The sequence below is a fragment of the Rattus norvegicus genome, chromosome 4 (assembly GCF_021556685.1).
Source record: "Rattus norvegicus strain SHRSP/BbbUtx chromosome 4, alternate assembly SHRSP_T2T, whole genome shotgun sequence".
Taxonomy (NCBI): domain Eukaryota; kingdom Metazoa; phylum Chordata; class Mammalia; order Rodentia; family Muridae; genus Rattus; species Rattus norvegicus.
In genome coordinates this window covers 45,908,169-46,052,347 of record NC_141537.1, presented here as the reverse complement: position 1 = coordinate 46,052,347, position 144,179 = coordinate 45,908,169, and the positions used below count along the sequence as shown (strand labels likewise).

At 37.7% G+C, this 144,179-nt stretch overlaps 1 protein-coding gene across 2 annotated transcripts; it reads left to right on the top strand.

Annotated features, from left to right (window-relative positions):
• The first annotated feature begins 44,787 nt into the window (after positions 1–44,787).
• Tfec (transcription factor EC) lies at positions 44,788–118,677 on the top strand. Of its 2 annotated transcripts, NM_022379.2 has the most exon segments (7): positions 44,788–44,926; positions 75,571–75,822; positions 104,405–104,519; positions 105,646–105,702; positions 109,345–109,420; positions 115,259–115,406; positions 116,319–117,153. In NM_022379.2, coding segments are annotated over 6 exon segments (954 nt in total). In that variant the 5' UTR covers positions 44,788–44,926; positions 75,571–75,642; the 3' UTR covers positions 116,697–117,153.
• The last annotated feature ends 25,502 nt before the right edge of the window (positions 118,678–144,179 follow it).

Sequence of the window (144,179 nt, the reverse complement as noted above, 5' to 3'; positions counted from 1 at the left end):
CTGTACTTTCATAAATTCAACCTCAATCTTTCTCCTCCAACTTTCCCCCTATGTTCCACAACGTTATCCATCTCTAATTTATGTGCTCTTTTGTTTTGAAACTTCTGTGTATGCACATTGCTGCCTGTATGTGATGGGTGTAGGAGCGTGGGTAGCCTCACAGTGTACACTTCCTGAAAGAATGGTTGCACCTTGAGCAGCCGTCAGTTGCCAGTACCTCTTTATCTCTGGATGACTCTTCATGACTGACGCCTTCCCACAGTTATACTGGGATTTTCTCTGCCTTTATCTTGCCCATGTCTTATGCATCAATACACAGCCACTGTCACTTAGTGTTTGCAAAGGTTGGGTTATGTCTGGTAAGCACTGTTTGCTGAAGCTATCCTTTGTACTTTTCTCCATCTTCCGTGATGATCCTGAGCCTTGGCGGGGAGTGGTGATACACACACACACACACACACACACACACACACACACACACACACCCCAGAATACTCCACAGTCTTATTTTCTGCATATTGATTAATTGTGGGCCTCTGTATTAGTCACTATTTACTATAAATAGAATATTTTCTGATGGTAAGAGATACACCAACATGTGGGTATAAAGATACGACTTTAAGAAGCAATTTATTCTTATATTAGATTAATACCTTCAGGGTCTCCCCTAGGGCACATGATACATCCAGCTGTGGAACTTTGGCCCAGTTAATGGTACCAGGAATGCATTCCTTATGTGTGATAAGCGTTAAATAGAAACTTAATGTATTTGATCGAAACCAAAAGTGCTTGGTTAGTCCTATGACATTCACACCACTAATTGCCGGTATCCGTATACAGCTGTTATTGTATCTCACAGGGTTCACAGTTCGGTAAGACAGTTCATTCTGTTTCTTCTCTGAAGGAATGCATGGGATCTACAGCATTCTGAAAGTAGGCTCGTAACGATGGAGCTTCCACATTGGTAACAGCTGTCTGTGGTAACTCCATGTCTGGGTCAATTATGTGGCATCTTCTGCAGTGTAGCCTTACCATCAAGTTCCAGAAAATAACTAATAACATGACAACAGCCTGTAGGATTTCTGAGCATTTACGGAACCCTAATGGCTAATAACTCGTAAAAGATATTAATTCTAGAAAATTTGAAATTAAAATAAAATACTCCACCGGTTCATTAAAAATGGATCATGAGATTATTTTTGCATTCTTTATATTTTATGCATCTAGGATCAGTATGTCAGTTTCTAGAGAAAACCATGCCAAAATTTTAGTTGTTATTGTATATTAAAAATTGTGAGAGTTGGTATAAAAATGGAAAACGGCATAAAGCTTATGTATCCATCCATCTACTTTGATGCCTTTTAATTTTCTTCACCTGATTTCTATAGTTGTAATATGTGTTTGTAAGTGTGTGGAAAAGGTCATACTCCAAACAAAGTTAATCCATACCTAGCATTGGGTTTTTTATTTGATAGTTGATGGTGTCTTGGAGAGCCATAGCCACCACTCCATTATAGGCTAATTACATTAAACTCACATATGTATATTTTGTAGGTATGTATTCTGGATAGGAAGCTTCTACAGTCGTAGGGTTCCATGTGGCTTTTCCGATTTTAGCATTCTCCTCCTTCTCATTGTATTACTGGAATTCTATCCCCCTCTCTTGAAATGAACCCATTGGTCCGTTCCTAATTTCTCAGCTTGCACGTCCTAATCTAGTTCTTTGTCATTTTGTCTTTGCCAATGTGTCATCATTTTATGTTTCATCTTCTAACCTAGTTTTTGCATCATTCTCTTTTAAGATTTCCTGGCTATTCTGGGGCCATTGGCTTTCAGTATTATTTTGTCCGGTTCTATAAAATAAAGGGGTTGAAACTTTAATGAAGATTGTATCGAACTTATAGATCGATTGTGGGAGGGTTGTAATCTCAACAGATTAGTATCTTCCTATACGTAACTCTGAACTATGTTCACAATGTAGACCTTTCAGAGTTTTAAGAGATGCATTTTGTACTATTTCACCCTAGATACATTATTTGATGTATTGCTAATGAATTTTTCTTACTGTGAAATTTGGATTGCTCATCTATGGAAATACTGCCTTGTTTATTGGTCTTATGACCTGCTTGAACTTGCTTATTATTTTCTCTAAGAGTATCCCAGTGCATTCATTAGGATTTGTGTGTGTGTGTGTGTGTGTGTGTGTGTGTGTGTGTGTGCGCACGCGCGCAAAAATCACACTAGCTGCAAAACAGAGATTGTTCATTTTCTTTTTAAAAAGTATTCATGCATTTAAAGATTATTATTGTCCAATGCCAGTTTCAAAAAATGTTGAATTAAAGTGGCAAGGATGGACATTCAGGTCTTCCTCCTGAGGACAAACATGAATCACTAAGCGTAATATTAGCTGTTTTTCATAGGTAATCATAGTCGGGTCCATTACTTCTATCCCTAATTTGTTCAGTTTTTCATTTCAATTTAAAAGTATGTTAGATTTGTGTGATGCTTTCTTTTCTCTGAGTATATATGTATATATGTATGTATATATATGTATATGTAATGTATATGTATATGTATATATATGTATACAGTTTGTATAAGATGAAATATAAATAATTTTGAATAGTCCCTAGATAAATCAATATAATATTCAATGGTATTTATTACTATAATTACACCTTTGCTTTTGACAATGTATTTTTAAGAAAACTGAGTCTAAATTCAAGAATGTGATCTGTGATCTAATATACAAAGTCTTTCATGCCAACTGTATCATTTTTATACAATTTAAACAGACTTTTATTCTTAAACAAATATGTAGCTGTGAGGTACAATTGTCATATATTTTCAGTGAAAGCAAACTAGCAATCTATTCTTAGGAAATAAACATATCCCCTTTTGTCTCAAACATTTCTGTTAGGAGCAATGTATATTTCCTAGTTTAAGTGATGCATCTTTTCACAAAATTTTGAGATACGCAACATAACTGGAAATGAGTTTCTGTTTTGTTATTTATGTCTGGGCAAAGACAAGCACATCCTTATAGGCACTAAGGCATTATGATGAGGGCCAATGTTTACATCTAGAAAGACATTAGCAGTCATAAGAGAATTATTTAGAGTAAGATTTGTGCTTTATCGGTAATTTATGAATTTCTTGAACTGCATGCTTTATATAAGCTCAGCTATGATTATAAGTGGCTGAATAAATGACTTTAGGCTGAGGCAGCCATACATTTTGAAGAGAGAATAGGAATAGCTTTCAAATTTCGTAGTCTTAAAATAATAAATCGTCTCTTTAAAATATCTTTGTTTATCCAGAATATTAAAATGTCAGTCAGGATAAATATTCTGTATTGCCATGTACCTGAGTTGCCCTTTAAATATCTAATACCTTGATCCATATTCAGTGTTTTTAACTTCAGTCTGCCTGCTGTGATGAAAGAGTCATCTCATCTTGTATTAATTTCATTTGATATATAGAATATCGTTATGTGGTAGCTGTTGGGGCAAACTTGAATTCAGAAAATCTTTAAATTCTAAGTCACTCTTAAAACTGTCTTTGCATCAGGGACTTTTTTTTTTCATTTAGGGGTCTACTCTCTGCTGAATACATGTTGTAAAATTGTTACCTATTCTATTGCAAACTATTATTATGATAAATACTTCATTTAAAAGTCTTTTACTTATATAAATATCAAATAAAGTAGATTAAAAATGTTAGGTGAATAATTTTTTTTTGCTTTTTTTCTATTTAGCCATTTTGTAGAAAGAACAGACTGTTCACTGTCTATAATTTAGTGGCACATTTTAAGCAAATGTTATTTGAGTTTTTGTTATTTGAGTGTTTGCCTTTGTGAGCATTACTTTGGGGTTCATGGTCTTCTTTTCTATTCTAATTTACCATCTTATGAGACTGTTTTCAGCACATTTAGAAGGGACTCTTTTTCACACTTTCCTAATAAAAGGGGAACGAACATCCTGTAACATTGCTAAATTTCTTATATTTAGCTATTTGCTCTTTCTTGGCCACTGAAGATCCTCGCTGCTTTAAAACTGTATTTTGACACCAAAACTTAAACCCAGATTAGTATTTTTTGTCAACTTGACACAATCTAGAGTTATCCTGGATGAGGGAACATCTTTTGAGGCATTGCCTCTGTCAGATGGATCTGTGAAAAGATCGTGGGCCATTTTCTTGACTCAGGGTAGATGTAAAAGGACCCAGCTTACTGGAAACATAGTCCTGGGTTGTATAAGAAAGCAAACTGAGCAAGCCATGAAAAGCAAGACAATAAGCAGAATTCCTCCATGACTCTCACTTCAGTTCTGATTCCAGGTTTCCATTTGAAATTTTCCCCTGTGTTCTCTCAATGTTAGATTGTGATAGTGATATAAGCCAAATAAATCCTTTCCTCTCCAAGTTGGTTTTTCCAAAGTGCTTATTACAACAATAGAAAACAAACTAGGACATTCTCATATTATTCCACTTTTTCCATTTATTTTTACCTCTTTTCTCTTACACCATATCCGTTTAGATCTTCTTTCCCTCTTCCTGCCAATTGTTCCTTTCTGGTTCATTGTATTCTATGAGTACTCCAAGTCAAACACAAGTCTAGAGATTTGAGGTTATGATCCACATATGAGTAGGAACCTGCAATGTTTGTTTTTCTGGGTCCAAGTATTACACTCAGTATAATGTAATTTACTTCCATTCACTTAATTTCACTTTTCTTTATAATGGAAGAAATTTACATTACACAATATTTTCATTATGCATTCATCAGTTGGCAGACAGTGAGACTAATTTCATGTTCAGGATACTGTGAACAGAGCAGCTATCTACATAGATGGCGGTGTGCTCCTGTATGAGGAAATAGTGTTTGGGAATATGCCTGAGTGGTAGAGTTGGGTCACATGGCAGGTCTGATTCTAGTTTTCTTAAGTAACTGCTACACTGATTTTCACAATGGTTACACATATTTGCACTTGCGTCAGCACTGGGGAACTTCTCCCCTTCCCTGCATTTTCAAGTCTGCACTTCTATCAGCATTGTGGGAGGCACTCCCTTCCCTGCATTCCCAGCAGCAGTTGTACTTAGTTTTCTTAATGTCAGCCATTTTGTCTAGGACGAGCAGAAATGTCTAAGTGGTTTTAATTTGCATAGTCTTGGTGACTAAGGATAATACACACTTAAAAAAAATCCTATTCGTGCTTCTTCTGAGAACTCTCTTTACTTACATTCCACAGCCTGCCTACTAGGGTGGTTGGTTTCCTGCTCTCATTTACTAGTTCTTTGTATATATTAGACATGAATCCTTTCAAAAGATGTATGGATGTACAGCTGGCATTTTTTCCCATTTTGTAGGCTGCTTTGTCAGTCAATCCATACTTTCCTTTTCAACACATAGACCATTATGATTTTGTGAAGTTGTTGTGAAGTCTGTTGATTGTTAGTTTTATTTCTTGAGTGAGGGGGATCCTGTTTAGAAAGTCCTTTTCTCTGCCTATAATCTGAGCCTGTATATCACATTACCTAGTACTATAGTTTATAGTTAAGTACATTTGTTATTTATTCTACAAGTTTCAGGGTAGACTCCAAGATCATTGATCTACTTGGAATAGATTTGTGTCTAGAATGGGAAAGATCAGGTTTCATTCTTATACAGGTAAATAGCAGTTTCCCCCAAATCTTTTGTTAATGATACTGCCATTTCTTGAATGTGTATTTTTGGCATCTGTGTTAGAAAATAAGACAGCTATAGGTTTAGTCTAATTTGACCTTTTGGTTTCTCTGTGTCCAAAGAATTAATGAATGAACATATTTTAAATTTTTATACATTAAAGATGTTGAGTTAGATAACTTTTCTTGAGAATAAAATTGGATTTATTGTGATTTTAGTTGTTTGCATACTTATTTATCTATAAATATTCATGTATTTATATTGCTTTAAATTATATCCTTTATTTTCACATATTTGTGTACCTATGTATAAATAATTGTGGGTATAGATTTCTTGTAATTTTAATTTTTAGAAATGAGTTTATCTCAGTGGATAAACCAGTGGGTCTCCACTGTGTGGGCAACGATTGACTCAGGGTTGCCTACGACCATCAGAAAACATAGATATTTACATTATACTTCGTAACAGTAGCCGCCTACATAATTTTACTGTTGGGGTCACCCCAACACAACAAACTATATTAAAGGGTTGCAGCATTAGGAAGGTTAAGGACAACTAATAGAAATGAATGTGTCTGCATATGTTTATGTGTTTAGACTTTTTAAAAAGAAGTAGGTATGAAAGAACCATCATGAGTCATTAGATGCTAAAAACGTTCAAATATCTTGACTGCATAAAAGTTACGCTAGGCCAGTATTTTGTGGTGAATTTCTGAAATTGTTGTAGAACCTAAATAGTAGAGAGTTGGATTAATAATTGTTGGTAAAAAGGAATTTAAATAGTTTTTGTATCGTTTTAGTCAAGAATTCAAATATCTAATAGCTAAGACAGAAATGGTGAAGATGTAACATAGAAAACCTTTTTTAAAAAAAAACAAAACAGATTTTCCAGTGTAAGATTGACCTGGTGGTGAAGGTGAGTAGATGTTAAATCATAGCAACGGAATCTTATAGTTTACATTAGGGCAGAAGAGTTTTTGAATTTCCACTTAATGCTGTCCTATCAAGCCAGAGGTAAGGTTCTCTGAGCATTTCCCAAGATGGGATTTTTAACATCTTTCCTTCCCACGTTTTTATCATCAATGTGAAAGGCAATTTGTGTCACGTGTACTGCATTGCTCCTTTATTCCTACATCGGGGAGGTAGTTCCCAGGATTTGTGCGTGTTGTTTTCACAACGCAACTGTACGGATATTGCTGGCCCTGCCACAGCTTTCTAATGTCTCCTTCCTGTTGTTTTCTTAATTCATCATCCTGTTCATGGATTTCTGCCTTTTAATCAAATTTTCCAAAGGATTTGTCAATTTGATTAGTTTTCCTCACACAGAAGAATCCATCTGAGCATTGTTGCATTGCGCGGATGTACGTGCATGGTTGTGCACGCACACAGGAGCATGCAGGTGCTCAGTGTCTGATGCCGGGGATTGAAACCAGGGGGCTGCACATGCTGAGCAGACACTATGGCCAAGCTATGACCTCAACTGTTTCCTTCTTCTTCATAGCCTTTGTTTCTATTCCACTTACTTTAAGAGATGATGGATAATGGCTGTATGTGAGAGCACAGAATACTAGCTAAAATAGTCAAAGCATGAAACCTTTAAAGCATAACCATCAAATAGCAGGCCTTAAGAATTATATTCATGTATTTTCCCTGTTAAAGTTGAACTTGCATTCCTAAAGCACATTATATTCATGATTTACATTCATTTGTACTTTCCTCTCTGTTGAGATTTAATGTATTTGTTCTTGGAAAATATAAATGTTCATATGAGAGTAAATCCACTTTTACAATAAAGGAATGGCTACATTAGATAAGGTTGTGCATACTTAAGGTGGTATGCTCACATATGAGAGCTAACCCTAGCTTTAGATTACCCACAGTTTCCTTCTGACTTTGTGGTAATTTTTTTGCTGTTTACCTTAAAGTATACTATTTATGATTAAGACTTATGAAGATAATGCATTCTGATAGTATTGGTAAAATAATGATTCACATTTTATTTCACAGATAATCTACTTATATGTAAATGAGCTTTCTTCTTTCTTATACTTTAAAAATTTCAGTTATTAAAATATTCATAAAATGCATCGCACATATAATTAAAGTATTAGAACGCTTTAGAATCAGTAATATAACTTGCTTTTTAGACAAACACACACACACACACACACACACACACTTAACTGCTCAGATTTTTTTACCTTCTCACACATATGCATACCCGCACTATACACATACAGTTTGCTCTCATCTTACTTCAGGCTTTTCAAGTCAGTTTCTCTGAATACTTATTTTATGTTGCACTTAATGTACAAATTAATCAAAATATATAGTAACAGAACTATTAACAGTGACATCATTTGTCTAGATTCAGTGAGATCAGGGCTAGACTTAAGGCAAAAAGAGCAATTTCCCATTTACTCAGTAAAAGGGAAGCAAGTTTCCCCCTCTTTCCCTATTCATCTTCAAAGCACAGACAAAAAAATTGCTCCAGTCTTGTTTGAAATCCTCATTTCGTTTTGTGACAATTCATAAAATTAGGCATTGATTTAAGATAGAGATACTAACCTCCTTCAAAGCAAACAAGGAGAAAGGCCTCATGGCCTCATGGCAATCTGAATTGATACATCCTTTTTGGTTGTTTCACAGGTAGATAGAACATTTAAAGGGAAAATAGTGAGCAAATAGGATCAAGATCATGACTGAAGGTGACCTGTGGCATCCTAAGCTAGAAATGGGAGTGCGTGTCTTCCTTCCCATGGTTCATCAGGGCAGCAAATATATCAATGATGTATCCTCAGTAGCATTTACATTATTAGTCAACGACGAGTAAAGGAAGGCTTAGTTATGGACAAGGTCCATTTTTACTAAAGCAGATTAGTTAAAAGTGAGTTCGGTAATAAGTGCAATCACTTCCTAGTAGATTTCAAAGTAATTAATAACTGACAAATGGATGCATGCTTACAGAGAGTAGAAGTCAGCATCCAAAGCAATTTTGACAGGGCAAGGCTCAGCCGATCAGTCCATATGATGGAATATTGCCCTGTCCACCTGGTCTCAGCTGCACAAAGCAAAATGGGCTGAGGAAAAATGCTTGGAGTAATGGATAGCTAGAAATTTGGACTGGTAACTGTAGGTTGTTCTATATTTGTATTCTTGTTTTCATTTCCGGGTCCTCTTGTTTCATACACCTGTGTTAAGCCTGATGGTATTCGCTGAGGAGGGTGCCATTGTGTTATGCTGAATTAATAAATGCAGGCTTTGCAGATCTTTTCAAAACGTTACTTGACATCACCCACCAATTCCTTCCTGTGTCAGACATAGAAACATCCAGGGAAACTGGCTCACCTCTAATCATTGGAAACAAGTAGGAAAATGTTGTGGGAAACGAGAGAATCCTGAGCAACTTAAACAGTGAAGGGCAAGTTCTTCCACCCTTGCCTCAACTCTGATGGCTTCTTGCTCCTGGCTTGCCAGGTTGTCTCTGTGACTTTTTTCTATTTGTCTTTTGTAAGATTCTACATGCAGGGATATGAATCCAAGAAATGATAGTAAATAAACAAGCATTTAAATAGTCACTGGAATTCATTTTCACACATTAGCGTTTTTACTTATTATTAATATCTGTGTATGTATAATGTATGTGTGACTGTGGAATTGTGCGTTCCTCAGTGTGCACGGCTAGGGCAGAGGCCAACTTTTGGGAGTCAGTTCTCTCATGTGACCCTAGGTTGCAGACACCCAACTCTTGTATTTAAGTTTGCATTACTTAGGCTTTTTGTCTGCTCAACTATCTTTCTGGCTGCATTTTTTACCACTCGTAAAATTTTGTCTGGTAACATATCCATTTTTCCTCCTTAAATAAAAATAAATTTTTGATGCGAGACTGAGTGGATTTTAAATATCTCACTTGAAATTACTACTTGGTCAAGGTATGTTATGACATAGAATTGTGCATATATATATGTATATATATGTGTTTAATCTGTCCCTAGAGAAATAATCTAAACCTCTTGCAATTGCCCTATTCTTTCAAAGCTACCAGGCTACCCATTCCACCATTGAGGTGGCTGTGTTCACATAGATATTAATCCTTGTTCTACATTGAAGCCTAGAGTTAAAAATATTAACAATGTAGGTGCATCAAAAAAATCCCACAAAACAATTACAATTTGGTTAAATTGCTTCATCTGAACTAGCTTATGCTTCCCCAGTGTCGTTCAAAGCTCTAAGGCATTTTACACTTTTCCCCAGGCTTATTACAACTCAGAGAAAGAAAAATTTTATTCCCAGATGTACTCTGACATTTAAAAATTAGAAGAAATATTGCTCTCTAGATCCATCTCCTGTGTGTATGTGTTCCCTGGCAGTTTTGAAAACACAATATTCGCTGTTTCATCTTCACTAACCCATAATTGCATACTAAAAAAAATCTTATTTTCTAACATATTAAATGTTGATTAATCTCTCAGGGATAGGCTTGCATTAACCTAGATCAAAAGAAACATTTAAATTATATTAATTTCCAATGAGAAGTTTAACAATCGTAGGTACTATCCAGGGAGCACACATTTGATCTTTGTAGACCAGCTTTGTGATGGCCTTGGATGAGGGAGGGGCCCTGGCTAAGTGCTTCTAAAGGTCAATATACTTGGGCAAATCCTGTCTGGAGAGGGCAGAATGCCCCAGAATCATAGGATTATAGGAATAGGAGGTTATACTTTGGCCAGTTTGGGAACAGACAAGAAAAACAAAATTGACCCTTTGCTGTTTTGTGTCCATGTAGGCACTTCCTATTTGAGTTCTTTTTCTATTAAGCTATCTGTGTCATTAAGACTACCTTTCATTTTTTTAAATTTTCATATGAAATTATATTTATTTTAGTATGTTTTCTAATTTAAATAGTGCTATATTACTTTCCTTTCTTATCCTTCCTTTTCTCTCTCCGGTTCCTCTGACTTACCATTCTTGCAACCCCTTTACTATTTCCCTCATTCTGGAGTTGGTAGCCTCTTTTTCTTTCATTAATAGTGATCTGTCTATCATCTATCTATCTATCTATCTATCTATCTATCTATCTATCTATCTATCTATCTATCTATCTATCTATCCATCATCTATCTATCATCTATCTATCTATCTATCTATCTATCTATCTATCTATCTATCTATCTATCTATCTATCTATCTATCTATCTTTATACACAACAGATTTGTGTAGGAAAAACAGTGGTCTCCCTCTCTCAGTCCTCTCCCTCCCTTTTTCTTTGTGCCTCAGAGCAATTTTATTCATGTAACTTCAGCTGCTGCCTTTGGTTAAAAATAAAGTCTCTTGATAATGTGGACAGTTTTTTGTGATAACCTTTTGTGTTTTGTGATAACCAATATTTGCTAGGGCGGTGAGACAAGAGTTGGTAGGTGGGGTGCACCCTCATAGAAGCAAGGGGAGAGGGATGGGATAGGAGGTTTGTTGAGGGAAAACAGGGAAAGGGGACAGCATTTGAAATGTAAATAACTAAAATATCCAATAAAAACAATTAAATTTTTTCTCTCTCTTAAAGACATTAGTGATAGTCTAGCCTGCTGTGTTTCTATTCTACTGCAGAGGACAATATGATTCTCCTTTTGTTCACCAAGGCATTGTTGATCTTAAGTACTCTCCATAGCAAATCCATACACAAATGTGCACAGACACCTTGCATTATCCATTTATACACAATAGATGATGAAGACCAGGGGTTCTTAAATGATATGTATTCTTCACAAGTCGCTTTGTAGTTCCTACCATTCTGTTGTATTTAAATATTGGTAATAAAGATAAATCTTTTTTGGTGGTTGCCATTTTCACAAAAGCTACATGTTTAGACAGTTCACTAATACTTTAGGAAAACCAGTGGTCTCCCTTCCTTAGTCCTCTCCTCCCTTGTTCTTTCTGTCTCAGAGCAATTTTACTCATGCAACATTGGCTGATTCATTTGGTAAAAATGAAGTCTCTTGATAATGTGGAGAACCTTTCAGTTTGTTTGTTTTGGTTAATTTGGTTAATTGGTTGTTTTCCAAGCCTAAAGAATTGAGAGCTAACACTTTCTTTACCAACTCCCGCCATACCATCCAGCTTCCCCAGGATAAGGTTGTTTGGTTAGATCAGAATGAAGCGTTCATGTTATTATACTGTGGAAGCTATCATAGGACGAATCATGATTAATTTTCTTTCCTGTTCAAGACCTGTCTTTCCTGGAGCTACAAGGTTTTTTTTTTTTTTTTTTTTTTTTTTTTTTTTTTTTTTTTTTTTGTCTCTGTAAGTCATATTCTATTGACTAGAAACTGATTCAATGGCCAAAGTTTCTTTAGGATTATTTGTATCTTTTCCAAAGACTTAAAAATTACAGTGATTTAACGTACTTTCAACTTGCAGTAGGGGCTGGGGGTAGTTAACACACTACAGTACAGACTGGTTATACTCTACAGCTGGTGCAGAATTGTCATGCAGGATCTCTCTCCATCATTAGGTGAGAATCTCATCTCATATCTGAGATTCTTTGTCCTACTACACATTTTTTTTGGGGGGGGTCATGTATAGTATAAATGGTTTTCACTGAGAAGTTTTTGAACTAATTCTAGTTTTAAATGACAGAAGTACCTGTAGCGTGAGATTGGTGACTCCCTGTTCCCAAGTTTGTGGGATTGACTTCTTTTTATTTGATTTTTTAAGTTAACATTTCAAATGTTATTCCCTTTCCCAGTTTCCCGGGCATAAGACCCCTATCTCATCTCCCTCCCCTTCTTCTATAAGAGTGTTCCCCCTCCCCAACTATCCCCCACTTCCCACCCCCTGACATTCCCCTACATTGGAAGTCCAGCATTGACAGGACCAAAGACTTCTCCTTCCATTGATGCCCAACAAGGGATCCTGTGTTACATATGCAGCTGGAGTCATGGGTCAGTCCATGTGTACTCTTTGGTTTAGTCCTTGGGAACTTTGGTTGGTTGGCATTGTTATTCTTATAGGGTTGCAAGCCCCTTCAGCTCTTTCAATCCTTTCTCTTATTCCTCCAACAGTGGTTCTGTTCTCAGTTAGGTGATTTGCTGCTAGCATTGACCTCTGTATTGGACTTGCTCCAGCTCTATCTCTCAGGAGAGATCTATATCCGGTTCCTGTCAGCATGCACTTCTTCGTTTCATCCATCTTATCTAGTTTTGGTGCCTGTATATATATGGGCCACATATGGGGCAGGCTCTGAATGGCCATAAGGATTAATTTTTTTTATCCCATTGTTCCCAGCTTTGCTTTTGACTCTTACTAGGTAATTTTAGTATTTTTAACTCACTTTCTTTAATTGTCAGGATATTTAATAGTTTGTTGCTTATCCTTTCATATCACATTCTCACTGTGTGTATATATGCCTATCTGTCTGTCTCTGTGTGTATGTATGCCATCTATCTATCTATCTATCTATCTATCTATCTATCTATCTATCTATCTATCATCTATCTATCTCTATGTGTGTGTGTGTGTGTGTGTGTGTGTGTGCACGCGCGTGCACACATGGTAGGGGAGTGTGTTTGTGGGAAGTGTGGGTGCTTGAAGAAGCTAGAAGAGGAAGTGAGTTCCCGAGGAGCAGGGGTCTAACATCTGTAGACAGACGTGAGTCATCCAAAGCACCTCTGGAACTTGCTCTCAGCTCTTCTGAAAGAGCAGTAGTACTAACTACTAAGCCACCTCTTGGCTTGACGCTGAACAGTGTTTTAATTACCTACCATCACCATTCCCTTTGCTCCCTGCAGAAATACCTGAGAAAATGTCAGAAAGCTTTTTGCTTAACACTAAGACCTTCTTGACTTTCCCTCATTCTAGCCAAGAATCTACTTTTCTCTGTCATTTAGTCAGTTGCTTTTCACTCTTCATGACTCTTTCTTCCTTTGATCTTCTGTGTTCTGCTCATTTTAATAAGTTTATTGAGGTATTTTTCACACAGAACAAACTCCATACATATAATGGCTACATATTTTAATTAATTTTCACTAGAAAGTAAAAAAATCATACCATTTATTAAGTAAAATGTATTTTGAAACATAATGGGATAACTCGGTCAAACGAACTATCAAAGGATTACTTCAGATATTTTTGTGATAAGAACTCAAAATGTATTCTTCTGACAGTTTTCAGAAATATAGGTCTCGGGCTGAACAATATGTCTGTTGAATTTACTCCTCTGTCTAACTGAAGTTTTAGGTCCTGTGATCAACTTCGGTCTATATCCTGATGCATACTCCACAGTCTTCATTCTGCTCTCTTGTTTTATGAGGCCATTTTTGGATTGCATATGCAAGGGAGGTCATTTACTGCTTGACTTCTGTGCCTGTTTTATTTCACCTGGGAACATACCAAAATAAAATAAAATAACTATGTCAAAGAGCTATCTTGTGCTCATTTTAGCATTATTTAGAATAACCATGGCATCGAATCAACTTCAGTATCCATTAATAAAATAATGCATAAGGAAAATGTTAAGGAATATATTTTGATAATTTTATGTGTGTATATACCTGGAAGTCTGTCACTTTAGTCAATACAATGAATATATTATTCACTCATAAATTTTTTTCTCTTGATGTTTTTGTTGACCTGCAATCTCCAGGCAACATGGGATCTGCTTTCTGTCACTATGTTTAGTTTACATTTTCTTGAAGTTCCTATAAATGGAATTATACAGTATGTGTTGTTTTTCTGTCTGATTTCTTCAGCTATACATACTCATGTTCAGATTCATAAATGTTGTAGCATGTGCCATAGTACATACTTAATTCATTATGAGTGACATTCCTTCAGAAGTACACATTTGTTAGTGGATATTTTCATTGTTTACAACTTTGGTCTATTATCGAGGAAAATTTTATAGTTGCTTTTTTTCATAGGAGCTGGAGAGATAGTTCAGTGGGGATTGGGTGTTTGCTGTGTAAGCATTAGGACCTGAGTTTGGATCCCAAGCATTCATGTAAGGAGGTAGGTATGACCACGCAGAACTGTAACAATGCTGATGGGAACTTACAAGAAACAGGGGTTGTCAGCTCAGCTGAGAAACAGAGAGCTACAGGGTCAGTGACAGGGTCTTATCTCAAGGGAATAAGGTGGAGAGTGATAGAGAAAGACATGTGACATTCTTTTCTGGCCACTATATAACAGATGCACATACATGGGAACACACATATATAACACACATGCACACGCACTTTCCCTGGACGTCTTTTTATTTGTCTTAATTACCTAAGAGCGAGTGATACAATGGATGAAGGTTTTATATTTTATCAGTCAGCTAAAATTATTTGTTGTGGCTCTTCCATTATACATTCTTACTAGCAGAATGAGAGATGAAGTTGTTTTACAGTTTTCTGAGTTTCTGTGTGATTTTATTTATTTGTTTTCTGTTCTACAGTGTAGTGGTATCCATGCAATTTGAGGTGCACTAGCCCAGTAGCTTCCGATATTGAACATATTTTTATTTGTTTATTCACTATCCTTATCCCTTCTACGATGACACATTTGTTCTATCAGTTTACTACCTCTCTTATTGGACAGCTTTTGTGAAACTTGGATATATTTCATATATTCTGCATACACTGCCTGTGTCAGATACAGGATTCGACCATCTTTTCACAGTCACCCACCATCTCTTTTCATTTTTTCCAATGATATTTTTGGAAGAGCAAATATTTTACATTTTGTTGAAATTGGATTGTCAGTTTGTATTGCTTTGGACTGAGTTTTTGTTGTGTGATTCCTAAGGGGGAAAATTGCCTTAAGTACATTTCACAACTACCATATACAGTGAATGAGAACATATATATATATATATTTCAAAAATTGCACTTACTTTTAGTTAATTTATGTAAATAACAAATGTATGAGTCATTTTTCTGCATATCAGGTTCTCTAAGATAGTTTATAGGAACTTAACACTGTGCACATTGGTCAAGCCAGCTACCTAGAGCTCTATCAGTGTACTCTGTGACTCTCTTCTATCCACTTGGGTTATGTATTCACGTTTACACTAAATCCACATAGCTGTGATTATTTTAATTTCCTAAGTTTGAAAGCAGACCACTTTAGTCTTTCAAATGTTTTGGAAAAGTTGATATAAAAAGGTTCCAGTGGATACCTGAGAGGGTAATTTTGTTTTGTTGAGAATTTTAAGCTTCTTTTACACCCCATTTCATTAATTTTCCATCTTCTTTATTTCATCTGAATTGGTTTTAGCATGCCTAATATTCTTCTATTTTCTTAAGTTCGAAATTGGAGTTTGATATGATATGATACATTTTTTAACAGAAGCAAATGCATCCCTTCCAAGGTTTCTTTTTGTTGACAAAACACTCCCCTTCTAGTACCCCCTCTCTCTACCCCCAGGCCTCTTCCCTCCCACTCTCAATTCTCTCAAGGATTTGGCGAATCTCCTCCCACTGAGGACAGACCAGGCAGTCTTCTGCTGTATATGTGTCATAAGCCTTGGACCAGATCCTTATGCTGCCTGGTTGGTGGGGCTCATTGTCTGAGAGCTCCCAGGGGTCTGGTTTAATTGACACTCTGGTCTTCCTAAGGGGTCCCCCTCCTCTTATGCTTCTCCCATCCTCCCCTAATTCCACCACAGGGATCACTGAGTTCAGTCCAATCATGGCTTGTAAGTATCTGCATCTGTCTCAGTCAGCTGCTTTTAGGGCCTCTCAGAAGACAGCCATACCAGGCTCCCATCTGTAAGCACATCATAGCATCAGAAATAGTGTCAAGCCTTGGTTTCTCTCCATGAGGTGGATCCATAGTTGGGCTGGTCACTGAACTGTCTTTCCTCAGTCTCCTCTCCATTTTTGTCCTTGCAGTTCTTTCTGTAAGGTAAAAGACACAGTCAATAGGACAAATCAGAAACCTACGGAATGAGAAAAAAGTCATCACTAACCCCACATCTGATTGAGGGATAATATCCAAACTATAAAACGAACTCAAATAGCTAACCTCCTAAAAACCAAATAATGCAATTAAAAATATAGTACAGAGTAAAACAGAGAATTCACAACAGAGGAATCTCTAATCTCTGAGAAACACTTAATGAAATGTTCAAAGTTCTTAGTCTTCAGAGAAATGCAAATCAAAACAATCCTGAGATTCCACCTTACATCCATCAGAAAGAGAAAGGATCCAAAATCTCAGGTGACAGCACATGCTTGCGGGGATGTGGAGAAAGAGGAACATTCTTCCATTGCTGGTAGGATTGCAAACTGGCACAACCGCTGTGGAAATCAATCTGGTGGTTCCTCAGAAAACTGGAAATATATCTACCTGAAGAGCCAGCTCTACCACTCTAGGGCATATACCCAAAATATATCCCACCATACCAGAGGAACATGTGTGCCATGATGTTTATAGAGGTCATATTTGTAATAGCCAAAAGCTAGAAACAACCCAGATGTTTCACAATGGAATAATGGATACAGAAAATAAGGTACATTTACACAATGTAATGTTATTCAGCTATTAAAATTAAGAAATCATGAATTTTGCAGGTAAATGGATGAAACTAGAAAATATCATCCTGAGTACGGTAACTCAGACCCAAAAGGACGTATATGTTATGTACACACTAATAAGTGAATATTAGACAAAAAGTACAGAATACCTAGGATACAACACTCAGAATTAAGAACTTTAACAAGCAGAAAGGCCAAGTGAAGATGCTTGAATCCCATTTAGTAGGGGAAAGAAAGTAATCACTGGAGTCAGAGGGTGGGAGGGACCCGGATAGGAGATGGGAGGAAAAGGGGAACAGGATCAGGTAGAGGGGACAGGAGGGAGGCTCAGAGGGACAGCAGAATGAGTTGAAATATGCAGCCTCAGAATATGGGAGGTAGGGAGACTCTCTAGAAAATATCACAGACCTGACAGGTGAGAGACTCTCAGGACTCAATGGGAGTGACTTTAGATGAATTGTTCAACAGTGGGGAAAGGGAACTCTTAGAGTCCACCTACAGTAGATAGATAGGGCCTCAAGAGGAGGAATGGTGTTATCAACTCCACAGTCAAAATTTCTGACTCATAGCTTGCTTTGCAACCTCTTAGATAGGTACATTTGATCCATGAACTTCCCTTTATCTATGCAGTGGAATTGCTATATTGTAGGGCCTTAGTGTCGTGACAATTTTGGAGTTTTGGTGTCTTTAAATAACAGAACTATTGTGAGAATGTGTTTTCATTTTAATCCCGAGTGTGCGTGATATAGGGCTACTTCAGATTGCCCACAGCAGCCCAGTATGATTTGTCTCGTGCTCTAGCAGGTGCATGCTTTTGCCAGCTGCAGATAGTTTCTGCAATTATGTGATATTTGGAACTGATTATATGGTACTTAGATTCTGGGGACATTTTAGAGTATATAGAACTGTGAGGCACCTGAAAGGCAGGTTGTTGGTTGTTTGATGGTGGTTGGTCATTGTTGGTCATGGTTTACTAAGTAGTCATGCAAAAAGAATCAATGAGAAGAAATTAGACATCTTGACTGCGTAGATCTAACTTGCCCAAGGAACTCAATGTCCCTAATCAGCAGGAAGGAGTCTGATAATATCACCCATTCCTGACCCCTGACTTTATTCAGGGATCGTTTTCTTTTCCTCTCTATACTTTTTATCTCTCTTATATAGTGCTAGAGACTTGAAAGTGTGGAAGAAATGTGGTGGAGAAGGGTGGAAGGATGAAAACCCACAAAGCAGCCAAAGGTCAATTACCCCATAGCTAACAGATACTCTGCCTATTTCTGTCAGTATCATTCTCCGTTTAGTCTGAATTATATTGCATTTCTTTTCAGTTCTTGTAGTTTCTCCCATAAAATAAAGTAACTACTTTATTATTATTCTCATCCATCATATTTTGTATTATTTTCATCTTAAAAGAGCAACTCAATTAGCCTTTTTTTATATTTTACCTGTAAAATATGTACCAATATAGCAATTATAATTGCTTTGTGTAATTATCATCTAATTATAACCTCTAATAATTTGATTGATAATTTTGACTACAATAAGTTATATTTCCTTGTTTCTTTCATGGATGTCAGATTGTAAATTTACTTGTTGGATGAGCAAGAATTTTTGGTCTACTCAATCTTTTTTTTGTGTGTAAGGAACAAAATTTATTTACTTGAAAATATTTTGATGTTTTAAGTTATGTTTTAAAGATTTTTCTTAAGGAAGATTAGAATAGCATTAAATCTAGTACTACTCTCCTAGCACAGGCAAATCTTTCTTGCCCCAGACCCCAAGAATAATAATATTGCCTGAATGGATCATGGGAATGACAATATTTTAGTTTAGCGTGAGACTGGGCACTTAGTTCTAACAAGTGGTTGACTATTTTTCTAGCATTTTCCTTAAGTTTCTGCTTTAATTAGAATTAAGCTAACTACTTTCAGAGGGATCGCTTCATCCCCACTCTCCAGGGCACACTGCCTTTGATATACAGTCAGACTTCCTTCTTCCCCCTTTTCTTTTTATTTTTTATTAACTTGAGTATTTCTTATATACATTTCGAGTGTTATTCCCTTTCCCGGTTTCCGGGCAAACATCCCCCTCCCCCTCCCCTTCTTTATGAGTGTTCCCCTCCCCATCCTTCCCCCCTTGCCGCCCTCCCCGCAACAATCTAGTTCACTGGGGGTTCAGTCTTAGCAGGACCCAGGGCTTCCCATTCCACTGGTGCTCTTACTAGGATATTCATTGCTACCTATGAGGTTGGAGCCCAGGGTCAGTCCATGTATAGTCTTTAGGTAGTGGCTTAGTCCCTGGAAGCTCTGGTTGCTTGGCGTTGTTGTACATATGGGGTCTCGAGCCCCTTCAAGCTCTTCCAGTTCTTTCTCTGATTCCTTCAACGGGGGTCCTATTCTCAGTTCAGTGGTTTGCTGCTGGCATTCGCCTCTGTGTTTGCTGTATTCTGGCTGTGTCTCTCAGGAGCGATCTACATCCGGCTCCTGTCAGTCTGCACTTCTTTGCTTCATCCATCTTGTCTAATTGGATGACTGTATATGTATGGGCCACATGTGGGGCAGGCTCTGAATGGGTGTTCCTTCTGTGTCTGTTTTAATCTTTGCCTCTCTATTCCCTGCCAAGGGTATTCTTGTTCCCTTTTTAAAGAAGGAGTGAAGCATTCACATTTTGATCATCCGTCTTCAGTTTCATTTGTTCTAGGCATCTCGGGTAATTCAAGCATTTGGGCTAATAGCTACTTATCAATGAGTGCATACCATGTGTGTTTTTCTGTGATTGGGTTACCTCACTCAGGATGATATTTTCCAGTTCCGACCATTTGCCTACGAATTTCATAAAGTCATTGTTTTTGATAGCTGAGTAATATTCCATTGTGTAGATGTACCACATTTTCTGTATCCATTCCTCTGTTGAAGGGCATCTGGGTTCTTTCCAGCTTCTGGCTATTATAAATAAGGCTGCGATGAACATAGTGGAGCACGTGTCTATCTCTTAGGGATTACTGTCTTTGTTTTTTTTTTTGGTGTCTATTCTATTGAAAGTTGATGTTTAAAATATTTTGTCTATGTTTTGCCTATTACAGTTTAGAAGGACACGGCTGGTTCCTTTTCCTTAGTAGACTAGTATAGGAATCCAATAGGACACTCTTAGAAAGTACTTATATTGTTACTTTAGTGAGATTTCAGCACTATGTTAACAATCTTTTGTGTGTGAGAGCCAGAGGTCAATATTAGGTGTCTCTCTCAATCACCCTCCACTTAACTTTTTGAGACAGGTTTTCTCACTGAGTCTGGAGCTCCTTGAGTTGGCTGGGCTGGTGCTGCCTGGCAATGAACTCCAGGTATCTCTGTTGCTGACTTCTGACTCCTAAGCACTTGGAAGTATACCACGGAGCCCAGCCTTTGATGTGAGTGCTGCATTTGAATTCATATTTTCTTGCTTATCAGATAGGTTCTTTACACACAGTCTCCCAGTACTCCATAATGTTTTATTATTCTTCCTTTGAGAATTCAATACATAATTGAAATATAACTGTTCTTAGAATCCCTCCACCACATCCTCATCCCAACTCAGAGCTCATTAGGTACACTCAGTATATGCACGGGGAAGGCTATTGTCTGAAACTTGGAAACCCACTAAGACCCACTGAAGACAATAAACTCTTAAGCCAGCAGCCAGTTCCTCAGCTAGGAGTGGTGCTTTGTATGCATCTGTGTTGAAATTCTCACTGGCTTAATTTCCTGAAGGTTAAAAAGAGATGTTGTGATTTCCTGAGTACCATGTCTAGAAGACGTTTTACAGCGGTCCACCCCAACCTGTGGTGCCTACAATCTCTTTCACTGTTTTCTAAGTCATGTAGACGCGTGTGCTATAGATGTTCCATTTAGTACTGAACACAGTTACCCATTTTCGGACTGCTTTGTGTCTATGTATTAATCCCCACCCTCTACAAAGTGGAAGCTTCTCTAATGAAGGCTGAAAAAAATACTATCGGGCATTTTTAATAGCTGTTAATCATAATTTCAATGAAGATAAGTGAAAGTGTGGCTTAGAATATATGAAAATTATCTGAGCACTTAGACTGTTGTCCACAGAAGGCTATAGATACAATAGCAAGGGAATCTTGTTCTGAAATTTCTCATGGATTAGTAGAATTGTGAAGTTTTCTGTCCATACGTAATTTTCCTATTTACATAATAGTGATAATAATATCTATATTCATATTATTGTGACAGTCACTTACTAATAAATTTCAGTCTACTTTGAAGAAAATAAACATTGCATATAATTATATATAATTTCTCTAAAAGTTTTTTGGTTTAGCATTATAAAATGTTTATTATAAGTATTTTTACAGTACTTACTATATTGCTTTTATCATTCATAGGTAATGCCCAAACTATGAAAACATCAAGAGTTTCAACAGATTATAAATGACTTATGTAACTAATATTAGAAAATATTTGTATGTTTAGTTCATCTAGACTCACCTAGCTTTCTGCCTATGTACCCATCTTCTTATCTTTAGTGACTTTTCTGCATAATTCAATAAGGTTTAAATTAAAAATGAAAGAGCATAAGGAAAAGCAAAAGAACCCCGTCTTAATGACAGACATTTTTGCAGTATTGATACCAAATTGTGGGGCCCATTGCCTTTAAAAGCATAACTTCAAACACAATACTGGATTTGTTTTAAATGTAAGTATGGAATTGCTAAGAAGAATCTTTTCCCATTTACATCAAAGATGAAAGCAGATTTGTGATAATGCCCAGGCTATTTTCCTGTCATGATAATTGGACTATTCACCAAACTGAATTAAGAACAGAGGGATGAGTAGGGAGCCTGCCCATTTATACCTTACCACATATCTAACCAGTGGTGAAAATGTTAGCTTGCAGTTGATGCCATCAGAAACACTTTTGCTTTCATGAAACGCCATATGCATTTATATTTCCATGAGAATATATTATTGTAAGATTATGGGATACATCTACACTGATTTAGCAAAAAGAAGCAGAATTTTGACTTGGTAAGACTTGTTCACCATTTTATTTGTTTAAATTCATGGGAGTGCTGAAGGTCTGTCAAATCCAGTTTTGAAATTTGGTGTGTGAGCATGACAAATCTTATCCATGGTGCTGGTGCCATTAGGAGGGTTTCCAGATAAAATACAAGATGCTTAGCTGCATTTAAAATTCAGATGAACAATAAATACTTTTTTGGCATGTATATGTTCCGAGCAACATTTGAAAGATACACTAAAATATTCATTTCCAAAAAATCTGAAATTTAAATGTATTTCTGTTCCTTAGTTCTGGCAATCCTGTTATTTGTCAGTCACCATCAGTGTCAGCTCCTTTTTCGGTAGCCATTGTAGACCCAGATTTAAATTATTCTCCCCCAACTACATCTATCTTTGTAATGTCAATACCTCTTCAGGTAACTGTTTCTAGGTTTTTCTGCCTTCCTTATTGTTTTTACTTTTAAAAATTTGTTGTGGGGTGTGTGTGTGTGTGTGTGTGTGTGTGTGTGTGTGTGTCTGTGTGTGTCTGTGTGTGTCTGTGTGTGCTAGGTGTGTACAGTCCCCTGGAGGTGGAGTAATAGGCAGTTGAGACATTTGACTTGGGTGCTGGGAACTGAACCCATGACCTCTGATAAAGCAGCACACTTTTGCCCATTGAGCTACTTTCCTAGCGTATGATACATTTGTTTTTGTGACCCTCGATTCTCATCACATTGACTACACTTTTACATGATTATCAGTTAGGCCTCAACATTCCAACTACATGTGCTTTCCTGTAGTATCCAACCCTCATTTCTAAATATCCCATCTCCAACCATTCTTGCTTTTCTAACACTTGACTTTTGCTTTGAAAATAAATTAATGCCTCAAAATTTTTTGCTTTCCCTTCCATTCTGTTATCTCCATCTTTAACATCATTAGTTTCTTTTTTCCTATTATTTACTCATTCAGTGCACTTCATAGTCCTTTGTGGTACAGAATTACTGTTACAAGGAGCAGATGATCGGAACTTAGAGAGAGCCCTTTCTGGCTTTTACAATGTACCAGCTATAATTTTTGTCAAGTTACCTTGTATTTCAATTGCAGATCTCTGTAAAATAAAAGCAGTAATGAGACATGCCACATAAAGTAATTTTCTTGATTAAACATTGTATGTAAAGCACACAGACTATTTCCTTCTGCTACATGACATGCATTTTAACTTTGCATTTTGTTAGCAGAATCATCTCCATCATCATCAACAAGACCTAAATATCTTCATACTTTCAATTAGCTGTCCTTCAAAACTTATTTACACTGTACTGTACTCTGTATATGTACATTAAAAAGAAAAGCTTTGTTTTTGGTTGATAAACATGAACCTCAGCTTGGACCTCTATTCTGTCCAGCACCGGAACTATATCCCAGAGCCTCATCCTACCCTATAGTTTCTTTGCTAACCAACTTTGGTCATCTCCTCATTTCCTATTGCATTTTGGATATGCTTTGCTGAGAAAACAGATTGATAGAAGAAACCTTCCACAGACTCACTACCTCGTTTTCCTACTCAGAGTCCCTCTGCCATCCTTTGACCCCAAATCTCCTCTTATTTGTCCTTAACCTTACCTATCTTTGCATCTGCATCATGTCTCTCCCTTCTTCTATGCTAAACACCTAAGAAACATTACAAACTATCACACCCAAATGCCACGTTCTTGACATCTTCAGAAGATCACCAATATCCCACGTTCCGGCTTCCGGCTTCACACTTGCAATTGCCTGGCATAAATCCTTTGTTCCCTATTTTTTTTTTCTCATAGTGAATGTCTTCTACACAAAGCCCTGACATTATCCTCCTACATAGAAGAGTTAATTTACCTAATCTTTTTGTCTTCTAGTCTGGAAACACTAAACAACAGAGAGAAATGCTTACCAAAATTCAGGGAAGAATTAAATTATTTCATGAAAACCAGCAGTACTCATGTTTTATGCAAACATTAACAAGTAATTACAGAATTGATTCAGAATGGGCTAACATAGGCAAACTCATATAGGTACAAAACATCACAGGCTTAAATCTCATCAGATGCACATCAACAAAAAATAAAATATGTGATTTGTCCTAGACTTTTAGAAAACTGCTCTTTTTGAACTGCTTGTGTAACACCCCTTGAAAGTACCTAGAATAAAGAAAGGGGGATGGTTCATTGTACTTAAAGTCTAAGAAATATATTGGGGCTGGAGAGATGGCTTGACAGTTAAGAGCACTCACTGCTCTTCCAGAGGTCCTGAGTTCAATTACCAGAAACCACATGGTGGCTCACAACCATCTGTAATGGGATCCGATGCCCTCTTCTGGTGTGTCTGAAGACATTAACACTACTCCTATACATAAAACAAATAAATATTTAAGAAAAGAAATATATTAAGTGTCTTCTACATTCATTCATTCATTAAGTAGTTATTAAGTTCTACATACAATGTATGGTATACTAAGATTTGTGTGGCTCATAATTAAAAAAGAGTCTGCTACAGTAATTTTATGTTAAAAAACTAAGAGAATCATTGTACATAAATGACTGTAAACCCAACACCTTTTTTCTTTGAATGGACAGTCCCTTTTGGATTAAGTTATAGCAATCACAGCTTTTCCCTTTTAGTATGATATGATGTCAGCATTTAGGACTCGCTGAAAAGGAAACACTGAAGTTCATTGGATTAAGTTAGTCTTTAGGTCAGGTTTCTTCACACAGTTTCCTACCTAAGTGGTCAATCTGACGTACCCTCATTTTCAGTATTTTTAGGTGCAAATAAACCCATAAAAGATTCTCTTTTTCCTAGTGGAGTATTTTACATCTTGTATAGGAATTTCATAAGTGGACTGCAAGACTGTGTCTGAGCATGGGTGTGTGGAGTCTGCATGTGTGTGCATCGGGAATTCTGGGGAATCACAGGCACAATCTGCCTTTCTACCACAGACAGGTGACTTAACTTCATTCCTTAGCCTTAAACATGCTTCTCAAATATGAGTGAGGAAGGAAGGAGCAAAGGAAACGGAAAATCCTTTGGTTTTCTATTCTGATAAATTCTTTATAGTAAATAAATTATGCCTATTCTTGTCCTTATGACTGTGACAAGAAAATATCCAAGTGATTGAAACTTTATGTTCAAGGCATGTAATAAATGCCATGTTATATTACTATAGTAAAAATAAATGTATTTGGCCATAACTCAGTTCATTGTCATTACTGTGTTATACAAGTTTTTCAAGTATGCCTTATACAGAGTCCTTGTAATATATTAGAAACAGGTAATCATTACTTGTTTGACTGGTAGCCTATATCATTAGCTCTGGCCACAATGAAAAAATCATATAAAAGGTTGGGACTATTTAATGAATTCATCCTCTTTGAGGAAAATCACTTGAATGTTTACTATTCAGAGGTCAAAGTCCGTAACTGCAGACTAAAACTTTATAGCTTTCAGGTTGGAAGATCCTGACTCCACCCTGAAATTAGATGGCATCCGTTTAGAGATTATAGACTGTCTCCTTCATGTGAAGGAAATAACTGTACTACAGGGCAGCTTGAGGGCAATTGGATCCTACTGACTTTGAGGCTCACGGTCACAGAAAGGACTTGACATCAGTTAGTAAAGTCTCACTCCACACAATCACGACTTCTATACTCATGCCCTGCTTCCTGAATCCAAAAAGTCAATAATACTTGGTTAATTTCCTTGAGTATAGCAGATATGTATCTGTGTTTTTATTGAGACTAAGAAAAGGTTTATTTTGGTCCATTTTGATGAATGGAAATAGATAACTCATCAATCAATCATAGTTTACTTAGTAAACTTTGCAGAACAATTCTTTTATTTATATTTAAAATCCATGATTGCCAAATTTAATAGCTTTATGTTTTAACACACTGTTGTCTTATTCATGCATTTATTGTCATTCATAGTCAACTTCACTTACAGTGGTTATATATTCTTCTAAAAAAACTTTAGCCCTTTTTTTGTAGTGTGAGTATCTATTATTAATGAAATATTGGTGTTTTTATTCTCCTTGAATTGTCTTGAAAGAACTGTGTTCTCTTTTTTTAGAAAGAATAAGACTCCTGTCTTATTTGGACAGGAGTATTCTTACAGAAAAATCATTATATCCACATATGTTCATAAGATACACTATTAAACTTAGTAGTCCCCTCACACGTGAGCTCCAGATATTGTTGCTTTAATGCATTCCCTCACTACTTTGATAAAAGCCTTAAGATGTTACCAGTAGTTCTTTGATGATTTCCTCTGATGTTACAGTACCTTTCTTTTTTTTCCCCTCAAAAAAAAAATCTGTTTTGCATAAACATGAGAAGTCAAGGCAGTTTGAATTAACGAGTAAAAATATTCAAGTTTTAGCAACAAGAATACATCTATTGCTAATCAATTCTCTCCCACATTGTAGCTATCTCTTTCTCAATGTAAGGAAATTTTATTTTATATTTCCAGAAAATACAAACAATTAGCTTTAAAACAAGTCCAAATGCGTCATTCAACTTTATAATTTTGAGGTTTGTTCAGCAGTGTGCTACTGAATTAATGAGATTTTTAATGGAATTTAGAAAGAGGAGAATCATATTGACCTAGATATTGACTTATTCTGATTCATTTCTGTCACCCTACTCCTGAATGAGCTCCACATTCTGCTTGATGACTGAGACTGCTTTAAAAAAATGTTTAGTTTTTAGCTTCCAGGTACTCTCTGGGGATTATGTGTAATAACAAGCTATTGTAGATTATTTATTATACCTCAAACTAAGTTTAACGTTTCTATTGGGCTAAACTGTTAGCAAGTCACCCATAAACTCAAATTTGTCTACTTTAACACTAAAATTGGTCTTCTATTAAACATCTCCTGTTCAGAATTGAAGGGTATTAGCCAAAGTCCACTAATTCATTATCGATGTGGAAGGTCATACTGCTTCTCTTTGTTTCAACATTCAGTCATCGTCAGCAGTGCTGCGTCTCTCTAAGTCAACCTAACCTATTTAGTTGTCTCCTCATCATGTATATAGAGTGCAGCTCTTCCAATGCTTACGCTGTTATATGTTTTTGAAGCTAAGAATGTTCTTCCCACAGCTCTATTCTAGGAAAGAATGCCATTCTGCCAACTCCCTGTGGTACCTGTGGGATTACACTATTCCATTGTGCTGAAATACCGCTTTCCCGTCTCCTCCTGTACTATGTGAACTGATGATTTAGACATCTAAAAGCTGACTGTGTCTGATATGCTCATCCGATTTTTACCCCTAAAAGTGAAAGTTACTAGGTTTCACTCCCTCCTTTGTCCCTTCTCTGTCATACCTGTTCTCATTCTCTCTAGACTGCCAGCTTTGTGCCTGCAGCAGAAGGGGAATGTTTTTAGGTCAGTGCATTGTGAGTGAGAGGGGTATCTCTTTTCCTTTATTTTGGGGGCTGCCTCATCTTGTAGTGTCTTGTTAAAGTCATCAACAGTCAAACTGATTGCATGTGGGCCAGTGTGCACAGGTTTATGCACCTTTGTTTCAGAGATTGCATTCATAGTACAGAAAAACCATAAGGAATGTAAAACCTGTGACATTCATTTTTTTAAAGCTCTATCTGCTTTGTATTAAAACTGGACAGTGAAGTACAATTTCCCACATGCGTAGCAAAGACTAGACACAAAAGCAAAAGTATCTCTTATGAGCACACCATTGCTTGTTAGGTCTTTTCCTATGGTCTACCAAAGTCACTACGAATAGTCAGTTTTCTCTTGTTTAATATGGAAGTTCTTCTAGGGGTCTAATTTTCCAATATTCTAAATTTATAACCTCTAAAGTTTGTTTTGTAAACCACTGGATTTTATAACCCATACAAAAGAAAGTGCCTGGCAGTCAATGCATGGGTTCTACTTGCTTGAAACCAGAATGGATATTATGATAAAGTCGCATTTCTATTCTAAAATGTTTGATATTCTTTCTCTTACCTTTTGAAATTTCTTCCTTCATTTTGCTTTCTTTTGCCTTCTTGGCATCATTAGCTGTACCCTACTTCCTCATTAGTTGTTAATAGCAAAATGAAAGGATACATCACAGGCTATAGTATAAATGTGTTATGTTAAAAGATAAGGTCACTCAAATATCAACCAATGCAGTTAGTGTATTTAATATAGGTAGTTAGAATTGGTACACCCATTGGTATACTCTACAGAATAATGATAATAGAGATACACTTGCACGTTGTATTTTTTAAAAGTTTGTTCTAGTTTTGACAATATTGTCCATGTAAGGATTTTATTGTGATCAACTTCATACCCCCATTTCTCTTTATCTCATCATTCCCGATGACTTATACTCCCCTGAACAAGCTCCCTTCCCACCTCCATGCTTCTTTTGGGTGAAGAGTTTGTGCAAGTGATCATGTTAGATTTGTATTCTGAGAAGGGAATATATATTAAAAAGGAGCATATATAATTTAGTCAGTGTCCTTAACCACTGAGAAATCTCTTCTGTTCCATTCCAGGTCATTTTTATACTCCTCTGAAATATACACATGTGTAGAGTTCTTAACTATAGTTTGATCTTCAGTTGATGCTACAATCACTTTCAAGTGTTTGGCTCTCCTCTTCCTCCTTCCCTCTGTTATTCTTCTGTGATCTCTTCCTCTTATCTCTTATTTTTAGTTACTGTAAAGGATGACAGAAAGCTTGTAGTTTATTTGATGGCCTCAGTTTGTTCTTTATATGGCACTATAGAAGAGACATGTTTTGACAATAATGTAATTCTTGTGGAGAAGGCAGATGTTCATAGCCACTGTTGCAAGTAAATCAAGTTCTGCCTTCATAGCTTGTGTTAGAGTTGCATGTTAATTATTTTTTAAAAGTAGGTAGAAGCATTGAGGGCTTTGAATAGAAAATGAGAAGCAGAACTGTTGATGATCACTTTGCAAAATCGTCAAAAGCTGCGTATTACTTCTGCATTCCAGGTTCTACTCCACTGTGATAAAATCACATTTGGAGATGAGGGTCTTTCATCATAGGTCCTCAAGTGACCAGAAGGAGCAAAGCTTCTCCATCGATTCACACACACACACACACACACACACACACACACACACACACACACACAGACACAGAAAACAATTTTTGAAGTTGTTATGGCAGCATATTGCATCCTATTTTGTCTGACAGGAATAATTGTTCAGTTGCAAAGGACTATAGATACTTGTAAGTTTTTTTTAATCTCTAGGGAGCTGCTGTGTCAATCATAAGAGATGCCATCTCATTTGGAACACCCTAATAGTGCAAAGAAAGAATATACACTTTTATTTATATTACAAATAATGTGTCAGTTCTTCCTCTGCCATACTCAGAATAGATGGAAGACTGCATAAGATTTTTTTTTAATTGGATTACTTTTGTATATAACACTTCTTTTTTAATACTAAGTTTATCTTCTCTTCACTAAGGTCCATATTAACTTCAAAATTGAAATGCCTTTGGGAGGAAGGATATTTTAATTCTTATCAGTCATTTATTCCTTAATGAATAAGGTATGTAATGAATTTGAGTATTTTCTAAAAATGGATTTTGGATAGCAGGGAAAATGAAGAGATATTAAGGGACCATGGCACCTGTTGGAAACAGGAAAAAGTACACAGAGATTGATTGTTGAAGACTAATTTTGTCTATTTCAAATTCTTAGTTGGGTTTGGTTTTTGTTTAATACTCTTGTGTATGTTACAATTAAATATAAGCTCTAGAGAAATTTTAACATCCTTAGTATTATAGAAAATTAATTTGTATTTATGCCATAAGGGTTTCTAGGCTCTTGTTCTTCAAAACTGAGTTGTTGGGGACAGCAAACTTTGGAAAGTCATTTGTTTACTTTGAGTGGGTTTTTTCTTTCTGCTATCTATGGAACAATGGTGTATGTGTACACTTCTGCTGAAATTGATGAGACATCAGTGGATTGATCTTTCCCAATTTCATTGACATGGATGAAAAGCATTTAGAAGTGAAAACATCCCAGTTCTGAAATTCTGCAGTAATGTATCAGCATGGAACATGTGTTTCTGTAGAGAATGTTTCTAGTCAAGCACATCATCAATTTGAGAAAGAAAATTTTAGTGCAGTTTTAAAGATATTTTAGGAGACACTGCCGGAACCTGAAAGAAACAGACCGGATAAACAGTTCTCTGCACCCAAATCCCGTGGGAGGGAGAGCTAAACCTTCAGAGAGGCAGACAAGCCTGGGAAACCAGAAGTGACTGCTCCCTGCACACACATCTCGGACGCCAGAGGAAAAAGCCAAAGACCATCTGGAACCCTGGTGCACTGAAGCTCCCGGAAGGGGCGGCACAGGTCTTCCTGGTTGCTGCCGCTGCAGAGAGCCCGTGGGGAGCACCCCACGAGCGAACCTGAGCCTCGGGACCACAGGTAAGACTAAATTTTCTGCTGCAAGAAAGCTGCCTGGTGAGCTTGGGACACAGGAAAGCAGAATTTCTCTAGGACCGGGCACGTTCTGTGTTTACCGGAAGTCCCACACCCGCGGATCCCTGCCCGCAGCAGCTCTCTGCTCCCAGACCCGGTGAGAGAGAGACCCAACCGCCTGGTCAGGTGGGCACTCCTGAGGCTGCAGAGCGGAAGAGACCACCAACACTGCTCACCCCTGCCCACATCCCTGGCCCAAGAGGAAACTGTATAAGGCCTCTGGGCTCCTGTGGGGGAGGGCCCAGGAGCGGCAGGACCCCTGCCTGAGACACCGCCAGAACCTGAAAGAAACAGACCTGATAAACAGTTCTCTGCACCCAAATCCCGTGGGAGGGAGAGCTAAACCTTCAGAGAGGCAGACAAGCCTGGGAAACCAGAAGAGACTGCTCCCTGCACACACATCTCGGACGCCAGAGGAAAAAGCCAAAGACCATCTGGAACCCTGGTGCACTGAAGCTCCCGGAAGGGGCGGCACAGGTCTTCCTGGTTGCTGCCGCTGAAGAGAGCCCGTGGGCAGCACCCCACCAGCGAACTTGAGCCTCAGGACCACAGGTAAGACCAAATTTTCTGCTGCAAGAAAGCTGCCTGGTGAACTCAAGACACAGGCCCACAGGAACAGCTAAAGACCTGTAGAGAGGAAAAACCACACGCCCGAAAGCAGAACACTCTGTCCCCATAACTGACTGAAAGAGAGGAAAACAGGTCTACAGCACTCCTGACACACAGGCTTATAGGACAGTCTAGCCACTGTCAGAAATAGCAGAACAAAGTAACACTAGAGATAATCTGATGGCGAGAGGCAAGCGCAGGAACCCAAGCAACAGAAACCAAGACTACATGGCACCATCGGAGCCCAATTCTCCCATCAAAACAAACATGGAATATCCAAACACACCAGAAAAGCAAGATCTATTTTCAAAATCATATTTGATCATGATGCTGGAGGACTTCAAGAAAGACATGAACACACTTAGGGAAGCACAGGAAAACATTAATAAACAAGTAAAAGCCTACAGAGAGGAATCGCAAAAATCCCTGAAAGAATTCCAGGAAAACACAATCAAACAGTTGAAGGAATTAAAAATGGAAATAGAAGCAATCAAGAAAGAACACATGGAAACAACCCTGGATATAGAAAACCAAAAGAAGAGACAAGGAGCTGTAGATACAAGCCTCACCAACAGAATTCAAGAGATGGAAGAGAGAATCTCAGGAGCAGAAGATTCCATAGAAATCATTGACTCAACTGTCAAAGATAATGTAAAGCGGAAAAAGCTACTGGTCCAAAACATACAGGAAATCCAGGACTCAATGAGAAGATCAAAGCTAAGGATAATAGGTATAGAAGAGAGTGAAGACTCCCAGCTCAAAGGACCAGTAAATATCTTCAACAAAATCATAGAAGAAAACTTCCCTAACCTAAAAAAACAGATACCCATAGACATACAAGAAGCCTACAGAACTCCAAATAGATTGGACCAGAAAAGAAACACGTCCCGTCACATAATTGTCAAAACACCAAACGCACAAAATAAAGAAAGAATATTAAAAGCAGTAAGGGAAAAAGGTCAAGTAACATATAAAGGGAGACCTATCAGAATCACACCAGACTTCTCGCCAGAAACTATGAAGGCCAGAAGATCCTGGACTGATGTCATACAGACCCTAAGAGAACACAAATGCCAGCCCAGGTTACTGTATCCAGCAAAACTCTCAATTAACATTGATGGAGAAACCAAGATATTCCATGACAAAACCAAATTTACACAATATCTTTCTACAAATCCAGCACTACAAAGGATAATAAATGGTAAAGCCCAACATAAGGAGGCAAGCTATACCCTAGAAGAAGCAAGAAACTAATCGTCTTGGCAACAAAACAAAGAGAATGAAAGCACACAAACATAACCTCACATCCAAATATGAATATAAAGGGAAGCAATAATCACTATTCCTTAATATCTCTCAATATCAATGGCCTCAACTCCCCAATAAAAAGACATAGATTAACAAACTGGATACGCAATGAGGACCCTGCATTCTGCTGCCTACAGGAAACACACCTCAGAGACAAAGACAGACACTACCTCAGAGTGAAAGGCTGGAAAACAAATTTCCAAGCAAATGGTCAGAAGAAGCAAGCTGGAGTAGCCATTCTAATATCAAATAAAATCAATTTCCAACTAAAAGTCATCAAAAAAGATAAGGAAGGACACTTCATATTCATCAAAGGAAAAATCCACCAAGATGAACTCTCAATCCTAAATATCTATGCCCCAAATACAAGGGCACCTACATACGTAAAAGAAACCTTACTAAAGCTCAAAACACACATTGCACCTCACACAATAATAGTGGGAGACTTCAACACCCCACTCTCATCAATGGACAGATCATGGAAACAGAAATTAAACAGTGATGTCGACAGACTAAGAGAAGTCATGAGCCAAATGGACTTAACGGATATTTATAGAACATTCTATCCTAAAGCAAAAGGATATACCTTCTTCTCAGCTCCTCATGGTACTTTCTCCAAAATTGACCATATAATTGGTCAAAAAACGGGCCTCAACAGGTACAGAAAGATAGAGATAATCCCATGCATGCTATCGGACCACCACGGCCTAAAACTGGTCTTCAATAACAATAAGGGAAGAATGCCCACATATACGTGGAAATTGAACAATGCTCTACTCAATGATAACCTGGTCAAGGAAGAAATAAAGAAAGAAATTAAAAACTTTTTAGAATTTAATGAAAATGAAGATACAACATACCCAAACTTATGGGACACAATGAAAGCTGTGCTAAGAGGAAAACTCATAGCGCTGAGTGCCTGCAGAAAGAAACAGGAAAGAGCATATGTCAGCAGCTTGACAGCACACCTAAAAGCTCTAGAACAAAAAGAAGCAAATACACCCAGGAGGAGTAGAAGGCAGGAAATAATCAAACTCAGAGCTGAAATCAACCAAGTAGAAACAAAAAGGACCATAGAAAGAATCAACAGAACCAAAAGTTGGTTCTTTGAGAAAATCAACAAGATAGATAAACCCTTAGCCAGACTAACGAGAGGACACAGAGAGTGCGTCCAAATTAACAAAATTAGAAATGAAAAGGGAGACATAACTACAGATTCAGAGGAAATTCAAAAAATCATCAGATCTTACTATAAAAACCTATATTCAACAAAATTTGAAAATCTTCAGGAAATGGACAATTTCCTAGACAGATACCAGGTATCGAAGTTAAATCAGGAACAGATAAACCAGTTAAACAACCCCATAACTCCTAAGGAAATAGAAGCAGTCATTAAAGGTCTTCCAACCAAAAAGAGCCCAGGTCCAGACGGGTTTAGTGCAGAATTCTATCAAACCTTCATAGAAGACCTCATACCAATATTATCCAAACTATTCCACAAAATTGAAACAGATGGAGCACTACCGAATTCCTTCTACGAAGCCACAATTACTCTTATACCTAAACCACACAAAGACACAACAAAGAAAGAGAACTTCAGACCAATTTCCCTTATGAATATCGACGCAAAAATACTCAATAAAATTCTGGCAAACCGAATTCAAGAGCACATCAAAACAATCATCCACCATGATCAAGTAGGCTTCATCCCAGGCATGCAGGGATGGTTTAATATACGGAAAACCATCAACGTGATCCATCATATAAACAAACTGAAAGAACAAAACCACATGATCATTTCATTAGATGCTGAGAAAGCATTTGACAAAATTCAACACCCCTTCATGATAAAAGTCCTGGAAAGAATAGGAATTCAAGGCCCATACCTAAACATAGTAAAAGCCATATAGAGCAAACCAGTTGCTAACATTAAACTAAATGGAGAGAAACTTGAAGCAATCCCACTAAAATCAGGGACTAGACAAGGCTGCCCACTCTCTCCCTACTTATTCAATATAGTTCTTGAAGTTCTAGCCAGAGCAATCAGACAACAAAAGGAGATCAAGGGGATACAGATCGGAAAAGAAGAGGTCAAAATATCACTATTTGCAGATGACATGATAGTATATTTAAGTGATCCCAAAAGTTCCACCAGAGAACTACTAAAGCTGATAAACAACTTCAGCAAAGTGGCTGGGTATAAAATTAACTCAAATAAATCAGTTGCCTTCCTCTATACAAAAGAGAAACAAGCCGAGAAAGTAATTAGGGAAACGACACCCTTCATAATAGACCCAAATAATATAAAGTACCTCGGTGTGACTTTAACCAAGCAAGTAAAAGATCTGTACAATAAGAACTTCAAGACACTGAGGAAAGAAATTGAAGAAGACCTCAGAAGATGGAAAGATCTCCCATGCTCATGGATTGGCAGGATTAATATAGTAAAAATGGCCATTTTACCAAAAGCAATCTACAGATTCAATGCAATCCCCATCAAAATACCAATCCAATTCTTCAAAGAGTTAGAGAGAACAATTTGCAAATTCATCTGGAATAACAAAAAACCCAGGATAGCTAAAGCTATCCTCAACAATAAAAGGACTTCAGGGGGAATCACTATCCCTGAACTCAAGCAGTATTACAGAGCAATAGTGATAAAAACTGCATGGTATTGGTACAGAGACAGACAGATAGACCAATGGAATAGAATTGAAGACCCAGAAATGAACCCACACACCTATGGTCACTTGATTTTTGACAAAGGAGCCAAAACCATCCAATGGAAAAAAGATAGCATTTTCAGCAAATGGTGCTGGTTCAACTGGAGGGCAACATGTAGAAGAATGCAGATCGATCCATGCTTATCACCCTGTACAAAGCTTAAGTCCAAGTGGATCAAGGACCTCCACATCAAACCTGATACACTCAAACTAATAGAAGAAAAACTAGGGAAGCATCTGGAACACATGGGCACTGGAAAAAATTTCCTGAACAAAACACCAATGGCTTATGCTCTAAGATCAAGAATCGACAAATGGGATCTCATAAAACTGCAAAGCTTCTGTAAGGCAAAGGACACGGTGGTTAGGACAAAACGGCAACCAACAGATTGGGAAAAGATCTTTACCAATCCTACAACAGATAGAGGCCTTATATCCAAAATATACAAAGAACTCAAGAAGTTAGACCGCAGGGAAACAAATAACCCTATTAAAAAATGGGGTTCAGAGCTAAACAAAGAATTCACAGCTGAGGAATGCCGAATGGCTGAGAAACACCTAAAGAAATGTTCAACATCTTTAGTCATAAGGGAAATGCAAATCAAAACAACCCTGAGATTTCACCTCACACCAGTGAGAATGGCTAAGATCAAAAACTCAGGTGACAGCAGATGCTGGCGAGGATGTGGAGAAAGAGGAACACTCCTCCATTGTTGGTGGGATTGCAGACTGGTAAAACCATTCTGGAAATCAGTCTGGAGGTTCCTCAGAAAATTGGACATTGAACTGCCTGAGGATCCAGCTATACCTCTCTTGGGCATATACCCAAAAGATGCCTCAACATATAAAAGAGACACGTGCTCCACTATGTTCATCGCAGCCTTATTTATAATAGCCAGAAAATGGAAAGAACCGAGATGCCCTTCAACAGAGGAATGGATACAGAAAATGTGGTACATCTACACAATGGAATATTACTCAGCTATCAAAAACAACGAGTCTATGAAATTCGTAGGCAAATGGTTGGAACTGGAAAATATCATCCTGAGTGAGCTAACCCAATCACAGAAAGACATACATGGTATGCACTCATTGATAAGTGGCTATTAGCCCAAATGCTTGAATTACCCTAGATCCCTAGAACAAACGAAACTCAAGACGGATGATCAAAATGTGAATGCTTCACTCCTTCTTTAAATGAGGAAAAAGAATACCCTTGGCTGGGAAGGGAGAGGCAAAGATTAAAACAGAGACTGAAGGAACACCCATTCAGAGCCTGCCCCAAGGTGGCCCATACATATACAGCCACCCAATTGGACAAGATGGATGAAGCAAAGAAGTGCAGACCGACAGGAGCCGGATGTAGATCGCTCCTGAGAGACACAGCCAGAATACAGCAAATACAGAGGCGAATGCCAGCAGCAAACCACTGAACTGAGAATAGGACCCCCGTTGAAGGAATCAGATAAAGAACTGGAAGAGCTTGAAGGGGCTCGAGACCCCAAAAGTACAACAATGTCAAGCAACCAGAGCTTCCAGGGACTAAGCCACTACCTAAAGACTATATATGGACTGACCCTGGACTCTGACCCCATAGGTAGCAATGAATATCCTAGTAAGAGCACCAGTGGAAGGGGAAGCCCTGGGTCCTGCTAAGACTGAACCCCCAGTGAACTAGACTATGGGGGGAGGGCGGCAATGGGGGGAGGGTTGGGAGGGGAACACCCATAAGGAAGGGGAGGGGGGAGGGGGATGTTTGCCCGGAAACCGGGAAAGGGAATAACACTTGAAATGTATATAAGAAATACTCAAGTTAATAAAAAAAAAAAAAAAAGAAAGATTTGGGATAAAAACTTGAGGGGAAATTTATCTTAACTGTCCTATTTTTAAGAAACATTGTTCTGAAGACAGTATTTTCAATCTATAGGTTGTAAGGAAGGAGAGACATATGTGTATAAATATTAAATAATCATGTATATTTACAAGAAAAAAAAGATATTTTAAATGTTTACAATATTTTACTTACTAGTATTCGTAGTTTACTCATACTGGACCTAAGATCAGACTTGTAATTTACTGCTTATCTTATCCAGTCAACATTTAGTCCTAATACATATAAAAAGGGATTTAATTTTCTAATTTCTGCTCTTCTCCAAAGTCCCAATCAAACTTTATGATGATTTTTTTATATTTTGCCAGTGATCTTATGTATATACATCTCTAGATATAGCTTCTATTTCCTAGTAAATGAACCAAACAGTTCTATCTGTTACATTTTATTTTTTGGTTTGTTTTCTGTGGTCATATTGATTTTAGATTTTGTTAGGAGATTCATTGTTTCATTTGCTTTAACATTTTAGAAGATTTTAAAACTCTTTACAGTGCTTTATATCGAAGTGTTTCAATAAAATAATTATACCATTAACGAAAGGTATGGATAACTAACACATACACACATGCTAGAAATCTTATGGCATAACCATAAGCATGGCATTCGATGAACAAAATTAATTGTCATTAAAAGGATGCCTTCCCAATGACTACTGACTTTTGAGAGCTCAGTGAAGTAATCTGAAGTAACAGAAAATATAATTTTTTGATCACGCTTTTCACAATAGCCACGAAATATAAAATATCTTGGGGTAACTCTAAACAAGCATGTGAAATATCTGTATGGCAATAACTTCAAGTCTCTGAATAAAGAAATTGAAGAAGATCTCAGAAAGTGGAGATCTCCCATGCTCATGGATTGGCAGAATTAACATAGTAAAAATGGCCATCCTACTGAAGACAATCTACACATTCAACACAATCCCCATCAAAATCCAAACAAATTTTTTCAAAGACATGGAAAGAGCAATTTTCAAATTCATCTGGAAAAGCAAAAAACCCAGAATAGCAAAAACAATTCTTAACAATAAAAGACCTGCTGGGGGAAATCACCATCCCTGACTTCAAGGTGCTACAAATTGCATGGTATTGGTACTGAAAAGGACATGTTGATCAAGGAAATAGAATTGAAGACCCAGAAATAAAACTACACACTTATGGACATTTGATCTTTCACAAAGAAGCCAAAAATATACAAGGGGAAAAGAAAACATCTTCAATAAGTTGTGCTGGTCTAATTGGCAGTCTGTATGTAGAAAACTGAAAATAAACCCATATTTGCCCCCTTGCATAAAGCTCAAGTCCAAGTGAGTGAAGGACCACAACATAAAACCAGATACACTGAATCTAATGGAAAAGAAAATGGGAAAGAGCCTTGAACGCATTGACACTGAATGTCTAACATCTGATAATTTTAGTAAATATACTTTTAGAATCCATTTACAAAAGTTGCTGGCTGCCACGTGACAACCAGAAACTTCTCTATGTAATTTATTAATATTCTTAACTTAAGCATTATTTTGTGATGTTCTTTGCCTTCATGGCCACTGAAAACTACAGTCATTCTTTTCTTTTCATTTCTCACCTCAATGTTTCTGTCTTTCCAAAGGCCAGGTCTAAAAAAATAATCTCACCCTAGCATCAATTTTACTTTCTATTTTATATATTTTCTTACTTTATTTTCATGACCTACCTAACTGAAAGCACAAGTGATTTATCCTTTATAACTAACTGGGTCAGAGTGGTTGGAAGGTAAAAACAGTCTTTATGCACATATTGCCCCATATATAGCAAGCTATTATGGACTACCATGAATAACATACAATTTTACTTTTTTTTGTAGTCCTTTTTGGTGATAGAATTGTGTCTAAAGTATGGGTATCCTTTTATTTCAACAGGATGTGTACTAACAACCCAATTAAAATGTGTGGAGAACATTAGAACAGATGTGTCACCAGGCTCAAGTTTCAGGTGACAAATGCACATGTATAATGTCATTCAATAACACATTCCGGTAGGTTGTTATGAAATAAAACAAATAGATATCAATAGATGCATAAGAAAGTGGCAAAAATATTTTTAGAAACTAACAGGGCTCTTTGATAGTTTTTAAAAAATAAGTTAATGTAGTTTAAATATAGGGTTCAACAATTTACATTTGAGTTCAAACTTATTTCCAACCAAATAACCATACATAAATATTGATGATCAAATTCTTTAAAAATGTGGCACGCCCATATCAAAAAAATCATTGTACAATAATAAAAACATCATCAGGCAAGATGCTAAACCATGCAGGGCACTTAAATACGTTTATTTTTTACTTTACATTTTCTTTTGAAAAATTCTTTGTTTTCTTTTGAGGAATGAATATTGATTTTATTTTATTTTATTATTTTTGTTTAAAGTATGTAACCAGTGGCAGCTCGAGCTGACAGTGCTTCTCTCTCATTACATTTTTATTAAGTAATTTAATTTATATCCCATTTGCAGCTTCCTCTCCCTTCTCTCCCAACTAGTCTCTCTCTCTCACCTCCCGTCCTGCCCCACTGATCCCTTCTCCCCGTGGACGGCTTCCCATGGATATCAACCAACCTTGGCCTATCAAATTGCGGTAAGACAAGGAGCATCGGCTGTAGAATGAAGCCTCTCAGATGATGTGTAGGGATAAAAAGGAAGCAGAGATTGAGGGGATGGCCAACTAATGACTAGCCCAATTTGAGACCCACCCCTTGGAAGAGAGCCAAGCTGACATTATTAATGTCAGTTATATTAATGACAATGTAACTCTGCTATACTTGCAGACAGGAACCTAGCATAACTGTTTTTCCGAGAGGCTTCATTCAGCAGCTGATGGAAACAGATGCAGACTCATAGTCAGCCATTAGGGGGAGCTCAGTGAGACTTGTGGATGACCGGGTGGAAGGATTGAAGGTCCTAGAGGAGATGGGGACTCTACAAGATTTTCAGAGTAAACTCACGTGGGCCGATGAGATCTTGCAGAAACTGAGCCACCAACCAAAGAGCTTGCATGGGCTGGACCTAGGCCCTCTACACATTTGTAGCAGATGTGCAGCTTGGTCTTCATGTGGGTCCCCTAACAATTGGAGCAGAGGCTGTCTCAGACTCTGTTGTCTGCCTTTGGATCCCTTTTCCCTAGCTGGGTTGCCTTGTTGGAGAGGATGTTCCAGGGCAGGTTGGTACCCATGGTCGGGTTTCCTTTTACCTGAGGAGAAGGGGAGGGTAAAGGAAGAGGGACAGATGGGGTTATGACTGGGAGGAGAGGAGGGAGGGGGCTGTGATAGGGATATAAAATGAACAACAACAACAACAAACACAACAGCTAGGAATATCTGCATCTTCTCTTTCTGAGGCTAGATGAGGAAGCTCCAGTTAAGGAAAAGAGATCCAAAAGCAGATTAACAGAGTTAGAGACAACCTTTATCCCCAGGTTAGGAGTCCCACATGAAGACCCAGCTGCATAACTTTTACGCATGTGCAGAGGGCCTAGGGCCATCCCGTGTATACTCTCTTATTGACAGTTCAGTCTCTATGAGTGTTTATGGGCCTAGATTAGTTGATTCTGTATGTTTTCTTATTGTGTCCTTGACCCCTCTGGCTCCTTCAGTCCTTTCTCCCATTCCTCTACAGGATTCCCCAAGCTCCACTTAATATTTGGCTGTGGATCTCTGCTTCAGTTTTAATCAGTTGCTGGGTGAAGCCTCTCTGATAACAGTTTTGCTAGGCTCCTTTCTGTAAGTATAGCATGATTTGATTAATAGTGTCAGGTGTGAGCTCCCTCTCCTGGCATGGGTATTGATCCGGGTGTGTCCCTGGTCAGCTCTTCCATCAAATTCTGCTCCATCTTTTACCCCTGTACGTCTTGTATGCAGGAGAAATTGTGGGTCTGAGGTTTTATGGTGGGATTGGTGCCCCAATCTCTCCATTGTTAAGTCTTGCATGGTTAGAGGAGTTGGCAAACTCAGACTCCGTATCTCCTACTGTTAGGAGTCTTAGAGTCAGCCTCATAAATGCCTGGGAATTTCCATTGCTCTAGATTTCTAACTGTTCCAGAGGTGCCCACTCCCAACCCACTTGTGTCTCCCAGGACTCTCTCCCTCTATCCTTCCCCAGCCTCACCCGTCCTGTTTGGAAACAAACACTCCCCCATCCAGTCCCCCCTCTCTCCTCTCCCCTCATGTCTAATCTTTTTTCCCTTCTCAGTGAGAGTCAAGCATCCCCCACTTGGGCTCTCCTTGTTATTTAGCTTCTTTGGGTACTAAATTTATATCATTTCCACCCTCTCTGTTTTCCAATTTTTTTTCCATGAGAGCCCCTTCAAATTCATGGCCTTTTCTTTAATTATTGTTACACACGTTTATATAAAAACAGCCTATTAAATCTGTTTAGTCTTGTTTATAAGTGTATTTGTTAAAGACTGAGCTGGATTGAATAAACTTATCAGGAGGTTCATCCCTAAAGAACATCGATTCTCTTTTGTCTTTGCTGTCATTAACTGCCTGCATTTCTCCATCTGGGGTGCGGTCTTGTGAGATTTCTTTCATCCACATCGGCGTGTCATCTGGTGTTGTCACTGTGCACGTCTGTTCAGGCAACCATGTTTTTGAAATTTTATGCATGCAGCTTCTCTATGATATTCAGAAGACAATGTAACAAACATTGTTTTGCACTTCCTTTGATACACAGGCAGAAGTAAGCCATGAGTTGTTTTAACTTGTTCTATCTACTATGTGACAAGACTTATTCTGAGGAATCACAGTCGCTGGGTTGATGTAGGCCCAAGTCCACACCTCTGCAGGGAACGACTGCTTGGGGAGGCTGAACAAGGGGAGTTTGTCTGCACTTGTCTCATGCCACTGCAGGGCCAGCAGGTCCTAGACTATAGAGAAGCACCGAAGCACTACACAGGGGCTGAGGAGAAAGCTCAGTGAGAGATGTGGGAAAACCAGATGGGGGTCCCTAGGCCTGTGAAGAGGCTGGTGCCCAAGGGGGTCTCAAACTCTTGGGCATCCAGGCACCATTGGGAGTTATAGAAGAACAGAAAACAGAGTTAGGGACAGCGTCTTTACTGGGAAGGGGTGCAGGGAGGGGAGCTCTGGCTTGTTCCAGTGGGGTGTTTGTCCTTAGCTTGATAGAGAGAGGCTTAGTGGTGGTTGTGGCTGGGAGCACAGAGCTCTATGCTCTGACTCTGTTTCTCATGGCAGATCTTGATGGAAAGAGACACTCTGTGCTGGTTCTGAACAGTTTATTGTCATGGTGAAAAATGGATGTGTAAAACCATACCCTACTTCTCAGGGTGGGCCTGAGATTAACTATCTTTTGCAGGGAGGAATGTCTGGAAAGGGAAACTTATTGGGTAAGCCCTGTGAACCCCTAGGTACCTCATTAGCATAGAGAACTCTGTTTTGGGTCTACATGACCTGTAATCATGTCTCTTTTATGTGAGGAGCATGGCACATGTTCTAAGTCAGGAGTCTGGCAGGGGGCTGAGAGTTGCCTAAGTCTCAGGCGTGTGCCCAGCGAGTCTCTGGGTCTCAACCTGCTCTACCTTACACAACTTCCCTGACATGGTTTTACCTACCACAGGTTGATGTTTGATCTTTGCTTCCATAGACATGCTGCCTTTTTTTCCTTTGAAAAAAACACACGAAGGAAAATCAAGTTATAAGAAAAAATATATTTGGAATCACATTTCTAAAAACTTTCAGTTCACAATGAGTTGACTTACACTTTGGGGCTTATAAGGTGACTTGTGGGACAAATGGCTGCCAGAAAAACATCTGTTCACTCCAAGGCCAGAAGATAAACACATAAGGACCTCCAAAGCATGTCCCAAGTAGCCAAAGGCCTTCCAGTATGTCTTGTTTCTTCAAGTTTCCATAATTTCCTAATATGCCAAGCTGGGACTAAGCTTTTAGCCCATGAGCCTTTGAAGAACATTGGAGATTTGAGACACAGTAAAACCCTGTACCTTAATGAACGTCAGCTTCTTTTCCGTTAGACAGAAGTTTTGTCAGAGTCAAGGTCAGGAGTCCAGAAGGTAAGAGGACACTGCATGTATTTCAATCTTAGTAATTGAAAAGAGAAGGAAATGGAAGAGGATGCCTAATTATACAGAAGAATGTCTTACTGTGGTACCCTGAAAACACATGTAGATGAAGCAGTGAGGCCTGTTACTCTATACAATTAGTGTTCACTGATACAAATGGAAGAAGACATTAAAGGCTTATTAAGCACATGCTGTTGATACGGAAAATAGGTTGGAACTGGAAAAATACTACCACTAGTAGTATCAATTGATAATCTAGTTGAGGTGCTCTGGTCAGTAGCTTTTAAGAGCTTGACTAGATTGAGTTTTAGAAAGAGCATAAAATGTGAAATCACAGACAGCCAGAACAAACTTTTCAGGAGCTTCCAAATGGAGACAAAGAAATAGACGTGCTACTGTGGTCATCCATTTGTGAATTGTCAAAGTACGCCATTACTGCAACAGAACTGGGAAGTCACGAATGGCTTGTGACCCAAATACTACAAAACTTTTATTACTAGGTGCTTTACAGGAAAAGTATATCAAATTTTGTTAGAGAAAACATTTGTGTTTTGTTTTGAAAATTAGACTACTATACTTACTCCTGATCTGGATTCTTAGTAGAGTCATTTGTGTTTCTGGCTAAAGGCTCATATTTTAACCCCTGGCATCAACAAAGTCTGATTGAGAAGAAAGAAAGAAAGAAAGAAAGAAAGAAAAAAGAAAGAAAGAAAGAAAGAAAGGAAGAAAGAAAGGAAGGTGATAACTTATTTGAGAGGCAGCTTTGAGGATCAAGAGGAAAACTATTTGATATACATCTATATATCAAATAGCTTTCATATATATGTAAAACAAATGTATTTCCTTTACATATATAGATATAAAACAAAATGTATGTAACAAACACTATATACATATATATATATACACACACACATATATCAAAAGTTCAATTTTATATTTCTGTCTAACATACTTGGGAAGATCAATTATTCTTGGTTAAGGTTTAAGTTATCATGAAGTCTTTGAGAGCAAATTAGGAAGTAAGAAAACTTGCATTATATAAAGTTCGGGAAATAGTCTTAAAGCAAAAGCTCAAACGACAACTATTCTAAGTCAGAGTGTAATTCCTAACTGAAAAGAGGGCAAGGCCAGTGTTCTGAAGAAACTTACTTGTAAGGCAGTATGTGTTGCAATAACTGTGGGGTCTTAGTTCACTGAGCTAATAACCACACACTGCCATTGTGATTCTGGGGAAAAATGTTTATTATGGGGCAATAACGGCGTGAATGAGAGAATTTTTACTGTCGCCACACCACTGTGGAGTAGTTCTGCTGGAATGTTGTTTCTCAAATTAGTAGCACATTTCTGATAAAGAAAGGAAGTCGCCTTAACGTGAAACTGCTGTGTCATTTCTTCTTCCTTAACCGAAATTCCAACCAGAGTTCAGGAAATGCCCTAAAGGGTGACTTCTCTTTTCTCCTTCCTCAACTAAGTGGATTCCAAGCTGTTCAGACCATGCATTCCTCATGAACAGACCCCTTGACTTTTGCGCTTATGTTGAGGGACGAGGGACTATATGTGGAGCTGTTTGCAGCTGTAATGACATAACACAGCTAGAACCCAATCAGTGCTGGTAGGTAACCAAACCGGAAGGTTAATTTTCTATGCTTTAAACAGATATGAAGACAAGTTCAATCGATACCTGTTTTGCCTTGATAATGTGCATAGCTCGCTTGTAATTAGGGTTTTTATCTCGCATGATAACCAGGTAGCAGGCTCTTAGAGCAGCCAACCTATGATTTGCTCTAATGTGCATGAGATATAACTGGAATGCTATTAATGTCTTATTTTAATCAAGATGTACAAATCACTGTTTTGGTTCATGATAACCTAGGGAATTTATTCCTCTAGTTTAATATTTTCAGATATTTATTAAATGGGAATGCAATCTAGCATTTTATTGCATCATATGCTATTTCATGAGTAAATGTTAATTTCTGTTTACATTCTTACTATGTCTGTTTTTATTGGTTTTTAAAGGTAAGAGTATATAAGTTTTATTCTTAGCAGATAATAATACCAGACAGGATTTTAGCATGTGTTCTTTTCCCAAGGCTAGGCTAGGCTATTCTTTTGTACTTAATAGATTTAGGAGATTTCAAGTATACTAAACCAGTAACTTTTAAAGTAATAATTTTAAATTGAAACAAGGTCCTAACAATTAGGGCTAGGGCTGTTTCTCTATATGTGTATGAATATAAATATAGAAGCGTTAATATATGTATATGTACATATATTTGCTTCTGTGGTTATTCCATATCATCAATACTATTCTCGTTTCAGTAGGAATAGGCACTTTGAGAGCAATAATGAACCTGAGATAATATTTAATTTTGTTTGAGTAATTCATCGGTAATTTATTTGCCAGAAGCCTCATTTAGTGATAAAGAGTTTTCAATGTACTTGACAATTTTTCCCCGTTCAAAGGCCATGTCAACAAAGCAAGCTAAAACAGAATGCTGAGTTCAGCAAGATCATGAGGGAAGGGTACTTCACTTGGATCTTACATGAAACTGATTCTGGCCAGACACTTTCAAGTGGCTTTTGAATTAAATCTTTTCCATATTTGGTGGAAGCAACCTTAAATAGGTCAAACTTGAGGTTTATACTTGAGTATTTAAAGAAACTTGAAAAGCTATGAACTCAGTGGAATTCCTATCTTCACATTGTTTGTTTCATGGGTTCTGTTACTTTCTCCTCTGCTTTCTTTGTGAAGCAGTAGAATAATGTAATGGATGAGGAGGTTTTGCTGAACTGAAACTTGGAGTTGGTGTCAAAAGCAAAACAAGTTTCTTAGATGTTAACTCAACTTAATGTCTTAGACACAAGCATTTGGATTCTAACTAGACAAGATACTTTGCAAGGTGTTTGTGTAAGATGCCAAATTAAAGCAAGTAGACTTTTCAGGAATTGTAGTGGTTTGCAGAGTGGAAGCAGAAAATCATTTTTAAAAACAGCGGCTTGAGAGCTGACAGAGACAGACTCAGATACTTTACATCCAACCACTGCACTCAAGTCAGGGACCCCTGTGGTAGAGTTAGGGAAAGACTGGAAGAAACTGAAGAGGAGGAGGACCCCTAGGAAGACCAGCAGTTTCGAATAACCCGGACCCCTGAGATCTCTCAGACACTGAGTCACCAACCAGACAGCATATAGGAGCTGGTCCAAGGCCCTGACACGTTTACAGCAGAGGACTGACTGGCTTAATTAACCCTGGAGAGACTTGAGTCCCTAGGGTGTGGGGAAGTCTGTCAGTGGGGGTAACATCCTCCTGGAGACAGGGGAGAGGAGGAATGGATGAGGAACTGTGGGAAGGTGGACCTGAAGGGAAGCAAAAACTGGACTGTAAAAAAATAAGTGATGATGATGATGATGATGATGATGATGATGATGATGACAACGATAAATCAGTGACTTGAATAGTCAGGAAGGCAAAAGGAAAGCGGAAACAAAGTGTCCTTACACAGTTGTTTGAACATGGATAAAAGCTGCTTCAAACAGAGTCATGTGGATAATAACGGGATAACTGTGCAAATCTTATAAATCCATCAGTGTACTACTAAAACTATCTCAAATCAGCTCACCATTGCAGATTTCTCTGGGAGATCACCTCTTTTTGTTGTTGGCTTTTGTTTTGCTTTTAATTGCATTTTAAATTTACATTTTAAATGTTATCCCATTTCCTGGTTTCCCCTCCAGAAACCTGCTATCCCACACACCCCTCTCTTCTATGAGGGTTCCCCCTCACCCACTCACCCACTTCCTCCCACTTTCCCTCCCTGACATTCCATTACTCTGGGACATCGAGCCTTGACAGAACCAGGGGTCTCTCCTCCCAGTCATGCCCAACAAGACCATCCTCTGCAAAATATGCGGATGGAGCCATAGGTCCATTTCTGTGTTCTCTTGGGATGGTGGTTTAGTCCCTGGGAGCTCTGGAGGGTCTGATTGGTTGATATTGTGTTCTTATGGGGTTGCAAACCCTTTTAGCTCCTTCAGTCCTTTCTCTAACTCCTCCATTGGGGACCCTGTTCTCAGTTCAATGATAAGCTGCAAGCATCTGCCTCTGTATTTGTCATGCTCTGGCAGAGCCTCTCAGGAGACAGCTGTATCCGGCTCCTGTCAGCAAGCTCTTCTTGGCATCCACAAAAGTGTCTGGGTTTGGTGGCTGTATGTGGGATGCAGGAGATCAACTCTTACAGTTAAAAACGATCAAGATAACACCAGAATAAGACGTGTAGTTTTGGCAGATTCAAAAATGGGTCAAGTTTACAAACGAATTGCATGCGTCATCCTGATGTTTGCAAATGTCACCTTGATAGGAACACCTGCTTGGCACCAAGTAAAACTACTGCAGAGAGCAAAATCCATGGTTACTCCGGTTTCCCGTGCTAGTATGAGCGAGCAGAGGAATTCAAGACCTAAAGCAGGGGGATGAGAGAGGAACCAACCCCACAAAAGCCATGAAGACAGGATAATAGAGGACTCGAACAGAGACAGTGCCATAGTGAAAGCGAGCATTCTACAAAGCGTTCCTTTGCCAGTTGCCAGTTTCAAATGCAGGACTCTGCAGGTGTTACAGAGATATCTCGGCGTTTGACTGCCCTCCCCTCCCCCAACTCGGGTGAGCAGTTGATAGTCGTGATTCTGTGAAATGGGATTCTTTGGGGGCATGAAAAGCCCTATTTCAAACCAGAACAAGAACGATCTAAGAGTGGAGGCATTTGAATTATAAGTTAAGAAACTAGGGAAAGGCAAGTACTGGTGAGGTGAGAGGGTGTTGTGGAACTTCCTCAAGAGACCAGTGTTAAAAACAGGTTGGTTGCTTGGCGCACTGGTGAATACTTGGGATCCGTGCACGTGGGTGTCAGAGGCGGGAGATGATGAGCGCAGGTTCCAGGCCGTCATGTAAGAATAGTGCATCCCTGGCCACATGTTAAAAAGAAATCTTGGGAAGATCTTGTTATAGATTTTTTTTAATTATTCCCAGAGATAACAGCAGATTGAGCCCCACACCCCTAAAGACCCATAAGGCTGCACTTTTTTTCTCTTTTCTCTTTTTAAGTTTAAAAGAAGAGATGAGAATTTGATGTAAAAGTTAGACAGGACATAATGAAGCGCATTCAAGGTGCTAGTGGAGGACTTCTGCTAGGACCCCATGCCCTCGTGTCTGCTTCTGAGTTACCTGGAAGGGTTTTTAAAATCATCACTTGTGTACATTAAAACGCTCTTCAGTTTTCCTAACAAAGACATTATGTTTATGTCCTACCTACTGCCATTGGAGCAGACACATACCCTTCCTTTGACTCCGTCCTATATTTCTTTCTTATACAAACATGCTCCCAATGCTTAGAAGACAGTGTGCACATGGATAAATATTTGGTTTTCACCGTACGTAGACCCAAGAAGGTGAGCCAGGGCTTTCTACATAATTCCATATAGAGCGTTTTTACACAAAGGTCGAGACCAGGACCTGGGATGCCGATGGTGTGTATGGCCAGGTGGTAATATTCAGCGCTTCTCTTCCCTTGGAGGCTTTGCAGATGCAAATATGACCGAACGCACTGGACCATGTCGTGCCAACAGCTGGCAGGCAGCACTTTAACTACCAGATTTTAAACTTTAAATCTCGATTTCTCCTTAATAACGTTTAGTGAACAGGCATCTGACCCTTTGATATCCTCTCAGGTGCTTCTCTCCAATTTGAAAAAGCCACTTTCCCTCCTCTACAATTATAATTTGCAGGCAATTTTCTGGCAAAGGATGATTTGTCCTTCCTATCAAAACTGCACATATCATTATAGATTTTTGTATTTTTTTCTACCAAGCTCATATAAACCTTTTACCTTTTCCTCACTATTCTCATAATTTAAAGCACCAGTGTCATTTTACCCCCCTCCATCTTTTCTTTTAACTGAAAATAACCATCCCTATGAGCTTTTTGAGAATTTCTTGCCAAACTTCCTTATGAAATATTTAGGAAGTCTGGAGCATATATCTCCTCTTGAACTGAGTAGAGAGAAGCTAGTCAATGGGCCCGCCGCCCACACAATGTGTTCACCAATGACGCCATTTTCTGAAGAAGCTGGAGATCCTGCCAGTTAAGCTAAGCAAAAATTTAGCATGTGCAAAAACAGGACACACTGTTTCCTTTAGAGCTTGGGGCCATTGTGAGAAATGGTAAGAAGGAGGCGTGGAAAGATAAGGGGGAGACAGACCTATAAAAGTTCTGCTTATCTTAAGACTTGGAGGGAGTCGATCATAGCCGTAGCTTGATTGGATACATCAGCATCATTATTTGCATAAGCTTTTCGGCTCCAGTCATCTAGAAAGATTAGAAGGTAAAAGACTGTGCATTTTTGTTCATAGAATATTCCTAAGCCTGCTTTAACCCACTTGGGATCCCAGGCTGAGACGGGGAAGCAGACTTGATTTCTCATCTCCAATAAGAAGGTCTACCCAACTGACATCTGTTTGCCATGGGAAAACTAGTTCTTTCAAATTAACTCTCCCTGGGCATATTAACTACTTAAGTTTAGGCTCTTTGCCCAAGCAGTATATAGTCAACACAAAGTGAACTCAATAGTATTTTTGTAGACATTTTGTCTCATATTGCTTTATTTTTTTTTGGTGGGGGGTAAATAAAAATAAAATTTGTTTTTATTTTTTTGCCTTACTGGCTTATATATTATAGTTTCTGATTTTTTGTTTTTATGGGTGTTTATGTTTCTTGTTTTTTCCCCCCTTTAAAAAATTCTGTAATTTGTTTATGTGTTAGTTTGTTTTCTAAAGTCACAGAGAAAGAAAGAGCATTGAGTTTGATAAGTGAGTATATGGAAAAGTGGGTAAGACTATGGAGGAGTTAAGGGAGGGGAAACCATGATCAGAATATATTGAATGAAATGTTTTTTATATGAGCTATGTGGACTGATATCTCTGGGCCATATTTTGCAAGTATGTATATTGTTGGTAATCAGAAAGCACATTGCTGAGAATACAAGAGACCCCACCTCATGAGAGAGGAGAGCTGCTGATAAGCAGTGACATTTCCCAGTGTGGAAAGAGTCATTTCTGTGTTGACTGACATCAGCTCTGAAACAAGTTGTTCGAGCAAACACATGATTCAGTGATTTCTCTGTTTTTGCCTGGTATAGAGCTGGTGGAACACACAGGGAAATAGGAAGTCAAATACGCAGTTTTAGCGTCTTACTCATTTTCCACGTGACTTCAAATAAGTCTGTTTCTGTCAGTGTAAACTAGAAGAATTAATGCCGAGTATGGAGAGTGAAGGTCAGGGTCCCGGTACGAGGGTAAACGATAAGGAGTCTGTTGGGGCTTAAAGTCCACTCTAGGACCCAAGAATAGCTATGGATTTCTTAAGAGGTCAAACTTGGGTTGGACAAAAGGAGCTCCGAGACAGGAAATCTACCCCTGAGCATGAAAGGAGGTCCTTTCCCTGCCTCCTTATGAAGTCTCAATTCCACATTTCTGACAGATTTTCATAGCATTGAATCTGACAATCAGCTACAGCCTCATATCTAAGCTTTTCACTCTGCCTCCTAGGAAAGTAGTTCTCCTCTTAGGGGACTGCTTTGGGATTGAACTTTCAGAGCACAGTGAAGGAGAGAATGTGGTAGCCATGCACACTTTGGGAAGGAACTGTCAATTTGCTTCTTCCCCATAAGATATCACACATCCCCCTGCTCCCCAGAGTGTATTGTCAATTCCTTTGCATTCTGCGGTTGTAGTGACATGTATCTATCCCAGTAAACACAGCCGATGAGATGTAGGACAACACTTTTCTAGATTTGTATGAGGATGAAACAATTCATCCCAACAACAAAAAGCATACTCACCACTCTCCGCAATTTTCTAAGATAAGTAGATACTTTGTAAAAAAAAATAAGTAGGTAAGTTAATATTAACTCTTTTAGTATGAAACCAAAGAGAGGGGCAGAGTACTAACCACTCCTGCCCGAGTAGAAGCCCTCTTTGATGAATGTTAACACATGCCTAAATCATTTATATTTGGTGAAATCTTTCTCCTTATTAACCACCTTTTCTTCCCTCCCCTCCTGTCCTCTCCTTTCATCTTGCCTCCTTCTCTCCCCTCCTCTCTCCTCTGCTACCCCTTTTTATTCCTCATCTCTCTCATAGCTGCTTTCTTCTTAGGTGATACTAGGAAGCCCTGATGATGTATTATGTGTTTTTTTATGTACTAAAGACTCCCCAAGTTCTGCCATATATTTCAATCTGACAATGCTCTAGAGGCAAGTGGTGCTGTTACTATTTCTCTGAAGAGAAAATGATGATTTTGGAAGACTAGTTGACTTTCTCACGGTGGGTAATGGGTGAGCAATGTACCAGAACTGGACCAGATCTGGGTCTACACAGTACTTGAACTCTTCATTTGTTGGGGACAAACCCTCATCTTTATAGCAAGAGAGGGGAAAGAGTTCAGTGTGTGGGGGGAAAGACCCATCAGAATCAATGCTATCCTAACTGTTTCCAAGTCTTACACAAGGATAACGAGGCCCCTAACTGTATTCAATTTGCAAAAATAGCAGATGCAGAGGTAACAAGGGACAAGAAAAGATGTCTGAATTTCATGAAAGAAAGGGGCGAAGTGAAGAGACTCATTAATGTCGAAGCAGTAGATGGATAACCGGGGACAAATATCAAGTAGATTTGCTTCAGTTTGGGCAGGGAAAGGTCATTGATTATTTTTGGTTAAACTGGTTCACAGAGGCCAGGTCTCCACTAAAAAAAAGGGAATTAATTGCTTCCATTTCTCACTAATTGCCTCAACATTTCCCTTTGCTTTGTCATTGGAGATTTGGTCAGAGAGGAGAAAAGTCAAAAGTCAGAGTTTGATGGAATCTACATAAAAAGGGAATCTGAGGAGACCAAATTATGGCATTTGGTGTAATAATGATAATGATATTTAGCATTTTCCCTGGGAGTGCTGTGGATTTTTAGAGCCCTTTTCAATCTTTAATCAGACCATAGGGCACATTTAAAAGAGTTCACTGTTTTTATTTCCATCTAGAGGATAAGGCATCACAGAGAGATGGACTGACCCAGGGCAAGTCTCCTGAGATGTTAATCCCATACATTAGATCATCCCCTCCAATGTAGAGTTTTAGCTCGAAGCCTAGGCTCTTCCCAGTGGCTCAGTTCATTCTTGTTCCTTCAGCCTTTAGGATTTTTACACACAGCTGTTTGAGATTTCTGTGTCTTGTGAGGATTGAAAAAAAATCACCCATGAAAACAGTATGGAATTATTTTGGTACTGTAAACATTAGTTTTCTGCCTGTTCATGTTAGAGCTATTATCATGTGAGAAGACTTTGTACTTTGTGTTTGTTTGCGGAAAAAGTTAGTCTTTAAAACCCTTTACAGTGACAAGTCCCTTGAAACCTGTGGGTTTTGTCTGGTAAACATTTATTGTTTTGGAGCCTAATTGGCAATTTATAAAGCACAGTAACAGTATTGTGCACATGTTGGGGAGGGAGGTGTTAGATCACTCTGGCTTCTATGGTTTACAGTTCCTCTTGAGTGACATCTGTCTCTTGAGGAAGTTCCAAACCTGCAAAAGCAACTCTTTCTTTGCTGGGTAACCAGAAATGCATGCTGTTGTTAAGTGTATTATGCATTCTCAGAAACATGTATTAGAAGGAACATAGGCTTTAAAACAAGACAGTTAGATTTCCAAACTGTCTCTGTCATAATCAGCTTTTTGATTCCAGGCAGGTTATATTATTTATGGATAATTCTGCTTCTTCATTTGTAAATCCGATCTATCTACTAGGAGTTTTATGGCTGTTAAATGAGAAGCCAATACAATGCTTATAAACTAATGCCTGTGCAGAATAGCAATCTTGCAATACCAGCTTCTTAGTGCTATTATTGGATATTGGCAATGTATTGAATGATTTACTATTGATGAGACTACACTTAAACAGTATATGTTATGCAGGCCACTACTTAATTAAATACTTTAATTGAACAGGAGGCTTTCAATATTATGAATGAGCTGGATCATCTCCCTGCAGTCCACAAACTTTCAAAACTAAGTGATTTTGATTGGATTGTGCTTGGGAATTATTTGGGAATTATGTTGTTGTTTACATTCATTGTGCCGTTAAGTGTCCATGCATACTGAGAGGAAACATTTGGTCCAAATCTATGGTGATTTGTCATTCAAAGTGGAGTCAGGCTGGCTGAATTGATTCAAAAACTTGCAACCTATCACAGCTTTGTAAGCACTGGAATACATTTCCACATTGGCCTTTGTTAATGAGCAATTGAATCCCTTATGCTCACCCCCGTTTTAAAAATATAGTAAGCATACATTTTCATGGTTAACCCCTTTTGAAAAGATGTTACTCACATTGAGAATAAATCAGAACTGTGGATAGTGGCATTGCTTTTCCTACAGCCTCCAGGGGCTTCTCCTTGGTGGTTCGTTTCACCTAATAAAGTATAGCTAGCATGTGCCTATGGTTAGACCCAGGTGTTAATGTCCTAATTAACAAATGTGGTCCTCTGGGTATGTGTGTGGGCCCAAGTTCTCTTCTACAGCTCCTGCCCCTTGCCTACTTTCCATAGAGCTCAGACTGTCCATGGGTCTTTTCTTCCCTTTGTAGATATTGTGGAGTCACTCCAAAGTGATGTGAGCCTCTGTTGTCAAACTAGCAGCTCACGACTTCTTGGACTTGTTATTCCTAAACAATGCAACGAAGTAAAACTCTCTTCAAATATATAAACAGAGCACACCTCAGAAACAGCAGACCCTGAGATTGTATACATGGGAAACCTGGTTTGACTATTTTGATTAACTTGACTGTTCGAGTCAGTCAAAATGTAATCACCAGTTCAGGCAATGGTTTTGACAGATTTTTTGGCCTGCTGATTGCTGATTTGGTTGGCTTGCCTGTCAGGTTGAAGTGGTCAGATTGACTGGAAACATTCTAACAGATAAATTTGACTCAGGAGGACGTGGGCGGCTGTATACCAGAATCTACTTTAAATAACTTTATTTGAAATCTGCACCGATTTCCCTGGGACTAGGGAGAGAAGTTTGAAAGTGACATGCTGCAGCATTTGACTTTCTAGACTGAGTTGTCTCAGCGATAGTTAGAGTTGGCAGTGTATTTATAGGCTACAACACAATCACATTTTCCTGATGCATACACAGTTCAATAATCCTGAAACTTTATTCCAACTTTGGAGCACGCTAAGAAAGCCTCGCTTTCGTTGACTTTTCTGAAGGGTCGATGATAGACGCATGACAGTAAATGACTTCTCAGATATTGTGTGGTCTATTTAATTAGCAGGGTTTTATAGTAAACAGAGCTGACCTTGCCAGTAGTGATAGTCCTCCCAGAGAGAATTTATGAACGAAAATGAAAACAAAACACTGAATAGAAGTTTTTATAAGAAGCAAGAAAATTTTAGCCGAACTTTACTCTTTAAGCTAGTTTTAAAGGAAGCCATTTTAGGTATCAATTATAATGTCCCTTCGGAAACTTGATTTTGCAATGAACTTCCAAACTTGGGCAAGACAAAAATAACACTGTAAAAATGGAAAGAATGATTTATGCTTATATTATAGTCTTAAATTTTTGTGGGGAAGACATAATGAGGTTATTGTCTGTTCTAAGCACATTTTTATAAAGTCTGGTTTATGTTGGTTGAGTAGCCTAATGTGTTTACATTGAGAGTCTGAAATATCCTGTTATTGTTAGAAAGAATTATTTATGTGCTGTTCCTTAACTCCTCCCAAATTCTTACTTTTCACATGAAAATGTTTTGTATATGTTCTGGACTTAGATGTTATCTCGTGTACTTAAAAACATAAATTCAATATAAGTTTAGATAGAAGTTAGGGACAGAGTGTTTGCAAAGACTTTAAAATAATGACACATTTCTTCAGATAGCCTAACACTCATATTTTCTCTGTGTTACAGTCCCTTAATCTATCATGTTGTTTTTTTTTTTTTTAATTTGTGATTGATCAAGGGAAAGAAAGCTTACGTTGGCTTTGCTTCCAAGTTTATTTTTTTCAGTCATGATATGAGTAATTGTTCTTAGCAATAAAGCCATTTAGTAGAGTGAAAGAGGTCGCTATGTAACATTTCTTATGGTAAAGAAAGGGGACATTGGGCTATATATTTAAATATCATCATTATTCATACTGTTTCAGTGATCATCTTGATAATGTACATCAATTATACATTTCAGACTATCCCAAATTTATGTTACAGAAAACAACTCAGGGGCATGAATTTTGAAATGCTCCCTCCTCGGCATTAGACATTTTCATGAAGACATTTGTTAATCTGAGTAGCAAAATGTTCCATGATGGCTCCTGACTGGGAACAGGGAATTGGTCTGGGATGTTTTGGGTGCTTTCTTTGTTCTATCATATACTCCTACCTTTCACCTCATTGTGTAGGCCACAGTGTAAGGATTCCCTTTCCCTAGTGGGATGGGATGGTCAGATGAGAAAGGGTAGACAGAATAGCAATACATGTGTTTGATTAAAAGCAAGCAGTATGTGCCAAGTTATACTACTATCGTTAAACTATGAATGCATTTTTTAACTTAGAATTGAGCACCAGGATAGAGGTAAGTAGACTTGGCCTGCTTATACATCTGTAATCTTTATTTCTCTGCTCCTTATCTAATTTAATTGAAATACCAATAAACAATAGTAGTTACAGGTGATTAAGTCAGAGATCATAAAAGGGATTAATCAGTGGCTATAAAAATTCTCTGAGAATAAATAATAGTGTATAAGAATCCCATTCAAAGAAACTTGATTGCTTATACTATAACCTTGTAGCTGCATATTAAAAAGTTTACTTTGTATGCTAGAGAACACTCATATATACTAAGCCTCTCATGGAGACTGAAGCTACCAATGGCGGAAACACTGAGACGTCAAATTGTCTGTGCACTAGATCATTACTTTTGCTGTGCTCGTGGGACGACGTAGTATTTAATGTTAATAAACTGTCTACCACTTTGGCATCATAAAGGACTCTACAAGTCATAACAAAGAGGTCAGAACCATGTTTGCACGTGTGGTGAAAAGTCTGTAAGGATAGATCGGGGAGGTATTGAGTTTGAAGTTCTTGTGAGTTCAGAAAGGCTCCAATGCCCTAGGCTAGACCTCAGAGCTGCAGTTCTCTTGCTCTCTTCCTTTCTGGGTATCCCTTTGGTCTAATGGAGTCCTTTCCTTCATTGGATTCTCCACTTTCTTCCCACTTGGTCTGGCCCTTACCCCTTTTACATCCAGCCTTTCCTAATTTGAGTTTCATACACTAGCTCATCCATGGCCAGTTGCTGCCATAGAAGACAGTCCTATAATGATATATATACTACGACATAATTACTACTTCACGAGTCTTAGCTGCAGTTGGGCCTTCTATCCCACCCATCAGCACTACAGCCCATCTTCTAGCTCATCGGGCAGATTTCTTATATTTAGCTTCTCTCACCCTGCTTCACACTTTCTTAGCTCTCTCTCCGTTACGACTAGATGGATTTGCAAAGAATCACATTAAAATAATCTAATACAACGTGAGATTCCTAACCCCCTCTCAGAAATCTGCAATGTCAGGTTCCATTTTCCAGGAAGAGAATGTTTCTGATAAAGCTTGGGTCTTTGCTTTGGTCTAACACCTATCCTCAGCCAGCTAACTAATCAATCTAATCAATCTCCCTTTTCCCTTGGGTCTTCTGCCTGCCTTCTGCAACTGTTGTGTCTCTATAAGCACACTTGCAAACATATATGTACACACGCCTCTATTCACCTATAACCACTGAAATACAAAAATATGCAAAAATCATCATCTTGTTTATCATTAGGGGACCACCTCTCCCCAAGCACACCCATGTGAACTCTAAAAAAGTAAAAGAACTTCAGAGCATGGATAAAACCTTTGAAGTGTCCCTTGGAAACCCCTGGATAGCATCACCCATGCAAAGAGTAAGGAGGCCTTGGCACTGAGCGCAGCCTACTTCACGGATCACTGCGTTCTTGATGCTATAGCACACAGCAATCTGGTGCAGAGACACTTGGAGGTGTCTGCACGTACACGGACTTTGAAACTACATTACCAAGTGAGTTCCTCTATGGAGCTTGTGGAGAAAGAGGGGTCAGCACCCTGTCTAAGCCTAAGTCCTGAGATCTTGTTCACAGTGGACTGTCCCTGCAGGTCGCTTTCCACTCCCTGTCCCTAGCAGGAAAGGGTGCTCCCAAGAGTCTGCAGTGACCCACTTATTTCCAAGTCTGCTAACACCATCTCTTATTCCTTCTCTCTGTGGCATTTGACTCTGTGAAACACTCCTCCTTAAACTCTGTCCCACTTTGACCTTGGGATCGTACACTGCCCTCCTTTCTTGGGACATTTGTGAGATTTGTTTGTTTGTTTTGTTTTGTTTCTACCACCCCTTGGTGCTGCTCAGAATTCTGAATGCTCTGTCCTCCTGATGTTTGTTCTTCTGGATGAACTTAGGAAAAAAAATGATTCAGTGATTTCTTCCAAGTCCATCCTTCTTCCTAGTTCTGTACTTCAGCTATTCCCAACCTCCCTCCGAGCTGTCCCTCAGGCTCTGATTTCATGAAGTCAATGCTGAATCTGTTGTTTTTTTCCTTCAAAATGCACCTTGTTTCATAATTCCCCTCTACATGTCTTCTAATCCCATATCACAGAATCGTATGTGACTGTTCATCCTCTTTATCCCCTGTGTAAACTCACCAGGGCTACGTACTGTTAATCACGTCTTTGTCTATATTATGAGAAACACTTGGTTTATATTTTCCCACTACAGAATCTATTCCCATTCTTGGACTTCCTAGTCTTTTCTCCCAAGTTACTAAGTAAATTGCTGTTTGTTTTTGGCCCTAGTGTGGTCATTTAATAACTTAAGTCTCCACGTCATTGGTAGTGGCATATTTCTGAAGTGGTAAACTGATTGTAACTGTATCTTTCCTGAATCCCCCAGCAGTTTAATAAGGCTTTAAGAATGAAGCTTGGAGAAGTATTTTCAGATCTTTATCAGTTGTCTATGTTTATTTCTTTTCATGTGTATTTTGTTGAGGTCAGTGTGAGAAGGGGAGAGGACAGGAGAGAGAGAGGGGGGAGAGAGAGAGAGAGAGAGGGAGAGAGAGAGAAAGAGAGAGAGAGAGAGAGAGAGAAAGAGAGAGAGAGAGAAAGAGAAAGAGAGAAGAAGAAGAAGAAGAAGAAGAGGAAGAAGAAGAAGAGGAAGAAGAAGAAGAAAGGGAGGGAAGGAGGGAGGAACAAGCATTTTATCGGTGTAATTTCTGCTACAAGGGCATTTTGGTAGCATCAAGAGGTTAATTGAAGGCACTGTATTTGGGGAACTGTTTTGTTTTTCTCCCCAGCATTTTCTCAAGTAAAGCTGTGATTGGGAAATCCCATACTCTCAGCATTTCTAGGCTGGCTATTTCTTAAAAGTCCTCAGCAAAATCCATGATATCACTAGAATGAAAAGAATAAAACACAGAACTAATAAGAAAATAAAAACATATCTTTGTTCCTTTCTCATGGCTGCTGTGTAACAACTTTGCTAAAAATACTAGTGGTTTGAAATCAGGACCTAAGTGTGTTGTGTTGAAATCTGGTGGGCAGAGTGTTTGCAAAGCTGCTCTGGGCTACACTCAGGGCATAGTAAGGCTTACACCCTTTCTAGAAGATCTAGGAAGTTTCTGTTGCCTGTTCCCAGCTTTTACCTGTTTTAGTTTCCTGTGTCTGGTTGATTTCAGCTCTATTTTAAATCTTTTTTCTTGGATATTTTATGTATTTACATTTCAAATGTTATCCTCTCTCCCTGTTCCCCCTCTCCCCTCTCTCCCTCACCCTGTTTCTATGAGGATGCTTCCCCTCCCAACCACCCACTCCCACCTCCCCGCCTTGGCATTCCCCTACACTGGGTACCAAGCCTTCACCAGACCAAGGGCTTCCCCTCCTATTGATGCCAGAAAATGCTATCCACTGCTACATATGTGGCTGGAGCCATGGGTCTCTCCAACACGCCCTGTCTCATCTGATTTCTCCTCTTATTGCCACATCTTCCTCTGTCTGTTCTGTCTCCTTTTGGTATGACCCTAATGATTACACTGGACCTGAACAGTAATCCAAGGTTAGATCTCCATGGTAGAAGTTTCCTTACATCTTCAGAACTCCTATGTTGTTGAAAATTGTATATCCAGATTCCTTCTGGGATCTTCTGAGGTTCTGAGGCTTAAGATGTCAGTAACTTTGATAAAGGATGTATTATTTTATACTACAAAGTCATAAAATTATTAGGAAGGCTTAGACATGTTAAAAATGTCTTCCTAATACAGTTTGTTCTCTCCTTCTATCATTGATGTGAAGATGTTTTTCATTATTTTATAGTTGGTTTCTTTTCTCAAAAACAAAGTATGGGAACGAGGTCCCAAGTTTGAAATTCTACTAGAATTTCTATGCATTACAAATTACAGTATTGCTTAACATTTGGGTTTTATTAGTCTACACTAAGTGACACAGTAGAAAGATTTAGTATACATCCATCCTGTCATGGTAAATCTATCCAAGTTCCTAATAGATTTAAAAATATTTTGTTAGTTAATGGTGTGTGTGTGTGTGTGTGTGTGTGTGTGTGTGTGTACATTGGGAGGCAATTTTGTGAAGGTGTGCAAGCTGCAAGCTTTTTGCTGTGGAATTATAGGAAGCCCTTATGTCTGTGTGCATTCGAGAACCTTCCTGGTGGAAGTGTGGAGACAGTCACTTGAATGACTGGGATGTATGATTTAGCTTGTGATTCACTGGTTTTGTTTTCACACTCAAGACTTTTGACTAAGTTCAGCTTCTTAGATTTTTTTTCCAGTAAAACATTCCTTGGGTATATACTTTTTGTATCCATAAAAATCAAAACGAGTATGTTTCCTTGATTCTGAAGAAACACGTACTTTAGATATACAAGGGGAGGTCAATCTATGACAACTGTGTGACTGAGGGTCATTCCTAAGATGGCCTAATACTTGAGGAATTTGATATTCTACACATTTTCATAACAGGTGCATGTGAACCACAGAAAGCCAGAAATCTATCACATAGATTCGTTAAGTAAAATGAAGACAAGATCAGTTTTACCCTTTTCTCATAAACGGTACCAATCTCTATAAGAATTGAGTGATGGAAATGTACTTATGAACAGGGCCAGTGTCAGCAGTTTGTCAATCAAAATGAATAATCTCAGTCTCATTTTCAATTAGATTATTTTAATATTTAACTACCTAAAATGCCCCAATCATATTCTTTAGAAAATTGTTAGACTAGAATACTGCATTTCTAATGGTGACATTTTATTATGATAGAAATGACTTCATTAATTGATGATCATACATCAACCCATAAAGTAGATAAAAGATATAAAAAAATTAGCAGTCAAACATAGTTTAGAGCCCTTTTAATTGTTTAGGTTTTTTTTCCCTCTCAAGCGTAAACCTTTATATGACACTTTTAGGTTTCACAGAAATGTCAAAATTTCACACACACACACACACACACACACACACGCACACACACACACACACACACACACACAAACCTATATGCATATATATTAATTTCAGCCAAACTAAATGGTCTGTGAATTTCTTTTATAAAGTTCAAATAAATTGACATTGTATTGGGATCATCCTAAATGCAAACACTGGGACATAATAAAAGCGATAGAGGTAGCACATGTGGGAGGGAATGATGCAAGGCGTTTCAAAAACAGTGAGTCTTGAATTCTTATCACAAACATTCTCTTTTGTGACTTCAGATCTATTCTAGAACATGGGGAATTTTTTAAAAAGTGCATTGGTAACTTTCCAAAAATATTTGAAACATGACCTTTTAAAGAAGCCAGTCCTGTCTCCCATTTATTCTCTGCACCATTGAAAGAACATTTGCTACTTCATAATGAAAATAATATCAAAAGGTCACTGGGGATGAAAAATAGTACAGTCAAGCACTACAGGAGGGTTTTGCTTTAACTGATGAGTGAATAAAAATACAGAGTATTATTTGAACATGTTTGTTGACTTATCTTAATAAATATTTAAGCTTTTGTGAAATCAGAAAACCCTCTCCCCCCTCATCCTCTTGTTTCCTGGTTTCCACAGATCCTTGATGTTAAACAAATCTAACAAAAATAACTGGAGGGTCTAAATGAGGACCCACATGTAAAACAGAACACATGACTTTTGTTCTTATGGGCTTCAATTACCTTTATAAAGGTTTTTTCCGCCCCAGTTCCACCCATTTTCTCTTAAAATTTCATAATTCACTTCTTTTTTATTGGATACGTTTTAATTTACATCTCAAATGTTATCCCCTTTCTTGGTTTCCCTTCCAGAAACTATCTTGTCCTGCCTCTCCCTGCTTCTATGAGGGTGCTCCCCAACCCACCCATGTACTCCCTCCCACCTCCCTGCCCTGAGATTCCCCTACTGGGGCATCAAGAGCTTTGACAGGACCAAGGGTCTCTCCTGCCACTGATGCCTAAAAAGGTCATCCTCTGCTACATATACCGATGGAGCCATAGGTCTAGCCCTGTGCACTCTTAGGATGGTGGTTTTGTCCCTGGGAGCTCTACGGGGTCTGATTGTTTGATATTATTGTTCTTCTTAAGAGGTTGCAAACCCCTTCATCTCCTTTGGTCCTTTCTCTAACTCCTGCTTTGGGGACCCCGCTGTCAGTTCAATGGTTGGCTGCGAGCATTCGCATTTGTATTTGTCATGCTCTGGCAAAGTCTCTCAGGAGACAGCTATATCAGGTTCCTGTCAGCATGCACTTTCTTGGCATATACAATATTGTCTGGGTTTGGTGGCTGTATATGGTCTGGATCCCCACATGGGACAATTTCTGGATGGCCTTTTCCTCAGTCTCTGCTCCACACTTTGTTTTTGTATTTCCTCCTGTGAGTATTTTTGTTCCCCATTCTATGAAGGACTAAAGCATCCACACTTTGGTCTTCCTTCTTTTTGAGCTTTATATGAAGCTGTGAATTGTAAATTGGGTATTCTGAGCTTTTTGGGCCAATATCCACTTATCAGTGAATGCATATCATGTGGGGTGTGTGTGTGTGTGTGTGTGTGTGTGTGTGTGTGTGTGTGTGTGAGTGATTGGGTTACCTCACTCAGGATGATATTTCTAGTTCCATCCATTTGCCTAAGAATTTCATGATGTCATTCTTTTTGATAACTGAGTAGTACTCAATTGTGTAGATATACACATTTTCTGTATTCATTCCTCTGTTGAAGGACAACTGGGTTCTTTACAGCTTCTGTCTATTATGAATAAGGCTGCTATGAACCTAGTGGAGCATATGTCCTCATTGTATGTTAGAGCATCTTTTGGGTATATGCCCAGGAGCAAGTCAATCCATTCTTATTGCCTGTACAAAGCTCAAGGCCAAGTGGATCAAGGACCTCCACATAAAAACAGATACACTCAAGCTAATAGAAGAGAAAGTGGGGAAGAGTCTCGAACACATGGGCATAGGGGACAATTTCCTGAATAGAACACCAATGACTTATGCTCTAATATCAAGAATTGACAAATGGGACCTCATAAAATTGCAAAGCTTCTGTAAGGCAGACACTTTCATTAGGACAAAATGGCAAATGAGAAGTTAGGAAAAGATCTTTACTAATCCTACATCTGATAGAGGGCTAATATCCATTATATACAAAGAACTAAAGAATTAGACTGTAGAGAATCAAATAACCTTATTAAAAATGGGGTACAGAGCTAAACAAAGAATTCTCAACTGAGGAATATTGAATGGACAACAAGCACCTAAAGAAATGTTCAACATCCTTCATCATCAGGGTGAGATTCCACTTCACGTCAATCAGAATGGCTAAGATCTAACAACTGGCAAGGATGTGGAGAAAGAGGAATACTCCTCCATTTTCATTGGAATTGCACGCTGGCCATAGAAATCAGTCTGATGGTTCCTCAGAAAATTGACATAATTTACTTCTTATTTACAGTCGAGTTTTATTCCAGTGTGTATCTGTACCACATTTTTATCATCCATTCATTATTTAGTGGACACGAGGGTTGCTTCCAACTTGTATTTATTGTGACTACAGCAAAATGGATGTAAATGTGGAACTGTCCAGATCATAGGATTTGGTGTCCTTGCCCAGGTCTGTATATCTGGGTTCTGTGGTAGTTATTTATTTATTTTTTGAGAAGATCTAGGATGTAGTGATTTATACTCCACCAATAGTGTCACTAACAGTGTGTAATGGCTTTCTTCCTCCCATCTATATCAGCCTCAGTTATTATTGATAATTCTTCATGACGGCCATTCTGATGGGGTAACATCAACTCTTATAATGGCTTCCTAATGGATAGGAATATCAAACATACTTTTGAGTCTTCCAACACTATTTGTATTTATTCATTGGTGAACATGCCATTTAGTTGCATAGCTAACTTTTGCTTCATTACTTGAACATGTCATAAAGGCATGTGACATATTTTGTTCAAATTCACCCTTTCCTCTCCCTTTTAATTAGTTCCCTATCTTTAATCTTTTTTTCCTCCCAGCTAAACTATGCACTCTTCTTTTATAACCTACCACCCACATCCACTTAGTGCTCCCTGTATGTTCATGGGTGTATGACTACCTACTGGAGCATAGGTAACTCTCAGGGATCCTATCCGTAAAGCAAAATGTCTCCTTCCAGCAGCCATCAATTTTCAGAAAGCTGCTTGTCTAGGAGTGAAACTTCTTGTGGCACAACCTAATCTATGCTGGCATTTTGGCTGGCTTGTTATTACATAGATCTTGGGCATGCAGGCTCAGGTGATGAGAGTTCCTATGTGTAAATGGTGCTGTTGTGTCTGTAAAATCTGTTTCGCCACAAATGCCCACTACCTCTGCCTCTTACACTCTCTTTTTTGACGATCTTTAATGTTCTCTTCAGGGACAGGTTGTGATAGTATTATTCAATTTAGAAGGAAGAACTCCATATTCTTAGTCACCACATGTTAACTAATTGTGAATTTCTATTTTAATCACCATCTACTTTCTAAGGAACTTCTCTAATGAACATTTAGAGATGTGCCAATCTTTGTGAATGCATAATTACTCAGGTACCAATTTATTAATCTGTCCATTTAGCAGAAAAATAGTATTAGATTTTCACCTAGTGCCTATAATACAGGCACATATTTTTTGATCCTGTTAACTGTACTGGATATGAATGAGTCTTAAATCCAAGCAGAATGTGGTTGGTAACTTTCATAACCTTTGTGGCACTATCATCCAGGTGGAACTATGATGAAAGGCCAGTCATTACTGTAGCTGCTATTGCTCAGAGCTGGGTTAAACCATTGATTATTTTACTCTCCTGCTGGCTATTTAAAAAAATCAAGATGTTTGATTCTCGGAACTTAATTTTTGAGCTATTTGCATATTCCCATTATGAATTATCTGTCATATGTATAGCTGACATAGGTACTATACAATCCCCATTACTATCAAAAACCAGTTTTCATAATGATGGACATGGCTATCCATCCACTTTTTAAGCCAGAGAACTTGTTTTTTTTTTGGGGGGGTGGTTTACAACAATTCATTTTTGAAACATTTATTCAATACATTTTTCTTTTCTTCTTGACTCCATTCACTCTTATCAGATAGCTTTACTTTACGCAATGGCTTTTGTTGACCACCGTTTATTTACTCCTTGAAATATTGTGGACTTAACTTCTACCACTTACTTCTTGGGGTGAAGAAAACAAAACCACTAAATACCGAGCAAATGGAAAGGGTAAGTTCCATTGGCCTCTGCAGTTCCAGTTATGACATAGCTCTGTTTTCTCCTTCCCAGCGACCTTTCTTACACATCACCTCCTATTCCAGGTTCCTTAAATACGGTGCTTCATCTTCCCTCATTATTTTTTTCTACACTCTTCCTTAAGTTCCCACATACTTAGCTACCAGGTCTCAAACTCTTCAATGCTATCTTTCTAGACTTCTGCTAAGGTAATGCGTCTTTCCAAATATACATGTGCATATTTATCTTTTCTTCCTGTTATGTAGAGTACTTGAAGACACAAAGTCATCTGTATAATTGCTTGATTAAATCCTCACAAGAAAGGGGACTGTATTTTCTTTTTAAAAAATTCATCTGTTTATTTATAAATAACTTTATTCATTTACATTTCAAATGATATCCCCCTTCTGGGTTACTCCTCCACAGATCTCCCATTTCCCCCTCCCCTTTGCCTCTAGGAGGGTGTCCTTCCACCCACTCACCCACTCCTGCCTCACCGCTCTAGCATCCCCTAACTCTAGGATGTCAAGCTTCCACAGGACCAAGGGCCTCCCCTCCCACTGACACCAGATAAGTCCATCCTCTGCTACATATGTATCTGGAGCCATGGCTGCTTCTATGCATACTCTTTGGTTGGTGGTTTAGTCTCTGGGAGCTCTGAGTGGTCCTGTTAGTTGATATTGTTCTTCCTATGGGGTCGCAATCTCTTCAGCTTCTTTAGTCCTTTCCCTAGCTCTTTCATTGAAGTCCCCAGGCTCAGTCCGATAGTTGGCTGTGAGTATCTGTGTCTGTATTGGTCAGGTGCTGGCAGAACCTCTCAGGGAACAGCCATACCAGGCTCATGTCAACAAGTACTTCTTGGCATGAGCAATAGATTCATGGTTTGGTGTCTGCAGAAGGGATGAATGCCTAGGTGGGGCAGTTTCTGGATGGCTTTCCTTCAGCCTCTATTCCATTTTTTTGTCAAAGGGGGACTGTATTAAACTTTCTGACTGTTGTGACAAGTCCAAATATCTACTGGACATAGGTCTGTGTGTGTTTGTTAAAGTATCAGAAACTACTTAATGTTTGATTGGCTTGCTCACATTTTATCAAGGACTTCATGTTTGATTTTATAGCATCTTCTGTTATCATAGATTTTGCCATGTTTAACAATAATTATATATTTAAATATTGCTCTTTCAGACTTTCACCTCTTCAGGGTGCCTATTGTTACTGCCATATACTAGACACACAAAAATATTTGTATAATTGAGCTGACAGTTGTATCTCAGTGATAGCTTAATTACATATTTTTCATGAAAAGAAAACAATTAACGAATACTTAACATGAATATAATGTTACACATATTTAGTATCATGACCTTAAAGTATTCTGAATACTTTATAGTTATGCATATGAATTGTATGTGGTTGTACTGCTTTAAAACTCAGGTGAAGAAGTTAATTTCTGATATTGATTTCAAATTATTTTTTATGACTCATAAATGTTCATCTCAACATAATTTTAAGAGCCAGTCAAATTAAACAACAATTCACTGTTACTGCATTTATCTTTCATATGTATGAAATGATAATGTGGTAGAAGATCTCATGTAAACATAAGCAATGAATACGCATTTAAACGACACAAACGAATTTGCACAGGAAGCTGGATTTCTTTGAATTCCATTGAATGCCAACGTTTTACTGTTTGAATGATAGTGAATAGGAAAATTCAGCTTGATAATACTCACGTCTTGCTAAAATGTTTTAAGTGTAGATTTTTCCTTTAAGACACATCACTGAAATTATCCAAATTCAAATGATTGAGACTGAGGAATATGTTCCAATCACATTTCACATCATTATCCATTAAATGACTCTGGATTATATAATACTCAACTGAAATATGCTGACAGTTATGCAGAAACCCAAGTAAAACTTTTGATGAACTGAGTCCTACTTTCGTTCAGTAGTTACATCTCAATCAGACAGGCTCTGCTGTATAATTTTAGGTTTAGTCAAGAGGAGATTTATGGGTGTATCATATTCACAGACTGCTGTAAGAAAAGTAAGATTTGAAGAAATGAGTTATTAATCTTTACTGCAGAACATTAAGAAATGTCATTTGACTCTTCTGAGTTGGTACCTAAAAGGTAGAAGATTCATAAGCCCCCCAAAATAGATTTTCTCTCACGGACCTCTGCAAATTGAGACATAACTAATAGTTAGCTATTATTCATTTGTGAAGTCCAAATGTTGTTCCTTCATTTATTATATTCAAACAGATGGTAAATTTAACCAAATTTTTTAAGGACTGTCATTCGGTACTGAACATGGCTGTCTACCATCCTTCTTAATGTTTGTTTGCATGTTCATGTATAAAAGTGATTGTGTATGAGCTTTCCTTTCACCAAGTTTTATATATATATATATATATATATATAAATTATATAAATTTGTTGATACCTTTCATTTTCATTTCACTGATGATCTTATTAGGTATGAGCCTGTGTTTGCCTTGCTAGTTAAAATAGTGGTGACAGAATGTGTCACTGTAGAGATGACTCTGAGGTGATGTTTGCTGCTATTCTTTAGTCTCTGTGGAGAGGTAGCTGCAGAGAGGCCCTCACAAGGTCTTTGTTTCCAGTCTAGATAAGTGTTCTCTAGATGAATGAAGGCACGTGGGTCATATGACATGTGACTCATAGCTTTGCCTGGAGAGGAATAACTTTCTCTTGGGACTGCTTTTTTTGTTTTGTTTTGTGTTTTTTGTTTTGTTTTGTTTTGACTTTTTAAGGAAACACTTAAATATTTGCTGAGTGGATGTTGAATTCCCTATAAAAAGACAACATTTTAAAGAAGCTAAAGTAACTATAATTCCATTTAAATTTAAATTATGCTTAAAATAATTTACATTACTGGTTGCAAATTTTAAATAGGTATAGTACAAGGAGATGGTATTATCGAATAAAAAATGATGGGTCTGCATGTAGGGCACTCCAAGGTTAGTTGGTTTTGGCATAAATATCTGCTTGTTTCTTACATTTCCCTGTAGAAACAAGCAAAGTAGCAAGCAAGCAAACAAACAAAAACTGTGGTGTACTTGATGGGTTATAAAATCCCTGGAAAAGTTAGGTCAAAAGCTATGTTACTGCACACTGAAGAATAAGTTGAGTGAGTATATTGAAAACTGACGCTTTCAAGTGAAATCATGTGAAAATGCAGAGGTATGGACTCTGCTGCAAGCCTTGCCTCTCTTACTCCCACTTTCAGTAGCTCTTCTCATTTCTACAGGACTCCACTCACTCAGTTTTACTCTATTTTTAAATTAATCTTTGATAATCCATAGTCTTGAATCTTTCAAAGGCTGATCCAAATGATAAGATTTCAAATTAGGTGTCCCCTATCCTAAAACTAACTGTCTTTTACTACTGTTTCAACTTCTATTTTTAGGTATCAAATATAATAACATAACCTAACAAAATATAATAATACAATACAATACATTGGGTAGACTATATTCTCATATATCTCTATCAATGATTTTGGGAGTAAAAATCTCTGCACTAATTTTGCCCTGAAACAGCAAAAGGAAAACTCATTCAGTCTCAGATTCTTTGGTTGTTTGTGCTAGCAATTTGGTTCACAACAACACTAATTCATTTCCTTACTCTACCATTTCCATTGGCTTCAGGCTCAGGCTTTTGACATTCTGGTTTTGCATGTGCATTAAGTACTTTATTAACATCTTGGAGAAATAATCGTTTATCGTTGTGAATACCCTTCTTTGTCTTTTTTTTTGGTTTCTTTGTTTCTTTCTTTCCTTCCTTCCTTTTTCTTTTTCTCTTTGTGTGTGTGTGTGTGTGTGTGTGTGTATGTGTGTGTGTGTGTATGTGTGTGTGTATGTGTGTGTATGTGTGTTTATGTGTGTGTATGTGTGTCTGTGTGTGTATGTGTATGTGCGTATGTGTGTGTTTATGTGTGTGTATATGTGTGTGCATATGTGTGTATGTGTGTGTGTGTATGTGTGTGTGTGTGTATGTGTGTGTGTGTGTGTGTGTGTGTGTATGTGTGTGTGTGTGTCTGCCCTCGTACATTTACCTATACATAGAGGCCAGAGTAAGATATCAAGTATCCTTCCTGTTCCATCTCCCTGGGCTTTATTACCTTGAGACAGGGTCTCTTACTGTATTTTGAGCTAGCCTAGGAGCCACCAAACTCTAGCAATGCTCCCATCTCTACCTACCACCTCAGTAAAGCTACAGGGATATCTGAATGAGCTCTACTTGGTAGACAGTGCTGGGGAGTTGACATCAGTTACTCACACCTGATATTGGCAAATTAGAACTATTATCTACTGAGCCATTCCCCAGCTCTTCTATCTCAATATTAGTGATGAATTTCTTATCTGAGATTTACTTTATCTGAAATTATTCTACATATTCCTGTATTAGGGGGATACTGGTGCTCACATGATGTATTTTTCTGTTTAATTATTTATAAGCCATGTGTACATTAATATCTAAAAGGAATTGAGTTTTGATACTTTTATTAATGAAAAGTTATTTATTTATTCCTTTTGAGGTGATAATATAATTTTATCACTTCTCCATTCCCCTTCCTACTGTAAATTCCTCCCTATGACACCCTTATCTATGGTCTCCTTCTCTCTCTCTCTCTCTCTCTCTCTCTCTCTCTCCTTCCTTCCCCCCTCTCTCTGTATTTTCCTAAATATATAAACATAACCTGCTCAGTCTTTACAATATTGTGTGTATTCAGGGCGGATTACTTGCTATTGAATAACTAACTGGTGAACTCTTTCCTGGGGAAAACTCCTTTTTGCTCTGGGCATTCTTTAGTTACCTGTTGTTCTCTGTCTAGGGCTGAGGTCTTGTAAGAGTTCTCCTCCCTATTAGCATGTCCGGTGGTATCCTTGTTCAGGTCATGCTTAGACATGTTGGTAAGATTCCATGGGTGTATCTCCTCCAATATTCATAGGAGACAGTCTCACAGCAAATTCCATACTCGGCATTTTGTACAGAGCTCAAGTCCAAGTGAATCAAGGACCTCAACATAAAAGCAGCTACATTGAATATAATAGAAGAGAAAGTGGGAAAGAGCCTCAAACTCATTAGCCCAGGGGAGATTTCCTAAATAGAACTAAATAATAGAACTAAATTTCCTAAATAGAGCCGCTAATGTCTGCGGCTCCAAGATTAAGAATTGATAAATGGGACCTCATGAAACTGGAAAGCTTCTGTAAGGCAAAGGACATAGTCAATAGAACAAATCAGCAACCTATAGATTGGGGAAAACTTACTAACTCCACATCCAATGTAGGGCTAATACCTAAACTATATAAAGAATTCAAAAAGCTAACCTCCAAAAAACTAAACAACACAATCAAAATATGGGGTATAGAACTGAACAGAGAATTCACAATAAAGGAATCTGGAGTGGCCAAGAAGAACTGATAGAAAGGTTTTAAGTTGTTAGTCATCAGGGAACTGCAAATCAAAACTACTCTGAGGTTCCACCTCACACCAATCAGAATAGCTAAGATAAAAAACTCAGGTGACAGTATATGTTGGCAATGCTAAAGTCATTTTAAGATGAAATGTGAGTGTGGTAAATGGATCCTTTGTGTTTTGGGACAGCAGCAAGTTCTCTTAACTGAGAATTCATCCCTGTAGACCCTTGAGAACTTTTTTGTGGATATTATTCTCCCTTTGCCTTTACACATGGATTATAATTTTTAGTGGATATCCGTTCCTTCTCAAAACTCATTTACAAAGAGTCCATGTGTATTTTCAAATAGCAACATGAAGTACAATTTGGACAATGCATATTCCTTAGAGTAACAAAACAATCTTCACCCTCCTTCCTGCTGTGTGTATCCCAGCACCTCTGCCAGTCACTAATTCATAAACATAGATATGCAGTTGGGCTTCCAAGGGTGTGTGAAACACAATCAGTAGCTCATCGTAAGCATTTTGAACAAAGTATCATGAATCAGGTTAATTGAAAGTAAAAGAACATTTAAATATTCACTGTGCTTTCCTCCTGTGGCTTTCTCCTGCTTTCTTTTGGGTCTGAGGCTTTGGACAATGTCTTTTATTGTCCCGAAGAGGAACTAACTCCTCTCTCAAGCCCACTGGTGGGAATTTTTCTCAATTTGCATTTCTTTGAAAATTGTTTCAATGTTCCTTCACTTTTAGAGGGAAGTTTCACAAGACACACAGCTCTAGCCTCTACCTTTCCCCTCAGCAGTTGAGTGTTTCATTTCATTTCTCATGCACAGGTTACAGGGGAAAAGCCAGTTCTTCCAATCCTTTCCTAACTGTAGACAAAGTGTTTTTCAATGTCTTGTTTTGGGATGGTTTTCTATATGCATTTGGAATATTCTATGTCAAGGCCTATTCTCTCTCTCTCTCTCTCTCTCTCTCTCTCTCTCTCTCTCTCTCTCTGCCTCACAATAATTTTGAAAAATTCTTAGTACTCATTGTTTCAAAATAGCTCTTTTTAAAAATCATCTAGCATTTTCATTACGACACTTTTATAGGTATTGGATATTGTGTGTTTTTGAAGAACCATCTATTTTTCTTTGCACCTTAGTATTTTAGGTACCTTCTGAGGCATCCTTTCTTGCAGATTCTCTTCAGCCATGTTGCATTTAATAAGCCTGCAAAAGGCACTCTTCATCTTGTTGTAGCATTTCAGACTCTAGCCTTTTTTCTTTTTTATATTGGAATGTCCACTAGTTGTCTTACATGGTCCCATGTCCCTTCATGTGACCCAACTACCTCAGCCTCCTCAGCCTCCCCAGCATCCTCAGCATCCTCAGCATATTCATCATCAGTCTTTTAAATCCTGAGTAGGTAACTCTAAGTTCTCTGCTCTGGGGTTTGTTCTGATGCTTCTTTGGGGTGTTATCTTCACACCGTACTTATTTTTGTCTGGTAGTACAACTTTTTAGTTTCTATAAATAGCAAGATGTTATTATGTGACAAACAAAGCCAAAATGATGACCCCCAAACAGTGATAAATAGGCCTTGGGTACTATGATTACAAGACATGTGGGAATGGGTGTTTGGTAATATCAGAACACTGGGAAAATACTGCTAAAACGTAGTTTAGAATCTTGGGAAATAGGACCTTTTGATTATATTAAGTAGCAAAATTCCCTTTCTTTGAAATAGTCTAGTGGTGATCCAGTGAGATGTATCTCAAACTGTGGCAGCTGTAACCATTCCACATTAAGGTTGGTAGTCAAGCCTTAGCAATCTGTCTGTGGATTCCCAAAGCTCTGTTCCCCAGAGCACTTATGCACACTTCGATCTCATGACCCATTCCTTCAACCACTCATGGCACCCATAGTCCTTCAGGAACCTGCTACGTCTCTTTTCTGGTTGTGATAGGAGTCATGGTAGCTGGGCAACCAGCAAGAAGAACTTGGTTTTTTCCTGTAGAGAGCTCTCTCCCTTCCTTCATGGCCATATCGAGACTAGAATAAGCCATTTGAACAGAGACATGAAGGTACTCACCCTCTGTCTTCAACATGTTGCTTAGTGCCCACATGCTTGACTCTTGAAAGAAAAATTGAACAGCAACCTATAATTCAACTTACCGAATACCACAAAATATTGGGGCATTGAGTAGAGAAATCAAGTAGACCCTTTGTGGTTTTGGAACCCAGGAAATTTAAGTGTTTTGAATGCGACTTGGCTGGTGTTTCACCCTGAGCTGCTCTATTGTTTTGGTATCTGTGTGTGACAAACGTCAGCGATTTGGGGGGGAGTCCTGTTATCACAGTTAACCAACTCTTCCTGTGCACAGGAAACAAAGACTTCCCTGCTTGGTTTACTGATGATCTGGGGGGAGTCCTGTTGTCACAGTTAATCAACTCTTCCTGTGCCCAGGAAACAAAGACTTTCCTGCTTAGCTGACTGATGAGTAGATAGCATCCAAGACAATCCCCGCCATTGTCTGCTAAACCCTTGTAATTTCTTGTGGTCAACCACTTAGATAAGAGTCAGTCCCATTGTGAATCTCATCTATCATTATAGACTATCTGTGGCTTCTCTAACGACACAGATTTGGGACATCGTCCCCAGTTTTATTTCCACAAACCTTTTCATTTTCCTTCTATGTAGGGCTGTCTCTCCATCCACTACCTGGCTTATAAACACATTCTCTTCTTAGATGTTCAAAAAAAGCACTGCCTTTTCATGCCATTTAAGATTCATTGCATCTACTACAGAGCTTACTCAGAAGCCAATGTCATTGTACTTAGAGGGCAAGATGTGTATTCTAATTACGTCTCCTACTTGTGATAAGGGCCACAGGTATGCTGCTTAATGCTTCTGAATCTCAGTTACAGTTAACATTGTACGGAGGGGTACTAAGGGTATGCATTTCCTGGGTTTTACATAAAGATAGAGGCAAACAGCATCAAGGACACTGCATGCAAATTGCCCATCCTAGTGCCTAGTACCTGTTGCTTTGCATTCTATTCTGGTGGCTATAGTCCCTGTAGTTAAATTCGTCCTAAAGAATAGATGATGAGGTAAAAAACTCTGGGATCGCATGGAAATTTTTTTTTATTCTTGATAACTCTTAGAATGATAAGGCTCAAAAAATATGTGTAGTGTCATTGAGTGAAGGGTGGAAAGCGAATTAGTTAGTGAACTAAATTCTAATTCTAGACGCTTTACGTAAAAGATGAGATATGGTCCACTTGCCAATACAAGTTTCATTATGTACAATTCCTTCGGTTATGCAGTATGAAAGATTGCTCCGATCTGTGAAACTGGAAGTGTTCTTTATAACAGCTATATTGTAACTGTATGCAGAGAAGTTAGGATCATCTAAACAGCTACCCTTAAAACATTACCATTGGCATTTTAATGAAATGTTATTTTACAGCCTTACAGCTCATAGTCATATAATTAGTAATATGTGTAATCTTTATTACCAGTCTTAATCTTTTTTATATGACTGAAAAATTATTTTATGGTAGCACAATTAAAATAATGCTAAAAATGTCAGCATAACAGAATTAGACTAAAGTAACTACTACAATATTGTACCCCAAACCAGCTAATTTAAATGCAAAATACTTTCTACAGGCTATTTATCTGAGCTAATACATGGTAAGGGATTTAAGGAGTAGTTTGTGTAATGAAATAAAAGAAAAAATAAGCACTGTACAGCAATCTTTGCTATTGTTTAACATGAGGGAAAATTAAATAGGTTTATATATAGGCCACTTGAGGAAAATGTATTAAAAGCCACATCACAGCATAGTAAATATAAAGGCAACTGGCAGGCAATACTCCATTTAATAGGTTTTTATAAATACTCTATTTGCAGATTTTTAAAGGGAAGCTTGAGGTGCTTAAAGCTGTTCTTTTTAAAAATTATGGGATAATATTAACTATGACAACGAAGCTGAGCATGCCTAGATTTCTTTTGTTAAATTTGTTCTTTGTCATGTTCACACCTGTATAAACGTGTTCTGATTACTTTCCCCACCACTTCCTTCCCTCCTCCTCCTCTAGCCCCTCACCTCCCTACACATCCTGTGTGTTTCATTTTTATGTGTTTTTGTTTTGTTTTGGGACCAAGTGAGTGTAACCAGGGCCATCTGTGTGAGTGGGGATGCCCAGAATTTTAATGGTATATTTTGTAAAAGGGAATTCAAAACACATTTGTTTAGTTGGCACACAAGAATAGACATTTTTCTCAGTGAATTTTTTTTTACCTGTTGATTCATGATGATGCATACTAATTTGTTCTCATTATTTGTTAGAGCACAGAAAAAATTCAAAATATTTACAAAGCAAAACTCTGCTCAAATAGAAGCACTAGAAAATACATAAAAGTAGAAAATAAAGTCGCTCAGGATTTTATCACTATTAAACTCTCATGCTTTAATAGTATATTTACTTCTAATTTCTGCTTCCTTATGATTTTAGATTTTATTTATAAAACTTTTATTGTACATGAGAACCCAGTATATAATATAAAATATATATTATATAAAGACCGCTTACATTGTTGAATATGCTTTATTTACCTGTGACATTTTAAGACTTCTTTTTTAGAGACTCATGTAGTATCAATGTTTTTACATTTATCCCTCATTGTTACAAATAATAGATGATTTAAAGCCTGGCTAACATTACATTTTCTTCATCAAACTTTAAGTCATGATTTAAAAGCATCAGATCATTAAAATCCAGTCATCATAGGTAAGAAGCATCAATATAATCTTAAAGAATCTGAATTATAGTATTGCTTTGCTGGAAGAAAAACGGTTTAGTACATGGTGTTGTCTGTTTCATTTATTTGTTTTTGTATCTGTAGGTCCAGGCACACTTAGAAACCTCTACGAGGCCTCAGCTTCCAAAGGCTCAGACACAGCAAGTAACTCCTTTTATGACTCTTGACCATCGGTTGTTCAGCCAGACTCTCAAGAGAGCACAGCCTCTAGCAGCAAGCTGCATGCCTCTGGCAGAGCATGGACCCAGGAGCCCAGACAGTGATGCTGGCTGTGCAGGAAACCCATTCACAAATCCTCTGGCTCTTGGGAAAGAAGATGGCGTTGTGGAATGGCGGGTATGTTCAATGGCTGGTTATAAAGTCTGTCATTAGTACTAGGGGTTGAAGTTAAGAATTTTGCAGTAAATACTTCAGACAAAAGTGAGACAAAAGAAATGTGTTTTTAACTAATTGATCTGTAATTATTAATCATACATGTATTAATCATACATAATAAGTTATAGCTGCTCATTTTAATACTAAATTAGCCAATTCATTTTGATACTCAACTAGTTATCAATGGGCCACTCAAAATCCTATGTATTTAGAAGATTTGATTCTAATTGTAAAGGTTTAGGCTTTCTGATTAACTTGAGTTGAATTGATCAATATCTTAAATAGGCCATAGATTGGAACTGGTAGAAATTACTTAAAGAACACTGAGTTTGTTCTCTAAAAAAATGCCAATTACAATAAAATGAATTATTGAATTATGAATTAGCTTATCACGTTAAATATTTAATGAAATTATAACTCAATTTTTTACACTTGATTTTCAATATATTTTTTAAGTTTAAAGACATTCTTCTCTGCTACATACTAAATAACTGACATGAAGTTATGATGCGGTTCCAAATTAAACAGGAATCGAATGTGATTTGCTTTTACACGAATCTCCAAAAATACTGAAAAATAATGACACAAAGTAGGAAATAACCAGAACTTGGGAAAACTGCAGCACTGTCTTAAAGAAAATTCATGCGGATAATGTAGCTTTCTTCTCCTTTCCCTTGTTCTCCTCAATTGGTTTGATGGAGCTCTGTTCTCTTAACACCTGAATTGTCCTCCTGCCAGCTAATGTGCTCATGAATATGCCCCGTCTAATTTTAAATTTACAGCCTCAGAGAACAAAGGCAGAGGACTCAGGCTCCCAATGTGTGACTCCGAAGAGGAGAGAAGTATTTTAACAGTAAATTTTGTGTTAACTTGGAAAGTAAGAAAGAATGAAGATCCAATAGATTATTCAATGAAAAACAACATTATCACACTGTAGGATTCTCTGAAATCCAAAACTGAATATTGGTCCCTGTGTGTATATTTACTTAAACATTTTAACAGTGGGTGTATATACATATAAACTTTCAGAAGTACATACATGTACATATATATCTGCATATCTACACATCTATCCCCCTTCTCTCTGTCTATGTATCTATGTATCTATGTATCTATGTATCTATGTATCTATGTATGTATGTATGTATGTATGTATGTATGTATGTATGTATGTATGTATGTATCTATCTATCTATCTATCTATCTATCTATCTATCTATCTATCTATCTCTATCATCTATAGAACTTTCAGAAGTGGAATACAGAGCCAACTTCTCTGTTTACTTCATGAAGAACACAAACTATATCTAAAATGAGAGCTATCTGGACAGTAAATATTAGAACTACACCCAGTACAATTTATCCTTCAAGTACTTCTTCCAAAGTTTATTTTTTGTAAAGATTATCGATTTTCCACAAAATAAATCGCAATGGTAGTGAGTGAGCCAACTTATTATGAGTAAAATCTCGGAAGCAGTCTTTGGCTTATGTAGGCAGCATGGATCAGTCCTCTGGGCTTGCCGTAGAATCTTCTTTTATTCTTTAGGTCACGCCTTATCTTTGCCATTAGAGTAAGTTTATACTTATACAAGAAATGTGCGGCCTGCCAGTTCTTTTAGGCAGCCCCAGTGAAGGGGAGTTGTGTAGCTTAGAAGGGGCGATCTTCTCAAGGGGTTTAACTATCTGCAGGCAAGATGAGAAAGAGCTGCAGACATTTCTTGTTTTTAACTACTGCATTAGAAACTGTCTAAATGAAAGTGTCTCGCAACCATCATGAATGTCAGTTTGATTAGAGATTTATTTATTAGGTAAGAGTTTTATATATGGTCTCTGACCTAAATTTGCCAAATCAACATTTGATGCATGATGCCATCATTCACACACATATTATCCCCAATAGCTAGAGCATTTCTTTTGTGATTACAATTTACTAAAATCCTTATTGCTTCTTGGAGTCCATGTCTCAGAGAGGCTGTAAAGTTTGTGTGGTCTCTTACATGAAGATTGATCATTCACTCACATTCTTTTATATTGAAGATTTTATTTGTGGTTTCAATATGCAAACTTTGTTGTTTGACGTAGAGTCTCACTATGTGGCTTGTGTTGGATTCAAACTTCCTCCTTCTCCACCTTTTCAGGGCTAGAATTACAATATTTGCCACAAAACTAGAAGAAGAGCTGGTTTGACTTTTGTATTTTAAAACTTCCAAAATGAGTGGCATGGTTTGAATTCAGGGGATGGTGGCTACTGACATTTCTTTGATTTTATCCATTCTTTCCTTCTAAGTCTTCTCCACTAACACAAGGGACCATTTCATTGGTCCAAAGAGCAGTGACACCATCACTTGGTAAGTCTGTGAGTGTGTCCTTACATTAGATGTGATGGCTGGAATTAGAGGTAAATAAGAAAGGTCTCTGGGACAGAGATAGGTAATATATAAGAGAAGGACTTCACAGTGCATGCTTGTCCAGGATGAATTTGACAAGACTAACAGGAGCCCTTTTTAAGAAAATCATTCCTATCCTTTACATTGCTAATGATATCCCCCCTTCCGGGTTACCCCTCCACAACCCTCATGTCTCATCTGCCTTCTCCCTGCTCCCCTTTGCCTCTATGAGGGTGCTCCCCCACCTACCTACTCCGGCCCCACTGCTCCAGCATTGCCCTATGCTGGGATATCCATGGATCAAGGGTTTCCCCTCCCATTGATGTCAGACAAGGCCATCCTCTGCTACATATATCTGCAGCCATGTATAATCTCCCTGTACACTGTACACTCCTCGGTTGGTGGTCTAATCCCTGAGAACACTAGGTGGTCTGGCCAGCCGACATAGTTCTTGCTGTGGGGTTGGAATTCCCCTCCACTCCTCCAGTCCTTCTACCAGCTCCCCCACCAGAGTTCCAGAGCTTAGTTTGATGTTGATGGTTGGCTGTGAATGTCTGCGTCTGTATTGGTCAGGTGCTGGCAGAACCTCCCAGAGAACAGCCACACCAGGTTTCTGTCAGCAAGTGCCTCATGGCAACAGCAGCAGTGTCAGGGTTTGGTGTCTGCAGATAGGATGGATCCACAGGTGGAGCAGTCTCAGGATGGCCCTTTTTTCAGTCTCTGCTCCATTTTTGTCGCTGTCTTTCCTTTGAACAGGAACATTTCTGGGTTAAAAACTTTGAGATATGTGAATAGCCCTATCCTTTGACGGTGGCCATATCTGTCGACTAGAGATAGTCTCTAAATGATCTATTTCCTGTTCACGGCGCATTTCATCTAAAGTCATCTCCATGGGGAACTGGGAGCCTCTGGCTTCCCTGGCGCCTGGGACCCTCCAGTTCCTCATCCCCCAAGGCTACATAGTTTTTATTCGATGTCCGGACCCTGGTATTCCTTCCTCCTAAGCTCCATATGGTCTATGGGTTGTATCATGGGCACTGCGAGCTTTTGGACTAATGTCCACTTATCAGTGAGTACAATGACTTCATTAAATTTGCAGGCAAATGGATGGAACTAGAAAATATCATCCTGAATGAGGTAAACCAGACACAAAAGAACACACATGGTATGTAACAGGAGCCTTTTATACTAACTCTTGTTCCTTTTCACTTAGCACATCTGTATTGCTTGGTGTTTTACCATATGGCCCCATACACAGCTCTCTAGAGTCTCACAGGTCTCCCTTGGGAACATCCCAATAGAGTTCCTCAACCTTTGATTCAAGTTGACCAACCACCTTGTTAGAAGAGTAGCGGGATTGGATGGCAGTTTAATATATTTGGAGGTGCTTGCTATTTCTTTATATGCCAACTACTGTTTTCTCAACTCAGCATCCCCACCTCCAGTTTATACATATTAAGGGTTCCCTAAAGGCAGTACAATGAAGAGAATTGGAGCTTGATAGTTCCTACTTTCACGTCTGTTGCTGTGATGAAATACCCCAATAAAAGGAGAGAAATGGTTGTCTTGCCCCACAATTCAAGATTACAATTCACTACTGTGGGAAAGGTCAGATGGCTGGGACTTCAAATAGCTAATCCTAACATATCGAAAGTCAGGAGGAGAAACAGAAAGTGCATACATGCTAGTGATCAGCTCACAGTCCCCCTTCTTGTATAATCCAGGATCCAGCCTATGAAATCCTACTGCAACTAATACAATCGAAACAAAGCCATTTGCAGGTGTGTCCATAGCCCAGTCTGATCTAGGTAGTCCTTCAAATAGGGGTGATTGCCATGTCAACATGATTACCAAAAACTATCCCAAGTGTACAGGAAAAAGAGGAATAGAAAGAGTGAAAGAGAAGCACACAGTCTTTCTAAAAAGTTTGTCTTTAAAAAAAACCTTCCTCATCTACTGTTTATTTCTTGAGCAATCTTTGCAGGGAAAAGGAAGCTTTTGGTGGGAAAGAAATGAAGATGTAAATAGAGATTAGATTGAGGTTAGAACGGTGGCTCCAGAGTTCAGAAACTTAAACCTGTTTCTGCCACTCACTAGCGAGGTAATCTGGGACAAGGTGGGTGATTTCCTTTCCGTTTGATTTCCTCCTCTGTATGATGAGGATAAGTATTGAATTCACACAACCATTTATGGGCTGCTGTGAAGCTCAAACGATTGAGAGCACTAGAGACCATGCCTGGCACATCTGCCGCACTATGCGAGTGTGTGGTACTGTTGCTGGCTAAGGTGTTTGTGTGCGTGCTGTTCATTGTGTCACTAGTAATAGAGATGAAGAGGGTGAATGGCTTGCTTTCATATAATCTAAATTTCAACTGAAATTTCACCGCTGACCTTTGGACATCCACAAAACGTTTTAAAAGTAAAAGGATGATATAGAAGTCCCCTGTCAACATGTGAGGGCTGTGGACTTTGGTTTGAAGCACTTTAGGAGAAGCACTCGGTTGAGATAGAAGTTGGTTTCAAAGACTGTGCCCAGGGTCCCCTGAATAGTCACCAGGGGCCCAGGGAAGGTAATGCAGAGAAGGCAGCCATCAGAGCCGCACATGCAGGTCTCAGATGCTGTGGACATATACATATACACATCTAAGTGTCTGAAAACTTAAATATCCAAGAGTAAACTTCTACCACTAAAGTTCTTTGTTATTTCAAACTAAAGCACCACTTTGATCATTATTTACAGCATTCCAAATGTCCTGTATCCTATTAGATGGAAATTGCTAAGCATATTATCAGTGCAGAATTTAAGTTTTTAGGGAAAAAGGAGAACGCTAAAAAAACAGTATTTCCAGACCCCAAAGGGTCAAAAGGACCATAATTAATGATCAATTTAGCGTGTAAAACAAAGCAATTTCATTTGACTAGAAAATGGGGCTTTTTTTCCAGCACTTTTGAAATAGACAGAAGACAGCAAATGAATATTTCAATATACTTTAGGCAAATAAATATTCATATAATATTGAGAAAGATTATAGTGTTCCACTGTTCTCTTTTCTCTTTGTCTATCTATCTATCTATCTATCTATCTATCTATCTATCTATCTATCTATCTATCTATCTATATGTGTGTGTGTTTGTTTATGTATGTATTCTATGTATGTGTGTATGTATGTATCTTTTTATCTGTCTATTGATCTATCTACCTATGTATCTATATATATTAATCTAAGTGTCTATGTATCTATCAATCATCTATCATCAACATATATATCATCTATCTATCTATCTATCTATCTATCTATCTATCTATCATCTTATACTTAAATTCAAGCATCCAATTCCATATCTAATCTGCTGTAGCATTATCTAGGAACAATTTAAGTTTGACATTTCCTATTTGAAGTCTTGCTTATAATCAAATACCTTCATGAGGTCCTGATTCAGTTTTGACTCTTTCAGAATGATTAGTAAATTGAGATTCATAGACTTTACTCCCTTGTTAAAGACTAAAATTTACTATGATAAAATATGAATTATTTCTGAGTCATTATTCAGAGGTGAACAAAAAGGAGAGAGACTTCATCATCTTAATGTAGAAAGAATTCTGTGTTGAAGTCAGTATTAATTCCTGGAATCATATTTCAAGAAGGGAAGTTACCTAATCTTTTATTTGATTACTTTACTCATTGTCTAATTATTAGTCTCAGAAATGTTATCTGTTAAAGTTTCTACATACTCTTTCCATATATCTTGAAGGATTGATTATCTGTATTTTTTGTGAGTTAAGATACTTTAGAAATCACAAGTGGGGAAATAAAAGGTTTTAATTAAACTGCTACTTTAAAGATTTCATTTGGAGAATGTGGGTGACCACATTTTGTAGGCTGAAGTCAACAATATATCAGTGAATCATTTAGATAAACAATGGTAGGATAAATGCATGAAATTCAAGTCCTGAGAAATAGTCTGTGAAAGCATCCTTCTTTACTAATTCTAAATAGACCTTATATCGAAAGAACTATTTCTTCCTCCTTTTCTCTAGCATGCAAAACTTCAGACATTACAATTGACTTGGGATCACACAGAGAAGGTCAGATGAAATTTAACATTAGGCACGTGGCCCCCTCTCTTTACAACAAAGTTTCTAATGAACTTAATTTGCTTTTGTTGACTTTTCAGGGAAGGAGTCCAAGAGTTGTCATTTTAGCCTAACAATGATTACTGAGTGTCTACACTGAGAAATGACAAGGACCTGCCCATTTCTATGTGCTCTGGATAGACGGTCTCAGGCACAAGGAATTGGTTCCCATGTAACAGCCGTGTAAAGTAGAATGCAAGGACTCCAAGTAGAAGCAGACAATGCTCATCCCAGTCAGCCTTGCTTCACCAACCTTGAACTCGCAGGTTTCCCTCTTCCTAAGCATCCATGTGATTTTTACCCTTCCTGTTTTAAACATCCCTCACAAGCTATATATGACCTCTTGCTCTTGTCAATGTCCCCATAACTTCTAGTATTTTATTTTAAACATTCACTGTCAGATCCCACTTTTGAAGTATATTTTCCCTAGCTTTCTCAATTAACTTTTGTTTCAGCTCATTTAGAGGTCATATCAATTGGACCAATGCTACTGTTTTCAGTGGCTATTGTTTCCCATTCACACTATTTTAAAAATCTTCTTTAACCTGTCTGTAGAGTCCAAAATATAACCCATTTTTTTGAAAAGCACCATTAACTTCTTGTTTTTGTTTTTGTTTGTTTTGTTTTAATCTGGCTAAATTTCAGTCCTGGATAAGCTCATTTACTTTGTCACATCTTTACTGAGCAGTCAATCAGTCAAATGGAGAGCACCATCTACACTGTGCATACTGATTATGTTAAATACATCATCAATGTCACACGAGAGTTGACAACAGGGGGACAAACCTACAACCATTTCTTAGTTAAGATTACCACTAATGCAGACTATGCAACATCTTCTTTCCTTAAACTTTCAACTTCCTCACCCATTCTCCATTTCTCTGAAATGCCCTATATTGCTTTGAAGAGAAAGCATGTGCAGTCCGGTTAGAATTTGCTCGGAAGCTTAAGTAGTTCTCTTAAACCTCCACATCTGTTTCCTTTCTCCACCCTATTAGTATAGAAAAGTTTCTACTTCATTCTTAAATTCCCAAGAAGTTTTCCTTCTGCGAACCTTCTCCAGTATCATCAGTATATGCTAATCAAGAGGACTGCTCACATTAATGTCACATTAAACCAAATAGCTCTATTCGAATACATTTGCTTTCTGGCCACCATGTTATTTCAGTACACGCAGGCACACACATGCACACGCGCGCGCACACACACACACACACACACACACACCCCAAAACTCACTGCCTCCACTTCCTCCCTCCCAACATCATCTGATGACCCCAATCTCTCCTCTCCAATCAAGCTCTTCTCTTCATGATTTTAAAAGGGCTCTTAACATCAATCAATTTAAAAAAATTTTCTGAGATGACAATATAATTCCCCATGTCCTTTTTCCTCCCTCAAACTCTCAAAATGAAAAAAAAAATAACATAGCAACTTAAAATCCAGTATCAAAGTCTCTATTCTCATTTGCCTTGGCTTTCAAGTCATGTTTGCCATGGTTAACCACATCCGGAGGCATTTTCTGATGAGCGTCTTAGATTGTCTGACATTTCATCCATTTTGCTGACTCTTTTCTTACATATGGTGAAATGCTGTCTCTTGGCCCAGTCTTTACCTGTCTCTTCTCTTGTATCTGTATGCACTTTATTGATGATGTCATGCCATGCCAACTTAGAGCTTTCTTCTCTATGTTCAATTTATCTATCCTGCGGCTTATGTATCTGCTGAGTTACCGCAGATGCTTCAAACTTGCAGTGGCTGAGCGTACTTTCTATTCCCAAGTCTATTTTGGTTGATCTGGTAAAATATCAATAACAAGAACACCAAGAATCACATCGTTCCCGTCTTCGCTTTGCTCTCTCCCGCCTCTACAGTCTGTCGTAATTAAATTCAAGATTTGTATAATCTTAGTGCTTCTCAACACTTCCTCTCCTCAAATGACACTCAATTCAGCAGTTCATCATTAGCAGCTGGCACAGTACGTTGCACAACATGGATGTCATCCAATAAATACGGAATAATTATGCAGTAATAAATGCTAAATAAGAACTATGAATTTAGGTACAATTGTAATCGGGTTCCCAATATAATTTTTTTTGTTTTATTTTTTTCCATCTTTATTAACTTGGGTATTTCTTATTTACATTTTGATTGTTATTCCTCTTCCCGGTTTCCAGGCCAACATCCCTCTAACCCCTCCCCCTCCCCTTCTCTAAGGGTCTTCCCCTCCCCATCCTCCCCCATTACTGCCCTCCCCCCAACAATCTCATTCACTGGGGATTCAGTCTTGGCAGAACCAAGGGTTTCCTCTTCCACTGGTGCCCTTACTAGGCTATTCATTGCTACCTATGAGGTTAGAGTCCAGGGTCAGTCCATGTATAGTCTTTGGGTTGTGGCTTAGTCCCTGAAAGCTCTGGTTGGTTGGCATTGTTGTTCATATGGGGTCTCGAGCCCCTTCAAGCTCTTCCAGTCCTTTCTCTGATTCCTTCAACGGGGGTCCCATTCTCAGTTCCATGGTTTGCTGCTGGCATTCGCCTATGTATTTGCTGTATTCTCTCAGGACCAATATAATTTTTATTTATGAATACTTTTAATGGATAAAGGGCAGCAGTATCGAGGGTGGGGCCACAACAAAATGTAGCCTCTCTGCATTGACCACACATTGTGATAATGATTTTATAATAAATTTTTCATGAAGAGCTGTGTGTGATTTTCAGAAAAAGAGCCTATATTATATATATATATATATATATGTATATATATATATATATATATATATATATATATATGTAGCAGAACGATAGTGAGAGAAGCTCAGTAATGTGGTCAAACTCATTCTTCAAACAGAAGAAGTATGGCGCCACCCCTGTAAGAAACCCACGCAATAACTGTCTCATCACCATGTGTCAGCCAATCTAAAAAGGGAACTAAATCCCAGACGTGTGAGAGGGCCTGAGACACAGCTCTCTCTCTCTCTCTGGTACACTGAAGCTGGATGACTAGTTAACCTCGAAGTTTAGCTATCACGCTGTACTTTCTACCGATTGGCCTTAGTTCATTCTTTTTCTTTAGAGATATTTTTGTCGGTAGCAACTCACTGATGTTAACGTGCATAGGTATTTTTTCAGTCAGGTACCTGTAAATTCTGGTGGCATTTGGCAATGTAAGTAAACTGTTATAGTTCAAGACGATTCCGGAGACAAGGGCTGAGTAAATATTAACAAGCCCCTGTGCTTGCTTGGGACTTGAAAGGATTGCATGACATCAACGAGCAAGCTTTTGTCAGTCACAATCTAGGCCAGATTAGTCTTAAAGTCCAAGGAAGAAGCAAAGTTCACCTTAGTGCAGAAGTTTCTGTATGCCTCTCCTGGTTATTGTTTGCAAGCTTAAGGGAAAGAAATGATGAAGGAGAAAGAAAAAACCATCGCTATTGTGAAGGTTATAGACTCTTCCAAGTTGAAACTGGTAAGAATGCTGTCAAATTCTCTCACTATTTGGAGATAAAACTAGATAGATTAAGTGCCAAATGTAAAATTTTTAGAGCTATAGTCATTAAAATAAGGTATGTAGACTTTAACATTAAAGTGTGTAAAATACAATTAACTGTGTGTTTTGAAAAGCTTCTTTACTTTCGAGCACCCTGAGCTACGCTAAGAAATTTTAAAGTTGAGTTTAAAAAAAAAGTCTGCTAAAACTAATGCCTTATTGTGACTTTTATATCAAAAGTGAGGGCTCAGCGAATTGTTTATTTTCTACTCTTACTAACAACACTTTTGTTAACTTAGTGCTGAAAGAATAATGAGGATATGGTGTATGTGATGTGAAACTGTGCGAATATCCAGTTTTGTGTTTTCCTTTTTGTGTGAAAGCTCGCTTGCCGGGGGAACTCCAGCTCCAGCCTCTCTCATTATTTTTATTCATGTATAATGGAACAAAAATAATAGTAACAAAATAACACAGCAGGATTTCGTGGCTCAGTGTTTGTCATTTAAGCCTTAGAGTGAGGTTTTTTAACAAATAAAATACGGTTTCCAGGCAATTGGCAGTGCAGGTCCTAAAACTGAAAAATCTGACTCACTGAATCTAAACGAATCAACACCCACAAGGAAGTAAAATAATCTTTCGAAAGTCTGTGTTTCATGTGTGCCTACGGTCTCCAGTCTATGGTGGCCTGTGGTGCGCCCCTTCAGAGCAGGAGTTTATCTTCTTTTACGTCCAGTTTCTCTGTCAAAGAGTCCCCTGCTCAGTTCTACCAGTTTAGATTCACAGTGAATATCCTCATAGAAAAGCAAGCGGCGAGGATCTAAACAAACACATCTATCAGCTTCCTTTGAATACTCACATTAAATATGTGAACACACACACACACACACACACACACACACACACACACACACACACCCTAATCAGGGCTACTTTTTGCCTTTTGTTACTTCACAGAAAGTTTACTTGCAAATTTAACTTGTAACCTTCTGTAAGTTTTGGCCACGTTGTCTATTTGAAGTGAGATTATCTAGCAGATACACATAATTTTTTTTATAAAAATGTCAGGGTTTCTGGTCCTAACGTTATTTTTAGGAACCTACTGAGTGTATAATGGGGGGGTCCTATCTGTTGCTAAGTGAATATAAATGAAAGGGGTCGAAGCAAATGAGTATAAACAACATTTAAAGTTTTATTTAAAGTTTATTAGTCCTACCATTGTGAAGAGGTGAAGAGAAAAACAAGCCCGGTTACCTCTTGGGAGCCTGTAGTCTAGGGTTTGACCCCTAAGTTAAGCACTGAAGAGGGACTGTCTGATTTTGATACGTATTGGTGGGGTGAGGTTGAGGGAACAGTGGAGAAGCAGAAAGACAAAAATATTTATGAAAGACAAGACTGCTTCTGCACAGTGTAGAGAATTCAGCCCTGTGTCATACAAGCCTGAATCTAGGCTATTATTTCAACTGCTTTTTTAAAAGGTGACTTCTCCTAGTAGCTAGGAGCTCCCAGTATGGGCGAGGCTGCGTGGCCTGTTAGTCCCTAGCATGTGTGTCCAGCTCCCTGGTGCTGCTATTCCTAGTCAATACCACCACTCTTGCCTTTTTTCACATGGATTTTGGAAATCAAGCTTGTGTCTTGGCACTTACAGGGCACTGAGCCCTCTCTCCCTTGCAACCTCTATTACATTTATAGGTGTATTATTTTTATACCATTACCTTATTTCAGAGATGTAATTGCTTTATATTTAGAATAATAATTATACACTATAAGACTGTTTTAATGGTGACTTAAGATGTTATTTCAGTTATATTATACTTGGCATTTAATAAGTTATTGACTATGGTATAATGTATGTTATTATGTTGTGTTGTATTGTCCTCTGAAAAATTCCCTATCTACATAGAAACAATTCATTGTAATTACCACCATCACCCACACTGGAGTGTGAAATACAATATTGAAAACGCAGTATAAGTATACATGATAATAACAAGGCTTTAAAACTTCAGGGGTAGTGGAGAATAAGATTGAATCAGTAAAAGAGAAGCCATAAAGATATTTTGAGTTTGGGTTCTATAAATGAGTTAGGTTCTTGAGATGAGATAGATCTTAAGGGTATTTTAAATATCTTTGGTATGAGAAGGAAAGTGGGAGTTTATTAGAAAGGATGTAGATACACTAGATGACTCTGGGAATGCATCATTTAGGTACAGGGACCTGAAGAGTTTGGACAGTGAGAACAGCGACGAAATTCCAAAGTGGATATCATTATTTTAAAGTGTCATGTCAGGGGTCAGATGGCTGTAGTGCATGAAGAGTAAGAATAAAGTGGGACTTAGGTCATAGTGCTCTGGTTTCCTGATGAGAGGAGATGGATCTCTATGCACGATTTATAGTTGTGCAGACGCTTCCGCAGTCTTTTTGGTTGTAGATTTTATTTTGTTATCTGGACAGCACCATTTGTAAACAAAGGCAAAGCTATTTTTCTTTGGTGCCACTAAAAGTTACATTTTAGCAAAATGGTGTTCTGCTGACTCCAGCCTTATCAAGAGCTCTGGATCTTCTCTCGAGAGTCTTATTGTTGTCTATCTTGTGTTTAGTTCTTTAACCCACTGTGAGTTAATTTTTAAATATATGGAAGATAAGGGCCCGGAATCATTCCCTTTTCTGTAGATATCCATTGAAACCAATGTCCTTCATTTAAAAGATTGCCCTTTGCCACTTGGTGAAAGGGGGTTTCTTGGTAACTTTGTTAAAATTATTAGACTATATTAGAATGTTTCCTTCTGACTTCCTTATTACAATCTGCAGACCTACATAATTGTCCTCATGTCAGAATGGCACCCTTTGTGGTATGGTAGCACTGTAATTACCTTCGAAATCTAGAAGTATTATTTAGCCACTTAGGTATTTTCGAAGTCTGTTTTTGGTTTATTGGGTTAAAATCACATGGTAATTTTAACATGTGGTTTTCAATTTCATCAAACATTCATTCGTCATTTGCTGGCAGTCACATTGGATATGCAATTATTTGGGTAGTGTTATCATCTTGATGAAGTGATCTCTTTATTGAAATATGGAATATTTTCCTTTTTCCCCATCTTCTTTAATTTTGCTTGTACTTTTAGGTTTCAGTCTATACATCTTTCCTTTATGGAACTTAATTTTATTCCCAAATCTTTTTTTGAGGCTATTTTAAATGGAAGTGTTTTCATTTCTTTCTTTTTTTGGTTCTTTTTTTCGGAGCTGGGGACCGAACCCAGGGCCTTGCGCTTGCTAGGCAAGCACTCTACCACTGAGCCAAATCCCCAACCCTCATTTCTTTTTCAAGTTGTTCATCACTTATCTATAGAAATACAATGGATTTTCTTGTGTTGATTTTGTTTTGCAACCGGGCTAGCCAGCTTCATTTGTTAGCTTGAAAAAGAGTGAGATTTTTTGTTTGTTCTGGTTTGTCTGTTGCATTTCTTATGGAACCTCTCTGGGTTTTCTAAATATAGGATCATAATCATGCCATCTGGGAACAGAGAGCATTTGGGGTATTTCTTGATATTTAGTGAGTTCTTCGTTTTTCTTGACGAATTGTTCTGGCTAGACTCTCTGCTGAAATTAGAGAGGTGAAAGCAAACCTCCGTATCTTCGTCCAGAGAGTAAGGGAGAGCGTATTGTTCTTATTTCATTAAAAATTCTTTCATACAAGACTTAGCATGATGGCTCACATCTTTTATCCTAGCACTTGGAAGCCGAGGTAGGTAAATCTCTGTGATTTCAAAGCCAGTCTGCTTTACATAAAGACAGCCAGAGCTACATAGACTCTGTCTCAGGCATCCCTTCTGCCAGCTCTCCTTACTACCTCCTTATCTCCCTTCCCACCCATCTTCCTGTTTCCTCTATCTCAGAAAAGGAGAAGCAAGCAACAATGAGAATCAAAAGACATAAACTAAAACAAAACCCAAAAACAGAACCAGCCACACAGAACACACAACCAACACACAAACAACTTCAGCACCATCAAAAACAAAACAAAGCAACAACAACAACAACACACAAAAACCCACCACCTCCACCACCACCACCACCACCAAAAAACACCACTAAACAATAAAACCATGGAATTTGTTTTGTGTTGGCCAATTACTCCTGGTTCTAAGGCCTATTTTGGAGTATAGTTTATATATCCAGTGACACTCCATTGGAGAAATTTGACATTTCCTTCCCCGGTTATCAATTCCAAGTAGAACTTTGTGGCCATGACCTTCTCTGTGGAGGGATTTGTGTGGTTTAAATCTCTGCAGGTCATGGGCATGCTATCACAGGCTCTGAGCTCACATGTGTTTCAGTTCCTTTGTGTCTATAAGGTGCTGCTTCTTTGAAGTCATCCACTACCTCTGGATCTTAAGTCTTCCTGCCTCTTCTTCATAGATAACTAAACTTTGAAGGTTGGAGTTTATTAATGACAATCCATTTAGGATTTAGTGCTCCAATGTCTCTTGCTCTCTTACTCTTAACATTCATTGACTAGTTGTGGATCTCTGTGATAAAACCATATACTGCAATATGAAACTTCTCTGATGAAAGCTAAGGGATGATCTGCTTTATGGCATAGCATTACATCATAGAGAATCATTTATTGCTATGTTCCTTTAGCAGAAAAATAGTAGCAAGTCTTCCTCAGGTAATTGATTACATTAGCAGTGTCAAGTATGGGTTCCAGCTCATGGAGTGGGCCTTAAAATAAAACAAAAAGTGGCTGGTTGCTCCCATATCATTTGGCCACCATAGAAACTTCCTCTCTAATTATATATTTTGCTTATTTGATGTTTATTTTAACTTCTTTCTCTCCTAAATCAGTCTTATAGAACTATGTTAGTATTGTTAATTTATTTCCCCCAAGTGACCTGGGCTTTGTGAACTGACTTGTCAGTTCTTTGCTGTGTTATTTGATTATTTTTTTCTCCTCACCTCTTGAAAATATTAGTTAATCTAATTGCAACCTTAATGTATTTTCTTCAGATTATTCTTTAAGCCTGAGGTTTTAAGACATTTCTCTATATGCTGCAAATTAGTTTATGTGAGTTTTTGCTATTTTTTCATTTGTTGTTAAATTTCAGCGTGATTTTATCTTTACTCTTGAGTTGCCAACAACGTTAACAGTTTTTCAAATCAAATGTTGTATGAATTTTGACGTTTTCTTTTGGATGAATACATAGTTGATGTTTGAATATTTCAAAGATATTTGAGAAAATCATATGTTCTCTGCTTTTGCAAGTAATTTAAGCATATCTATGAGGTCACTTTTGTTCAAATCTCTCATAACAATCCTCATTATTTGGTCTGCTTGGCTTTTTCAACAATGAAAAGGAATGTATTAGATCTTCTGCTCTGACGTAGACTACTCACTTCTGTAGATTTCTTCACATACTTGATGTGATTTCATTAGAAACATGCATGCTTATCATTAGTCTTTTTTTAAAATTACACTTTTTATATGCAGTTATTTTATTACTCATGTTTTGCTAAAATAGTTGACCAAATAGTTGCCAGCAGCAACAGAAGGACTGTGGGGTTTATTTTAGTTCCCAGTTTGGAGGCACAATTCATCCAAGAGGGGGAGTCACAGCACTAGCAGCTTAAGGTAGTTGCCATCCTTAGTGGCCGCTCTGTTGCATGCCGCCCTGTTAGGAGTCTGGCCTAACGAATGGTACCATCCATATTCACAAAGGGGCTTCCAACGTCAATTAACATAATCTCCAAAAATGCTTTACACAGAAAGGTCCAGAGGTTCATCTCCTAGCGATTCTCCATCATGTAAAGTTGGCCATCAATATTAACCATCAAAATCACTAGTGACATTTCTCAATTTAGAGCCCATTTTCTCTGATATTAATATAGCTATGTCAGTTGCCTTATGGTTATAGCCTGCTGGCATATATAACTTCAACTTTTTTCCATTCAACATGTGTGTGTTTTTTACTAGCTATCTTTTGTGAGCTACTTGTTATATCTAGTGTCAGTTTTTAAAACCAGTTTTAATACATTTTAGAAGCAGTGAGTGACACATACTGATTATTATTAGTAGCATTTATGATGGTTACCCTCTGTCGCCAACTTGAACATGTTAGGAATTAACTAAAACCAGGAGCTACGTTAACCTGGGAGGAATTTTTTCCTTACCTAAATCATTTTAAGAGGGAAGGCCCACTTTTAATCGGGATATTTTGTTTTGTTTTGTTTTGTTTTGTCTTTTTCCAGAGCTGAGGACTGAACCCAGGGCCTTGCGCTTGCTAGGCAAGCGCTCTACCACTGAGCTAAATCCCCAACCCCGATGTTTTGGGATAGAAGATACAGCTTTAATTCTGGTAGAACCCTATTTTAAGAATATGCTAGAAAGAAGCTCTTGCTCTTTGCCTGTTTGTTCCCACTCTCACTACCAAGTACATTCTTTTACTGAATTAGAGCCTACTTCTTTAGAATTCTGGCATATATGGAAGACTAGATGAGACATCCAGCCTCATGGACTAAACAAGTACAGCAAACACTGAATTCAGAGACGTTGTAGACAGTCATTGTGGATTACCTAGATCACAGCCTGAATTACATACATACATACATACGTACATACATACATACATACATACATACACACACAAACACATACATGTATATGTGTATGTATGTATTTGCTCTATATGTTCTGTTCCTCTAGAGAGCTCTGATACAATATATTTTTATTTTTCAGTCATTTTAGTTTATTTAGGTTCTATTTTATTTTTTTTTATTAACTTGAGTATTTCTTATATACATTTCGAGTGTTATTCCCTTTCCCGGTATCCGGGCAAACATCCCCCTCCCCCCTCCCCTTCCTTATGGGTGTTCCCCTCCCGACCCTCCCCCCATTGCCGCCCTCCCCCCACCAGTCTAGTTCACTGGGGGTTCAGTCTTAGCAGGACCCAGGGCTTCTCCTTCCACTGGTGCTCTTACTAGGATATTCATTGCTACCTATGAGGTCAGAGTCCAGGGTCAGTCCATGTATAGTCTTTAGGTAGTGGCTTAGTCCCTGGAAGCTCTGGTTGCTTAGCATTGTTGTACATATGGGGTCTCAAGCCCCTTCAAGATCTTCCAATTCTTTCTCTGATTCCTTCAACGGGGGTCCTATTCTCAGTTCAGTGGTTTGCTGCTGGCATTCGCCTCTGTATTTGCTGTATTCTGGCTGTGTCTCTCAGGAGCGATCTACATCCGGCTCCTGTCGGTCTGCACCTCTTTGCTTCATCCATCTTGTCTAATTGGGTGGCTGTATATGTATGGGCCACATGTGGGGCAGGTTCTGAATGGGTATTCCTTCAGTCTCTGTTTTAATCTTTGCCTCTCTCTTCCCTGCCAAGGGTATTCTTGTTCCCCTTTTAAAGAAGGAGTGAAGCATTCACATTTTGATCATCCGTCTTGAGTTTCGTTTGTTCTAGGGATCTAGGGTAATTCAAGCATTTGGGCTAATAGCCACTTATCAATGAGTGCATACCATGTATGTCTTTCTGTGATTGGGTTAGCTCACTCAGGATGATGTTTTCCAGTTCCAACCATTTGCCTACGAATTTCATAAAGTCATTGTTTTTGATAGCTGAGTAATATTCCATTGTGTAGATGTACCACATTTTCTGTATCCATTCCTCTGTTGAAGGGCATCTGGGTTCTTTCCAGCTTCTGGCTATTATAAATAAGGCTGCGATGAACATAGTGGAGCACGTGTCTTTTCTATATGTTGGGGCATCTTTTGGGTATATGCCCAAGAGAGGTATAGCTGGATCCTCAGGCAGTTCAATGTCCAATTTTCTGAGGAACCTCCAGACTGATTTCCAGAATGGTTGTACCAGTCTGCAATCCCACCAACAATGGAGGAGTGTTCCTCTTTCTCCGCATCCTCGCCAGCATCTGCTGTCACCTGAATTTTTGATCTTAGCCATTCTCACTGGTGTGAGGTGAAATCTCAGGGTTGTTTTGATTTGCATTTCCCTTATGACTAAAGATGTTGAACATTTCTTTAGGTGTTTCTCAGCCATTTGGCATTCCTCAGCTGTGAATTCTTTGTTTAGCTCTGAACCCCATTTTTTAATAGGGTTATTTGTTTCCCTGCGGTCTAACTTCTTGAGTTCTTTGTATATTTTGGATATAAGGCCTCTATCTGTTGTAGGATTGATAAAGATCTTTTCCCAATCTGTTGGTTGCCGTTTTGTCCTAACCACAGTGTCCTTTGCCTTACAGAAGCTTTGCAGTTTTATGAGATCCCATTTGTCGATTCTTGATCTTAGAGCGTAAGCCATTGGTGTTTTGTTTAGGAAATTTTTTCCAGTGCCCATGTGTTCCAGATGCTTCCCTAGTTTTTCTTCTATTAGTTTGAGTATGTCTGGTTTGATGTGGAGGTCCTTGATCCACTTGGACTTAAGCTTTGTACAGGGTGATAAGCATGGATCGATCTGCATTCTTCTACATGTTGACCTCCAGTTGAACCAGCACCATTTGCTGAAAATGCTATCTTTTTTCCATTGGATGGTTTTGGCTCCTTTGTCAAAAATCAAGTGACCATAGGTGTGTGGGTTCATTTCTGGGTCTTCAATTCTATTCCATTGGTCTATCTGTCTGTCTCTGTACCAATACCATGCAGTTTTTATCACTATTGCTCTGTAATACTGCTTGAGTTCAGGGATAGTGATTCCCCCTGAAGTCCTTTTATTGTTGAGGATAGCTTTAGCTATCCTGGGTTTTTTGTTATTCCAGATGAATTTGCAAATTGTTCTGTCTAACTCTTTGAAGAATTGGATTGGTATTTTGATGGGGATTGCATTGAATCTGTAGATTGCTTTTGGTAAAATGGCCATTTTTACTATATTAATCCTGCCAATCCATGAGCATGGGAGATCTTTCCATCTTCTGAGGTCTTCTTCAATTTCCTTCTTCAGTGTCTTGAAGTTCTTATTGTACAGATCTTTTACTTGCTTTGTTAAAGTCACACCGAGGTACTTTATATTATTTGGGTCTATTATGAAGGGTGTCGTTTCCCTAATTTCTTTCTCGGCTTGTTTCTCTTTTGTATAGAGGAAGGCAACTGATTTATTTGAGTTAATTTTATACCCAGCCACTTTGCTGAAGTTGTCTATCAGCTTTAGTAGTTCTCTGGTGGAACTTTTGGGATCACTTAAATATACTATCATATCATCTGCAAATAGTGATATTTTGACTTCTTCTTTTCCGATCTGTATCCCCTTGACCTCCTTTTGTTGTCTGATTGCTCTGGCTAGAACTTCAAGAACTATATTGAATAAATAGGGAGAGAGTGGGCAGCCTTGTCTAGTCCCTGATTTTAGTGGGATTGCTTCAAGTTTCTCTCCATTTAGTTTAATGTTAGCAACTGGTTTGCTGTATATGGCTTTTACTATGTTCAGGTATGGGCCTTGAATTCCTATTCTTTCCAGGACTTTTATCATGAAGGGGTGTTGAATTTTGTCAAATGCTTTCTCAGCGTCTAATGAAATGATCATGTGGTTCTGTTCTTTCAGTTTGTTTATATAATGGATCACGTTGATGGTTTTCCGTATATTAAACCATCCCTGCATGCCTGGGATGAAGCCTACTTGATCATGGTGGATGATTGTTTTGATGTGCTCTTGGATTCAGTTTGCCAGAATTTTGTTGAGTATTTTTGCGTCGATATTCATAAGGGAAATTGGTCTGAAGTTCTCTTTCTTTGTTGTGTCTTTGTGTGGTTTAGGTATAAGAGTAATTGTGGCTTCGTAGAAGGTATTCGGTAGTGATCCATCTGTTTCAATTTTGTGGAATAGTTTGGATAATATTGGTATGAGGTCTTCTATGAAGGTTTGATAGAATTCTACACTAAACCCGTCTGGACCTGGGCTCTTTTTGGTTGGGAGACCTTTAATGACTGCTTCTATTTCCTTAGGAGTTATGGGGTTGTTTAACTGGTTTATCTGTTCCTGATTTAACTTCGGTACCTGGTATCTGTCTAGGAAATTGTCCATTTCCTGAAGATTTTCAAGTTTTGTTGAATATAGGTTTTTATAGTAAGATGTGATGATTTTTTGAATTTCCTCTGGATCTGTTGTTATGTCTCCCTTTTCATTTATGATTTTGTTAATTTGGACGCACTCTCTGTGTCCTCTCGTTAGTCTGGCTAAGGGTTTATCTATCTTGTTGATTTTCTCAAAGAACCAACTTTTGGTTCTGTTGATTCTTTCTATGGTCCTTTTTGTTTCTACTTGGTTGATTTCAGCTCTGAGTTTGATTATTTCCTGCCTTCTACTCCTCCTGGGTGTATTTGCTTCTTTTTGTTCTAGAGCTTTTAGGTGTGCTGTCAAGCTGCTGACATATGCTCTTTCCTGTTTCTTTCTGCAGGCACTCAGCGCTATGAGTTTTCCTCTTAGCACAGCTTTCATTGTGTCCCATAAGTTTGGGTATGTTGTACCTTCACTTTCATTAAATTCTAAAAAGTTTTTAATTTCTTTCTTTATTTCTTCCTTGACCAGGTTATCATTGAGTAGAGCATTGTTCAATTTCCAAGTATATGTGGGCATTCTTCCTTGATTGTTATTGAAGACCAGTTTTAGGCTGTGGTGATCCGATAGCAAGCATGGGATTATTTCTATCTTTCTGTACCTGTTGAGGCCCGTTTTTTGACCAATTATATGGTCAATTTTGGAGAAAGTACCATGAGGAGCTGAGAAGAAGGTATATCCTTTTGCTTTAGGATAGAATGTTCTATAAATATCCGTTAAGTCCATTTGACTCATGACTTCTCTTAGTCTGTCTACATCTCTGTTTAATTTCTGTTTCCATGATCAGTCCATTGATGAGAGTGGGGTGTTGAAATCTCCCACTATTATTGTGTGAGGTGCAATGTGTGTTTTGAGCTTTAGTAAGGTTTCTTTTACATATGTAGGTGCCCTTGTATTTGGGGCATAGATATTTAGGATTGAGAGTTCATCTTGATGGATTTTTCCTTTGATGAATATGAAGTGTCCTTCCTTATCTTTTTTGATGACTTTTAGTTGAAAATTGATTTTATTTGATATTAGAATGGCTACTCCAGCTTGCTTCTTCTGACCATTTGCTTGGAAAATTGTTTTCCAGCCTTTCACTCTGAGGTAATGTCTGTCTTTGTCTCTGAGGTGTGTTTCCTGTAGGCAGCAGAATGCAGGGTCCTCGTTGTGTATCCAGTTTGTTAATCTATGTCTTTTTATTGGGAAGTTGAGGCCATTGATGTTGAGAGATATTAAGGAATAGTGATTATTGCTTCCCGTTATATTCATATTTGGATGTGAGGTTATGTTTGTGTGCTTTCATTCTCTTTGTTTTGTTGCCAAGACGATTATTTTCTTGCTTCTTCTAGGGTATAGCTTGCCTCCTTATGTTGGGCTTTACCATTTATTATCCTTTGTAGTGCTGGATTTGTAGAAAGATATTGTGTAAATTTGGTTTTGTCATGGAATATCTTGGTTTCTCCATCTATGTTAATTGAGAGTTTTGCAGGATACAGTAACCTGGGCTGGCATTTGTGTTCTCTTAGGGTCTGTATGACATCAGTCCAGGATCTTCTGGCCTTCATAGTTTCTGGTGAGAAGTCTGGTGTGATTCTGATAGGTCTGCCTTTATATGTTACTTGACCTTTTTCCCTTACTGCTTTTAATATTCTTTCTTTATTTTTTGCGTTTGGTGTTTTGACTATTATGTGACAGGATGTGTTTCTTTTCTGGTCCAATCTATTTGGAGTTCTGTAGGCTTCTTGTATGCCTATGGGTATCTCTTTTTTTAGGTTAGGGAAGTTTTCTTCTATGATTTTGTTGAAGATATTTACTGGTCCTTTGAGCTGGGAGTCTTCACTCTCTTCTATACCTATTATCCTTAGGTTTGATCTTCTCATTGAGTCCTGGATTTCCTGTATGTTTTGGACCAGTAGCTTTTTCCGCTTTACATTATCTTTGACAGTTGAGTCAATGATTTCTATGGAATCTTCTGCTCCTGAGATTCTCTCTTCCATCTCTTGTATTCTGTTGGTGAAGCTTTTATCTACAGCTCCTTGTCTCTTCTTTTGGTTTTCTATATCCAGGGTTGTTTCCATGTGTTCTTTCGTGATTGCTTCTATTTCCATTTTTAATTCCTTCAACTGTTTGATTGTGTTTTCCTTGAATTCTTTCAGGGATTTTTGCGATTCCTCTCTGTAGGCTTCTACTTGTTTATTAATGTTTTCCTGTGTTTCCCTAAGGGAGTTCTTCACGTCTTTCTTGAAGTCCTCCAGCATCATGATCAAATGTGATTTTGAAACTAGATCTTGCTTTTCTGGTGTGTTTGGATATTCCATGTTTGTTTTGGTGGGAGAATTGGGCTCCGATGATGCCATGTAGTCTTGGTTTCTGTTGCTTGGGTTCCTGCGCTTGCCTCTCGCCATCAGATTATCTCTAGTGTTACTTTGTTCTGCTCTTTCTGACAGTGGCTAGACTGTCCTATAAGCCTGTGTGTCAGTAGTGCTGTAGACCTGTTTTCCTCTCTTTCAGTCAGTTATGGGGACAGAGTGTTCTGTTTTAGGGAGTGTAGTTTTTCCTCTCTACAGGTCTTCAGCTGTTCCTGTGGGCCTGTGTCTTGAGTTCACCAGGCAGCTTTCTTGCAGCAGAAAAGTTGGTCTTACCTGTGGTCCCGAGGCTCAAGTTCGCTCGTGGGGTGCTGCCCACGGGCTCTCTGCAGCGGCAGCAACCAGGAAGACCTGTGCCGCCCCTTCCGGGGGCTTCAGTGCACCAGGGTTCCAGATGGCCTTTGGTGTTTTCCTCTGGCGTCCGAGATGTGTGCGCAGAGAGCAGTCTCTTCTGGTTTCCCAGGCTTGTCTGCCTCTCTGAAGGTTTAGCTCTCCCTCCCACGGGATTTGGGTGCAGAGAACTGTTTATCTGGTCTGTTTCCTTCAGGTTCCGGTGGTGTCTCAGGCAGGGGTCCTGCCGCTCCTGGGCCCTCCCCCACAGGAGCCCAGAGGCCTTATACAGTTTCCTCTTGGGCCAGGGATGTGGGCAGGGGTGGGCAGTGTTGGTGGTGTCTTCTGCTCTGCAGCCTCAGGAGTGCCCACCTGACCAGGCGGTGAGGCCTCTTTCCCAAGGGGTCTGGGAGCAGAGAGCTGTTGCCGGCTGGGATCCTCGGGCGTGGGACCTCCGGCAAACACAGGACGTGCCTGGTCCTAGATGAACTCTGCCTCTGTGTGTCCCGATCTCACCAGGCAGCTCTCTTGCAGCAGACAAGTTGGTCTTACCTGTGGTCCCGAGGCTCAAGTTTGCTCGCGGGGTGCTGCCCACGGGCTCTCTAGGTTCTATTTTAAAAGCATAATTCCTGGTGCTGGAGAGGTGGCTCAGACGTTGAGTAGTGGTTGCCCATCTCAAGGTCTCCCACCAACCATGTGCTATCCACAACTGTCCATAATCCCAGTCCCTGGATATATGACAGCCTCGTCCAGCCTCTGCATCCACCACATACATACACTGTGCCAGACACACACTCAGGTAAAACACCTGCACATAAACACGAGTAGTTTTTAAAAATTTATTTCTCTAGTAATTTCACATCACACTTAATTACTTTCCCAACTCAACTCCCCCAGGCTGATGTTGTGAAGACTGAACTTTCCTTCTTCTTCTTCTTTTTTTTTTTATTAACTTGAGTATTTCTTATATACATTTCGAGTGTTATTCCCTTTCCCGGTTTCCGGGCAAACATCCCCCTAATCCCTCCCCCTCCCCTTCTTTGTGGGTGTTCCCCTCCCCATCCTCCCCCCATTGCCGCCCTCCCCCCAACAATCACTGGGGGTTCAAGACTGAACTCTTCTGTTGTGTCTTTGATCTCAGTCTCTACCATCACTTCTGCCTTACGTTCAACAATTACTTTTCTAAGGCATTTGATCAATTTATTTCATGTTTGTGAAATGGATCTTTAAATATTTCCCCCTTTTAGCTAAGTCACTCATGGTTTTTCAGTGTTACTCTTTGTGGGAGTAAACCCGTTTAATAATTAGTTCATTAAACAATTCATAAAGTACAGTATGATCATATTATTTTCCCTCTCCCAAACCCTCCCGGAGTCTCCTCATTTCCCTAACAATCCAGTAGTTTTTAGTTTTTTTGCTTTTTTGTTTTTTTGAGAGTATAGAAAACTTAACATCTTATGCTTAGTAATATTTTTTTAGCATGGCCTGATGTGTCCATGGTATCAAGATGTGAATTAAAAAAAATGCATAATGAAATTCTTTCATGTTTATAAAGTATTCATTTGTTTTCACATTACACTTAATTCTTAATTGTGTTATTGTAAAAAAAATCTTACAGATTTTCTCATATTGTTTAATCATTTCATAGTTTTAATGTTTTACTGATTTAATTTTTTCTTTATTTTTTGAGAATCTCATACATGCATATAATGGAATATGATCACATATATACACCCCTGCCCATTTCCCCCTCTTGTTTCCTCCCATATACCTCCAAGATATCTTCTTCCCAACTTAACATTTTTTTTTGATAGCCCACTAAGTCTGGTTATGGCTTGGATATGGGGCCATCTGCTGTGGCATGAGGAACCTACCAGTGGCCATGTCCTTAAAATCAAATGACTTCTCCTCCCTCAGCAGCTATCCACAGCCAAATGCTCCTCAGTAATAGGTGGAGCCTGAGGATCACCTACCATTTTTATGCTGGGACTTGGGCTGGCTTCATTTATGCAGGTAACACAGCTGCTATGAGTTCGTGAATGTGATAGCTACGGGATGACCAAAAGACTGCACTTCACAGCTCTCTTCCCCATCGTCAGGTCCCTACATTCTTCCTGTCTCCTCTTTTGTAATACGTAATGTTTCCTTATCCTTGGTGCTTAGCTTAACATAGATGTCCTTGTTTAGGGCTGAACACTCTGTCTCTTACTCTCAGCACGTTGAACACTTTTCCATCTCTCTACTGGCCGCTGTCCACTGTATAAAGAAGCTTCTTTGACTTGATTGATCTCAGCTCAGATCTATCCATATGAACATAAGTATTTGGAAGGTAATTTGACAGCGTGACAATTCTGAAAAATAACACTAGCAGGTACTATCCAAAGGCCTATGATTTCCCTGGCCACAGCTTTTTGTCCTTATTTTTTACAATCAGGATTACAACAGCAGGCATACAATTCTCTCCTCCAGGTCTGTTGTTATGTTCATTTATTATTTTCTATAGCAGTTTATGATAAACTCTCTCCCTTACTCATTTTAGACTAATTTAGTAAACTTGGTTTCATTTAATATTTCTGTTTCTTTCTCTTTATATCATTTCTAGTGCTGTTTATTTTGTGTGTGTCAAAATAGTCACCTTCCTGAGATGTTTTATTCCCACCTGGCCCCCTCCAGGAAATACTGGCTACTTTGAGTGGATCTATTACTTAAGAAGGCCAGACCCAGGTTATTTATGTTCCTGTAACCCCAGGAATGGAGCTGTAAATAAAATCTAGGTACCATGGCAACACTGTGAATCACTGCTGACCACAGAACAGCTTCTTGTAACAGTTATTCTTTCTCCATCAGAAAGAAGCATCTTCTTATATAGGTGTATACTTGGCCATTTTAAATGAGTTTTAAGATAAATTATTCATTTTTGTTTGGATTGGTACCAGTATGGCCAGCCACTGTCATGTCAAATGGCGATCTGCCTTTTCTTAAGAAGAATAAATACATCTTCACAAAAGTATTTATCCGTTTGTTTACTGATCTACGAAGATGTAGGCCTTCTTACTGAATTGACTCTTAACTTAGACAAAGGAAGGTAGAAATTTGCTTCGTAAGCTTTGTGTGCATTTACTACTCACCAACAGTGCACGCTTAAAACTTTTAGATGACATGAAGAGTACTATGTGCCTTGAAACTCACCAGTCTAATGATATTTAAAAAAGGAGTTAGCCATTTACATAAAATTGAACACTACCTATAGCATAAAATTAAATAAGGTATTGATCATTGTGATTAGGGCATAAACTGGACTGTAACTGAGGTCAAAGATGATGTAATCTAGATATGACAGTTACACAGGATTAGATTCATTGTCTGAACCCTGCCCCGTTTCCATGGAATAATCTAGATATGACAGTTATGCAGGATTAGATTCATTGTCCAAACCCTGCCCCGTTTCCATGGAATAACAGACTAAGCACTGTCTGAACGTGTACTCTGGATTCTGTGGTTAGGAGCCTTCCTCCATTGTTACAGTACACGCACTAGAGCTCCTTTCCTTCTTTTACATTTCTGCAGTTTGCTAGGCAGTCTACACTGAAACCCATCTGAATTCCATATCTTCAGAGGAAAAGCGCCTTCACCTAGTTCCTGCCCCTCCACTCCCTGTCTTTTTGCTCCACACATCCATTATATTTCTCAAAGACACAGTGGAAACGCACAACTCAGGTGGGGTTGCCTCGGCTCAGAACCAACAGCTATTGAAAAATGACCATGGAAAATGTGGAGGTTTAAAGCTCCGTTTGAATGATGCACATCTTAGGAAAATGGTCTGTGTTGTGGAATGTCTTCCTAATTGTGTTTGTCAGAGACTCACATGCATCATCTTTTTCAATTTTATCAACTTTTATTTGCTTTTAAAATGAGTAAATTGAAATGGAAGAAGTATTTCAATATCTCTAATCTGAAATCTGTAAAGTAAAAACACATTTTAAAATAATGATTTTTGTAGGAGCAAGGGTGTAGCTCATGATAAGCATGTATATAGCATATGAAAGGCCCTGAGTTGATTCTTAGCACTGCAAAAATCAATGTAAGGAAAAATAAGTAAAATATAGCCTGTATAAATTAAAGATAAGTCTAATAAAGTTAAGGATGAATATACTGAAATACATTCTAGAGAGCCCAAAGCAGGTTAGAATAGTAGTTCTGGATGTGAACTATGAACATAAATTTATGTATGAAATGATTTAAATCTTATTTCATAGTTGGTTTTCCTTAGAAATTTATATTTATTGTGTATACTATAATAATTTATTCCTGTAAAATTAATTTTAGTCTTAATAAGTACTTTTTTTAAAAGAACTAAATTTTTTATTGGATTTTTTATTTACATTTTAAATGTTATACCCTTTCCTGCTTTCCTGTCCATAAACCCCCTATCCCAGCCCCTTTCCCCTTCTTCTGTGAGGTTGTTCCTCTGCCAACCACTCACCCCTTCCCCCCTTCCCATCCTGACATTCCCCTACACTGGGGGGTTCCAGCCTTGGCAGGACATAGGGCTTCTTCCCCCATTGGTGGCCAGCAAGGCCATCCCCTGCTACATATGCAGCTGGAGCCATGCGTCTGTCCATGTGTAGTCTTTGGGTTGTGGTTTAGGCCCTGGGAGCTCTGGTGGGTTGGATTGTTGTTCTTATGGTGTTGCAAGCCCCTTCAGCTCCTTCAATCCTTCAGCTCCTTCATATTGGTTGCACACTGACTTTCTAAATCTTAAAATAGCCTCTTGGATTGAATTGGAATATTGCAACAAATAGTAATGTAGAGTTAAATTTTCTACAATAATTTTGGCATAGTTTTATTTGATTTTATATGTATATATTTCTTCTAGACCTTCAAGAAGATAAAAAAGTTGTTTCTTATTTAGCTTTGGGTTAATTGTCCAGAAATAGAACAAAGACATATAAGACAGAAATGTTTTATACTTTTCAATCTAATGCTGTAAATGTAACTGTTCTTCTGAAATACTGGGTATTTACTTGAAATGTGAATATTTAAATTAAATATTCTTCATGATCAATAAGCATAGTTTGAGTAATGAATCAGTGCAATTTGAATTGTATATAAAGTGCCTTAGGTTTCTCAAAAATCGTTTTCAAGAAGTACTTCAAGAATTGCAGTGTCTGTTATTGTACAAGAGTCTGTGTTCACTAGTGTCTTGGCACCAAAGTAGTTTAGTGAGATCATAATTTAAATATTCCATAATACTCTAGAACATTAGTGTACAATGGCAAAAGCATGCCACCCAGGAAGCATAGCTTCTCATTTCATTAACAGAATAAAACCCTTCTTGATGGCCAGCTTATAATACTACTGATGACATTCTGAGGCTCCTAAGTATTTTACCATTGTTCCTTAACTTGTGATCTGCAAGGAACTTCCAGACTTGCTAAGATGTATATATTTTTTCTAAAGCAATGTTTTAATAGTACTAATTTATAACCATGTCATGATCTGGCACAAATCTCTACAGGTTTGTGAATATGCATCAGTGGTTTTTCTTCATGCGTGAATTGATCTCTCTTGATTGAGATACAAAGAGCAGTTTCAGCACATCTTATCCACAAGCATTTCATAATGCATTTTAAGACATCCAGTATATATTTTTGTTTAAAATTAACATGGTATCTATTGTTATGGTCATTACAATGTGTCAAATTTAAAGATAGGGTTTAAGTCACCCTACTAAGTCTGTATGTGTTTACAACAATGGTGTTGATTAGTAGAACTTTTCTCTTTTTTTTCTTTTAGTTGTCTGGTAGTATTTTGGATGTATATAGTGGCGAGCAGGGCATTTCTCCAGTTAACACTGGTCTTATGAATGCTTCTTGTCCAAGTATTCTACCCATGAAGAAGGAAATTGCAGGTAATGTTGTTTTTTAAAAAGTTTTACCTCTTAAAATTTTGTCGCTTGCAGCAGATATGAATGGCATACTGTCATGCTGAATAGATTTTTTTAAGCTGTGATTACAATGGCTAAAAGGGAGAAGCATTGAGAGTAAATACATAATTTCTTAATATCACTAGGCATTAGGTTAATATCATTTACATTTTAACTGAGTAGATTCAATGTTTTAGTAGCTCATCATACACTTCTCTCAAACATTAACAATATGATCCCATCTTTCTTGGCCTAAAAGATTAGCCAATTAATTGTTTTGACTCAGAGTTTCTTGTGAGACTGTGTTCTAGAAATTATCTGGGTCCAGACTATGACATGTGAGGGGCCTAGACAATACACTTCAAAGCTGGTACATACACAGGTTGTGAAAACATTGTAGGTTAAGTAGTCTTGCTTTGTAAGTGCATGGAATACTACAGAAGGTTCTATAGATGATACAATATAAGTAGCTTTGGGAGATGCCTTGGACATTTCCTTGGCGTTCCCTTGGTCTCATAAACCCAGTTAATGGTGAAGGAATTACCCAGTTTATGGAGACCAGGGAGTAAGATCATTGTGAACTCTTTTGAAAATTGGATACTACCCAGCCTTTAGAGAACTTTGCCATTCCCTGAGTGGTAGAATTGTTTTGACATGAATCTTTGATATATGTAACTAGCTCCCATTCCTTTGATAAAGCAAGCACTCATAATTATTTTTTAAGAGATTGGATTCATCCCCGAATCTCAAAATTATAGGTATAACAGTAGAAGCTGGTGAAGAGCTTAGCACTCTCTATGCACCATATGTGCTCAGAGAACAATTATATTATATTCATATTATGAGGGAGAATCCTAAAGCACCAAGTTTGGTAACTGGTCACATGACTGTTTTATGGAAAACTAGAAAGCAGACCAGGCTTATGTTACTCCAGGTCTTAAAGACATTGTCATTGTCTTTTACTAAAAATACCTTCATATTGGCACCAGATATATTGTTACACGATTCTAGAACAAGCAATATTCCATTTCTAGCTAATGTTTCTGAACATTGCATTGAACGACTCCAAGGTTGAACTAAGCCTCATTTCAATTATCATTCTTTTGTTCAGAAACTGACACTAGAGCTTTGGCAAAGGAGAGACAGAAAAAGGACAACCACAACCTCAGTGAGTATATTTTCCTTTTCTTCAAACAAAGTTAATACAAGAGAAAATGCATGTGGATAAAGGATATGGTCTTTTGCTGTTATTCAATTAGTACTTGAAATCAGATTATTGAAATGAATTGTTCATACTTAGCAACTTGAACCATTTTTGGAAGTGCAAACCTTAAGATCTCTTGAAAAGGTCTTACAGTTTCATAAAACGAAGCAACCTGATTCTGTTTTGATCCTGCCTTCCTGGGCAGGGTGTGCTGGACTATAACAAGTACATTTGGTTACCCTGGAGTAGTGGCGTGATTCACCAACTCACAGACTTAATGAAACAAACTGGCCATTAAATGTTGTCACTATGTCAACAACAAGTGGACAACCTCATTTATCAATATCTCTTTGCCCCTCCCTTTTCAATGAGTTGTTATCTGAGAGGTATAGCTTATGTTGTAATGCTAAATTCTGCAGGCCTTCTTTAGGTTAGTTTGACTCTGATTACCAGAAGGAGAGGAAGAAATGCAGGTGAGGGGGGTAGATTAGCAGCAGAATGCTAAGTCTTGTCTTAAGAGCTTCACAATCTCAAGTGACTTCTACTAATTGAGTGTGAAACAGCTTTGTTCTGAGAGGCAAGTCACAATAGGAAAAGAATAACAGTGCAAGCAGGAAAGAGTATAACCTGAGTCAAACCAGCAATTTTCTCATATGCAATAGACTGAAACTCATTCTGTAAGTACCTGTGAAACCCAGACCAGTCCTTATTGTACCTGCTATGTCAGACTGGTGAGAGTTAACTGTGAGCAGAGCAGGTCCTTGCTTCTCACTTTCTTGGGTGATGGCCTTTGGATTTCCTTAGTCCTCAGATACATTGCAGGCAACTCTAAATTAGAATGTGAAATAAGGAAGTGTGCAGAACAAATGGTTGGTACAAATAGTTATTATGCTGAAGAACCATGAGTCCCATGAAAATTTTGCCTTTGCTTTCTCTTTTTTGTCTTTTATGTAGGCAGCAGGTTCTTTAATGTTTAGTATGTTTGTTGCCAGCTATGAGTCTGAGCAAAGTATTTTGTAACTGGATTCTCATGCTAAATCATTTTATTCTGAGGTAAATCCATGTTAAAATTTTAGTTCCATGTTTCTTTCTTTCTTTCTTCCTTTCTTTCTTTCTTTCTTTCTTTCTTTCTTTCTTTTTTTTTTGACTTTGTGAAAGAGCTTTATTGAAATCTTATAGTCACCTTTTAGTGATTTGGTGATTCTTATTGTAGTCACAGAATTATACAACCATCTCAGTCCCAGTTTTAAAAATGGTTTTCTCACCTTGAAAAAAAACCACATACCCCCAAGTATGGGTGTGTATTTCCAAGAACTCATAATCTTTTAACAATTTGTAACTGGATTCTCATGCTAAATCATTTTTATGATTGTAGCTCCATGTATCTTATCTGTGACAAATGTAAAACATTTAAAACTACAGAACCTGTGAGATCATTGCATGATGCCTAAATATGTAAAAGTTAGAAATCAAATTTGAAAATACTAAATCCTTATTAAAGCCAGGAATGCCAGGAGTATATTGAAAATTCTCAGGCATTCTGAGTTTGGCCTGGGAAAACTGATGCCAGCTTTTATCTGGCAACCTACTTCTCGTCTCAGTTTTATGCTCTCAGTAGCTTTGACATGAGTGAACACCCCATGCTATACACATACTACCTTTCAGTTACACATAACTGGAAGTGTGATCTCCTTCTCTAAGGAGAGGAAAGCTCAGGCCAAGGCCTATACTGGGCCTGGAAATGAGCCCTGGAGAGTAGGAGGAAATTCCTCTGACAAGTTAGCCAGACTGCCATTCAGCAGGATTCTCATGTCCTTGGTCTGCTTTGGTTTACATGACCAGAGAAGGTGAAAGTGGTCTACTGAATGTCAGTCAGGGTTAGGCTCTTGTTTGCCTGGATTTAGGGATTACACTGATCAAATGAATGATACAAATAGTAAAATTTTGTTGTTTGTTAATATGAAAAATTTTAAAGTAAATTGTGTATAACAAGGAAAACATTGAAGAACTGAAGTTATAATTATCTGTTTAAAATCTTATATGTAGAATCTAAAGAGAGTAAAGAAGCTTTTGATAGTATACACAAAGTAGAGTTATACAAAAATATTTTGAGCATAAGACTAACCTATTTTGAGATGAAATCAGGTACACTTTTCATTGTTGCTATATGTTTTATCTATGAAACAGAATATAATGTATGTGAACACAGAATTGTTATCAAATTCTCACTGGGAACATATATGGTTCTCTAACAGTTGTCCTTCTCTTTATTTATGTAGTTCTATTTAGCTTCTTTATAAGTCATCTGTGAGGAAGTGGGGCAATTGGTAAAGAGGACAAACAAACTCAATGATTGATTGGATTCTAATAAGAATGTGCTTATTCAGGAGTTACAGTTTATTAATTGCACCTACTCAGTAGAGATTTATGAAGGCACATAATATTTGTTATGACTACCCTAATTTCATGTATCATATCTCAGTTCTCAAGTGTAAACTGTTTGGGTATTTTATACTGTTTGTGAAGTATTTTTTAATGGACTTTTTGCTCAGATGTCCCTGAATACCTTCTACATATAATTTGCTACAAAAGTATTAAGTAGAGTCAATATAGAAAGCTCATCATATCACTGACAATGAATTATTTATATATATACATATATGTATATATGTATACAAAATTGCTGTAAATAACGAATGTTTAAAAATTAAGAAGGAGAAATCTTAAATAGCTTTTATTAATAATTTTTGGATGGCTGGCATTACACATGTAATATCAGCCTAACCTAATGACCTAATTTCTGAAGTGTATATATTGACTCTACAAAAATATGAATTTTTAGGTTAGGTACAAATGCATTCAACAATAGTTCCAGATATGTCTGATTCAAGCGAGAGTTTGAAAACTACTTACCTATATATTACTGAAAACTTTAAATTAGAAAAATGCGCCAGCAAGATGGTGCTGGGGGTAAAGGTATTGCTACCCAGCCTGACAACCCGAGTTCGATTCCTAGGATCCACACCACGGAAGGAGAGAACCTGTTAATGCAAGTTGTCCTCCGACCAGCTCCCCCCACACACAAATAAATAAATACATGTTTCTTAAAACAAAAGTAAATTAGTTCATCTAACTCACATACATTTAGTTGGCACCTCTCATATGGACTGAGCTACCTGGAGATGCAGTCATTATTAGCTGATCATGTATACTTACATTGAGGACATTGTATGAGAAAAGTAAAGCATGCAGACGGCCTAGAAACATTACACTAATAGACTGCTAGAAAGTGTATCTGTGAAGTTTCAACCAAACAGGATAATCATATGACTAGATATGTGCCTATGTATATAACTTTTAAGCAAATTCAAAGAACAAAGGTGTTTTAGGAAAATATTTTATTGTGTTATAAAGTATACATTCACAACTCTATGATGAAAAATTTTAGTCTAAGATATAATTAAATTTTTATCTTATTATTTAAAGCTTTTTTTTGACTAACGGAATTTTTTCTTTTTAATATTTTAAATGATTATTAAATTTACAGATGACCAACAGTGAACTGTGTTTTAATGAGAATAATCAATAATATTTCTTTCTTTATAGTTGAAAGAAGAAGAAGGTATAATATTAATTACAGAATCAAGGAGCTTGGCACTCTTATTCCAAAGTCTAATGATCCGTGAGTTCAAAATCATTTGTGCAATAACGTTGTAGTTTCAGTATCCCACAAATGGGTGGGTGGGAAAAGGGAGGACAGATCCAATGACCAGGAAACGAAGCATCTGATAGAAAAGATAAGTCTACTTCTGGTCTTCCTTTAAAATACCTATTTCAATGTAATAGCTATCAGGCATCAAGCCATTTCTTAGACTCATCCTTCTGATCTTAAGAAGAAGTATATAAGTTTACCTCAGAACATAGTGGCTCTCAGCATCCTAAGACCATCATTAATTTAGTGATAGTGCCAAAAGCTGTTTGAGGCTGACTAGGTAATAGCATTTCTCCAAACTTTAAGATTTATGTGAACATTAAGATTAAATTGTCATAATTTTAACTATGTTTAATTTCTGGAGATATATGTGCACAAAAAGATGGGTTGTAAAATACTGTTGATTGATGTCAAGCTGATTCTTATGGCAAAAAAAAACAGATGTGATGTTTGAGATTGCAGATATCAAAAATAATTAATATAATTTTTCAATTTTGAAAGTAGAGGTTTTGTACCAAGAACAAAGTCATGATCTGCATGTCTGATCTTAAATGATGATTTAAAAATGATCTCTTCAAGTATTAGCAATTACCCACAACCCAGAACAGAGGGTGTTTGATGAAGAGATACTTGTAAGAACTGAAAACATTCTTTTCTTAAATCTAAATGTTATAACTAAATTGGGTAATTAAATAATTCATATTTGAGAAGAGTGTGGCATTTATCCCCATGAACACAGTAGATAGTGCAGGCATCTAGGTGAACAAGGCAGAAAGACCCAACCCAGAACAGAAAATTGAGGAGCTCAGGCCTAATTTGGGCTATTTGGATAGTCATTCAAAATTCACTAAGAGTCTGGCGAGATGGGTCAGAGGTTGAGAATGCTTGCTGTTCTTCTGGAGGGACTGAGTTTGGTTTCTAGCACCTATGTTGTCTAGGCAAGCCTTGCCTGTAACTCCAGCGTTAGGGCATCCAACATCTTCCGTGTTTTGCATACATACTTGGCATATATTCACACAGACGAGTGCACTTACAAATAAACTTACTTATTTTAGATATGCTTAGTTTATGGTTTTAAATCTCTGAGTGGTTATCTGCATCTATGTATCTACGAGGACCGTGTGCATTGCAAACACCACAGGGCAAGGCATTGAATGCCCTGATACTAAAATTATGGGTATGTGTTAGCTACTGTGTGGGTGTTGAGAATTGACCTTGGGTCCTCTAAAACAGCAAGCACTCTGAAACACTGAGCCAACCCTCCAAACCATATACACAAAACTTTAAAAATAAGTAGAAATCAGTAAAATAGAGTAACTTATTGCCTTTATAGTTGTTTCTGTAAGCAAATCAGCAAGGTATGTGACAATACATTTCAAATGTTGTTTGAAGAATTGTATTCTTTAATATTTTATGGCTGCTTTTGTAGTATAAATCTTCCTTGCTTAACGCATGGTACAGCATGCAGAGGACAAGCTTTCCCTGTAAAGATATAATGCCTTAGTTTTATAAAGGTTACAGTGTAGTTACTTAACCCTTCCCTTATAGCCCCAGATCCAACAAAGGCTACATGTAAATGAATGAGAATGATTATGGCCTCTGAACTATTGGCAAAGCTGTCTATGGAAATCGCTTATCTCATTCTGGCATAGGATGTGGGAAATTCACTTACCACAAACTCAGAGGAAAGAGAAGAGGTTTGGGGAAACCTCATCATAAACATTCCTAAGCGTCATCTTCTTTGTTAAGGACATCAGTCATTATGACTCTCAGAAAGGGGGGGAGCTATTGTTTGTCTTGTTTTATTACACAAACAATATTGAAATCTTGCTATAGGTACACTGAGAGTCAAACAGTAAATGTGCCTATGTGTGGATACCTGATAGAGGCAGGGCAGACTAATAACATGCCACTCAAAGACCCAAGCACGAAATTCTACTTTAGCACACTTCATTCCCTGGCTTGCCAAGGCCTCACTTATTATCTCAATGTCCTTTGAGGTTCAGCAGGAAAGAGGCCATGGTTGAATCTAGAATCAAGCATCTTGAAAAGGGTTTTACATGAGAAATGGAATCTTGATTCAAAGGCCCCAAGAATGAATAGCCTATGAAACAATTTGGACTGGTTGGTTGAATTTTGCATGTTAATACAGATAGCTTAAATGTTTCAGAAAAAATACTAGGGAGAGATCATAAACCCAATGCAGAGAAGATGGGATTTTGTTTGAAGACCAAAAGTGACTGAGAAGTAGTATTACTATGTTATGGTAATGGTCAAATTAAAAACTAAAGCACAATCTGAAAACAAGTATTAAGCAAGATTATGAATTTGAATAAATAACTCTCAGTTGAGCCTGTTGCAGAGATGACAGCCATTAACATGATTAAGGATATATATATTATATATAATATATATATATAATTTTTGTTTAAGAAAATAGCTGTGTGTGGTAGCTCACATTAGTAATTCCAGTTCTTTTAAAGTAGAGTCAGGAGGATTACTATGAGTCTGAGCTCAATCTTGGCAGTATAGTGATTTCTAGGCTGTCCAGCATTACATAATAAATGATGTCTCAAATATCAAAACGACAACAACACCATCAACAACAATGACAACAGAAACAAAAACAAAACACAATAAAACAAACAAACAAGTGGAGAAAGCCACACTTTTACAGGAGACTGGTGAAGCAACCAAGGAGATCTGGAGCTCACTAAATATCATGTATGTCTGAACACAGGCGTTGTGGAATATCTCTCTGTGAGAATATTTCCATCTCTTGAGACTAAATTCTGGGGAATGACAGCAGAGCTACCTCAAAGATGCTGAATTCAATGACGTAGCCATTTTTTATATAACAAAACATTCAGAAATTTATTTTACTTTGCAAATCAAGTTCACGGGGTTAACGATAAAAACCATACAGGAAAACTATAGTTGAAAAATATAAATCAGACATGTCCTGGTGTTTTCTGCAATTTTTTTGGTTATAAAATTTTAATGGTTTGAAGGGGCTGTCATACCCAAGGTGACAGCTGATGTGTATTTCCGCAGCTTTACCTGAAGAAAATCCTACCCCAGCTACACCTTAGGTCTTATTCATTTAACACTACCTTCAGATTTTTAGTTTTCCTAAAAGTGCTAAGTTCCTCAAAGATAATTGCTTTATGCAGAATTAAGGGGCAAGGTCCCTGTTCTTTGTTTAGTAATGTGTTTACATTCCACATTTCTATCATAACATATATTCTTTCAAAATATATTGTTGTTAATGCTATAATATTTGAAATTATCTTGGGAGACAAGACATTCATATGTATATGAAAATTTTTGAACTCAGATAAGTAGTGCTTTGGGGTTCAGATTTGGCAGTAATTGTCCTATTTTGATTTTTTCCGTTTTTAAATGATTTTTTTTAAAGATTTATTTATTTTGTATATGTGAGTACACTGTAGATGTTTTCAGACACACCAGTAGAGGGCATCACATCCCATTACAGATGGTTGTGAGCCACCATGTGGTTGCTGGGAATTGAACTTAGGATCTCTGGAAGAGCATTCAATGTTCTTAACCGCTGAGCCATCTCTCTCCAGTCCCCCAGACTTTTTTCTTTATTTTGGAAATTTTATGCATATATACAAACAAATTTGATTATATCTTTCCCTCATTTCTCCCCTAAACGTTCCCCATATTCTTCCAAACAACCTCCCCCACTTCTCTCTCTCTCTCTCTCTCTCTCTCTCTCTCTCTCTCTCTCTCTCTCTCCCACACACACACACACACACACACACACGCACGCACGCACATACACACACACATTCATATACACACTCACACTCACACACATTCATATGCACATTCACAAACACACATATACTCACACACAAACACATACACATTCATATACACACTCACAAACACACACACATACACTCACTCACATATACTCACATACGGACTCACTCACACGTTCATATGCAACATTCATACACACTCACAAAGGCACGCACACACACATACACACACACACACATACACACACACACTCACGCATACATCCAACTAGGTACACTTAGTGTCGGCCATATTTGCATGGGTGTGGGCCATGATCTTTGCTTCCTATTCTTTCTCTGTCGTGTCCCTTCCCCACTCCATGGGAGCTGTAATGTTCCATGAGGCTCCTGTTACTACTTAAGAGTTCTAATCAGGATACCACAGTATTTCTCAGATGGATACTTCCTAGTTAAACAACAAAAATGACTTGTCTTTTTATAATAGCTTCAGTATGACAGAAACTCCTGTGAATGGGCTGCATTCTAATAGTCAGATTAGCCCTAGAAAACTGATAATCAAAATGACCAGTGACGTAGCCTAGGGCATTTAAGTAGATGTGTGGCCACTTAAAAGTCTGTAAACCTTTCTTCTAATGTATGAATACCATCTTCCTTTAATTGTTCCATAATTAACTATTCATAATCGATGCTAATAACATGAACACCAAGCTAAGCTTCCATGAGTAATATTCAAATAGATGTGTCATAGACTTTATATTCCTATATCTGACCCACATTGAGTAAATGATTAACTTTATTACAATTTATAAAGATGATTTGAACCAGAAATATTTTCAATATAGTTTTAGACAATGTAAAACAAAAACAACTGTAGGAAAATGTTACTTTTCCCTATATGCTTATTTTATACTATATGTAAATAAAGTTTTGGAGCAGGGGAGATGGCTCAGTAGGTAGTGCTTGTTATTCAAGCATGAGGCCCTAAGTCCAGATTCCAGCACCCACATAAAAATATAGCTTGTATGTGGTTGCCTATATTCTTCCCTGTTGGGAAATGGGAGCAGGAGAACCTTGGAGCTTAGTTGACCAGCCAAAATGGAGGAGCGAGCTTCAGGCTCAGTGACCAGCGTTTTCTAACAACTGTAATTAATGTCTGATAATTAGCTTGTTCTTCTTCCTAATGCATCTTGATAGTTCTCATGCAACATTAGATCCATAATGCTTTCAGATATTAAAATCATCATTAGCCTTTCCTACACTTCTAAATTTATATTTCTCTTATATTAAACGCATTTTAATATTTTCTGTGCTAATGCTTAGAAAAGTTTTTTTCAAAATGTTTAATTCTATGAATTTACCTTAAAAATTTAAAAATACTAAAATATCTAAAAATAGTTTTCTGAATTCAGCTGTTAAAAATAACAACGTTATCATTGGTGTAGAGAAATTGACTAATGTTTTCAGGAAGCTGGCTCTATTGCATAAAGAAATGTTTCCCAACTCTGTTGTTGGGAAACCACTCAGGAGCATCATTCAGAAAAGAGTGTATTTTTTCTTTCTTAGAAACAAAAGCAACCATATTAGGAAATAGGTTAAAAGATTGGTACATTTGAAATGATCTTAAAAAGTTTAGGTTTAAGTCATCAGTAATGTACATTTCCTGGTTCATTAATGCAGAAATACTGCACATAGATTTTAATCTTAGAGTTAATAATAAAAGCAATTTTCACTAAAAATATAAAAACTGTAATGGTAGAATCATGATATTGCATTTAGCTCTCCCACAAAAAGTCACTTTATTACTTTCTTTTGACACTTATTTTCATTCTGGGATTAATTTTACTATATAAGGGCTTCTTAACTATTCTATTAAAATTTCTATTCAGAAGCAATAATATCTAAGAGTGAATAATAGTCATGTAAATCATTATTTCATATTAATGTAAAAGATTTTGTAAGTTCTTATGAATTCTGCTGACATGCACAATTGTGAAAGGGTTATCTCTCCCCTCTACAGTGATATACGCTGGAACAAAGGAACCATTCTAAAAGCATCAGTGGACTACATCAAGTGGCTACAAAAAGAACAACAGAGAGCCCGGGAGTTAGAACACAGGCAGAAGAAATTAGAGCATGCTAACCGGCAGCTTATGCTCCGCATTCAGGTTGTCATGCAAAGGTTGCCATAGCTGCACAGTGAACTGCTGACTGTCCTCTCACTGTTCTTATTCCTTGTTTCCACTCGTGCATTGCTTATTAAGAACTATTTTTTAATTGGAAAAAATAACTTTACTCTTTCTCAGAAGGTTCTGAATTGAGTTGTTTCAATTAGATTTTTTTTTTGATTAGAGCTTTAAGACCAGGATGACTTAAATCAGCATAGAGTAGGTGAGAACCAATTACCAAATGCAGAAAGTAATGTTGATTTAATACACACGAGATATTATCTCAATACACACACTCACCCAGGAGACACATAAACAAACTCACTGGGAGACACATAAACAGCACAACAAAGTGCTCCATAGTTCTGTAAGATGACTTTGGACACTAAAATCTCTCCTTCCTGGTTAGTTTCTTTAGTAACATTGTTGTGGATTTCATTGTGACAAGGCCTATATTACTAGTTTACATTGTAACTGCTCATCTGTTCATGTGTCACAAAATGTTAAATATGGGCATTATACCTCTATCTCTTCCTAATACAAAGGAATATATTAATACATTGCATATAATATATTAATATAATGCATATGGTTACCTAATATGCTTTATTATAGTGAAACACTCGTCAGTTTGGAAGACTTTGTACAATTTACATATTACACTACTTGGTCCAAGCCACTATGCATTCATCAAATCCCATGTAGCTTATAGACAATGAGAGGATTTTTTTAAAAAATTAAGTAATTTTTAGGCACTGTAAGTCCACCAGATTTCTTTATTTGTAAAACTGTACTTTGCACACCTCTTCCTTTTGAACACTAGTTAATATTGTGTTTTATTTCCAGTTTGCTTTCAATAATTATGTCAACTTGTCCAATGCATTATTTAATCGTTCTTATTGGAAATTGCAGGAGCTAGAAATACAAGCACGTGCTCATGGTCTACCAATCCTGGCTTCACTCGGCACAGCTGACTTTGGTACCCACATCACTAAACAGCAGACCCATTCTGAGAAGAACTCAGTAGGCTGTTGCCAACAACTGACTCCATCCCAGGGGACAAGCCCGGAGTTCTATGAGCAAGCTGTGGCTTTCTCTGATCCACTGTCTCACTTCACAGATTTATCGTTTAGTGCTGCTTTGAAAGAGGAGCAAAGATTGGATGGTATGCTACTAAGTGATACAATATGCCCCTTTGGGACGGACCCGCTACTCTCTGCCATTTCTCCTGCAGTTTCCAAAGCGAGCAGTCGAAGCAGCCTTAGCTCAGAGGATGGCGATGAACTGTAAGCCACAGACAGACTCAAGTCATCAACCAGGAAGCAGCTCCGTGCTGGTGCTTCTCAATCGTGGTCTGTGCTTCATACCTGGCTTTCACTTAATTCTCTGAAAGGAATGATTATAAGTGATGGAATATCTCATGGGAAGAAGAAACATGATGCTAAAGAATCATTGAAGATCACAGTATTGTTGCCCACTTTGCCTACAGAGTTCAGATTTCCTTACATTTAATTTCCCTGGAAAGTGGTTCAACTTAATAACCACTGCGGTGTTAATACCGTCAGAGCTGTGACATCATAGAATATTACTGGAGTTACAGTCTCTCAGGAGACTGCAACATCCCACTCCCCTCTCACTTCCACACCCTGCCTCACCTTCTACAACATCATTTTCTGAAGATTCACAACTAAGAAGATTGATGATAATTTTTTTCCTTTGTCTGGTGGACATATTACCTATAGTCAAATCCTTGTTGGGGGAAAAAGTATAAAATATTTTTTTTCACTAAAACTTGAATCTAAGTCTGTAATAAATGAGAAAAATTTCAAAATAGAGCAAAGCATATGTCTAAAAATATTATTTTCTAAAATCATATTCTGATTCTTTTAATTAATTCAATGAGACTAATTCTAAACATCTTCTTGCAGATTTATGTATGTATGATTTCTTTAGATAAACAAACACACTGAGGAATCCTCTCCAGGACATGGTCCTACATTAAATTATTTTATACAAATACTCACATACACAATGCAGGTAGGATGGATTGTTTTAGTCTACTTCATTCCTCTGATTATCTGATCAATGCCATAAACTATAATTCATTTTTTCCTCAAAATATGTTTTAGTAACTAAAATACTAGGAAAATTTATCTGGTATGTAACATAGGTCAATTCTTGTTGATGTAGATTATCACAAAAATTGACAAGATATTGAATATTAGATGACCAACTGTTCATCTGTAAGCCAGAACTACATTTTATTTTATTCAAATATGATTGGAGAGATACTCTTATTCCCTTGAAATTGAAAGTGCCCTGTGGTCTGGCCTTTGTTACCATTTAGTACAATTTAAGTACTTGTATACATAGTACTTCATTTGTGTTTTTCTTCTTGAACTTTTCCAAACTTTTATTAGTACACAAATTGCTTTGTCTGAATTTATGGAGGACCACCTTGAATGGTCATGAATCAGTCAGCAATGGTTAGGGAATGCTTAAAACTTCACTAGGGCCCCTGACACTGTTGAACAGATGAGGAAGGGTGCAACAAGAGCACACGAAGAGCAAAACCAAAAGGTAGAGGATGTGCAGAACTAAAATCTAAACATAGATTGTGAAATGTAAGGGTTCAGAGATAACAAAGAAGATTACAAAGCTCGGTGGGAAATGCATCATGTAAAATGCACAGGTTAGAAAGGAGGGGGTTAATATAGGGCACAAATACTAACCAAGCGATCGAAGAAAATACATGGGGAAAGTATCCTCGTGGGCCATTTGGTTGATGGATCTGTATAACCTCCTTTGAGTGTTGTAATGAAAAGTAAGTCTTGTCTGTACCAATGTAATAGAGATAACGTTTGTAACAAAGTTAAGTAACAAAGTGTATAATTCTTGGCGCAGTTGTAATCTCTGGAATATTCAAAGATGTTTAGTATACTTGCTCAAATACTTGCCACAATACTTGCTCAAAATCTTTTTGGTTCTTTTCCTAAAGAAAAGGGCTGAAACTCAAGCTCCTTCTGGATATCAACAGTCTCTTGCTTACCATACATCAGCTCTGACTCCTGTGAAACTAGAAAAACTTAATTGTTTGAGATGGAAAAGCCCTTCATAGTTTCTAGGAATGGCAGTTAAAGTCAGATGGGTTGGTTCAACCTAGGGCACTTAACAACTTTAACAATAATGACAAAGGTTTCCTCAGGGTTGATAATGTGATTTGACTTTGCAAATCAAAGGGAAATAAATGTTTTGTGTCCCATGGAAAACATTTCTAGCTGGAAGATTATTTCTTTTGTGCTTCTGCTGTTCCCCTTTCATTATGTCTAAGGCTTGCATAGGTGATCATGTTATTCTGACATAATTTTCCATCCTCTAAAAATAATACTGCTTATCCAAGGAACTAAGGTCTCCTAGTATTAGATAAAATAAGGATTTGGCAGATTGATTGAGCCTAGACGTAAGGTTCTGGAGGAAAGACTAATACATTTAAAGCCCCATTTAGAATGTGTGATTTCAGGGAATTACAAAGTGGGTAAGGACACTTTTAAGACAGCGCTGAATGATGCTATGCCCATTGTTGATCAAAATAATTTAAAACATCTTAAAACATCTTAGACAGTAATTTTTAAGTTTTCACAGCATGGGTGCCTCGAGAGCTTAGTGACAACTATCTCTTTCTTTCCTAGAAAATGGAGAACTAAGTATGGACATAATTTGCACAGATCTTAGTTTTTAATGCTCCAAAGAACGTCTCCATGGATACCAACCAAAAGTTTCTGCATCACATCTGTAACACACACAGCTACTTAACTATGCCTTCATTGGAACATGTGTATAACAGCTAATACCTTATAGAGAGACTACTTAACACTGTATCCCACTTCTAATAACACGGAGTTATGCATACTGAATATAAAATTACTTGTCAGAAAGCTGTTCATTCACAAAGTAGTCCACATTCAAGCAACACCTTACTCAACAAATTATGTCTTTCATGTGTTCTATATTTAAAATTTAGGCTTTTGTGTGTGAACATTAGATTTTGTATTCATCTTACGATAAGGTTTGGCATGACACATGTAAATTTTAAGTTAAAAATAAGATAAACTAAAAAATGTTATTTGAGCACCTGGGGGTCTTAGGAAGAACCACAAGAAAATTGATTAATTAAAGAATATTATTGCAGACTTTACCTACCAGAGAAAAGAAAATCATTGTCAAAGAATCCTAGTACAAAAAGGCTAATTATCATACCACTACTAATAAACAAATTGCCAACCATGTGAAGAAGCAGTACAATTCAATGGTAACTTTATTTTAGTAAATGCTTGAAGATAATGTCCAATCCAACCTCTCTCCCCATTTATCAGCAACCTTTCATCCATTCCTGTTGGATTACTTCCTGTGGATTTGCATTAATCAGCTTTTTCCATGTCCCAATTATCTAACGACAATGAAGACCCCAATGATTAGATGTAGCTTTTATTCCTTTAATGCTTGTTCTGGAAACCCTTTCCTGTATCTATCGGAGAACCTGTACGCAGGACAGTCTTTCTTGGTTTAGGATTCTGCCAGTGTCCCCCTGGTTTTTCTCTGCAAAGGTAAAATAATTTCTTTTAAAAATAGATGATGGGGATCCCCCAAAATATCCTTCTTCTTCAGTTTAGTCTCATTTGTTCATGCTCATACATGATTTCATAAATTGCCTCTTAGTGTTTCCTTTAAAAACACATATAAGGAATTTCTTGTTTTATTATGCCCACTTACCACAAGCTTGGGAGAAATTACATTTCATAAAGGAAAAATCATTTATTTTTCCTTTCATTTAATATTGTAAACAATGCTGGGGTTTTCTTTCATGGTGTTATGAAAATACCATCTTTTCTCGTGCTGTTATCACAGGGTTTTAACATTAAAATTAAACATTAAATACAAGAATGTCATAACTGAATCCTCCAATTTTAGGTGGACATGTATTGTTGATAGGAAGGACAAGATAAGACGCATTTTAAGCCTCAAAAAGAGATTGAGCTCATAAAGCTTTTCTACAATATTTTTTTATGCTGCCATTTTCCTGCCACGACATCTAAGATGTGCACGAAGGCTGAAATCCATGAATCATATTGCTGTTTCATCAGCATTAGATCAACCTGGGTTCTGTGAAAACAAGCGAGGCTCGAGTTTGCTTCGATGTAGATGAGGGGAGGTGGAGAGATGCCGCAGACTCGCGTCGTTTGTCCTACTGCCTGCTACATCAGTTCGTAAGCTTGAGATAGCAACTGAGTTCACGGAAGCTACCTGCACAGAGACTTCATCCCGTCTGCTATTAAATGAGTGCTGAGGTTATGTAAACTTCTCCACATCATCTATTGACACATAATTTTTATCTATATGTTTTTTGATCGAAAATATATCTAAATTGAAGGGGGAAAGCCCCACAAAAATCTATCCTTCAATAGGACTTACTGGCATGTCCTAGTAACAACAGCACTTAGGAAACTCAAACAGTTGAAACATTGAGTGCGAAACCCACGAAGGCTCTGGGGTAACTTGCAGACTAGCCAACATCGTAAGCTCTTTATTTGTTGGTGGTGGTAGCTTTTTTAAACCTACTTCACAGCTTCTGTGCCACCTGCTCTTTTTTATTTATTTATTTTTTTGTGAGTTTCATGGACAATATGAGCATATGAGAAATTATCAGAAAAGAGTTATTTTTATGTAAACAAAAATCTTTCCTAGGAGTCATATAATTGGAGGGTAAAACGCTTTGTGTGCATTTTACACATAAAAGGGAACTTTTTGTCCTCATCGAATGGTTTGCTCTGTGTATTCATTAACAGTCAAATGATTTCTATTGTTTCTGCTGATAAAATCCTCAGTAAAATTCCAGTTTCTGCAGCATAGAAGGCATAAAGAGTAAGTACAATGACTTTGATGTTTGCAAGATTATCATGTCCGTTCCTATGCTACCTTTAACGTTTAACATTCTATAGTTTTCTACAGAGACAAGTTTTATATTTTATTAAGATCTTATTTTGTGTAACAAATATAACAGTAAAAGAAAGTGGTAATAATTATTTTCCCCAAAGAATTTTATAACCAGTAACGTATCTCTTACTTTTAAAAACTATGAGTGTGAATGCTTAAACAAACATTGCAGAGTCTTATCTAGGGGCATAGCCATTGCTTATGGCATGCCAAGCTAAAAATTAATTCAGCTATTTAATCTTAATAATAACAATGTAGTTAAAAATCTTTGACTTTAATAGCATTACATATATATGAATAGCCGAAGTAACATTCCTGTAATCTTAGTTTAACATTGGTTATATCAAGAAAACATTGTTAATATAATAAGACTGTAGAATTTGTAATTATTGCTATTTTTCATTTTAATAACAAAGTAATGTGTCTTATTTTATATGAAAATGAGGAACATTGGTGTACTTTAATGCATACATGAATTTTTGTACAAGTACTTTTTAAATGTACCAATATTTTCTTTGCACATGTTAAATCAAACCCCGTAATCATTAAATGCTTTATCCAGTCCTCTTTATTCTGCCCTAGTATGTAGACTGTGCTGGGAAGTGCCTTGCAAGTTAATCATCTCTCCGTATACTTAACAGCAGCAAGGCTTCAGGACTGACAACCGCTAGCTTGCTATACAGGTCAGGCTGACAACAACGATCCAATATTTTTCTATTATGGAAAGTAATTGTTACATTCTCTAATATGGTCTCCTGCCATCTGTTTCTGCATGCTGTTATGGCTTTGATTTATGAAAAATATTTATCAGGATGTTGCAAAATTGCTAACAGGCATAGTGGTAGCTGTGAAATCCCCACAAAACCTACAAAGCTTTTTAATATATTAGATACTCCCCAGATGATCTAGGATAAATAGAATACTGTAGTCTAATGTGTCAAACATTTTAAAGCTGCTAATTGTTATCAACTACACCCATCCCTTGATAATGAAATTAATAAGGACTTTCAGAAGAGTTAATACTTTCTAATATTTAATGCCATGTTTATGAATTTTCTTCTTATATACTTGATATATCAAATATAATAAAACAGACCCAGTTTAAGTTAATTATAAAGTGATACTCTGATTAAATACTCTGATTAAATTTTGAGGTTAAATGCTAGAAAATAAGTGCTGTAAAAGACGATCAGTTCTCAAAATACAGATCAAAGTTTTCAATAATTTATTTATTCTCTTTACATTCCATTCGCAGTCCCCCTCCCTCATCTGCTCCCACTACCCCTCCCCTTCTCTGAGGAGAAGGTGAAGCCCCCACTTCTGTACCACCTTGCTCTGGAACATCCTATGTAGAAAGTATAGCCAATCCAATACACATGAAAGTAAGTCAATGTTTTTTTAAAATTCTACATAGAATAAGAAGTAGATGGTGGGATCCATTTTATTTTTGGCTTTTGAATGCATACTACATAGATGGTGTGTTTGCTTATGTGAAAGCTCATCTTTACTTTACAAAGGATTGTTTCCAAATGAGTATGCTATTTTTTAATCTTTATAATATCTAATATAGAAGGAATATTTGAAGCCATCTTAAAATATCTTTCATTGAACATATGCACACAAGCACAAAAACAGACTCACATACATGCATCCATGAAGAGGTCTACATGCGCACATACACTCACCTACACACAGACACACACACACACACACACAGACTCATACACACATACACGTACACATACCTTGGGTTAATGCAAAAAGTTGAAGAAAGTTTTAAGCCTTAATATTTCTCACTAAAATAGTGGTGTTTAAAATTTTAAAATATAAAAATATAAACAATGATCTTGGCATCACCAGAAATAAAATGGTTAATATCTACCTTAAACGTTGTCAGAGATTAATCACCTGAAGTGTTCTGAGTATGTGCTGGCTAAAGGGTACATACAATATGATATCGCTTCTTTGTTATATAACATATCCATCATGTTCAGTAGGAATTAGTTTCATTCATTGGCAACCATAGGACAAGATTACAGCATTCTAGACAGTGAGGATTTTGATAGACTCCACCACAGGGTGGTTAAGTATGTGATTCACACAATAAGAAAACGTTCCCTCCAGGCTGTTGTTCCTCACATGGATTATAATTTACATATTGCTTCTCCTTATGTCAAAACATCTGGTGCCTGCAAATGCTAATGCTTCCTTAAAAAGTTTCACAAGCCAGGAAAAGTGGATTGGAAACATTGCACACGAGTCATTTGAGCATTATAATAGAATAAGAGCTATGCTCGAAAAAAAATTAAACTGCTGCAAACAATACTGTAGTCAAGAGTATAATTTATTTGCTCATACATGAAGAGTAATGTGTCTATATGTAGAGAAACCGGTGTTTGAGTCTTATGGTCTATTTAAAATACTTATTTTAAATAATTGGATGGCATGGCTAGAGTTTTAAGATCTCGATTTGCAATCACTTAAACAGTGCTGGAAGCAGTTCAAAGTCACGTAATGCCCACTCCTGTATCTACTACAGTATCAGGAGATGTCCAAGACACTCACCAGAGAAATATTTCTATTTGTTCATGACCAAATAGAAAAAGAAATGTGTTGGAAATGTAGACAGATCTTTTCTACCCAGGTCCTCAGTACTGTGAATCTTTGCAATGACTGCCCTAGTTTGATTATGTTTTTGTCTATTGAGGGCAATTAAGGCATTCCCATTTGTAAGGCTTTTTCTTATCACATACATCACTGGCTATCATTGTCGTAATGCTTCCTGGATATATCAGCCAGCCGGTCCTCAAAGTCTACTCTTGGACTGCTATCTAATGCATAGATTGTCTACATGAATGGTCATCGACAAAAACATTTTTCTGTTATCTCTCTTTTCTTCACGATTTATCACTGTGTTTTGCCTAACATGCTGTACCCATAGTTAATAATTTAGTGAGTTCTTAAATAGCTGATAAGGGAAGCACTTGTGTTGGATTTTTTCATAAAATAAAATGGTGCTTCCTCAGGACTGTGACCACATATTACAATCTTTAACTTCCCATCATTCTAGAGTTTTTTCAAATGCATTAAATCTCTGTATCTCCTTGAGGTTTATATAGAATATGTCTTCTAGCAATGAAAATAATATCATCTTCTAACACTAAGGATGAGATGAAATTTGTTTCTAAAGTTTTTCATTTATTTCTTCCTTCAATAAATATGACTAGAAAGAAGTGCTTCCTGATGAAGAGAGAATAAATGGCCTGTAACCAAATTGTTTGTAAAGTGTAGATGTGGCATATTGGGAGAATCAAAGCTATTCTACAAGCAAACATCAGGGCAGCTGAATCTCCCTCAGATAAAGTGAAACTAAACACAAATGATAGATAGCTCGTGTGGTTCAGAGAGTGGTGGGAAAGGAAAGAGTGACGGATTCTCTTAGTGCAGCCAACCTGTGAGGTCACTGGTCCTCCATCAAGCCACAGTGATACTTCTGATGTAGGCTGGAATTCCTTGGGGTTTCAGAATATTTGACTTTACTAAGAGTGCAATGTCTCCCTCCCCCCCCCCCCCAGGGTACGATGTCTTTTGAACACCTTATTATTTATTTATTTATGTTGTAAAATACATTTTGCATTAAAACAGAATTACATCCCTTCATATATAGGCAATTAATGGCTGCTGGGAGAAGGAGAATTAGCCTATCCTAAGGATGAGCCCTCCTATTGGTTACCCAATACAAAGCGGTTATCCCTGAAACCATATAATCATATACATACGAACAACAAAACTGGAGCCGTGTGTTTGTGTGTGTGTGTGTGTGTGTGTGTGTGTGTGGTGTGTGTTTTGTGTGTGTGTTTTGTGTGTATGTGTCTGAATGTGTGTGTGTGTGTTTGGTGTGTTTTGTGTGTGTGTGTGTGGTGTGTTTTGTGTGTCTGTGTGTGTTTTGTGTGTATGTGTCTGAGTGTGTGTGTGTGTGTGTGTTTGGTGTGTTTTGTGTGTGTGTGTGTGGTGTGTTTTGTGTGAGTGTGTGTGTGATGTGTTTTGTGTATGTGTGCTGTGTGTGTGCGTTGTCTGTGTGTTGTGTGTGTGTATACCAATAGTAATATCTCTTATACAGAATCCATGTAATTCGTGTTATTCAGCAAAGAGACACCTGACTATAAGTTCCTTTTGTTAGTTGTCTTTTGTAGACAAAAGAATACCTATCTCTTTATATCTTTGTCTCTGTTTGTTTCTCTGTCTCTCTCTGCTGTGTGTGTGTGTGTGTATGTGTGTGTGTGTGTGTGTGTGTGGTGTGTGTATGTGTGTATGTGTGTATGTGTATGTATGTGTGTGTGTGTGTGTGTGTGTGTGAGAGAGAGAGAGAGAGAGAGAGAGAGAGAGAGAGTGTGTGTGTGTGTGTGTATTTATATTTCTGTAGAGGACAGGGGAGGAGGAGGCTTATATTTGCAACCTAGTGTATGGTCCTCAAACAGCTCTACCACTATTAAGTACTCCTTTCCAGACAGAAAATAAGAAGTTTCTTATTAGTGCTAATTATATTATAAGTTCTATTCTTCCAATCAGTAGTGTGTCTTTTATGCTTATGCATGACCAGAACTAACAAGTAAAGTCTTTCTCCTCCTCATCAACAATCTCCATGTTTCAATTAAGAAACCCAATGTAAAAAGAAGCATCTGAGAAAATGGAAAAGCACGTATCAGTAACATCTCAACATCTCACTGCTTAAAACTCTGGCACAGTACACGAACAAACAGTTCGAGGGGTAGAAACAAAACAAAGAAATATTGATATTAATATTTAACAAAGCAAGAACTGTAAACCAACCCAGTGGAGACAACTGCTGAGGAGGTCCAACCTCAGAGTGAAGAGGGTCCTGAGAATGAAGGGAATGGGAGCGGTGCTGATTTAATAATGACTCAGAGTCAGTAGCAGAGGAAAGCTGTCAGATCAAGTGGTCTCTTTGCCTGAGGATTCTCATCATTCTCTCTTCATTCTGACCAGAGAGCCTGAACCCAGTCTTTTATTTTCGCAACCTACATCATCCAGGCTTTGACCATTGTTCATATTTTTTTCAGAAATCCTTAAATTTCCATGAATTTTATGAATCCCAGGTCAGTAATCCCAACCTCCCACATCTTTAAACTAAACACGAAGCAAACACACATTTCCTTATAGGTTTAACACAGCCTGTTCTTTATGGGTAGCTGGACACAGCTCTTGTGGTTTCCTGGTACAGCACACAGCAGTCTTTGGTAACTATAGTCATGTAAAAACAGAAAGGTAACAGACCTTCCAATCCCTCTCCCCTTGTTTCTATGAGGATGCTCTCTCTCCTACCCACCTACTCCCACCTCAATACCCTGGTATTCTCTTACACAGGGGCAATGAGCCTTCCAAGGACCAAGGGCTTCCTCTCCTATTGATGCCAGACAATGTCATTCTCTGCTACATTTGTGGCTGAAGCAATGGGTTTCCCCATGTGTACTCTTTGGTTTGTGGTTTATTCCTGGGAGCTCTGGAGGGTCTGGTTGGTTTTTCTCCCTATGGGGAGAAATAATAGTTTTTCTCCCTATGGGGTTACAAACCCCTTCAGCTCCTTCAGTTCTTTTTCAAACTCCTCCATTGAGGTCCCTGTGTCAGTCTGATCATTAGCTGCAATTATCCTCATCTGTATTAGTAAGGTTCTGGTAGAGCCTCTCAGGAGACAACCATATCAGGCTCCTTATGCAAGTAAACATTTTTGTCTTCAATCCTTCAAGTAGCTAGGAGAATTTTTTTTAAGTCCTAAATTTTTATATGCTTGTACATTATCCTTTAATTTTCTGAGCTTTGTTTCTTGTCCTAGCAATTCTATGGCCTCAGAGAATCTCCTTCTTAATATATCTATTTCTAGATCATATATAAGCATTCCTCCTATAAAATAAACCTGTCTATCATTTGCTTATTCTTTTTAATAGATTCTTTCTTTTCCTATGCATGCCTTTTCTTCTTGAGATCACTTTAATTCTCTATCTTTGATGCCCCCAAGTTCATCCTGGCTAGTTGATGCAGCAGTCATTGGAACACAGGGTACATGTATCTCCTCATGTAATTCCAAATTCAAGGCCAAGTCTGGCAATGCACCATTTCTACAAATCACCATGTAATCTTCTATGGCCTCTGTGGTTATGTTGTCTAGATCCTGTCCTATGACCCTAAAGGCCAAGCAGAAGTTCTGTTCCTCATGATCACCTCCATGCCTCATTCCTGAGAACTGTATCTGTTTCATTTATTATGGAGTGAGCTCTGAGTAATGGGGAAGTATATTCCCCAAAAAGAGAGATTGAAAGTAAAATAGAAGAGACGGCAGATCAGTTTCAGGGCAACAGCAACCATCACCACACACAGAGATCACCGGCCTGACATGGCGCCAGGGGCAGAGACTGGTCATTCCTTTCCTTATGAAGCCATGCTGGATCTGGCAGAGAACTTTGGAAATGGTGTCAGAAAGACACCAGATATCCAACAGTATGAAGCACAGACGATCCATTACATGGAATATTGTGTCTGGTGTGAAGAAAGAACAATGAGAGAACTACTTTGGTCTGATATGGGAAAATATTGTAAAAATGAATTACTTTTACCTATTAATACATGATATAGAACTATATGCAGGGTCTTTCCTTCTGAGTAATGCCTGGGAAATGAAGACTAAGTATCCATGTCTTCTGTATATACAGAAATAAAATGTAGAAGAATGTACAGGAGGCTAGTGGCTGTTAATGGAGAAGATATATATCTATATATCTATATCTATATTTATATATAGATATCTGCAATATGTATTTTAATTCCTTATATAACACTAGTCCTTTAAGTTCTTCAATATACGTATGTGTTATATACACAAAATACAAAGGTAAAATTCAAGAATTACTAAATTTACATTGACAGTTTATTGGTTTGTGTCATTTTACACTGTAGTTCTTAGTTTTGTAGTTCTTACTGTGATGGTAGGCTTGAGCCCTCCTGGCCAGCGTTCCTTTAACCAATGTCTTTACCAAGAAATAAGTGAGGAAACAAAACAGAGGTGATGCAACTGTATTTATTCTATGGGAAGGTTCTTAGGAGGAAGAAGATCTCTACCATGAGGTGACTAATCTTTCTTAAGTTGTTTAGAAGTGCTAAGCCTAATTGTTAAGACCCAAAGAAGTCTCATTCTTATTCTGAACTGTCTCGAATAGGTTAACAGAGGCTAACAAAAGCCTCTCGGTTATGTTAAAATCAGACCGATAAAAAGAGAAAATGTCCAGGAATATGGTCGTGGTGGCTTCAGTCTAATCACATGGGACCTTAGAGACACCTATGCTCAGAAGTGACAAGACACTTTTCACTTGTTGAGGTGGCACAGGTGTGAATTAGTATCCTACAGAGTTAGATCTGGGGCTAGAAACCCAGGCTACCATACTGTCAGTCTACTGTGCCATTTTGCAGATGCCAGTGTTCTTGTCCATGTGCCAGTTAGTTAAAGTGATGTTTGGAAAACAGATGCTTTTAAATTTAAATGTCTCCATATATATACAGTACTCAATGAATTAAACCTAGAATTTCCATTTAAAAAGTAGCTCCCAAGATTTCAAATCTTAAGCATCAGCAAAGTCACCTTGAGTATGTACATACTCAGATGTCAAGTCACGTCTTCTTTGTGGGTTGAGAGTTGAAATTTTTGCAGATCACCAAAGAATCTTAGGAAGAGTGTACCTTCGTTCATTTAAGCTGCTGTAAGGAAAAGTACCATCCATATGGTTTATCAACAGGAGAAGTGGATATTGTATGTATACCAAGGCTAAAGACTTTAAGAAGAAAAGCCCGGGAAGATTGAGTGTCCTGTATGGCCCTGCTTCCTGGGATGTAACTTTGTTTTTGTTTTTGTTTGTTTGTTTGTTTGTTTTTGTTTTTTTTTACTGTGCTGATGTTTATTTGTGGTTATTTGTGGTCTCATTTACTCATTTATATACAAAAAATTCCACTTAGGCCCTGCTCTCGTGCATAACCTTCTAAAGGTCCCATGTCAGCTTCCCCGTTTAAAATTTAAGAGTACAGAAACATTCAATCTGCAGCAAATTTGAGTCATTCCAATATACAATCGGTACTGCTCTGTGACAGGAAGTGGCATCGTGGAAGTGTCAAACAGAAAATATATAAAGAAACCAAGTATTAAAAGGAGTTGAGAAGAGGAAGAATAGCGACAGCAAGGAAAGGGGCAGGGCAAAGGAAGGATCAAGTGGGGCTGGAGGGGAGTTGGACTACAGAACAGGAAGAAGCAGAGATAAGCAAAGCTTGCTGAGCTTCCTTAGTGATTCCGAGGAGGAAGATGGAGATTCCAGATGGCTCTTTGCTGTTCACAACATACTACTCTGCTGTAGATTATTTAAAACAACAGTTTTGAGTAATTCGCCCATGTAGGGCATTTCCCAAAACAGTTTGCATTCACTCAATAAAAACAGTCACTCAAGGGTCCTATGAGGAACTCCCAGGGACTTTCATGGTGGCGGTGAGGCAAGGGGAGTAAATACTTAAGAACGCGCATGCGCTTAGGCTGCCAAGCTTGATTCAAGTTCTTTGCCTCTTGTCAGTGTTCTGTGACCCTAGGGTTATGTTGCATTGCTTTGGGCACATCTCAGGCATAAAACAGGGTTAAAAATCCCACTTAAGGTTCCAGCTTGGTCTAAATAAAGTAGGGATATAAAAGATGTTGCCCGCCCCTGTATAGACAGTGTAGCCTCAAGTAACCAAAGCTGGAAGCTGTTTCTAAACAGAGGGCATCTTTCCATTCCTGTCGCCCAACATATTTGAAATTCATTTTTTAAATAGGAAATCCTTGGTGATGTCCTATTTCCATAGCTTTTATTTCACATACCAGCTCTTCTTTCTGTCTAGTAAATCCATCTGTGCTTCTAAATATCCATTGAACAGGATCCTCATTGCAGGGAGATATTTAACGCCCATAGCACCTATAATTTCAAGGTGTTTATTCATTTTGTTTACCACTTATATATCATGGGTATCCAAAATCTCAACACAAACATGATGAATATCCCACCTATTTATATCCTGTAATTCAGATCACAGCTTCTAGCTTATTTATCTGTACATTTTAGTACAAAATGAGTTATCTGTACTCTGATAGGCATCACTACATATACAAGGTACAGTAATAAATAGTAATAATTTATTTACATTATTTTATTTTACTTATATAATGTATTTATATTTAATACAAATAATTTATTGTCTCCATTTAAGTTTAATTGATAAATGAAAAGTAAAAGTTCATCAAAATTTCATAGGGTTTTATAAATAATGTGCGGAACACACAGGAAAACAAACCGTAAGGCATGGCTGACAGTGGAGATAACTGTTTTCCCATGGTTCCTGAGAGCTACCAGTGTTAAATGACACTGAAGTTGAGACCACCAAGTGGTGAATATGAAAAACTACATAAGAGATGAGAGCAGAAAACCAAAGGTACATTTTAAAAGGGACCTGAACTGGATTCAAATGAGCTTATCTGAATAATAATCGGAAATCAGTGTAGGCCAAGGAAGATAGTTTTTTGGACACACCACTTTTGTGCAATTGAAGACAAAGGTTCAGATCTCTACAAACCACCTAAAGCCAGATGCAGCAGTGTAATCTCAGCTCTCCTACAGTGAAAAAGGAGGAAGAAACATGACATCACAAAGCTTTGGCCAACTAGCCTAGAATACACAGCAACAAACAAAAAGAAGAAGGCCCTTCCTGAAGCGAGGTGAGGGGCAACGAAAATCGCTAAGGTTATCTTCTGATCTCCATACAAGCACCCCCCACCCCCATAATTGAAAATCCTTTTTTTAAAAAATAAAAATGAGTTCAGGGTTCTGCGAAAAATATGAATATATTAGATACAGATTTGAAACAGTAGACATTTTTATACAAGTGGGTATAGCTTGACTGTGTTTCTGCTACAGATTATTTTTCAAAACCAGTCACATAACAGAAAAGGTCTGTTTATATTTGCTTGCATGCTAAGAGTCTATGCCTTTACACTACTACATTGTTTATGCTCCAATTTTGCCATTGTTGGAGGCTATGTTCGTATGTAGAAGACCCTCTAATAGTCCACGTACTAAAAGCTTAGTCTCCAGATGAGCTTTGTTGGGAAGTGTTAAAGCCTTTAGAGGTGAGCACTGTTTTCTTTTGCATTCTAGGGATCGGCTAGAGCTTTACTTTAGTCATGCCCTACCATGTTTGCTGTCATCTCTCTGAGTCTAAACCCATGTGACCAACTGAGGACTGGTGAAACCTCTGTATCTGTGAGCCAATTACATCCTTTTTCTCTTGTACTAAGACTGTCCTCTGACCACTCTATAATTGTAATAAAGATCCTGCTGCTCCCCCCCTTTTTTGTCAGTGATCTCCTTCCCACGTCTGCCATTTTCCTCTTCCTTAGACACTTCTTACTCACATTCAGGTCTTTTGTTTTGTTTTATGGCCCATTATGTTTAACCAGGGCTGTCTGTGTGATCCTGGGATCCCACCTATTCACTGGAGCCTGCAGTCTCACCACTGAGTGCTCAATAACTACCTTCTCAGTATCTAGCAGCACTCAGTAGTTCTGTAGGGAGAGGTAGAGCCCCATAGACCCCATCCTCATCAGTCACCTGACTGTTGGCAGGACCAGTCTTAGGCACACTTAGTGCAGGAAACTACAGCTGCTATGAGTTCATGGTGACAACGTCTGTGTCCTCGCTGAAAGATGGCATTTCCCAAATGCTGTCAACATCTCTGTCTCTTACATCTCTTTATGCCCCCTGAGATTTAGAGAAAATAGCAAAAATAAAAGGTCTTATTTCAGGCTATAGGTTCATCTGTTACCTATTTCCATAACTTTTCATAGCTGTGAGTCTCTGCTTTCACTGCCACTGAGAGGCTTTCTGATTAAGACTGAGAGTAGCATTTGTCTGTGTCTATGAACAGACATTTACAAGGTAATTGATGCTATACCTATTTAGCTAAGGAACAGTTATAAGTTCGTCCCAGGCTCTATGACTTCTTCAGCTATGAGTTTTTGATTTCTATAAAGTACCACACATAGTTTCTTATGGAGCAGACTTTGAATCCAATTCAGGAAGCCATGGGTTGTTCTTCTAACAATCGTGTCACTGTTGCACAGATGGTCTCATCTTGCCTATAGGGCTGATATTATGGTTCCTATGAATCATAGTTGACGATAATTGTTATAATATTAAGCCTATAGCAGCATACCCCTCTAAATATTTTCTTATAAGCAAAGGTTATTTAGACCATATTCAATAGTGAAAGTATAACATTAACCTTTAGCTAAAAGGCTAAATTTAATAGGTAACATTGGTGCTAGTGGTTTCTTATGATTTTTTTTAGTATGCCTTCTAATCATATGTCTGGGAATCTCAGGTTTAAGTATCTCAGACATATAATAGTTAATGATCTTAGCAGTCTCTTTGGTTTTAGGGTGACTAATTTCTCAGAAACCTGAGAAATTTTAATGATATTGCAAAGTTATTTGCCTGATGTCTACCCATATTTGTGACAGATGAAGGACCCATCCAGACTGTCAGCCATCTTCCCATCTGGAAAAAAGAACACCTCAGGTGAAAGCTGGCAGATTTGAGGAGAAAGGAGATTAGAGAATTTCAAAGGAATTGGATTGGAACTCTAATTGAATCCTATCAACATCCTGTTCTAACATGTATCTTTTAAAGTTCTGTGCGTGGGGAGAATGTCTTTTAAAGTGTCTCAAACAGTTTGAGTGGGAATTTCTACTGTGAAATGAAAATATGCTAATAGATGCCCTCAAACCAAGGAGACTTCCTATTCTTCTGATAGACTTGCAGTATTTGTGAGACACAGTCCCCTGCAGAGCAACCAAGCATGATTCTCACATGGTCAGGCTGAAGAGAAGAGCAGGAGTTCCAGAGTGTCTCCATCTGAACCATTCCCAAGCAACGACCATTCATTTTTTGGAACTCCCAGTTTCAAACTGGCATAACTATGCATTTGTTACGTCAGGTTCGTTTGACTTGAGATCTGTTGCTTTAGAAAATTTAGATGTCAAACTACACTCGGTCCCTCTTCTTTTCAAACCGAGCAGAGTTTGGTCATAATTACTTTTTAAATAGTTCTTAACATCACTGTATATTTTTCTCTCTTAGTGAAAATGATCTTCTTTAGCCAATCTAAAAAGCTACATATTGATAATCAGAATTGCATGCTATTTTGTAAAGAGGGCGAAAGTCAGTGTGAAGCCATTGCTTTCCTCCAGTCACCCTTTAATCCACTTATAATAAAGGTGGACACACAAAGATGAGATTTCCTTTATGCTCATCTTTAAGAAATTTATTGTTGGAGAAGTAGATAAACATGCCTACTCTTGAGTATATAAATGCTCAGGAAGCCATGCTAGAAGCCTAAGTAATACATACTCATAAAGAGTGAAAAGAAGATGTTGGATGTTTTCTGTGCTGAGTTGTATTAAGTGTTGTTTAAAGCATATTGAAGTTTTAGACAAGAAGTATTTCATTTATTTTTAGTAATTTTCTTGAGACTATCATTTAATTTTTAATTCCACCATTTCCCCTTTCATTTCCCCTCTCTAAGTACTCCATATACACTCCTTTACTCTTTCAAATTCATAGCTTACTTTTAGGTAATGTGTGTGTGTGTGTGTGTGTGTGTGTGTGTGTGTGTGTGTGTTAATTATATAATTAAATATACAAAGAGTTCCAAATCAATCTGGTCAATGTTATTTGTGAATAAATGTGTATGTTTTCTGGGTTGATCTTTCAGTATTAGATAACCAACTACTGTACGTTTTTGCTGTGAAGACTATGCTGTTAGATCTCAGAAATCTGCTGTCTATGTTTCGTGGATTTCCCCGTCCACCATAGCATGGCCATTGCTACTGTTCTTGCTGGGATTGTGTTTAGGTAGTCATGTTGGTGAGATCTTATGGATATAGCTTCTGGCATTCCTTCACAGTTATCCCTGGCATAGATCTGTCATCCCAGGAGACAGAATCTTACAAGAAACTCCCTGTCCTCTGTGTCTCGCAGTCTTAGCACCCTTTTTTGCTCAATGATTCCTGAGCTTTTGGTTTAGGACTTGTGCATTATACATCACAGTCAGAACTAGACTCTACAACTCCTTATTTTGCTTTGTTATGGTCTTCTATAATAGTCTCTGTTTGTTACACAATGACCTTTCCTTCACCAGGAGTGAGAAGTACACTTGACTGGAGGTACAAGGATAAATCTTCTGAATGTAGCTAGGGATTTTGCTGTATGAATAAAGAGGTGGTTTTAGGTTCTTGTCCATGATCTGTGACATCACTAGATTTGGTAGTTGGCTAGGCTTTTAGTACAAGGCATGATTTCCACTATGTTGAGCAGGCCTTACTCTAGAGATATCCTGGTTACCATCAAGGTATGCATGATACCTTGGATTATCATACCATGCTGATCACTGTTGTGATTCATAGAAGTTCTAGCTATTAATTGCTTACTTCTTTTGGAAGGTTTCATGTTACTTTCTGGTCCTGTGATAGTTCAGATTTCAAGATACAGCGCAGAGCCATAGCGATATCATAGTAATATGATAATGATACAAAATCAGATATGGTTGAACAGTGAAACAATTGAAGACCCAAACATGAATATACTTAACATCAGCTATTTAAAACTTCACCAAGATGACAAAACATACGCTGACCAGTGAAAGCATCTTTAATAGTGGGGAATGAGAAAACTGGGAGTCCAAATGTGGAAGAATAAAATTAGAATAGTATTTAACACTTTTCACTAACACTAATTGGAAGTGGTTCAAGGAGCTAACAGTGAAACCTGAAATACTGAAACTACTAGACTAGAAGAAAACATAAATCTTATCTTACATGACATGTGTGTAGGACAGGACTCTCTGAATAAGACTTGATTTTTTCAAGAGTTAAGTTCAAAACACAGCAAGTTGGAATTAATAAAACTAAAACTCCATAGATTAAAAAAGAAGAACAATCATCAACCAATCAGGTGAAGCCCACAGAAGAGAATCTTTGCTAACTATATATTAGACAAATAATTGATACCAGGAACATATAAAGAACTAAGAAAGCAAAAGGTCAAAATAAATGACAGCAAACAAATAAAATCAGGCAACAAACAAATAAAAATCATGCAAACGATCCTGGAATCTAAACGGTTCTCTAAAGAAAAAATAATATTTGGCTAAAGCAGAGGTTCTTAAGTTGTGAGTTACAAACCCTTTGGAGATTCAAGCAATCTTTTCACGGGGGTTGTATATCAGGTATCCTGTATATCAGATATTCCCATCATAATTCATAACTGTAGCAAAATTACAGTTATGAAGAAGCAAGTTATAAAGAAGTTATGGGGTGGGGGTTATTGCCGCACCTGAGGAACTGTATTATATTATCCCAGCAATAGAAAGGTGGAGAACTACCAGGCTAAAGAATATTTTCAAAAGTGTTTTTTGTCCCCAGTAATTAGGAAAATTCAAATCAAAACAACTTTCAAATTGTATCCTACTCTAATCAGAATGGCAAAAATCAACAACACAACCAGCATCATATGGTGGAGACCATTTGGAGAAAAGAAACCATCTCTCCCTGTTAGGGAGGTTGCAAGCTGAGCCAGCTGCCCTGGGTATCAAGGGGACACTCTTTTAAAAACAGCTAAATATAAATCTATCATTTGTTTTAAAAGCAAAGTGTTAATTATTTCAAAAGTAATTAGTAGCTAATTGAAGTTTATAGAATAAATTTTGTGAATAAGAAAATAAATTAAGAGACTATAGAATTGTCCAAACTTCTAAAATAATTTGCAAAGTTGACTGTTACTCCAGATCTAAAATAAATTTTAGTCGGATAAAATATTTACATTCCCTCCATGTAGAGAGCATATCACCTCGACTAGCTTGTTATTACCCAATTATTTTACAGTTTTGAAAGAGTCAATACAAACTTGTAAGTAATTACTAGTAATGTACAACTATTCTTTTTTTTTTTTTTGGTTCTTTTTTTCGGAGCTGGGGACCGAACCCAGGGCCTTGCGCTTCCTAGGTAAGCGCTCTACCACTGAGCTAAATCCCCAGCCCCACAACTATTCTTGTACAAAAGCAAAGATATGATGCAAAACAATTTTGTCTGTTAGTCATACGAGTAAACCCAATTCATGTTGCTATATGCCTGTAACAATGTTGTTTTTATCTTTAAAAAATAACAACACCTTTTTCTGCTTATTTTGACATTCACTTGTTCCTTAGTACTAAGGAGGCTGAGGTAAGAGGGTTTTCAGTTTCAGGCTAGCCTAAGATGCACATTAAGACCATTAATACACACACACACACACATACACACACACACACACACACACACACACACACACATTCACATACAAAGCAAATGGCATGAAAGCATACAGTCTTGAGAAATATCAAAGTCATGTTTTCTTTGGTTACTTTAAGTCCATTTAGCATTTGCTGAAGATCGCAGTATATAGGCTGAATTCGTGAGAGATGGTGTGGTAAAATGGAGTATATCGTTTATAGAAATGGCTTTTTAAGACGAATATAAAATACCACCAAGTCCTTGGCTCTCCCTTACATGTTTGTGTAGTTGTTGCATAAATGTGTCCATTGGGTGAAGGAAATTCCCTTCCTGCTTGCCACCTGGATTACTTTTGCTTCCCCACCTTGTAGCATGGCCTCAAATCTCTCTCAGTGCACAGAGCTGAGTCAGCCACAAGCTGTTCCATTTGTATCCTTGCATGTTTGTCTCAACTCCTTCTATCCAGTGTCTTTCTGTTTTTTTCAGCACGTAGATTGCATCTTTAGTGGGAGCATAAGTATGTCTCCCGTGCTTTAACTTTTCCTATAGTTGTGAGTTGCTTTATAAAGTTGCATATAAGGTAGATGTATGATAGATGGTGACTTAGGTAAGAATTTAAAACTAAACAGTATGCAAAAGGAAAGTATCTAATGATTGGAAAACCAGAGGGGTATGATAAAAAGCAATGTATGTTTTTGTCATGTAAAATACTTGTTTATGATGCACAAACAATTCTTCTTTACTCAACCTTGCACTGATTAATTGGGTAGTAAGCCAATCAGATCCACTAGCACTTGACTATCAAACTTTAAACTTTTCATTCTCCTCTTTTAGTGTACAGATTCTGCCTATTCGATTTTTAGTTTGTGATAGTTGGTCTTAAACACAATAAGGTGACCAGTGTGAGAATTATTTTCACTTTACAAATACCAACACAGCTAAGACAAGCAAAGGAACTCTTTGCAGTATTGGATAGCATGTAAGAAAAGTTGGCATAATCTTTAAACATAAGAAAATTCAAATGTTGTTTTGCACATTTATGAATTATAGAAATAGAAATTGATGGAAATCCCTTTGGAGGAAGAGGTAGCTGGAATCTAGGGCTGGAGTCTATGGCTGGTATGTTTAAAGGCGAGTTCTAAAAAGGAGTCATTGCTTAACAACATCTAGTTAAAACCTGCCTCTTCTCCAAGCTTAGCCAATGCCTGTACTGAATATAACTGAACAGAATAGAACTCCGAGAAGTATAGCAAAAAACACATGCAGAAGTATTAGAGGGTTAGGTATAGATTGCATTATGCATGAAAAGCTACAGAGAGATTAAGCGTCAGTCCCACATAAAGTGTGAATTCTTAATCATTGTCTGACTTTTAGTCCAGGAACTCCTTTATGTCCTAGGTTTGATGTGCATAACTTGAGAATTGGGATGAATTTTTCCAAGAGAAACAGATTGCTTGGCTTGTCTCACTTTAAACGTAACACCAAGACCTAGCAGACACAAATCACTCTCCAGTAATTTGACAATTTTGCGAAAACCATCAACTAGACAAAAAAGTAAACATTATATTGCTGTGGATTTGGTTCGTTGCGTGCATTATGTCATTTGGGAATCTGACTAAGGCACATTCAGTATAAGGCTGCGTGCATGTTGTCTTTCATTCCAGAATCCAGGCCATTGGGGTGGGTAGCAAAGAGCATGCGCACCACTGTCAGGGAGATAAGAGTGGGTTAGCTAATCACCACCGTATTATGCCCTCAAAATAACATAGTCCACAATTAATTTAGCATGTATTTCAACATGTCTACAACAGAGTATAATATCACTATCTATGTGAAGAAGTAGAGGAAGGAGGAGAAGGAGAAACTCTCCAAATTCAATAGGAAGAGTATAATAGCGGCACTTGAAATCCCAGTACTCAAGAAGTGGAGGCAGGAGGATTTGGAGCTCCAGGTCATCCTAGGCCACATAGTGAAATGTGGAAGATACACTTGGGTGTAATGTGATGTAAAATGGACCCTGGCACATCTGTGAGGACTTTCACTAGAGAACACTGACTAAGGTGCAAAACTGTCTTTTATGATGGCGGATGTGACTCAGATATAAGTTGAAGACTTGTTCATAGGAAATGTACCGGAGGGAGAAATCCTGAGAACATAGATTTGCATTTCTCCCATCCGCCTACTGGCTGTCATAATGTACACTTCTTGTCTCTACCTACCATAAAAAAAGGAAACCTCTGAAATAATGAGCCAAGTAACTCCTTATCCTTTAAGCCCTTTTCATCAGGTTTTTGTAACAGGAGCTAAAACAAAAACAAAATAATATGAATAATGTAGAGACTCAAAAATCCAGTCGTTGTTTGTAGCACAAATGGATATTAAGGCAACTGCAGCTTTGGCTTTTAAAGAAACACATGCTACTTTAATAGAGGTGAGAATTTTCTTATAAATGCCCAGGGGCACTAAAAGGTCTGGCTTTTCATATTGAGAACATATTAAGTAGGCCCAAGAACTTGCTGAACACAGAGCAAAATATAAGTTTTGAAAAACCAAGGCCATGTCAATGTAACAACATTATATTGCAACTAGCAGGAAAAAAAAACTTTCAAAGTTTCCCAAAGTAAAGCAAAATAAGGCAAAACAAATTCAAAAACAAACGTACAAAAATACCTGCCTTAGAGGTGTGGGAGTGGTTTCTGGTTACAAGTAACTAGATATAATGTAGTAACAATGTAGTAACAATATACATACATATAAATCTTTGTCCAGACTTCGGGTTGCTTTCTAAAGCTATAAATAGAGTCACAGACAGAGAGAAAGAGGAGAACAGAGAGACATAGTGATATCTGAACAAAAGAAGGGCAAGACTTTTCTAATCTGTAGAAAATACAATTTCTCCCAGAAGTGAGGTGAATGGGAAAACTGTGAAGGAAAGTTTTTCATGTGCAGTGTGTGCTCTGAGGTCAAGACCTGACCTTTCCCATCTTGAAAAAAAAATTTAAACAATATAAGTTTATTGGCAAATGTAAATAAAATAAAGCATGATTCTTTAAGTATTTTTAGCTCTTCAAAAAATAGTATTTTGATTTACAAGTAAACAAACATCTCTTGTTCCTATGGTGACCGCTCACACTCTCTCAGGTGGATGGATTTCCAGCCTCGCAGAGCAAGAAGAAGAATGTAAGGAAGCAAGTGGGGGGCAGCCTTAGTAAGTGTAATGAATATCTTATTAAGATATTGAAAGTTTAAAGACTAATGAATAAAGGCAGTACATATTGAAGTTTATCACTTGGAGGAGAGTAAAATTTCTGTTTGTTTCAGCGGCACATTATACGGCAGAAACATTTAAGTCTTTAACTCATTGGGCACTCATTTTCCAGAACATGCCTTGAGTAAACACTTCCAAATGTGGACAAAGATTCATATTTAAGTGTAAGAGATAGGTAAATAAAAATCAGTATTATTAACAATGGTTAAATATGGCACAAAACTATCTGTTTTCCTTGGAGTTGATAGGAAGTTATGAACACTATTGATGGTGTGTTAGTCTTACTTACAAAGCAATGTAGCCCTTTATTTAATAGACTCAATGTCTATTTAGTTTTCTAAAGTTTAGGGAGATACAGGTATCAATTAAAATTATATGCTTCTATACTTAAAGCAATAAATACAGAGCACCGGAGAGGTGGTTCAGAGGTTAAAAGTGTTGCTGTTCCTGCAGAGGATATGATTCAATTCCTACCACCCATGGGAAGCTCACAACGGCCTACATTACAGTTCTAGGGATCTGATGCCCTCTTCTGGGCTTGGACCACACCAGGCATATGCAAGTGCTGAACATACTCATATGCTTAAAATATATCCTTTGCAAAAGTATAAATATAAATTATATACTATGGTATCAATTGGTGAAAAATTTATGCATAAAAATAACCTGGAATATAAAAATATTAATATTGATTATAATTAACTCTGAAACTGTGATAAGAATGTGTGACTGTCTGTGGGTCTTTGTATTTTACAGTATTTATGGTGAGGATGTCTCCTAGACTCTCGTTACACTCCAGAATGTTCATTTTTTTCTTTTTGCTTTTATACCCTGTTAACCAATGCTCCTCTAGGAAGACTGTACTTATCTCTCAGTGCTGATTAAGCTTCACAATGCTGTTAGAGTTTCAGGTCCTCACAGAAATACACCACAGAACCTCTAACAGGAAGTCGGCTTTATCATGTTGGGAGTGTCAGAGTTCATTATTTCTGCCCTTTAAATCCTTGGATTATTCCAATCTAGGTTACTCCTCCTAAGCCATTCATAAGAATCTACAGAGAGCATTATAATCCTTGGCTTGATAAATGAAGGCAGATTCATTCTTTGGTGAATTTTTATCTTTGTTTTTAAGCAATGTTACTTGGATAAATTCCTTTCTCTGGAAAGAGAAATACGGTAACAAAAGCCTCAAATGATAGCATGTGGCTGTGACTGGTGATAATTCAGATAAAAATTCTGCAGTGGTGTATTTTATCAGAAAGTCAGAGGGCATCTTGGCACTGTTGGACAATGATGATCATAGCCTGGGGAAGAAAGGGAAGGCATAGCCAAATATGGAGCTGTTTAGACCAAAATCAAGATTAACTTCTTTCAGGGAAATTAATATGAAGACCCTAAGTCTCGTATAAAAATTACAAAATAATGTTAGAAATCTACTTTGTTTCATTTACTTTAGTTTCTTAGGAGCTAAGGCCAGATAGCAGGTAGGGAAACTCTCTTAGCATTACATCAGTGTCTCTTGCTTGAGTCATCCACAGGACAATCTACTCACAGCAGAAGCATACAGCTAAAAGAGACTGGAGATGGAATTCCTCTCCATTCTCGAGGACATGCAGAGACTATCTGAAGAACTACAGTTGCTGTTTTGACTTCCTCAGAAAGGAAATTTCAAGCCTGGATTGTTTAGAATTCCAGAACCTGCTACGTGTACAAAATTCACTTAGCACAGTGCATGGCCCACAAGAATTGTGACTTTTCTCCTTGGTTGACCTGTACTGGGTCGGTTGGCCATTCACTAGCTTTACGTGCAGAGTTTCGTGCTGCAGCACCCAGTGTGTGTGGTTTAATTGAGTCCCAACAAACTTCACCAAGTTTGCCATTAGTGCGCAGCCAATGAGCCTTTGTGCTTCTAACTTAGGTTACATGTAACCTGTCAGAATAGCTTCTGATTACCGTGGTCTATGCCCAGCACACACAAATCTTTCCTTCAGGATGGCAGGTCTACAACTCTGAATTTCTGATTTGGGTTCATCTTTTTATATAAAAGAGGCTTGCATATACTAAAAGCATTATATCTGCATCTTCATGTTTTTACACTTTATCCTTAATTACAAATAACAATTCCCACATGCGGTGCACAATTCTAATGACGGAATGCGTTCTTTGCATTTTACTGCCATTCATAAACTGCTCTAGCAGAACTACTTGTGATTTATTGAATCAATAGAACTCTTTAAATTACATCCTACATTATGTTGTAGGGCAAGTATTGCCCTATGTTTCACATGCTATGTTTGAGAGAGAGAGGGAGCAAGATGTGGAGAACTGTAATTTCACTGTAAATCAAAGCTTAGGTGTTGTTTATGAGCTCCAGGGATTTAACACACGATACCATTTCGCTTTTTCCCCTTTAGAGCAGCTTATCTGATGTGGGAATGTAAAACCACTTACAGTAATGTTTTCAGTATTAATACGAATAATACTGAATGAAGCTGAATGTTATGTATGTACTTTATTTTCTAACAAATTTGTTTTTATCTATTTTAAGTGTCATTTTTTTCACAGAAAGACTAATGATATTTATGTAAGTCTATGATATTACATAGATTATATTGTGAATACTCTAGAACATCCTTGGCTTTTACGTTGGTTTTAATAATAGTGATTCAAAATTCAACTTTTTACCTATTAGTATTTGATGTAGAAAGCAAAATTTTACTTAAGAAGCTCTACATAGTCACCAATGAACTGAAAATAATACTTTGAATTCTCTGTTTGATAAAAATAAGTCATAGACTCTCAAACAAATAAAAAACTAGAGTTTTTTAACTCTAGTTTTCTAAGATACCAAATTCCTTGTATGCCCCAGTATTCAAGGATGAGTGTCATCTTTAGCAAAGTTTATTAAGAGTCATGGTAACAATTATAATCCTTCAAAGCATTTCAAGGAGGAATGGTGGGCTGAGTTTGATGTTTACAGAATAAAGCTATCTAGTGACCCCAGAAACCTCCAACCATAAACCTAAAAATGATGCTAAGTACTTAGAGAACAGAAGAATCAGGTGAGATTCACATGCACTGCACCATGTGATGTACCTGGGCTAAAACTGTGGAAGGCAATGATGGGAAAGACGCACAGGCAAACCACCCTCTTAGTATCTATTATAAGTAACGCTTAAGACCGATTTAGAAGAGTATTCCTCCTTCCCAGTGAAGACTATGTTAAATTTACTATTTGTGATTCCTTGTGTACTGTGAAGACATTTGACATCCCCCAGTTCCTGATCACACCAAACTACTGTAGCACCTGTGATATTTCTAACAAAAATACTATTTCTATCTCTCTGGCTAGCTGTGATATTTCTAACAAAGGATTATTTCTATTATTTTTCTTTCTGTGTCTGTATCTATAGATAGAGGTAGATAGATGTATAACGTAGTTTTAAAATTAGTTTCATAGTCTTATTTGGATGCAAGTACTCAGTAAAAAGCCTACTTAAGAAATCAAAGAAATGAATGGGGTTATTTCTATATTCTGTATGACTAATATTTACCTGCAGGCATATATGAAATAATTCTTAAATGACTGGGCTACTTAAAATTTACAGAGTTGAACCTGAGCACAGAGAGTTGATCTTAAACTGACACAAGCCAAATAGCCTCCTAATGTTACTCTGAGGAGTTTGAGCTGACTCCATTAAAAGCTGAGGCTACTTGCCTTGGGGATGCCTAATGGAAGGGTTATTATAACACTGTCCACAAATAGGGGTCTTGAGAGAATAAGTCTATTTCGCTCCTTTGCCAGTTAATAGATTGGAGCATTGCCGTGTCACACTGATCTCCAAGGCCAAAGGTCATATCTCTCCCTTAATATTTAAATAAAGATACTTGACAAGAGCAAAAAAAAAAAAAAAAAAAAAAAAAACCACCCCCTTGCCAGTGGTGACTGGGACTAGATTTATAAGAACCTTTAGAAAGTCATGCTAATTCTTAGCCTTCTTAGAATGCATGCTAACCTTTCATAAATCCATCTTTCCCCGATGTCCTTGGAAATGACAGTTATAAAACTATAAATGATTTGTAATGCAAAAGCGGGACTGACAGACTT

Coding starts and splice junctions, on each gene's coding strand:
- Tfec (XM_087656192.1), top strand. CDS start 85,783: ATGATGAAGGAGAAAGAAAAAACCATCGCTATTGTGAAGGTTATAGAC. Junction 85,849..104,404: donor ACTCTTCCAAGTTGAAACTG/GTAAGAATGCTG, acceptor TTTTTCTTTTAG/TTGTCTGGTAGTATTTTGGA. Junction 104,520..105,645: donor CATGAAGAAGGAAATTGCAG/GTAATGTTGTTT, acceptor TCTTTTGTTCAG/AAACTGACACTAGAGCTTTG.